Here is a 143365-nt window from a genome sequence, read left to right as displayed (position 1 = left end):
ATTATCAGGACAATTCAAACCAAAACCACAATGGGATACCACCTCACACCTGTCAGAATAGCTAAAATCAACTCAGGCAACAACAGATGTTGGCGAGGATGCGGAGAAAGAGGAACCCTTCTGCACTGCTGGTGGGAATGCCAACTGGTGCAGCCGCTCTGGAAAACAGTATGGAGGTTCCTCAAAAAACTAAAGATAGAACTACCCTACGAGCCAGCAATTGCACTGCTGGGCATTTATGCAAAGGATATAAAAATGCTGATTCAAAAGGGCACATGAACCCCAATGTTTATAGCAGCGCTATCAACCATAACCAAAGTACGGAAAGAGCCGAAATGTCCACTGATTGATGAATGGATAAAGAAGATGTGGTATATATATACAGTGGAATATTAAGGATCAAAAAGAATGAAATGTCGCCATTGGCAACAACACGGATGGAACTAGAATGTGTTCTGCTAAGCAAAATAAGTCAGGGAAAGACAAACACATGATTTCACTCCTATGTGGAATTTGAGAAACAAAACAGATTAATGTAAGGGAAGGGAAGGAAAAATAAGATAAAAAGAGAGGGAGACAAACCATAAGAGACTCTTAAGTACAGACAACCAACTGAGAGTTGCCGGAGGAGTGTTGGGTGATGGGCGTGAAAGAGGCCACTTTTGGGGATGAGGACTGGGTGTTATATGTAAGCGACGAACCACTGAATTCTATTCCTGAACTCATTGTTACACCGTATGTTAACTAACTTAGATTTAAATAAAAAAAAAAAATTAAAAACAAAACCCTACAAAGTACAGTTCCGACTCACTGGCAAGACTCAAAAACGAACTATGCACAAGGAAGGGAAAGAGCCGTCTGGAAAAGGTGTCTGTGGCAGCTAACGTACGAAGTGTGTGTGTGTGTGTGTGTGTGTGTGTGTGTGCGCGCGCGCACGCGCACACACAGACGTGGGTGTTGTTATGACCAAGGGAAGTCAGGCCACCAGGAGAATGTAAAGATGAAATGTTGATGACATTGAAACACTGGCTCAGTCAACTTTCCACCACGGAGGATAGTATGGCAAGGGAGAGAAAAAAAAAAGCAATTTTCCAGTGGAGAAACCTTGCAAACCCTCAACCAAGTGATCAAGGTTGTATCAGCAGTGATAAAGCATAGTGATAGTAGGTAACCTTGATACAAAGCGATGACAACGGTACTTCATGTCTGAGGTCTTCCTCCCTAAAACCCATAACCCGGATCTAATCATGAGGGAAAACATCAGAGGGATCCCAACGAAGGGACATTCTACGAACTTCCTGAACAGCAATCTTCACAACTGTCAAAGTCATCAAAAACATGAAAACCCGGAGAAACTGTTACAGCCAAGAGAAGTCTAGACCTGACTACTAAATGCAATGTGGTATCCGGGGGGAGATCCCGGGACAGCAAACGGACGTTAGGGGAAAGCAGGAAATGTGAATCCAGTATCGCCCTACTTAATAATAAAGTGCCCCCCGAAAATAAAGTACCAACATTGGCTTACTAATTGTGACCAAGGTACCTTACTACTGCAAGCTGCTAATGATAAGAGAAACCTGGGCGCAGTGTATCTGGAAACTCTCTGTATTATCTTCTCAATAATTCTGTAAGTCTAAAGTAAAAAGCTCATCTTTTTATTAAACACAAACAGGGGCACCTGGGTGGCTCAGTCCATTAACCACCTGACCTTGGCTCAGGTCATGATCTCACGGTTCGTGAGTTCGAGCCCCGCGTCGGGCTCTGCTGTCAGTAGGAAGCTCACTTCAGAGTCTCTGTCTCCCTCTCTTGGCCCCTCCCCCTGCTTTCTCTCTCTCTCAGAAATGCATAAACATTAAAAAAATTTGTTTAGTTAAAAAAACCAAACAAACAGGGCCACTCAAAGTTGACCAACATTTAGCTACTTCCTTGTAAAGCGATTTATCCCTTGCGATTGAGAGACCAAGATACCTCAAGGAAGGGATTGAGTCAGAGTTTCAACCAGAGGCACAGAGTGTAACGCACACTGTGGGGTCCTGGCTGGGAACAGGTATCCTCATCAAGCCAGCAATTCACCGTGCCGGGGACACCGACGCTAATATCTTCCAACTTTCACCTTGAGTTCTTGAGTTAAGGACGTCAGAGGTACATAAGGGTAACAGTGAGGTATCTTCTAAACTCTTGGAAGGAGGGCAGTAAGAAGAAAGTTCTCCACTTTGGAATTAACCCCTCAATTAGCATAAACTATGGAACTGTCTTATAATTTGATGGAAAAATCAGAGGGACAACTTAGGGCCACTGAACTAGGCTGTGGTTGGTAATGAACCGAGTGGAATCCTAGGCCTCTGCCTTCTGCCTTGTTTGGGGAAAACATATGCTTCTATTCACAGTAGCCAAGACAGGGAAATTTTCTTGACTCATTGCTCTAACTAGGACTTCTAGTGTTAAATAGCTGTAGTGAATATAGATATCCTTGTTCCTGATCTTGAGAGAAAAGCTTCCGGTTTTTCACCAATGATCACGATGTTAGTTGTGGATTTTTCATAAATGTCTTTAAAACAATTTTTTTAATGTTTATTTATTTTTGATGGAGAGAGAGAGACAGAGCATGCGCAGGGGAGGGGCAGAGAGAGAGGGAGACACAGAATCTGAAGCAGGTTCCAGGCTCTGAGCTGTCAGCCCAGAGCCCAACGTGGGGCTCGATATCACGAACCTCGAGATCATGACCTGAGCCAAAGTCAGATGCTTAACCGACTGAGCCACCCAGGCGCCCCATAAATGTCCTTTAATCGGGTTAAAGAAGTTCCTCTTCAGTCCTAGTTTGCTGAGTGTTTTTATCATGAAAGGGTGTCTTGCGTTTTGTCCCATGGTTTCCTTTTTTGCATCTTGAGATGATCATTGTGGATTTTTCCTCTTTGTTCTATGAACGTGGTTCATTGCATTGACTCATTTTCTTGGGTTGAACCGCCTTGCATTCCTAAGACAAATGCCTCTTGGCCATGGATGTAATCCTTTTGACGCGCTGTTGGATTTAGTTAGCCATTATTTTGTTGAGGATTTGGGGGTCTATATTCATAATTGATGTTAGCAGTTTTATTTCCTCGTGGTGTCTTTGTTTGGCTGTGGTTCCAGGGTGATGTTGGCCTCAGTGAATGACTTAGATAGTGTCCCCTCTGTTTTTTGGAAGAGTTTGCGTAGGATTGATATTAACTCTTCTTTAAATGTCTGGTAAAATTCACCAATAAAGTCATCTGATCCTGGATTTTCTTTGTTAGGAATCTTTCAAATTACTAATTCAGGAGCGCCTGGGTGGCTCAGTTGGTTAAGTGTCCGACTCTCGGTTTCGACTCAGGTCATAATCCCACAGTTCATGAGATCGAGCCCTGTGCTGATAACGCAGAGCCTGCTTGCGATTCTCTGTCTCCCCCTCTCTCTGCCCCTCCCCCACTCTCCCTTTCAGAATAAAGAAAAAAACATTAAAGAAGTACTAATTCAATTTCTTTACTTGCTATAGGTATGCTGCAATTTATTTATTTATTATTAGGTATAATTGAGATAACATTCTATTAGTCTCAGGTGTACAACATAATTATTCAATATTTGTATGTATTTCAAAATGGTCACCACAGTAAGTCCAGGAAACATGTCACTGTATGTAGTTATAGAAAACTTGTGGGGTGCCTGGGTGGCTCAGTCCGTTGAGCGTCCGGCTTTGGCTCAGGTCACGATCTCACAGTTTGTGAGTTCGAGCCCCGCGTCGGGCTCTGTGCTGACAGCTCAAGAGCCTGGAGCCTGTAACGGATTCTGTGTCTCCCTCTCTCTCTGCTCCTCCCCTGCTTGTGCTCTCTCTCTCTCTCTCAAAAATAAATAAACATTAAAACAAAAAAAGAGAAAAAAGAAAATTTGTTTCTTGTGATGAGAACTTTCAAGATCCAGTTTTCTCGCTGGTTTCCAATCTGCAGTACAGTATTATTAACAATAGTCACCATGCTCTACGTTACATCCTCTTGACTTACTTATTTTATAACCGAAAATTTGTACCTTTTGACCATCTTCACACATTTTCCGCCCCCTCCCCCAAGCCCCCTGCTCCAAGCAATTCTCTATCCGTGTGCTCGCGGCTTTCTGTTGTTTTGTTTTGTTTTGTCGTTGTTTTTTAGACTCCTCATGTAAGTGAGATCACACAATATTTATCTTTTTCTGTCTGACTTATTTCACTTAGTATAATGCCCTCAGGCTTCATTCATGTTGTTGCAAATGGCAAGGTTTCATTCGTAACGGTTGCATAATATTCCATTGTAAATATACAGTATATATACTATATACATAAAGAACATGTCGCGCGGGGTGCTCGGGTGGCTCTGTTGGGTAAGCGTCCGACTCTTGGTTTCAGCTCAGATCATGATCTTGTGTTTTCCTGAGTTGGAGCCCCGTGTTGGGCTCTGCTCTGGCAGCTTGGTGCCTGCTTGGGATCCTCTCTCTCTCTCCCTCTCTCTCTACCCCTCCCCCACTCACACTGTGTCTCTCTCTCTCAAAATAAGTAAAGAAACTTAGAAAAACTTAGAAACATTCATCCATTGACGGGCACTGATGTTGCTTTCGTATCTTAGCTGTTGTAAATCATGCCGCAAGGACCATGGGGGGACAGATATTTTTTTGGAAGATAATGATTTCATTTTCTTCAGATAAATACCCAGAAGTGGAATTGCTGGGTCCTATCTGCGTCTCTAGATCTACGGTGAGTGTCTTATAAGCAGCATATGGTTGGAACGGGAAGCAATGACTTACGGGCCCCAGGGTATTCTTCTGGGGTGTTAACCCTGTCGACTGAACTTTTCATTTCAGGTATTGTACTTTCCAGCTGCGGACTTTCTCTCTGGTTCTTTATAAAAATAATTTCTATCTCTGGGTTAAGATTCCCTACTTTTTCACACTTCAGACTCGAGATCTCCTTTAGATCTTTGTCCATGGCTCCTGTGGTTCTTGGGGCATATTTAACACAGTTCATTTGAAGACTTTGTCTCATAAGTCTAACGTCTGGGCTTCCGCAGGGATGGTTTCTGACAATTTCTGTCTTTCCTGTGGCTCAGCCATCCTGTTTCTTTGTATGCTTCATAATGTTTGGTGGAAAACTGGACAGTTTGAATATTGGAATGTGGTAACTCTGGAAATCAGATTTTTCTCCCTCTCTGGGAATTGATGCTGGTGCTTGGAAAGGCCGATAGTCATCTGTTTAGCGACTTTTCCGAACTGCTTTTGCTAAGACTCTATTCTTTGTTATGTGTGGTCACGGAAGTCTCTTTTCCATCATCTCCATAGTTAGCCTGTGATCTGAATGCCTGAATCCAATAAGAAAAGAAAGGAACAAAAGGTGTTCTGTGTCTTTCTATCTCTTTAAACTCTTTCCACAGAAGCTGCTTCGGCCCGAGTGGTTGAAACACGGCCAGATCCGTGTAGGTCTCTCAATGATTCACGAGACACATCGAAACACACAACCCTGATTTTTGGAGGACAAAGTTTTTCTTGCCCACCCCAGCACCATCACACCATGCCAGGAATGTGGGCCACCTTCTCTGAGGCTCCCGGCTGTGGGGCTGGGGTCAGGGACTAGTAGCTGTTCCACAAACAAAAATCAAATGTTCTTCGGGATCTATTTTACAACAGTAATGACAACAATGACTAAGCAGCTGGGGTGTCCTCTGGCCCCCGGGGCTGATCAGTGTGCCACATGAGGCGGTGGTGCTCAGAAACCCACCCGGAGGTTCTTCAAAAGCATCCGTCACCGACAGCAAGGAGATCATGCCACCGAGGAGGTAGGTTGTCACCAAAGAATCCAGCTTCCTGTGGTCGATTTTGTCTCTTTCCCAGTACAACCTCTGTTGTTGGTTAACTCCTTGCTGCAGTAGGAAGCTCACACTTCCGTTCTGCACAGATGGAAGCAAGGAAGGAAAAAGAATTATTTCTGGGGACGCCTGGGTGACGCAGTCTGTTAGGTGTCCAAATTTGGCTCAGGTCGGGATCTCACGGTCTGTGGGTTCGAGCCCCGCGTCGGGCTCTGTGCTGACAGCTCAGAGCCTGGAGCCTGCTTTGGATTCTCTACCTCCCTCTCTCTCTGCCCCTCCCCTGCTTATGCTCTCTCAAGAATAAATAATAAACATTTTTTAAAAAGGAATAAGCTATTAAACCAAGGCTTTGAAAAGTTTGCATATTTGCTCAGTGAATTTTATGAGATATTTATTCACTCAATTGTTCATCCATTCCAGAGGCACATCTTTTTTAATTTAATGAGAATTTCATTTTTTTTCTTTCTTTTTTTTAAATTTTATTTTGTTTAATGTTTATTATTTTTGAGAGACAGAGACAGAGTGTGAGTGGGGGAAGGGCAGAGAGAGAGGGAGACACGGAATCCAAAGCAGGCTTTAGGCTCTGAGCTGTCATCACAGAGCCTGACACGGGGCTCAAACTCACGAACCACGAGATCATGACCTGAGCTGAAATCAAGAATTGGATGCGTAACTGACTGAGCCACCCAGAGGCCCCCGAAACCCTTATCGAGCACCTGGGAAGTGGGAGTTTGGGTGCCAGGCACAAAGAATGCTTGGGGGAAAGAACTTGAGAAACACTAACTCTCCAGCCAGAAAAGTGGGTGGAGAATGAGAAAATGAGACCGTAGGGAGCAGGGTAAGGGCCACACAGGGGACTCTGCCTGGAGGTGATGGAGGGTGTTTTTTGCCAAAGGCAGTGGCTGGGGGTTCAGAGATGGGGTGGGGGGTGGTGATCAGAGAGCTGGCCCCTGGAAAGCAAGACATTTGATATCTGGATCAAAACAATGATCAGTCCTTAAGGGACCACGCAGAGGAGACGTCGTGGGGCTGCTGCTACAAGCCCACTTTGCCACACAGTGTGAGTCTGTACACAGTTCTTGCTGTGCTTGTCTCTGGAACTCTGATCCCAACACACACACACACACACACACACACACACACAAGAGCAGAGGCCATAATTCAAGCAACTGAGGAAACACTATTCAGATACAAAAGGCAAAGTGGTTTGGGGAGCAATGGGAAAGTTGCTTCAATTACCCAGATGTTTGTTTGCTCTGATCCGTCATATCCTGTAACCAGTTGAAATCACGATGAGGTTTGGACTAGACGTCATCTAAAGTGGTATTTCTGGGGATGCAGCCTGTTTGTATTTCTGTCACTCAGCCACCAGCCCTTGCCCCTCTTTCCCACTGCAGAAAAAACAAGCAGAAAAAGAAATATGTATTTTTTTTGTCCACAATCAGGAGCTTTGGGGAATAAACATTACCCTTGTTGTTTTCTCTGCCTTGCTCCAGTGGCCAGGCTTATTTTCTAGGAAGGAAAGATTATGCTGGCTTTGTTATTGTTTTTAATCATCATTATTATTTTTTTTTAATTTTTTTTCAACATTTATTTATTTTTGGGACAGGGAGAGACAGAGCATGAACGGGGGAGGGGCAGAGAGAGAGGGAGACACAGAATCGGAAACAGGCTCCAGGCTCCGAGCCATCAGCCCAGAGCCCGACGCGGGGCTCGAACGCACGGACCGCGAGATCGTGACCTGGCTGAAGTCGGACGCTTAACCGACTGCGCCACCCAGGCGCCCCAGTCATCATTATTATTTTAAACTAAAGCAAATATAGTAGAACAGGGTGGGGGAGAAACTAGCGGATTTCTCCCTCTTTGCCCCGCACCTTGGTTCTCATCCACAAACTCCACTGAACGAATGGGGAGGGCTGAGCCGCGGAGAGATGCTCCCAGAGACAGATATTGACAAGCATTTGCAGCTCGAACAATACGGGACCAGGACAGCCAGGAGAGCCTTGATCCTCAAAAGGGGACAAGCGGTCCCCTGAAACCGCTCCTCCCTCCCCAGCAAACAGGCACCCTGTAGAGCCCTCCTTTTTCCTCAGCTGCCATCTGAGGCTCAACCCTCAGCTTTATCCCGGAGGGCTTCTGCGGAGGAGATGGGCTTCAATCCCTGGAGCCGGAGCCATAGGAAATTGTCTGGCATTTAGGCTAAGTACAAACAAAAGAATCAAACCTGCAAAAGACCATGTCGGGTTAAAAAAACAAAAAACAAAAAACAAAAAAAACAGGAAAATAAAAGGGAGAGAGAGAGAGAGAGAGAGAGAGAGAGAGATTACATACCATCATAATTAAACTTAGAGGGGCGCCTGGGTGGCTTAGTCGGTTCAGCTTAGGTCATGATCTAACCTTCGTGGGTTCGAGCCCCACGTCGGGCTCTGTGCCGACAGCTCAGAGCCTGGAGCCCGAGTCCAGGATTCTGTGTCTCCCTCTCTCTCTGCCCCTCCCCTGCTCACGCTCTGCCTCCCTCTCTCTGAAAAATAAAATAAATATTTTTTTTTTTTTAATTTTTTTTTTCAACGTTTATTTATTTTTGGGACAGAGAGAGACAGAGCATGAATGGGGGAGGGGCAGAGAGAGAGGGAGACACAGAATCGGAAACAGGCTCCAGGCTCTGAGCCATCAGCCCAGAGCCCGACGCGGGGCTCGAACTCGCCAACCGCGAGATCGTGACCTGGCTGAAGCCGGACGCTTAACCGACTGCGCCACCCAGGCGCCCCTAAAATAAATATTTTTAAAAATTACACAAAAGAGAACAAACTTAGACAAAAGAATAGTGTTGTTCCTGGTTGTTATACGTACACTCATTTTAAGACTGTTTTCCCCCAAAGCGAAAAGTTTGAAAAGTTATCTTTGTAATTGGTTAGAATGCAAGGCTATCTTTGTAATCGGACACAAAATCAAACCTAAAAAGCCAGTCAAATTTAGCAGTGGGGGGGTGTATACCAACTTTAGTGACACTAATGTTAATAAGTTCTGATACCCCACTGCCATCGGACCAGCCGAGAGGAGCACTTTCGCTTTCGTTATATAAATCTCTTAAGTAGCTACTCCAAATAACTTAGGACGACATGTTTCAATGGGCTTTAACAAGGTTTCATGTTACAAGAACCGTACAGTTTGTTGGTACAAAAATGTATATGTTTCCCGATTATCGCCCTTGAATGTTAGACAGTTTGACACAAACTGATATTCAAAATGAATGCAGTTGCATGATGGGAAATCGACACAAATGACCAGGTAGAAGCTTCTTGCCCTTCACAAATATCTTAGGACATTCAGGGCTCACAGAAAAAAATGAACATAGTTGGGCCAAGTATTTAGCAATAAAGAAAAAAAAAGACGTGTAACGTCCGCAAAATGAGCTTTGATTTTTTTTTTTTTTTAAATCGTCCTCCTGTCTATAATCTGCAAAATGCCTTTCTGATTCAAGGCAGCAGCAGATGGCAGTAAACACACAGAAGATTCACTTTCTGTCCACTCGGTGCTAGAGCTTTGGCCAGAGAACTTCATAGCCAGGAACAAGTTATTGTTCACACTCGGTATTTCCCAGAATTTTTCTTCCCTAATGATCCCTAATAGTTACAGTAGGTCAAATATTTATGCCACGTTTAATATGACCGTATCTTTCAGCTTTAAGATTGCTGTTACTATTTAGAAGTTGCCATAAAGTGCCCAAAATAGACTTTTACCAATGGTTTTGTTAGTGGAGTCCCACTCACTGAGTAGCTATGAACCCCCCGGCAAGAAATGGCACATGAACCAGGAAAAAGGGATCAAGAAATCTTAGTAATTTTTATCTTTGCCTGCCAAAGCTTTTGTTGTTGTTGTTGTTGATCTGAAATTTACGGTCAAATTGGTTTCCATACAACACCCAGTGCTCATCCCAAGCCTGCCAAAGCTTAATTTTCCCGTTTTAAATATCTTAGAATGCTAAATGTTAAAGTGAATTGAAGGATTCAGGGACAGAAGAAAATGTGTGTTCAAGAGTGTAATTAACTTGGGGTGCCTGGGTGGCTCAGTGGGTTAAGTGTCCCACTTCGGCTCAGGTCATGATCTCACGGTTCAAGATCCCACGGTTCGTGGGTTCGAGCCCCGCGTCAGGCCCTGTACTGACAGCTCAGAGCCTGGAGCCTGTTTCTGATTCTGTGTCTCCCTCTCTCTCTGCCCCTCCCCTGTTCACGCTCTGTCTCAAGAATAAATGAACATTAAAAAAAAAAAAAAAGAGTGTAATTAACTTGAATGCTTAAGAGATGTCACTTTGTAAGGAATAATGTTTGCCAATTTCATACGCATTGAGCTTGGCCAGTAACTGGAAGTTTTTTAAGTAGCCAGAATGAGAATTAGTATAGTTCCCTGGGAACCGAGGCTCAGAGAAGGAAAGGGCGGAGACTTCGGGAGAGTGTAGGCAGAAGATACTGTCTCTCGTCATCATCCTTATAATCTCTCATGCAGTGATGATAACTGATTGCCAAAATAGGTTAGCTGGGGTTTCCTGGAAGCCTGAGCAGTCCAAAATTATTCTCCCTTTCCCCACACTTGAGAGGTTTTTTCATTCATTTGGATGGAAGGCCACTCTGGTCTCCAAGTAGGTATCTTATCAAAATGTAGGTAATCAACCTCTGTTTAACATGGTAGCCTGAACACATGCAGTTTTTCTGAATTCCTTCTCGAATCCCCCTGTTGCTGAGTGAAAGAATAGAAACAGGACAAAGAGAAGAGAAAGAAACCCCATTGCCTGGAATGGGGTTCGTTGCCTAGAGGTGGAAAAACCATCCTGAAAGCATGAGGACAGAGGCCCTCACTAAAGATGGCCTGACACAAGGAGAAAGAAATCCTGGCACATTGACGACACCTGGGGCCTTGCTCCAGCCCTGGAACTGCTCAGCAACGTGCTTCCTGTGACACGAGGACATGAGGACAGTAAGCGTGCATGGGCTCAAGCCACTGTCATTTGGGTTTCTCTCTCTCTGCCCCTCCCTCCCTCTCACACTCACACATGCACTCTCTCTCTCTTCTCTCTCAAAATAAATAAATTAGGGGTGCCTGGGTGGCGCAGTCGGCTAAGCGTCCGACTTCAGCCAGGTCACGATCTCGCGGTCCGTGAGTTCGAGCCCCGCGTCGGGCTCTGGGCTGATGGCTCGGAGCCTGGAGCCTGTTTCCGATTCTGTGTCTCCCTCTCTCTCTGCCCCTCCCCCGTTCACGCTCTGTCTCTCTCTGTCCCAAAAATAATAAATAAACGTTGGGAAAAAAAAATTTAAAAAAATAAATTAATTAAATAAAAATAAATAATAAATAAATAAATTAATTAATTAAAGAAAAAAATAAGTATATTTTCTAAAAATTATTCGGGAAGACAAGGAACAAATTAGCAATAGATGCAACACCATGAATAATGTCAAGAACAATAGTGAACATTTTTTTAAGTTTATTTGTTTTTGAGAGAGAGAGAGGGAGAGAGGGAGAACGCGTGAGCACTAGAGTTGGGGAGGGGCAGAGGGAGAGAGAGAGAGAACCTTAAGCAGACTCCAAGCTCAGCTCAGAACCTGACTGGGGGTTCGATCTTATGACCATGAGATCATGACCTGAGCCAAAGTCAAGAGCCGGACATTTAACTGACTGACCCATCCAGGTGCCCTTAATGACAGTATGTATGTATGTATTTTTTTTTTTTAATTTTTTTCAACGTTTATTTATTTTTGGGACAGAGAGAGACAGAGCATGAACGGGGGAGGGGCAGAGAGAGAGGGAGACACAGAATCGGAAACAGGCTCCAGGCTCTGAGCCGTCAGCCCAGAGCCTGATGCGGGGCTCGAACTCACGGACCGCGAGATCGTGACCTGGCTGAAGTCGGACGCTTAACCGACTGTGCCACCCAGGCGCCCCTGTATGTATGTATTTTTGAGAGAGTGTGAGTGAGTGAGGGGCAGAGAGAGAGAGAGAGAGTGAGAGAGAGGGAGTGTGGAGCCCAAAGCAGGGCTTGAGCTCACCTGGTTCGGTGCTTGAGCTCACAAACCCCAAGATCATGACCTGAGCCGAAGTTGGATGCTTAACCCAGGTGCCCCTCATGACAACATTTATATGAAATTCTAGAAAGGGGAAAACTGATCTATGGTAAGAGAAGTAGATCTGTGGTTGTCTTGGATGGGGTGAGGACAGGAAAGGGCCCTAAAGGAACTGTTTTGAGGTGATGAAAATATTCTACATCTTGATCGTGATTTTGTGTATGTACACATTTGTCAAAACTCATTGACCTGTACGTTTAAAATGGGTGCATCTTACTGTATACAGATTATTCCTCCCTAAGGATAAAAAATTAAAAAGAAGCATCTAAGTAAAGCAAATCAATTTATTTAAAGAAAATATTGTGTAAATAGCCATTAAAGCAGTGCTTGGATTTCACGAAACCCACAGGGGGGGTTTCACGTGGCTGTGACTCGAATGTCTCTAACTTCAGTGGGAGTTTAACCGGTGCTGAGCTCAGGGTCCTACAAATACAGCAGGAGTGCACGTTCCCTGGGCTGGAGGGGGTGGGGGTGGGGTGGGAGCTAGGGGGCAGCCCGGGGAAGGGGGTCCCAAAACAAGTGGAAAGGTAGATGATATCATTAGCCTACCTGAAGGCTGGGCTTTGGCCGACCTGGAAACACGGCAATTCTTTAGGAAAATGGGCCATTTGGTCACAGGGGTGAATACTTTTCAAGCGCTAACCTGTGCTTTTCTTTGGAATATACTGGAACCCCTTCCATGGCCCTTGCTGTCTTCAGATGACATTTATTTGTTTGTTTGTTTATTTATTTATTTATTATTTTTCAGATGACATTTAAATGCCCTTTTAAACGCACCTCTGGGTCCCGTCTTCCACAAGCCCATCTCTGCAGGCTGTCCGCAGCCCTGCCCATGACCCCTGCTCTCCCGCCACACCCGAGAACCGCCTGCCATTAGCCTCCTGCTGTCCAGTTCCCATCCACCCTGCGGGTCAGGGTCACGAGCTGCCTATTGGCCTGGAAGGAAAGCAAATAGTTATTTAGAGGGAATCTTTCTGTGGACAAAAACATCTGCAGCCACCTCTGTCTAAGCCGGTCTCCCATGTGCATTCCCCCTGTAAAAATCTCTGTGCTAGGACTGCCTGGCTGGCTCTGGCAATGGATCATGTGAGTCTTGATCTTGGGGTTGTGAGTTCGAGGCCCATGTTGAATGTAGAGATTACTTAAAAATAAAATCTGAAAAAACAAAAAAAATCTCTGTGCTCTTGATCTCCAGGTCCTGAGTTCGAGCCCCACTTGGGGCATAGGGTTTTCTTAATGTTTATTTATTTTTGAGAGAGAGAGAAAGAGAGAGAGAGAGAGAGAGAATGGGTAGGAGAGGGGCAGAGAGAGAGGGAGACACAGAACCTGACGCAGGCTCCAGGCTCTGAACTGTCAGCACAGAGCCCGACTCGGGGCTCCAACTCTCGAACGGTGAGATTATGACCTCAGCCAAAGTCACACATTCAACCGACTGAGTCACCCAGGCGCCCCAGAGTTTACTTAAAAAAAAAAAAAAGAAGTTAAAAAATCTCTGTGCATGGGATGTAAACAGCCACCCTTCTGAAATGCTGGAGGAGAATATAACTGTGGAAACAACAATAACAAAATGTCGCCTTTGGGCAGAGATCACCAAGGAATGTCGGGGGAAAAAGGCAAGGGTGATGTTATAGTGATAGAAGGCCAGGACGTTCCCTTCCTTGTAAAAAGTGACTTGTAGGACACATTTTTGGGAGGGCGATAAAAACATCCTAGAACCGGATTATGGCAATGGTTGGGCAGTTCTATAAGTTTACTAAGAATCACTGAATTGTATGGCACATAAATTGTGCCTCAATACTCTGTAAGCTGGTTATACGCTTTTACTTGTGCTCGGATACGATTTTAGCAACGAGTGAAACATTAGAAAGTAAAAAAACAAACAAAATCCAAAAAATCTGAATGGGAATCAGGTGCTTCATCATTTCAGTGGTCGTACAAACGTCTGGGGAGGTCGTGCTGGGTGTGGGGCCCTGCGTGGTGTGTGCCTGGAAGATGCTGGGATGATCAAGAAAGCTTATCTTCTAGGAGCTCAGCTGAACGCCTCACCCGTGGACTGTGGTGTGTGCGACTCTCCAGGGCCAGACTGGATCCAAGTGATGAAACTTCTTTTTGCTTACTGGCAGGTGAATAATCACTTAATCCCTGAGGGCCGTGTCAGTCAGAAAGGAGGAACCCCCCCCCCCACCCTGCTCCGAACGTGCGAGGCCAGACCTGGGGGTCCATGGAGGGGGTGCCACACGTCCGGCTGCTGGAAAGGAAGCGGCATTGGGGTTGGGGAACGTGGGCAGGCCATCTGGGGCCCTCACAGCATTGGCTGAACCAGGGAAACAGGAGCTTGAGTCACTCAGGTGACGGAGCTACAGGTCAACCCGTGGAGACAGCCCGTGTTCACTGGGTTTTCTATTTATTTAGTTTTATTATTTTTTAAATGGTTATTTATTTTTGAGAGAGAGAGAGCATGCAGGTGAGCAGGGAAGGAGCAGAGAGAGAGGGAGAGAGAAGAAAATCCCAAGCAGGCTCATGCTGTCAGCTAAAAGCCCAACTTGGGGTTCAAACCCATGAATCGTGAGATCATGACCTGAGCAGAAACCAAAAATCCGGCGCTCAGCCAACTGAGCCACCCAGGTGTCCCAATTAAGGGATGCGTCTTACAACCTCCTGGCCCCGACCAACCTATCCCTCTGTATTCCACACTCTATTTCACTCATTCTATTTCACTCAAAGGAAGTCTCCCACATAAAGTTCAGTGGGAAAACAGAGAGCAAAACAAAGACTGCACTTACAAGACAGACTAGCAGCAAATAAGAGTGTAGAGAATAAGCCAAGAAAACTGAAAATCCGAAGTTTGATATATCGGGACAGTGTCTGTTTCCTTTGCATCGCGTATATATAACCTCCAATACTCGTATTGTAGTATTGTTTGGGTGATCATCAGAAATCTCATCCCTTCGTTGCTTCCAGCTGGGCTAGTTGGAATAACGAAAACAGAGTAAACAAATCCCCGTGTGGTGTAAACAACCCCACATAAACGTCTGTATCTGATGTAAATGGAATTCTCCAGACCCAAAATGAACCTGTAAAGGGACGTTAAGCAACCAGAACGTCACGAACCCTCTGTAAAGCTGAGCTGCGGCTTCTTCCCACGGTTTTCCCACTTGAAAAAGGAAACAAGCAGGATGAAACATTTTCAGGTGTTTCTTCCAAGCCAATCAGCCCTCCTCTTGGGGAGGCTTGGGTTTTGAAGGTGGCACTTGGTATTCACAGGCTGGGATCCTGAAGGATGTGGGCCCCAGGACAGCAGCGGGGGTGGAGCAGAGGGCGGGGGCGGGGTACTCCTGACACCTGCCTGGGCTCCTGCACTGTGGGACAGGCGGTGTCAGGGTCTGCGCCTCCGGGGAAGGACTTTGTGTGAGGGTCTGCCGTGCTGAAAGCCCCCTTCCGGGGGCAGAGCAGCGGTTCTCGGTGTTTCCAGGGTTCTCCTTCAACAGGCTCCACCTGGAACTTGCAGCCGTTGTCGAGCAGGCCCCGGGCTGAGACAGGGCCAGGGCATGGGGAGGGCGGAGCCACCAACCACAGGGAACAGCCGGCCTTCATAACGACTCTCAGCGCATCCTTGTCCAGGGGAGAGGATCGATCCCGCGGCATCCTTTGGTGTCAGGTGAGGCAGCAAGGCCCCCCGCAGACTAAAAACAGGAACGCTCTGGGCGTTCTGGTTTGGACAGGCCGACCCCTCGGGAGCTTTTTTCCGTTTTCAAATCTTACTTCTTTCTCCTCTGTACTTACCTCTTTCTTTCTGCCTACACCTCTTGCCCCATTCCCAGGACCAGCGCTTCCGGCAGATCTCTACCTCCAGCAGGCCATGCTGGGGTGGGAAGGACCTGGGGTGGGGGGGGTGCTTGGGGATCTGGTGTTTTCCCCCACTCTGCCACCCCTGGCTGTGTGCAAGCCATTTTGTCTCTCTGCGGCTCTCTTCCCTCCTTTGTAAAACGAGAATGAGAATATCTTATGGGCCCAAATGGGCGGAAGTGTGAACGTGTAGGGGCCCTGAGGGGACCTCGGTGCCACCGTTTGCTATGTTCCCAGTCTAGACTCGCCGTGGCCAGGACGCTCACCTTTCTCCTTTGTGACTCAAAACCAGTTCAAAAATTGCCTTGTTCAAAGTCTGCCTGTCGGTGAGTGCTGCATTATTAAGGGGCACTTCTGGGAAGTTTTATTGCCTTTTGTTTTTTGCATCTATGTTGAACTGTGTTCAAAGACAATCCTTTATAGTTGGAGTCAAATAATGTCGAAAAGCATATAGTTTACAGCAAAACACCGTTCAGCTCTGCAATATAGAAAATATCACGCCTATGAAACAGAGCAGGTAATAATAATTATTACAGTAGTCAGCACTAATTAAGCACTGGCTGCTTGGGACTGTGCTAAGAGCAGTCCTTTACCCTCCAGACCGTTCTGTGAGATAGGACTATTGTTAGGCCTGTGTTTAAAACACTCGGATGCAACTGACCTGTAACCTTATGTTAGCATCAGGTATATGCCTAATGCAAATTCGATATTTCCACACATTGTGAAATGACCACAATAAGTCTGGTTAATATCTGTCAACACACACAGTTACATAGTCACAATTTTTTTTTTCTCATGAGAACGTTTAAGATTTACTCTCAGGTGCCTCTGGGTGGCTCAGTAGGTTAAGCAGCTGACTCTTGATTTCGGCTCAGGTCGTGATTTCACAGTTCATGAGGTCCCGCCCCGCAGAAATAGGTCGCTTAACCAACTGAGCCACCCAGGTGCCCCTGGAGGTTTGTAATTTGGACCACTTTTACTCGTTTGCCTAACTCCTACCCCTCCCAACCCTCTCCATCCCCCTACCCCCACCTCTGGCAACCACCGATCTGTTTTCTGTATCTGTGATTTCGGTTTTTGGTTTTTGTCTTTTGGTTTAGATTTCCACATATAAGTGAGATCATATAGGCATTTGTCTTTCTCTGTACATTTCATTTAGCATAATGCTAAGGTCCATCCATGTTGTTGCCAATGGCAAGCTTTTCCTTCTTTTTTATGGCTGAATAACACCCCATCACATATACCACAATTTCTTTGTCCGTTCGTCATCAAATGGACACTGAGTTTGTTTCCATGTCTTGACTATTGTCAATAACGCTGCAGTGAACATGGGGGTGCGAATATCTTTTCAAGTTAGTGTTTTCATTTCCTTCTGATAAATACCAAGTAGCGCAATTATTGGATCGTAGGGTAGTTCCGTTTTTTAAATCTTGAGGAATGTCCACACTGTTTTCCACAGTGGTTGTACCAGTTTGCATTCCCACACGCAGGGTCCGAGGGCTCCCTTTCTTCACAGCCTCACCAACACATGTTGTTTCTTGTCTTTTTTATAATAACCATTGTAGGGGTGCCTGGGTGGCTCAGTCAGCTGACCGGCTCAGGTCATGATCTCGAAGTTTGTGAGTTCGAGCCTCACGTCAGGCTCTGTGCCGACAGCTCAGAGCCTGGAGCCTGCTTTGGATTCTGTGTCTCCCTCTCTCTCTGCCCCTCCCCTGCTCACACTCTGTCTCTCTCTGCCTTTCTCTCAAAACTAAATACACATAAAAAAATTAAAAATAAAAAAACAAATATAATAACCATTGTAGCAGTTGTGAGGTGATGCCTCACTGTGATTTCGATTTACATTTTCCTGATGAAGAGTGATGCTGAGCACCTCTTCATGGACCTGGTGCCCATCTTTGTGTCTTCTTTGGAGAAATGTCTATTCAGATCTTCTGCCCATTTTTAATTGAATTGTTTGTTGGTTTGCTATTAAGTTGTTTGAGTTCCTGATGTATTTTGCATTTTAATCCCTATCAGGTAGATAACTTGCAGATATTTTCTCCTATCCCACAAGTTGCCTTTTCATTCTATTGAAAGTTTCTTTTGCTGTTCAGAAGCTTTTTAGTTTGATGTAGGCCCACTGTTTATTTTTAATTTAGTTAATTAACTTAACGATCTTAATTTTTTAAAAGTAATCTCTACACTCAATATGGGGCTTGAACTTACAACCCCGAGGTCAAGAGTTGCATGCTCTACAGACTGAGTCATCCAGGTGCCCCCCACTGTTTATTTTTGCTTTTTCTTTTTTTTTTTTTTAATGTTTATTTATTTTTGAGAGAGAGAGACAGAGTGTGAGGAGGGGAGGAGCAGAGAGAGAGGGAGACACAGAATCCAAAGCAGGTTCCAGGCTCTGAGCTGTCAGCACAGAGCCCGACATGGGGCTTGAACTCACAAGCTGTGAGATCATGACCTGAGCTGAAGCTGGACGCTTAACCGACTGAGCCACCCAGGTACCCGTATTTTTGCTTTTGTTGCCTTTATTGATTGATTGATTGATTGGTGTCAAATTAAAAAATCATCACCAAGGCTGATGGTGAGGAACTTACACCTGTTTTGTTACACTCATTTTATGTTTCATTTTTAAAAAGTTTATTTGAGAGAGAGAGAGAGAGAGAGAGCACAAGCAAGGGAGGGACAGAGGGAGAGGGAGACGGAGAATCCCAAGCAGACTGCATGCTCAGCGTGGAGCCTGATGCGGGGCTCGATCCCGCCACCCTGGGATCACGATCTGAGCCAAAATCACGCATCTGACTGAGCCGGCCAGGCGCCCCTATTCTTATACCCATTTTAATACTGAGAAAACTGAGCCTAACTTGTGCATGAGCACACGTAGCTGCTAGTAGTAGAAATGGAATCTGATGAGCTGTGTCTCTGTCAGCTCAGGCTGCAAAAACAAATGACCATAGACTGGGGGGCTTGGACAGCAAGCTTTTGTTTCTCAGAGTTCTGAAGGCTGGAAGTCTAAGAGCAGGGCGCCAGCAGGTTTGATTTCTGGTGAGGGCTCTTCTCTTCGTTTGCAGAAGTCTGTCTTCTCACCGTGGCCTCGCAGGGTGGAGAGAGAGAGATCATCTCCCCAGTCTCTTTTTAGAAAGGCACTTGTCCCATTCATGGGGGCTCCACCCAAAGACACCACCACCAAATAACATTGTATTGGGGATTATGGATTCAAAATACGGATTGAGGGGGACATAAACGTTCTGTCCCTAGCAAGGTGACAGTAGCCTTTTGGTTTTAGCCTAGCAACCTTCTCTAGGCACTCGGGACCTTTCTCTGTATGTGACATTGAGAGCAAGACACCTGCAATTAAGTCATTGGATCCTGACAGCACCTATGCTATAGAAAGTGGCATTCGTTTGTCATGAATATCCACCGGGTGTGCACTGAATACAGGAAGCTATAGGCATGCAACCTCACTTCTGCTGAGTGGTCTTGCTTATTTCCTCCCGGAGGAGGCAAGTGAAAATGACAAGCTATTTCAAGGAAAGCCAAGAGACTGTTGCCGCGTGCTCTGGCTATTTCCTTCCCCACGAAGTGACCTTGTGTGGCCTCAGAGAGCTCACTGTCCCCTGTTGTAGGCTGCCCTTTACCCTCCGCATGCCTGGCGGTTTCCTCCTCCCCCCCCCTTTTTTTTTAAAGGTAATTTATTTATTTTGAGTGGGAGGGGGGAGGAGGCAGAGAGAGAGGGAAAAGGAATCCTCAGCAGGCTCTGTGCTGCCAGTGAAGAGCCCGATGTGGGCCTCGAATCCACAAACCGTGAGATCACGACCTGAGCTGAAACCAAGAGTCAGATGCTTGACCGACTGAGGCCCCCCGGGCGCCCCCTAGCAGTTTACTCCTAACCAAACTCTTAGCCACGAGCACATCCCTCCGTGCCTGATGGCATCACATGACCATCAATTCCCGTCAGTAATTGTCAGTCAAAAATTACATGTGTTCGGGGCGCCTGGGTGGCTCAGTCGGTTAAGCCTGTGACTTCAGCTCAGGTCACAATCTCATGGTCTGTGAGTTCGAGCCCCGCGTCGGGCTCTGGGCTGATGGCTCAGAGCCTGGAGCCTGTTTCCGATTCTGTGTCTCCCTCTCTCTCTGCCCCTCCCCCGTTCATGCTCTGTCTCTCTCTGTCTCAAAAATAAATAAACGTTAAAAAAAATTAAAAAAAAAATTACATGTGTTCTTTTCTTGGAAATATATTCTTTTGCTATTAACATTCCTTACTACATGTACTGTTACACTTTTGACACAGCTATTTTCTTTAGCAATTTTCACAAACTGAATAGCCTACCCTATAAATTGCATTGTGCTTATAATTTTCTTTAAAATGCATTGAAGTCTCTGTCTTTTATTTTTCTTTTATTTTTAAGTAATTTGCACACCCAACATGGGGCTCGAACTCATAACCCCAAGACCAAGAGTCACATGCTCCTCGGACCGAGCCAGCCAGGTGCCCCTAAAATTTGGTAAAAGCTCTTCAAGTCATAAATAGTCTCTCTCTCTCCTTGGAAATTCCTCAGGCGGGATGTATATTTCAACACATCCGTCAGGATTTGGGGACGGGGCATCATGCTTCGCATCAGAAAAGTGGAGTTGAGTTCTGGTTGGGTCACTTCCCAGCTGTGCATCTTTGGGTGAACCGTCCAACCTCTCCAGTTTGAAGTCCCTGATCTGTCAACTGTGCTACGGGGACTTTACATCATACTTTAGTGTTCTCATAGACTTTGGACAGAAACATAGTGGCAGGTAAATCATTTATTTGGCTACTTGAGGACCAAGGGTTTTTCTCTTATGCGTTCCTTGCCACAGTGCTTGCTAAAAGTGGGTGCCAGTAACTATTGACAATCTCCTTATTAAAATGATGGTGTTCATGACTTCATGTAAAGGATGGAAAAGAGAGGAAAACTCAAGGGTTAGCTCATGGACTTGTAGGATCCATTTGGAATTCAGGTGCTTAGGAATTAAAGGAAGTCCCTGAGGGCAATTATTTAAATTGCTGAATAATGGTGAAATGAATACAAATCAAGGAACCATTTGAAAATAGCACTGTCGGGGCGCCTGGGTGGCGCAGTCGGTTAAGCATCCGACTTCAGCCAGGTCACGATCCCACGGTCCGTGAGTTTGAGCCCCGCGTCAGGCTCTGGGCTGATGGCTCAGAGCCTGGAGCCTGCTTCCGATTCTGTGTCTCCCTCTCTCTCTGCCCCTCCCCCGTTCATGCTCTGTCTCTCTCTGTCCCCAAAATAAATAAACGTTGAAAAAAAAAATAGCACTGTCCAACAAGAGTAGTCTGGGAACTCATCAAAATGGTCAAGTTCAGAGTGAATCCTCTGTCCTGCTGAGTTTCATCAATATTCTTAGCAGTTTGGAATCGCACAAGGTTGGCTGCAGCAGATTAAAGATTAGAAACTGAGCACCTTTTGGTGCTTCCATGACTTCTGAAGCCACCTAGATCCCGTCTATAGTTGAGAACGTGGATGCTTGGAGATGAAAACTGTTCATGCACTTAAAAGTATTCTTGGGGCGCCTGGGTGGCTCAGTCGGTTAAGCGCCCAACTCTTGGTTTCGGCTCAGATTGTGATCACAGGATTGTGAGATCGAGCCCTGTGTCTGTGCTGGGCTGGGTGTGGAGCGTGCTTAAGATTCATATTCTCTCTCGCTCTCCCTCTCTCTCTCTCATTCTTTAGAATAAGCAACGCTTGTGTACAAAGCGTTGCCAGGCTAATGAAATGGATACAATTGCATTCCCAGCACTAAAGAGGTTCTAATTTGCCTGGGGACATAAGACACATTTATAAATTATTATAGAACAACAAAGGATATGTCAAGTAGTAACATACAATAAAGGTATAAAAAGGGTCTCTTGTGGTTCCCAAGAGGAAGGAACAGACTTAAGGGAGAGAATTGTCCCAGGAAATGGAATCAGCAAGGACCTTGCCCTTGGTTATAACCAGAGGGAACACACCCAGACAGGTACCCTCACAGACAAAAAAGGAAAAAGAAAAAGTAGGCTTCTCACTAAAGGAATGCTGTGAAGTAACTAGTCCTCTGAGGTTTCTAACAGGATAGCTGCTGTAAAGCCGTCTCCCAAAAGCCAGACTGCAAATCTGGTGTGAGTTTGGCTAGCATTCCAGTTGGACACATAAGACGCGGGTTAGCCCAATGAGCAGAAAGTTTTACTCAAAGTCTGATAGGTTACTTAAAAAAAAAAAAAAAATTGTCAGGTTTTACATAAAGACCCAAATCTGAATTTGCTTTTGTGAGCTTGTTCCTTCCTAAATTTGCCCAAACACAGATGCTTTGATTTCTTTTCCCTTCCCTTCTCTTTTTTTATTTTTATTTTGTTTTAATGTTTATTTATCTTTGAGACAGAGAGAGACAGAGTGTGAGTAGGGGAGGGGCAGGGAGAAAGGGAGACACAGAATCTGAAGCAGGCTCCAGGCTCTGAGCCATCAGCACAGAGCCCCACGCGGGGCTCAAACTCACAAACTGCGAGATCGTGACCTGAGTCGAAGTTGGATGCTCGACCAACTGAGCCACCCAGGCACCCCTCTTTTCCCTTCCCTTCAGGAGAATGTGTGAAAGAACAGTAATCTGATATTTTGTATATTTTCTAAACCCATCAAATCGAAATATTATCTGAGTAGAGGTGAAGTTTAACCACAACGAATAAGAAACTATACTTTGTTATTGGGTTGATATTATTGTATGAGACACAACTAGAAATCAGAGCAAACAAGCCAGATAGCTTTGTAATGAAGAGCAAAGACCCAAATCCGACTGCCTGGCTTAGATTCCTGCCCTGGCATTGGCTCTTTGTGCGCCCTGCCCTCCAGCAAACCCTCTCTGCCTCACATTTCTGTCCATAAATCAGAGACGAGAGCACCTAACTCAGAGAGTAATCATCAGTGGACATGTCATACATTTGCTAGATACAAAATAAACTCGGCACAATTCGTTCATTGAGTCATCTGTGTATTAAATCTAAAGCATGCGTTATCCCATTCACAATAATCGCCTTGGAAGAATCATTCCAGGGATGTAGTCATTGGCGAAAAGAGATCGGAAACCAAGTGAAATTGTCTTCGGAAGCTGTGCCATAGTCTTTTTTAGTATTCCTTGTGGTGGCGAATCTTCCTCTTTGGAAGGTAGGGGTTTTTTTTTGTTTGTTTTTGTTTTTGTTTTTTTTAGAACTGTCAAACAAAGTCAAGAAGGGTGAATACAATGAGAAGACGCTGGGATTGGCAAAAATGAGGTTTGATTAAGCACTTCACTTTCTCGTGTGGATCAGCCTTTGAGACTTTGGAAACAGAAGCCTTCGAGATCTGCTTAAGCAATGGCCGCGCTTTTTGGTAAAGGGCATGTATGTATCAGTTATCTGTTGCTGCCCAGGATTAAGCCCAAATTTAACAATGTAAGACAAGCATTGGCCTTCTCACCATCTCTGGGTCAGGAATCTGGCCAGGCTCGGGGTCTGTCACTCTGAAATGGGCTGAAATGCAGACATTAGCTGGGACTGTGGTCATCTCTAGGCTCCACTGGAGAGAGCTGCTTTCAAGCTCATGGGGCCTCAAGCCTGACTGCTGTTGACTGCTGTTCTCTACCTTCTGGCCTCCTCCAAGGAAAGAGGAGAACGAGCAGGAAAGAGAGAGAGAGAGCGAGCACAAGAGCAAGCAAGAGAGTTCCAGCGGCCTCATAAAATCTACAGACTTTTTCCAGTCTAATCTTGGAGGTGACACCCATTATTTTTGCCTTATTCTTTTTCTTGGAAACGTGTCAATGCATTCAGGCCTCCCTCAAGGAGCTGGGAGTACACACGGGGATGGAGACTAAAAGGCAGGATCATTGAATAATTCCAGAAGTGACAAGGTTGGATGAAACCCTCATTTCCACAAGATCTCCCTCTAATTGATTTTTTTTAATTTTATTATTTTATAAGGATGCTACATTTTTTCCCTATGATATAGATATCTTTATGGGAAGATTACCTGACATTAACAACATGATCTGAAGCATTGGCATCATAGGCCTGAGTCATGGGTTGGAATTATATAAGCAAAAGCTTACTTCTAGCCATCTCCCACACTACAGACCTCACCCGACAGGTTTTGAGTCATCTGAAGCAGAGAATGAAATGCCCGTCATGTTTACAACATTGACCAAGCTTCTGGTATTCTAACATTTCTAGATAACCAGACTCCTCGAATTTGGAGACTTTGTATCTTAATTCTTTTTGATTCAGGATTTAACTTAAATATTAAGTTTAACAAGCCTGACTGTCAGGAAGCACCCATTTTCTTTTTTTTTTTTTAAATTTTTTTTTTTTCAACGTTTATTTATTTTTTTTTGGGACAGAGAGAGACAGAGCATGAACGGGGGAGGGGCAGAGAGAGAGGGAGACACAGAATCGGAAACAGGCTCCAGGCTCCGAGCCATCAACCCAGAGCCCGACGCGGGGCTCGAACTCACGGACCGCGAGATCGTGACCTGGCTGAAGTCGGACGCTTAACCGACTGCGCCACCCAGGCGCCCCAGGAAGCACCCATTTTCAACAAGCCTCCATCAGCCTGTGAATGCAACCTGCAGGTGCTTCCCAGATAAGTACGGTCCTCATTAACAAATGATGCCCTTTTTTGTCTGTCAAGATTTAGTGGACCTAGAACCTTTCCTTCGGATTTTTCAAGTTTTTTTTTTTTTTTTCTTAAAGCACGTTCACAATAGAGGGTGCAGATTCTCAGCAAAGCTGTCGAGTTTATTTCCTAATGAAGTCATCCAATGTGTTGCAACCTGTTGCTTAAATCTTAGTGTCAACTCTTAACAGATCACAGCAAAGAACCAACAAAATGACAGCTGCTGGCTGACAACTGAAAGGATGGATGAATGTTGAGCAGGAAGCCTTGATACGGAGTGGAAACCGACACCTCCTCTCCAACCTGGTTTTAAACTGGGTATTGATCCCTGACTGCGAAACCTACGCACTTTATATGTGAAATAAGCAAGCCTTCGCTAAAAGTGTACATTCTGAGCTTACAAATACCTACAAAATAATTAAATTTATGGCAACAAACTTTCTATACATATTAATTCTGAAAGGTTCTTTAAATGCCCTTCTTGAGTTATGTAAACAGTGTTAACAATTCAATGTATATCTTCCAGATTTTTTCTATCCATCTACAAACATGCCTGTATTTATATACACAGATACATGAGATGATACTATACATATATTCTTGAAAGGAAGGTTCTTCAACTGATTTTTTTCCATCTTCCCTCCTGATTTATAATGAGAGATACATTGCTGTTTAGCCACAAGTTAACAATCTTCCTTATAGGATTTCTAAAATCCAAATATGCTCTTGAATAGGTTTAAAGCTAATTAACACTATGTCATTCTTGTAGGTTGTTTTTGTTTTTGTTTTTCTGCAGGCACTTTTTGACGGTTAATGCATAAATGCTGCTGGCAAGCTATTTTTACTAAAAAAATTACAACTAGATGATTTTGAAAGTCTTTTCTTTTTCACATCATAAACTAAGGTTACTTTCATATGCACTTTGGTTAATTTATGTAAACATTGCCTATGGTGACCATTCTAGATGGGGCAAAAGGCAAAGCCAGTCAAGTATGGTTGTCGGGGGGAGACACTGTTAAACAACTTAACAATAACCCACAACCCTCGGACCAACTATGAAATAAGCTGCATCTCCGATTATTTATAGTTCCCATCCAGACTATTTTCTAAGTAAGGAGACTTTTCATGGCCTATGCCATAAGCATGAAAAATAAGGCGTGTACAACTTCCCTATTAGAACAGAAGGTAAACCAAACAAAATCGCTATTTTTAAAGTCGTATCTGTAAGAATTACGTTACCTACTAACCTTTTTTGCATTTCATTTTTACAAATGCATTGTGGGTAGTGCCTAGCTGAATATGAAAGTAAACCGGGAGGGTGGCTGGCAGCCACGAGGGTGAGGGTGGCGCCTGGGTCTGGGCGAGGACAGCTGGCCCCGGGCTGGGAGGGGTCGAGAGCTAAGCTGCAGAGGAAACCGAGCCACGCGCTCGCCTTGCGCCTGCAGGCGGGGCGCCCGGGGCTGTCCCGCTGTCCGGGTGGGTTTCGTGTCAGTGTCGCGAGCTTGTGGCCAGCCAGGGGAGGGAGGGGGCGCCGGCGCCGGCCTGCTGGTCGCTCTCCCGGGCCTGGCAGGTGCCACCTTTCAGCTTCGTGTTATCATTAGGAGCCCCTTCCCCCCAGATCCTGGACGTCTACACCCACGTCTCTAGTGGTTAGGGATTAAAGGTGAGATAGGGAATGAAACAGGTGGCTCCAGCAACACTCCCTTTCCCCCCCCTCCCCAAACCTCGTGTGCACTAAAAGCCCTGTCCTGGGAGTTCTTCAGCAGCTTGAATCACCCATAAATTACTTTTTCTAGACCCCCCCAGAGGCCCGGGGTATTCCTTTAAAAGCACCGATTAGGCAAATGCAAAACCATTGGTGGCCTTTCAAAGCTTTAAATATTCGTGGTGAAAGTTAACAAACTGAGAGGAGATTGCCCGCGAAGTATTTTGCACTTAAAAAACATTGCCAACGAACACTTGAAGTTCTTTTTCCTTAGGGAGAGGGCTTCGAGGGAGGATGTGGGGTTGAACCTTGGCTTTATATGTCAGATATGAATCACGCCCTGGAAACCAAAATGTGAAATAGATTTAATAAATGAGCCCTTCGGATATCGGCAGCATCTGAATTTTTTGGTAAGGATAGTTTCGATTTTTTTTTTTTAAATTAAAAAAAATTCCTGTTGGGGAAACTGACAGGTTTCCTGCACTTTGTCAAACTAAAGCTCTTAACATATTTCTTAGGGTTTTCCTACTAACTTACTGTTCTTTCTTCCTGTAAGGACAAAACCAGGAAATTATTCAGAAAAAGGCTGAGCTGACTCCCTAATTCCCTATTGTGATTAGTGAGAAAAACTTTGGAAATTGGGAATTTGGGGGCTGGGTTGAGAATTTTGGAAAAATGGAGAAAACCTCCAATTTAAGATAGTAAGATTTGAAAATTGTACTGCTAAAAATGTTCCTGCAAAAAACTTAGATTCTGAAGTCTGAAGTAGCTGTCTCGGTGATTAAAAATGTATATAATTTAAGAAAGGCAGTAGATTAAGAAAGGTATTAGGTTGTCAAATGCTGTATTTTAAAGGCGGATAATTACTCTAGTGGCATTCTTACAAATTTTAGGATTCTTTGTTTTGACAAAGGTAGGAATTTCTGTAGTAGTAATCTTTAGCTTATAGAACAACTTCACTTTTCTTTCTATATCTCTGGTATCTTTCTTTATCTTTAGAAGTTGGTGAAGCACATCAGCTTTTTCTCTCCTTTGTAATGCTTACAGTACTTGAAGGGAATCTGGATATGTCACCCCAAAATATGCCACTTCGACACGAAATTATTTTGAGTTGAGGGCAATTGAGAATCCACAGGGGGGTATCGACTTTCTGGCGTTTCCCTTATCTGACCGGAAGCAGCAAGTTCCGGGAAATAGGGTTGCCATAAATTTCCTCTTGGGGGAAAGTCTACTTACTCATAAATGCCCTCCCTGGGAGAGTTTTATGGCTCTCCAGAAGACAGAAAGACCCCGCCCCCCAAACTTGTACAGACAAACATTATCACAAACTTCCTCATCTCTGCATTTGTTCTCCTGAAAACCTATCTGTCTTTCCAAAAGAATCCTATGTGTTCTTCCCACAGAGCCTTCCCCTCCCACTTCCTCTCCCCTACTAAGTATATAAATTCCAAATTCTAACCCCCACCTTGGAGTTACTCATCACGGAGTGTTCCCTCGGCTCTGAGTGCTACACGCGCAAATCTACTCTGTTTTCTTCTCTTACTACTGTCTTTAGTCAGTGCAATTCAAGGAGCGGGACACTGCAAGTGAGAGGGTCCAGGAAAAGTTTTTTCCTCCTCTACTGACCTGAAGGAATTGACAGGAAATCTCGGAGCAAGTACTGATCAAAGAGGTTGATGGGGTGTGGGAGTGGGGGAGAGGAGTTTAGCCCTTGATCTTTATAGAAATGGTCTCAGTCCTAGATCTGCAATGTCCAAGGTAAGTCAGCTCTCTTTTAATGTTTTTTTGGTTTTGTTTTTTGAGATTTACTTCCTTGCCGAGCACTGTACTGAGAGCTTTACTAGTATTAGCTCATTTCACCCTCAAAACAACTCCCATCAGGTCAGTAAATCAGAGAAAGTACATAACGTTTCCTGTTCTTTCTCTTGCCGCGGTTTGTTGGAGTTTCAGTTTTTCTCGCTCTTTCTGGGCTATAGCGTTCTTTCCAGGCTACTTTGTAGCAAGTTGAGTCCTGAGCATCAACTTCTACTGGAATCCAAAGATCTAGAAGGAGCTTCGGTCTGTCAATAGGCTTTCAATGGTATAATATTTTGATAGTCTAGGATATTGGCTCTGTCTTGTCTTTTCTACCTTGATATCAGTGATTTGTGAGGAATCCTGTAGTTTGCATTCGAATGACTTCAGGATGCTTTAGTTCCACTTTTTGATTTGAGCCAAGGAAGCACTAGTAGGTTTTGAGTGTTGCCTGTGTGTTTGAGAAGCCTGAAGTCATTAAGATAAAACCTAACAGGGGGCTCCTGGGTGGCTCAGTTGGGTTAAGTGTCCGACTAGCGCTTTGTAGAGTAGGGCTCTGTGCCGGCAGCTCGGAGCCAGGAGCCTGCTTCGGATTCTCTGTGTGTGTGTGTCTTTCTCTTTCTCTGCCCTTTTCCCGCTCAGGCTCTCTTGCTTTCAAAAATAAATAAAAATATTTTTAAAAAGATGTTTAAAAAAAAAAAGGAGGGGCGCCTGGGTGGTGCAGTCGGTTAAGGGTCCGACTTCAGCCAGGTCACGATCTCACGGTCTGTGAGTTCGAGCCCCGCGTCGGGCTCTGGGCTGATGGCTCAGAGCCTGGAGCCTGTTTCCGGTTCTGTGTCTCCCTCTCTCTCTGCCCCTCGCCCGTTCATGCTCTGTCTCTCTCTGCCCCAAAAATAAATAAACGTTGAAAAAAAAAAAAAAGGATAAAACCTAACATCAAATTGGAAGCCAAGTAACTTGTGCAGGAGGCACATAGAGAAAATACTGGGTGGTTTGGCTAGACCATAATTATAACTAGGGCAGGGTGCAAAGACTAGATTTTCTGGTTTTCAAAAATTGGAATCGTAATGCATTTTTTTTTGATGTGCTGGTTTAATTTTCAGTAGCAAATGTGTATGTAGAGGGTCTTATTAAAATTGAAACTTATTTGAAAACAAAACAAAACATCTCCTGGGGCCACATACTGTAAAAAACAGAGCAGAGGGGGCGCCTGGGTGGCTCACTTGGTTGAGCATCTGACTCTTGATTTGTGCTCAGGTCATGATCTCACGGGGTTCATGGGATTGAGCCCCGAGTGGGGCTCTGTGCTGATGGCTCAGAGCCTGCTTGGGATTCTTTCTCTCCTCTCTCTCTGCGTCTCATGGTCTTTCTCTCTCTCTCTCTCTCTCAAAATAAATAAGTTAACATTAAAAAAAAAATGGAGTAGTTACCTTCTCTGAGCTACAGGGCGCTTAATCTAATGCCTCAATAAAGATTTGTTTGAATTCGTTCATTAGTGACTACTGAGTCTGATTCTCCAGAGTTTTAATTTTAATAACTGGCCAACATTGCATCAGTGTCCTCTTTTCCTGTCATGCATTTCTATTTTCCTGGATTTATGCTAATGATACCTCCTTTTCTCTTTAATAAATTTTTTCAATGTTTATTTATTTTGGAGAGAGAGAGGCAGAGTGTGAGCAGGGGAGGGGCAGAGAGAGAGGGAGACACAGAATCCGAAGCAGGCGCCAGGCACTGAGCCGTCAGCACAGAGCCTGACGAGGGGCTAGAACCCACAAACCATGAGATCATGACCTGAGCCAAAGTCAGATGCTCAACCGACTGAGCCACCCAGGCACCCCTCCTTTTGTCCTTAAAGCTATCTAGTCAAATACCATTGACTCTTGAACAATGCAGGGTTGAACTTTGCGGGTCCACTTATAGGTATGTATTTTTTTATCATACAGTACTGTAAATGTATTTTCTTTTCCTGATGTTTTGGATTTTCTCCCTGTAGCTTATTTTATTGTAAGAATACAACCTGCAATATATATAACATACAAAATAAGTGTAAATCAACTATTATCGGTCAGGCTTCTGGTCAACAGTAGGCTATTAGTAGTTAGGTTTTGGGGGAGTCGGAAGTACTGTGCGTATTTTGGACTGTGGCAGGTGGGGGAGATCGACGCCCCTAACTCCTGAGTTGTTCAAGGGTCAACTGTATAGCCAGCCGTATTCATACAGCTAGAGAAAGATGTATCTGCCAGGTGGGCCACACATAGGAATGAGACAACTCATTCCTAAAAAAACTCAGGTTTTTTTATTTTTTATTATTATTTTTTTTTAATAAGAGAGAGCATGAGCAAGGGAGGGGCAGAGAGAGAGGGATAGAGTCCTAAACAAGGTCTGCACTGTCAACACAGAGCCTGACACAGGGCTTGAACCCATGAACCCTGAGATCGTGACCTGAACTGAAGTTGGACGCTCAACCGACTGAGCCACCCAGGCGCCCCTCATTTAACTGTTAATCAATTTTATTTCACTGTGAGTGATGAAAAACCAGTCTCTCACCTCCCTTGCCTGGCTGTTCTCTCTTAATTAAGATTTCTAATTTCTGTGGGTTTTCTTAGCTTTAACACATCTCCAGGTAGCGTTAAAATAGTTAAATTCTATGCTGTAGGTTATTTTCTGAGAACAACCTGTGCTCTTTCAAGAACTAACGTGCTAAGTGACCCTGGGTAGCTCTTTCCACCAGCCTGGGCCCCAAGGCTAAATGAGAGAGGAATCCCATGGGCACATGTGTTTAGGCAATTCTGAGCTACATCAGGTGTAATTTTTACATTTTATTTTCCCTCTAATATTATCGGTTATTCGGTAGCATTTAGTGAACGCCTCCTAAGCCAGGCATCATGCGAGGCGGAGCCCCCCCCCCCCCAGGAGACCCCGCCCAGTGAAGTTCATGGGTGTCACAAAAACACGCCATGGTGGATTCCAAGGGAGGTATGAGGGGGAGTCAGGGGGCAGCGGAGGGGCAGCCGTCAGGAGCTTGGAGCCCTGACAATGGTAGGTTAGGGGAAAAAGTGGCAGAGAAAAACGCAAATAACATTTTATTTGCGGAGAGGGCACGGACTGCTGGAGAAATCGGAGAAAGGCCTGACTCCAGATCATTATGGACCTTTAAAAGCCTTTGGGGGGATTTGGGGCTGTGTCCTAGGGCAGAGACAAAAAGCTATCGAAAATTTTAACTGGGGGAGTGACGTTTGTGTGCATTGCAGAGACCCTTCTGGCTGCTTTGTGGGGAATAGACAGAACCGATGGGAGGCCTATAATATTTTAGAGGAGGGGTACCGGTGACGCTGGGTGATGGGTGTGAAAATGGGGCAAAAGCGGCCAGCTCTGAGAACAGCTCTGGGGAGGAATTGCAAGAAGTAAGGGAAAGAGCGTAGTTAGAAACAGCGCCCCCGTTTCTGGTGGGATTGGGGGGGATCCGGGCACCCGTTCCAGGAGGGCGCCGCAAGTGATACTGATACGGAGAAGGTTTCTGAGGTGTGGAGGCCGATGCACTTGGTTTGGGAGCCGATATCGCGAGACCATTTCTTCTTGGTAGAGCAGCCCTCTGGGCCAGGGTTCCACGGAACACGCTTTGGTAAACGCTGTACGAGTTGCTCTCAGAGGTCTGTTCCAGCTCAGATAGTATCTTTTCCCACGATGCTAACAATAACCAGAAAGCAAACCGCACCGCCTGATGTGTTACACTTTGAAATTCAAGTGTAAGGGACTTACCAGGTGCACAACTGAATTCTTATAGGGAGCAGGCCTGTGTCACTGTCTGATCATCAGGTCTGTAAATCAAACAGCGGGTGGCCCCAGGGAGGCTGGAGGGGCTCAGTAGATCCCTCCCCCAAACTCAGTGTGGCTTAGATGTCACCTCGGCCATCCCTGTACACAGAGTGCAGCAAGAGTCTGGGGCACTTGGCTTCTTTCCTTGAAGAGAGGCTTGGTAACCAGCACACGAACCGGAGGAGGGCCTTCATCTAGGGATGGCCTTGCCCGCCAGGCGGCCGCCGTACAATCTCAGGAAGAGAGGGAAGTGTCCTCATCCACCTGCCCAACAGCCTCCAGCGGCTCTTGATTCCCTGGGTTAACGATGGAACCACACGGGGTCAGTATTTCTAGGGTTAACGAGTGCTTGAACTTCAGTTTCTGCTTCCTGCCTCGGGAATGGACTGTAGATGCCGATGCCTCCGAGAGAGGCAGCTGGTGGCATTTCAGTGTCTGAATGAATGAATGAATGAATGAATGAGTGATTGACTTCTTGGACTGAAGCATGCCTCCCTACCTCTTTCCATGGTTGACTCTCCAATCTGCTGGCCCCAGTTGCAACGTCTCACTCTTAGAGAAGCTATTCCTGTCCCCGGAGCGGGTCAGGCTCTCTCCTTATATACATCGCACCACCTTCTGCCCCCTCCTAACACTGAGCACCGTTCCCATCAGTGCTGGGAGGCCCCAGGCCCGTGAGGAGGTTGAACAAGGTAGCCTAAGAGCGTGGCCGCTGACGTTGGACCTCTGGGTCCAAGTCTCTTGCTCCGTCTACTGCTTACTAGCTGTGTGACCTTGGGCAAGTTACCAAGCTTCTCTGTGCCTCAGATCCTTTACCCGCTGAACGAGGATCAGAGGATGCTCATCAGAGTCCTGCTGTGAAGAACAGAGGAGAATATCCATGTAGAGTACGGGGCGCGCTGCTCCAAGAACCCGCGCTGGACGAATGAACGCTGAGTGCGTCTGGCTGTTCCCGCTGAAGGTGGAGGTTCTGGGAGGTCTGAACGTCCGAGGAGAGAGGCGGAAAAGCCAGCATGGGGTGGGGGAGGGCAACAGGAGGGAGACTGGGACTTCTACACGTTTCATTTCAGGGTAGGGCCTGACTTGCTTTTACTGTATAAAAACATGCTTCTGAGCACTTGTCCGGGTTAGAATGAGTCCGGCCGGTGTTTGGATATAAATGTCGCAGAGCCTGTCCTTTCTGCCGGCTTCTGTCATGGCAACACAGGTGGGGGTCAACTCTGTTGGTGACATTTGGCTCCTGGTGGCTACTGAGTCTGATAACCTAGTGACAGTGTAGGACTGGAAATGGTGGGGCTGGCCTCCGACGTGCACGTGATTGCTGTGGACGTTCGTCCTTCGCAAGGGGAGCAATCATGGGTCCTAGCACTGGAAAAGTCTTCTTGAATTCCTTTTTTTTTTTTTTTTTTTTTAATTTTAAATGTTTATGGGGGCGCCTGGGTGGCTCAGTCGGTTGAGCCTCCAACTGCGGCTCACGTCACGATATCACGGTTCGTGAGTTCGAGCCCCATGTGGGGCTCTGTGCTGACAGTTCAGAGCCTGGAGCCTGCTTCGGATTCTGTGTCTCTGTCTCTCTCTGCCCGTCCCTCACTCGCTCGCTCGCTCTCTGTCTCTAATATAAATTTAAAAAAACATGAAAAAAATAAAATAAAATGCTTATGGATTTGGTCTCATTCTACACGAAAAATATTTTTACGGTTTGGGGCTGTGGAAGCAGCAGGAAATTTCCAAACAAGCCTTTCAGTTTCTGGCCTAGTTAATATGTGGTTTTGAAGACTGTGGGGACTTGTCAGTTCTCTAGATCACTTCCAGCCCCGTAATTCTATGATCTAATAGAGTTTATAACAATATGTATTCCAGAAGTGACTTACTTTGAAGGGACTGCAGATGGTTCTGTAAGTATATACTTTTAGAAGAACATAATGCAATTTGCTTTCTAGCCCAGAGCCCTAAAAATAATTAGGTAGGAGTTCAGATGGGTGTTAAAAGGCAGTTGTTTCTGGTGAATCCAAATGGATTTAAAAAATCAATTTCCTTTATCCGCAGAGGAGGGCTTGCATTGTAGATTTCTTACGGTTTGTTGAGTGGTAAAGCACAGTGACCACGCTCACATGAAAAAAGTAAGCGGGGAGAAATATCAGCGCAACGCTGCAAGTTCAGATGAAGCATAATGGAGCGAGAAGAAGGAATTTCAGAGTGCTGGAGCGAGCAGTGTAACCAAGGCCTCCAGTGTTTGCTTTTGGGGCTTCTTCTTTGGTCAGATGTGCGACTTCTACCTATGGCTTCCGTCTGATGACGTCTGTAGCCCCTCGTGCCTTGGAATCGCCCCGACCCATCTGGTTTCCTCTCATGAGATCTGAGGGAGACTCTGTCACTGGAGTTCAGGGCAGAGTTCAGCTTCCTCTGTGTGTGGAAGGGTGGAGACCGTTCGGAGGAGGCAGGCAGGGCAATTGAGGGCATGGGCACATGGTGGAGCGTCTTTGTGGAAGCACGAGGGAGCCTTTTGGGGGTCTTCTCTTCCATAACCTAAGTATAAAGAGGAAGTTATAATCTTGTTTTTTAGAGCCATTGTGATTGCTTCCCTTTTCTGTGGGGGGTGCTAGTGGAAATGGGGAGGGACATTATCCAAGTGATATTTTTAGGAACGAATATGACATGGCAATTTAGGGTGTACCAAGGGAAGAGCTAAGCCAGGGAGGCTATTTAGGAAGCTAATTCATGGGTCACGGGGCAAAATGGTGGTGGCAGCGGTGACTAAAAGGAGGAGGAGAAGATTTGAGGCAATTGGAAATGGGAGATCGGAGTCCGGATGAATTTAGATGTGGACAGAGAGACTGAGATGGAGTAAAGGTAATGTGGAGAGTTCCACTGGATGGTGGGAGAATACGACATTCGTTCATTCATTCATTCAACTGAAATGGATTGAGTTCCTACCACCTTCATGAAACTTACAGCCTAATGGAGGGGGACAGACAAAAAAGAAAAATAAATAACTAGAAGACATAGCGTGTTAGATGGTAGTGAGTGTTGTGGGGAAAATTAAGCAAATTGAAAACAACCTGATAATACAAAGCCAAGGTCAGAGCTAGGAACCATAGGTCAAGCTCAGCATTTCTCAAGAAGCCATGGCTGTACCGTTGTATTCTCATTTTGTGACTTACCTCGTTGAAGGATTGATCCTGCTGTAGGGCAATATATGGCCCTGTCACCTTTATTTAAAAATTTTTAAAAAAAAATTTTTTTAACGTTTTTTATTTATTTTTGAGACAGAGAGAGACAGAGCATGAACGGGGGAGGGGCAGAGAGAGAGGGAGACACAGAATCGGAAGCAGGCTGCAGGCTCTGAGCCATCAGCCCAGAGCCCGACGCGGGGCTCGAACTCACGGACCGCGAGATCATGACCTGAGCTGAAGTCGGCCGCTTAACCGACTGAGCCACCCAGGCGCCCCTATTTAAAAATTAAAAAAAAAAAAAAAAGATTTAATTTTTAAGTAATCTGTATATCCAGCATGGGGCTCAAACTTAGAACCCTGAGGTCAAGAGTTGCATGCTCTACCGACTGAGCCAGCCAGGCAACCCCCCCCCCCACCTTTATTTAAAAAATTTTTTTAATGTTTATTTATTTTTGAGAGAGAGAGAGAGACAGAGCACAAGCAGGGGAGGGGCAGAGAGAGAGGGAGACACAGAATCCGAAGCAGTCTCCAAGCTCTGAGCCATCAGTACAGAGCCTGACGTTTGGCTCGAACCCACGAACTATGAGATCATGACCTGAGCCAAAGTCGGATGCTCAACCGACTGAGCCACCCAGGCACCCCATCCCTACCTTTATTTTAAAGGGTGAATGAATGAGTAGCCAATTTAAATCTGCTCTCCGGCCAATGTTGAAATTCAGAAGAGATTCTAATATTTAAAGGTTCTTATGCCTTTTTTTGTGGCATCAAGAAAGTCCTTGAGAATACAGTGGAAATTATGAATCTCGTTTCCCATAAAACTGGACTTATTCTCGTTACGTGCGGTACCCAAGAATTCACACGTGGGGAGTCAGCCAGCCCGTGAGGAGGTGGCCCACCGAGAACCTGAAGGCGTGGCCACATTTTTCCTATGAGAACTCATTAGAACTTCAAATCTTTACCCCAGAAAATACTGGGCCCACTTCATCTCCTATAGCAGGACAAAGAAGCTTTGGGCCTGGAAGTTTTCAAGGGCACCGGGGGGCCAGGATGTCTGGTCAGGAGATGGCAGGCACCATTTAGGGGAGAGGCCATGAAGGCCCTACTGTGGCTCTGGGAAGGTCAAAGCCAACATGCATTCAGGAAGGGCGTGGGTGGGTCGGCTGCACAGAGAGTGAAGGAAAAAGGATACAAACAAGACTTGAGTAAGGGGTGCCTGGCTGGCTCAGCTGGTAGCACAGCCACCTCTCAATCTCAGGGTTGTGAGTTCAAGCCCCATGTTGGGCATGGAGCCTACTTAAAAAAGGAAAAGGACTCTGGGCTTGCAAGAGAGGCCCCGTGACCTAAGGCAAACAAGGGAACAATTTTGATGGCAGGTTCCATTTGTTGCTTATAGAATCTTTGTCAAGCCCATACTCAGTTTGGAACCTTCTAACCCTAATCACTGAACTCGTAGACATGACAAAAATGATAAACCGCATTCACGGGCATTCTGAACTCTCCTTTCACGGCCAACATGGACTTTAACTGCTGTTAGCTTCCGAGGTGTAGCTCGTCTTTTTCTGTACGACATCGGTCTTCATTTGTCATAAGACCTGTATGATTATATTGTACATAGTTGTGTAACAACAGGGCCCTAACGTTAAATGCAAATTGCTTTAAAAAGGTACTTATAGGGCATCTGGGTGGCTCAGTCATCCCACTTCAGCTCAGGTCATGATCTCGTGGTTTGTGAGTTCGAGCCCTGCATGGGGCTCTGTGTTGACAGCTGGGAGCCTGGGGCCTGCTTGTGATTCTGTGTCCCCCTCTCTCTGCCTCCCTGTGCTCCCTCTCTCTCTCAAAAATAAATAAACATGAAAAAAAATTTTAAAGGGTACTTACAGTTTCTATCGAATACCCAACCTAAATCATAAAAGCTCAAAATTCTCAGAGCACAACGTGACGAAATTCAGATTGAATATACAGGCTATGTCTAAGGGGGAAAGGACAACTCTACAGGCTTATGGAGGCTTAGGTTTAGAAAGAGAGTGACGTTTAGAATGGGGTGAGTTGAGGGGATCTTTTGGATCTTTCAGTTTTAATTTTTTTTAAGGAGGCTCTGCCCCCAATGGGCGGGCTCGAACTCTTGACCCGTTGACCCCGCGACCGAGAGTCACGTGCTCCACTGACTGAGCTAGCCAGGCGCGCCTCATTTAAGTCTTTTATTTTTTTATTTCATTTTTTAAGTGTTTATTTATTTTTGAGAGAGAGGGAGACAGACGATCCAAAGCGGACTCTGTGCTGATATATGCGCGGGACTCAAACTCACGAACCGAGAGATCATGACCTGAGCCGAAGTCAGATGCTCAACTGACCGAGCCACCCGGGCGCCCCTCATTTGAATCTTTTAAATGGAGAGTGTAATTTACAAATTACTTGTGAAATCTAAAACAATCAAAGAAAAATGGAGGCAAAAACCTCAAGCTGGTGCAAATCGACACCTAGACCTTCTAGAAAGCAGTAAAGGTCAACTCATCCTCAGAACACTGTAGATAGACTTTTTTGTGGTCTTCAGTAAAACTTGTGCTCATTTGGTTTGCCGGTGTGAGGAATAAAATCAGTGCTGCTTTCAGAATTTCTTCCTGAAGACGTAACCTGCCCTTCGGCAGTGCCCAGGACATGCTGTGCCAGGTGGCTGGACCCCCTCATGGGCCGGGATCTGTTCCACATCCACGCAAGGAATTGGCACTCTCGATGCGTTCTGCTCTCAGAATGTGACCGAACTTGTCCCGGGTGTGAACCACCAAATGACGGTTAATCATTGCCCTACCCTTTCTGAGTTGGTTTTAGAAAAGAATTGAACGGAAACAAATTATAACCAGAGTTTTCTAGTTATTTTACACAAAAGGCTCCCCACAGTCCTGTGGCACCTGCCTCACAGCCTGTTTTATTTTTTTATTATTTAAAACTTGCTTTAATCGTTATTTATTTTTGAGAGAGAGAGTGTGTGAGCGGGGAGGGGCAGAGAGAGAGGAAGACAGAATCCGAAGCAGGCTCCAGGCTCTGAGTTGTCAGCACAGAGCTTGATGTGGGGCTCGAACTCATGAACCATGAGATCGTGACCTGAGCCGAAGTTGGAGCTTAACTGACTGAGCCACCGAGGCGCCCCCCAGCCTGTTTTATACAGTGACAAAAACTCTCGGGAAGATGAGGGGTCTTGTCCAATGTCTACGCGTGCCTGGGTCAGTCTCCTATGGCTGTTTTAACAAAGTGCCACCAGTTGGGGCACTGAGAACAACAGAACTAGATTGTCAGACAGTTCTGGAGGCTGGAAGTCCAAAATCAAGGTGTCACCGGGGTCAACCTCTCTTTGAGACTCTGGGTAGAATCCTTCCTTGCCTCTTCCCGCTTCTGGTGTGGCTGGAAACCCTTGGTGTCCTTGGCTTGTAGATACATCTCTCCAACCCCTGCCTCCTCCAGTCTCTGCGTCTGCAGTCATGTGACATTCCCTTGTGTGTTCCATGGTGGTCTTCCTGCTTCTTGTAAGGACACCAGCCATATTGGATTAAGGGCCCACTCTACTCCAGTATGACCCCATCATCACTAATTACATCTGCAAAAATCCTATTTCCAAATAAGTTCCCATTCTGGGGTGCTGGGGGCTAGGACTTCAAGATATCTTTTTCCACCCCATAATAACATAACAAAGCTAGAACTAGGGCTCCGTTCTCTCCTTCCCACCAAACCAACCTTATAATGACTCACTTCCCATCGCTCCTCCCTTTAAAAAATCATTACCTGTAGACCTGGGTAACTGACAGTATCGGGTGCACCAGGAAAGTTCTGGAGGAAGGATGTAGCACCTGCTGGGAGAACTAATCCTGGACAGAGCAGAATTTACCGGGGGGTGACATCCTGGCAGGAAATTGTGGTACGAACTCCTGGCTACTGTTAAAACACTTCCGACTCTTCATCGTGAGATTTCGCCAGCCGAGAATGTTGTAGTAGCCGTGGCTGACGTCATTTGAAATTCTGTAGGCTTGACATCTCATCAGCTGAGCGAGTGTGTGTGTGTGTGGGCGTGGGCGTGTTTGTGTGTGTGTGTGTGTGTGTGTGTGTGTGTGTGTGTGTATGTGAGGTCGGGGTTTTGATGTGACGATGATGTCCGTAGAGAGTCTCAGGATTTCTACAGAACATCTCCTGCTAAGGGAAGCCTGATCTAAAGCCTGTAGATTTGAATATTATGGCAAATTATACGGAGGAGTTTAAGTGATTTTCTTCTTTTAGCAACTAGTGGAAGTCAGGATTATTATTCTTTTTTTAATGTTTATTTATTTTTAAGAGAAAGAGACAGAGTGTGAGTGGGGGAGGGGCAGAGAGGGAGGGAGACACAGAATCCGAAGCGGGCTCCAGGCTCCGAGCTGTCAGCACAGAGCCCGACATGGGGCTCGAACCCACAAACTGTGAGATCATGGCCTGAGCTGAAGTCGGGCGCTTAACGGACTGAGCCACCCAGGCACCCCCAGGTGACCTTTTAAATAAAGCTTTGGGATAAGAGTGGAGAGAGCATAAAAGCTACCATGGGAAAAATTAAGAAAGATTCGTTTATGTATTACAGAGTTAGTAATTAATTTCAAAATTTGTGTAAAAGATGTGTCATCCTTTTTAAAATTTTATTTTATTTTTAAATTTATTGTTATATTTTAATGTTTATTTATTTTTGAAAGAGAGAGAGAGGGGCGCCAGGGTGGTTCAGTCAGTTCAGCATCTGACTTAGGCTCAAGTCATGATCTCACAGTCTGTGAGTTCAAGCCCTGCATCGGGCTCTGTGCTGACAGCTCGGAGGCTGGAGCCCGCTTCGGATTCTGTGTCTCCCTTTCTCTCTGCCCTTCCCCCATTCTCTCTCTCTCTCTCTCTCTCTCTCTCAAATAAATAAAACATTTAAAAAATTTAAAAAGAGACAGAGAGAGACAGAGTGCAAGCAGGGGAAGGGGCAGAGGAGAGGGAGACACAGAATCCAAAGCAGGCTTCAGGTTCTGAGCTGGCAGCACAGAGCCCGACGTGGGGCTCGAACTCATGAACTATGAGATCGTGACCTGAGCCAAAATCAGTAGCTTAACCAACTGAGCCACCCAGGCGCCCCAAAAGGTGTATCGTCTTAAATCCAACACTTGTGGTAGTTGTAAACATGTCTGTACACGTAAGGGTGTATTTACTATTAGCCTGTGCATTGAAGGCATCTCTGATCACGGGATAGTGACAACCCTCCGTGAAAACTTGGGTCGCCTTGGAGCTGCCTCTCCGGTGAGAACGGTGGAGGTGTGCGTTGGGTCAGATTCACCAGGTCAGAAAGGAGAGAGCGGTGTTTTTAGAGACCAGACCATTCACCCCGAGGCTTGGATATTAGAGTCCGTAGTCTTAGGAAAGGAATCAACTATCCACTTAACCTCTTTACCGAATACATTGGTAAGACCAAAGTAAACTGTAGAAGTAAATTAAAGCAAGGCCTATAAAAAAATTCCTTTGGAGGGGCGCCTGGGTGGCGCAGTCGGTTAAGCGGCCGACTTCAGCCGGGTCACGATCTCGCGGTCCGTGAGTTCGAGCCCCGCGTCAGGCTCTGGGCTGATGGCTCAGAGCCTGGAGCCTGTTTCCGATTCTGTGTCTCCCTCTCTCTCTGCCCCTCCCACGTTCATGCTCTGTCTCTCTCTGTCCCCAAAATAAATAAACGTTGAAAAAAAAATTAAAAAAAAAAAATCCTTTGGAGGCACAGCCAAATAAGTAGGGAGGTTTGCGTGTGAGGTAGAACTTCACCAAATCCTAAAGCCCCAGGAACTACAGTGAGACTGGATGTGAAACAGACACCCAATTCCTGGCAGGGTTTCTGGATAGATTTCCTCTCACACGGATGGTTGTGTTGGCATTTTCCAAGTCAGACTTAGGAAGTGGGTAAGCCCTTTATGGACAAAGAGGAATTTGAAAAATATGGCCAATATTAATATTATTCATATGTTAATTCAACAATGAAAATTTATTGAGTGTTTGCTCAATGCATGCATTTTCAGTGCGTGCGATTTTTTTAGACGCCTGCTTTTTAAATTATACTTCTCTTGCATTCCAAGACAGTGCTCTCTTTGTTTTGTTTTGTTTTGTTTCGGGAAAGCCTGTCTGATTTTATAAGGGTAGGATTCATTTAGCAGGAATTCAATTTAAGAAAACTTTAAAAAATTATAGTCAGTGTGAGGTAAGAGACGTCTACATCCACTGAGAAAGTGATATTAATAGGTACTTAATCAGCAAAAATGCTTACTTGATATCCAGTACGTGAGCTTAAATCACCAAAGAATAAAATGTTTCACAGTATGCTCTTTTTCTTTTTAAAGTTTATTTATTTATTTTGAGAGAGAGAGAAAAAGAGAGAGAGAGAGAGAGAGAGAGAGAGAGAATCTCAAGCAGGCTCTGTGCCATCAGCAAAGAGCCCAACGTGGGGCCCTAATCCCCCAAACCGTGAGATCATGACCTGAGCTGAAATCAAGAGTTGGATGCCCCAGGTGCCCCCAGTATATTCTTTCTTAAAGGGAGAAACCATGTCCTAAGAGACCTCTGCAAAGGCAGAGATCACACCCTTACTACCTTCGGCTTACCCACAGCCCCCAGCTCAGAACTTGGAATATATAAAATACGCTCAAAGCATGTTCTTGGAAGGAATGTTTGATTTGGGTATCCAAACCTGAAAGTGCCATTTCTTTACCTACGACTGTCAGTTGTTGTCTTTTTTTTTTTTTTTTAAATGACATTTTCCCTGCTCTCGGTGATAATTAATGCTCAGTTCAGACTGCAGGGTCTGGATGAAGAAATCTGAACAATAGCTAGGCAAGACAAAGCCTGTTAAATCTTCTGCAGGCTTCTCCCTGTACTAATGTGGTTTAGAATTATATGTTAGGAGCATTGTATACCAGAAGAATATTGATTGCATTTCAGATAATGCAATTTACAGTTAATAAGATGGTTAGGCTGGTCCAGGGAAATATTTGTTTTGTTCAATAACGTTAGACAGAAAACATACATTTTAATAAATACTGCATGAGAACAATCCTTTTGGGTGAACTTTAAGGAAATAAACATACTTACCATATGGCTACACGTCGGCAAATTTTCACATTTCTGAAATCTGGAGAGGTATATTCTCAGTAATTCTTTGCTTTACAAATATATGATTTTTCAATTGTTCTCGTTTTAGCATCAGAACCTTTGCCTGGCATTTCTTTTTTATGCAACCTTGAATATCTAAGGACAATTGTTACAGACCGGAATACATAGTATGATTCCATTTGTTTAAATATATATATTTAATATGTATATAAATATACATGCACACATACACACATACACACATCTATAGGTACACACAGCTCTGGAAGATGATCTAACCTCGGTGCTCACGATGAGGAGCCGGGCAGAGCGAGATGAGACTTCTTTTTACCTTTCGAGTTACAGATTTCGATGATACTCACATTTTACAACAAGTGTGTATTTCTTTTGTAATCAGAAAAAGACATATTAATATACAGAGCTGAAGTGGGTGACATCGACAATAAAAACAGTATTGCCAAGAGCTTGAAAGTAATCTGGTTGCTATAATCCATCAAGATTGCTTCCTTCCTGCGTGCGCTGTCTGAAAGGGCAAAAGGTTTGCCACTGTTTGAAAATCCATTGTCAGAAGGGAGAGAAGGAGGACATTTGGATGTCTGTCTGTCTGGCCAGACTAGGAAAGGGGGGGGGGGCACGAGATGAGAAGCTGGTAAACCTTAAGGGGAGCTGTGTCACATGGGGGGGGGTGGCGAGGAGGGTTTGTGTCTTTGCCACATGGTTTTCAAAAATTTAATATTAAAAGGCTCTGTTTTGGGGCGCCTGGGTGGCGCAGTCGGTTAAGCGTCTGACTTCAGCCAGGTCGCGATCTCGAGGTCCGTGAGTTCGAGCCCCGCGTCGGGCTCTGGGCTGATGGCTCGGAGCCTGGAGCCTGTTTCCGATTCTGTGTCTCCCTCTCTCTCTGCCCCTCCCCCGTTCATGCTCTGTCTCTCTCTGTCCCAAAAATAAATAAACGTTGAAAAAAAATTAAAAAAATAAATAAATAAATAAAAGGCTCTGTTTAGGGCCACCCCCTCCCCCCCAGTTATCGGTCAGGATAGGACAGGATCCTGGTGGGATAGTTCTTGTCTCCCCCCGCCAGTGGCCTTCTCCCAAGGGTGTCTGTTATATTCTTCCCCCAAACAGGGCTTCTCCAACCAATGAGGGGGAAACAGCGGTTTTGTTTTGCTTTTTTTTGTTTCCCCCATGCCTTTGCAGACTGATACTTGAATAAAATCATTAAAAATGAATTGCTGGGGAGATGAAATTAAAAAAAAAAACAAGGAAGACATACAAAATTCAACGTCCGATGTTTTTAGTATCGGATTGAAAAGATAGAAAATCCCTTGGGCAAATTGCTTTTAAAAAGGGGCTCTCAACTGGCAGGGGGGTGGGCATGATTCTGCGCCCAGGGCACAGGGGGCAATGTCTGGAGACGTTTTTTGGCTGTTGCAGCTGGGGAGGGGGTGTTACTGGTGTCCAGTGGGCTGAGGCCAGGGATACTGCTAAATGTCCCACAATGCACAGCACGGGCCCCGCCCCCCCACCCCATGAAGGAATAATCCGCCTCAAAATATCAGCAGTGTCAAGGTTGAAAAGCCTGGCCTTAGAAGTTTTGAGGTGGTTAGTTTTTGTATTTTTCTCTGGGCAGCTTGGTAACAGTTTGGACCCAGCTCCGCAGACTATGCTTTGGGAAGTCTGCCCTTCCTGATGTACTTGCTTTGAACGCTGACCCAGGAAGGTTGCTGGACACTTCCCAGCCAGAATTCTCTAATGCTTGAAATTTGTGAGACTTCTGCGTAAACAGGAGACTAGAATGAGCACAGGAACATGAAGTGTAGCCATGTGATCAAATGAAACAAGAACAAATTATTCTCGTAGACAGCCAGGAGGGGCTAGCTGAAGGAGCCTGGGAAGGCTAGTTACTATCTCTGGGCCACCATTTTCGCATCCGTGAAATGGGAACCCTGCCCTCTTCTTGAGGCGATTGCGAGGCAGAGGTGTGAATCAGAGGACCTGAAAACGCCTGATCCACAGGGGGACCCTACACACAGCCTTAGGTTACTTCTCTCTGCAACTCCTCTGTCGAAGGACTCCACCTGACCCAGGCCATCGCCAACCTCAGAGCATTGTCCGTTCTTAATCTTTCCCTTTTTTGTGGTGGGGCGGCGCGCAACATTCCTGACACCTCTTTAGACAAGACCGGGGCTCACCAGAAGCTTTCGGCCTCCAAACCAGAGAAGGAGAGCAGGGCGGGAGCAAAGCCTACCTTTCCCTGGAAGACGGAAGGGACTAGTGCTGCAGAAAGTACCAGGCAGATGGGAGGAGCCCCCCCTTGGTTCGGCGGATATTTACGAGATGCCTTTGAAAGAAAGCAGTGGGAAAGGAAACTCGAGGGAAAGAGAAAAGTCTCTACGAAACCTGCTGCCTGGTCCCCAGCTGTGCCTTTTGTCCGACCCAGAGCTGTGTGAAGAGCAGAGCCAGGCTCCCGTTGGCTCACTGGCAAAAAGGACCGGGGAGGAAAAGACAATTAGGGGAGAAGCTTCTCGTACAACTCGTGAGGCAGCCGCGGGGCAACCAGCTCAGGCTTTGGCAGGACCTGCTGGCGAGGTGTCACCCAGCAGATTCCAGCTCCACCTTCACAAGTGACGTCCAGCTGGCTCTCGCCCTCCTGTGGGAAGGGAGCAGCAGGCCCAGTGCCTGGGACCTGGCACCGCTGACCGTGCTGCAGGGAACCAGGACACGGACCCTCACTGTCCCCGATCTGGGAACGGGGAGGGGACGACGCGGGGCTGTGACAGTTGAACTGCCATCTCCCGTGGGTGGACGGGGGACTGTAGCTGGGATAGGAGGTCCTGTCTGGGGGGGGGGGGGCTCTCCCTTTTGCGCAGAAGGACCCCTGGCAAGGGTATGGCCCAACGGAGGTGCACTCAGATCTCTGCTTCCAGAACTCTTTTTCGAGAGAAAACGTCCCTCTCCTTCATCACTGCCACGTCCGAGTCAGGCTCCGGACTCCGCGGAAGCTGGTGGGAAGGAGGACCTGTGGTCGGAAGGCGGTTCTCTGCTCCTGTCTGAGTCTGCGGCAGGTGCTTCGGGGAGACAGCTGCCACGGAGGCTGCCGTCGTCGGGCGGCGGGTAAGGAGGGTCTCACCCAGCAGTCCAGAGGCTAGAAGTTACCCCGCCGGCCGAGACAGGGATGGATGGGGAAGGTATGAATGAACGACAAATTTGTTAACAGTTACCCATAGCTGCCTGGGAGGAAAAATCTGTTCTGTTTCAAATCCCCATTATTTCGGCTCCCTCTTCACGTCTGCATCACCCACAGCATCTTTGTTGCTGTCGGTGGAGGGACTGGAGAAACACGGCTCATTGATCACCTTCTGTACCCGAGGCACGGGCAGACCCTGGGTACACGAAGACAGTTAAGACATAATTTATCTCCCCACAGATGCTCACAGCCTAGACAGGGACATGAACTATAAACTAATAATGACTATGCATGGGTCAAGTGCGATAAAAGTGCATTTCACAAGGATTTGGGAACAGAGGGGAAGGAGCCCATGAGCGTCCAGGAACAAAGAAATGGTCCCTGCGTGCTCCTGACACGTTTGGAGCCCACGATTGATATCGTGCTCTGACGAGGTAGCAAACACTTTCTCATTTTATGACTCTTTAATTCTGATTCATATTCTCGGATTTTGCTACGGTGGCAAATCATACGGTCTGAAACTGTATCTTAAGCTCACTTACCCAGATTTTCTCCTGGTACATTATTGAAGCATCTTTTTACCCAGCACCTGCTTGGTGTCGCTATTAACTTACATGCTGTATCACGTGCCTTTCGTTTCCAAAAGCAGTTCGTTCATACAAATGTTCCTAAAGGTTATTAAGTGTTGTACCCTGGTACTGGGCATAACTGGAGGCTGAATCTAATACACATCTGAAACCCACAATTCCAACACATACCCATACAACATTTGAGATCTCTTCCTATTTGCAAAGAAAGTGATGTATCAGTATATGCTATATACACATACACGTATATATTATATATGTGTATGTGTATATATATCACTTATATGTGATGTATACTTTTATTTTGCATGTTAGTCTCAAATAATTATTTTTTTTCTATTAAATCAGGCAGTGAGTGCCTTTCCAAGCCTGAGTGAGTTCTTGGTAGGTGAGCCCTGTGCTTTATCTATGCCACGATGAGATCTTCGAGGGGCTTTTAAAAACATGGAGACATTATTAGGACTAGCAAAAACAGCAACCTCAAAGTCATGCAAACTGAAAGTACAAAAAAAATCATTTTTAGCTTTTGATGGTTTGATGAAACTTTCTATTCACTGGCTTCATAATTCATAAGCATCAAAGTCAAGGAAATTGTGGTGACATAATTTGGCAGTTACAACTTCTGAGTCTCAGAAATGCGTCAGCTGAGTCGAATGTAATATTTCTTTTTCATTGAAAGTGGGTAAAATATAGATTCATGGTTTTAGAATCAGAATCCACTTAATGACTGGAAAAAGCCTTTGAGAAAATTTGTCCCAAGCCCCTCATGTAACAGATGAATACTATCAGAATACAGCTGGCTTATGACTGGAAGTTCCTTTCACCTCACACGGGTTGACTTCCTGGGCTGTGAAATGAGACATTGGGCTGTGTGAACACTTGAGCCCCTACTGCTGCCATCATATTGTAGGATTCTAATGTATGGTTGTTGAAGAATGCAGTTAATGCCCAGAGAGGCTGGTTGATTTGCCTGAGATCACATAGCTCGTCAGGGACAGATACAACTCTTCTGACTCTTAGCCTTTGGTTATTTATATAGCACAGGCTTAGAATAAAGACCTTGACTCTTGTAAAAGTAGACATTAATGGGGAATACATCATAAGAAAGAGCAAAACCCAATTTAAATCTATACTAAAAGCAAGTCAAACAATCTTCCACTCACATTTCAATTATCTGCATATCTACTTTTTAATCATAGGCTGACTTCCTTTAGATAATCAGCTTATGTCCCTTGTGTACAAGGGTTGTAGGTTAAATTGTGTTCCCCCCCCCAAAAAAAAAACATGTTGTAGTTCTTTTTTTTTTTTTAATTTTTAATGTTTATTTATTTTTGAGAGACAGAGACAGAGCACGAGTGGGGGAGGGGCAGAGAGAAAGAGAGAGAGAGGGAGAGAATCTGAAGCAGGCTCCAGGCTCCGAGCTGTCAGCACAGAGCCCGACTCGGGGCTCGAACTCACAGACCGTGAGATCATGACCTGAGCCGAAGTTGGATACTTAACCGCCTGAACCACCCAGGTGCCTCAATATGTTGCAGTTCTAACCCTCATTTGACCTTATCTGAAAATAAGATCTTTGTCATCAAGTTAAGATGAGGTTATTAAGGTGGGTCCAAATCCAGTCTAACCGGTGTCCTCACCAGAGGAGGGAAATTGGACGGAGACAACAGTGAAGAAGGCCATGTGACATTGGAGGCAGAGATCGGAATCTTGTTGCCATTAAGCCAAGGAATACCTGGAACTACCAGAAGCTGGAAGAGGCAAGGAAGGACCCTCCCCTAGAGGTTTCAGGGGGAGCACGGCCCTGCTTACACCTTGATTTCAGACTTCTAGCATCGAGAACTGTGAGAGAATGAATTTCTATTGTTTTTAGCCACGCGGTATATAGTACTGTGGGAGGGCAGCCGTAGGAAATGAACGTACCTCTCAAAGTTCTGTAGGCTTCCTGGGCTAAGTTGGGCCCTTCTCTCTCAGGAATCTCAGATGGTGGCTGGGACTGGAGTCATCTGCAGACCCAACGGGGTTGGATGTCCAAGATGGTATGTCTCCCGTGGCCACAGTTGATGCTGTGTTTGTCTGGGGGCTTAGGCGGCGCTGTGGGCCGGAGCACCTGCGTGTGGCCTCTCCATGCAGCGCGGATTTCTCGCAGCAGGGCAGAAAGTTCTCTTCCATTCCAAAGAGGCGGGATGTGAAAACTTTAGGGCCAGTGAGGCTTTGGTCAGAAACTGCAATGACATCTCTTTTGCTGCGTCCTATTAGTCACACACATCAAGGGGATGGTACTCAACTCAAAGCCAAACTTTACTGACGGCAAGACAGTTCTTTGAGATGGTCTGAGCCACTGTCTCCGAGCTGTCCGCACAGAGCCCGACTTGGGGCTCGAACTCATGAAGCATGACCTCATGACCTGAGCTGAAGTCAAGCATCCGATGCTTAACCCAGGTGCCCCTCCTTGCTTTTGAATCACTTATTGCAACTGTTATACTATGTTCAGCGAGTCCCTAGCTGATGAGGAGAGAATCCCCCTACAGGCCTCACAATTCTTTATTCAGTGTGCCTTTGTTAAATACCTCCGGGGGTTCTGCACTGTGTTGGCCTCTGAGACAAGGAAATAAATAGGAATTTTAGTAGTTAAAAAAAAAAAAAATGCCTGCCATCTAGGGAGACGGAACCAGGAAACCTCTTTTTCTCTTTCGTTCTCTTTTCTGAGCAATGGAAGGTGTAGCAGCTCCAGGCCCCAGAGCTGTCCTGGCCACGTCTGTCTCTAAACACTCTTTCTCTTCCCGCAGCATAGCTGGCCTGAGATGCTGTCTGGGCCGGAGGGGATCCCCCGGAGGTCTGGGGCAAACACATTCTAGTTATGCGAGCTCCTTGTGACCTGAGAGGTGTCAGGTGGGGCTAACGCCTGGAAGGATCGTCCTCTGGGCAGTAGATCCCTGCTATCCATTTGGGGGAGGAGTCCCAGGAACGGAAATCAGAGTGGGTGGAAGAAAGGGCCGCACCCCGTATGTAACATACCCTGCGGAAGGCTGCTCTGGGTTCTTCACAGAAGGGGTTGTCCTCTCGTGGTGGGGATGGTGGCTTTCATACTGCCCGTGCTTTGAAAGACCCTTGGTGGCATCAGGGACCTCCAAAGGGAAGAGTGAGGTGGGGGTTGGGGGGGACCAGAGACCCCTCATCCTTTCTAAAAGAAAATTTCTGGTGTCTGGGTGGCTCAGTCGGTTAAGCATCTGACTTTGGCTCAGATCATGATCTCGCGGACCATGAGTTCGAGCCCCACGTTGGCCTCTGCGCTGACGGTTCACTGCCTGGAGCCTGCTTCAGATTCTGTGTCTCCCTCTCTCTCTGCCCCTTCGCTGCTCATGCTCTGTCTCTGTCTCTCTCCAAAATAAACATTAAACCTTTTTTAGAAAATAATAAAAGAAAATTTCCATGGACTTTATTTTTAGAGCAGTTTTAGGGTCACAGCAAAATTGAGAGGAAGGTACAGAGATTCCCCACATCCCTCTGCCCCCCACACACGCGTAACCTCCCTGCGGTCAACACCTCCTCCAGAGTGGGACGTTTCTTACAAGTGATGAACTCACACTGACGCATCATCACCACTCAGAGTCCATAGCGGACTTTAGGGTTCGCTCTTGGTGTTGTACATCCTATGGGTTTGGACAAATGTTCAATGACACGTATCTGCCATTATAGTATCGTACAGAGCCATTGCTATACCCTAAAAATTCTCTGTGCTTCACCTGTTCATCCCTCCCTCTAACCCCCTGCAGCCACTGATTTTCTTACGGTCTCCATAGTTTTGCCTTTCCCTTTATCCTTTTCTAACCAGAACAGATCGGTTGTTGGTTTTTTTTAAGTGTATTTAGGGGCACTGGGTGGCTCAGTCGGTCAAGTGTCGGACTCTTGGTTCCAGCTCAGGTCACGATCTCACGGTTCATGGGTTCAAGCTCCCCATCAGGTTCTGGGCTGATGGTGCTGAGCCTGCTTGGGATTCTCTCTCTCTCTGCCCCTCCCCAACTTGTGCTGTCTCTGCCTCTCTCAAAATAAAATAAACTTAAAAAAAAAGTGTATTTATTTTTTGAAGTAATCTCTACATCCAACATGACGCTCAAACTCATGACTCCCGAGATCAAGGGTCGCACGCTCTTCCGGGTGAACCAACCAGGCGCCCCATGAGAGCAGATCTGTTTTATATGCTGGGCTTTTGTTTCAGATTTCATTTGAAGACTAGGTTATGCTGCTTAAACCAGGGGGGAAAAACGGTTTATGTTAATGGGCAGTGTCTTGACCTCCTCCTTATTAGCTGTGTAACCTCAACAAGTCACTTCACCTCTCTGAGACTTGATTTCTCATGAGGTGGGGCTAATGAAGGCTGCCTCACATAAATCCTACTATGTATGTGCAGTGCCTGGCACACAGTAGGGCCTCAACCAGGGTGAATTTGCCTCTTTCTGCCGCTCGTGCTCACTTCCCACATTTAGTGCCCAAGGTCTGCCTATTTCGTCTCTAGAATTCTATAATTTCTCCCTTCTCTCATCTGTATTACAGCTCCTTTCTCGTCTAGCCTTGACCTGATGCAGCGTGTTTGAAAACAGGCCACACACTGCTGCTGAATGCTCACCTTTAACGCAAAGAAACAGGGAGACATTATTTAGCGATCCGGAGATGAACATGGGCAGAGTGTACGCAGGAGTAGGCAGGCAGTTCTCTGGGGTCCTTCCCCCTCGCCCCCCACGGTCCCTTGACAAACCACCAGGACACCTGATGGTCCCTCCGAGTCTGAGGAGTTATCCTGGTGGTGGCATTTAGAGCCCCGTCTCCAAGCTCCTTTCGTGCCAGCCTATCTCTACCCTTGCTAGCGCTAACCTCACAAGAAGCGATGGGACAGAAACAACCACATCCACAGTCTTGGGGCGCCTGGGTGGCTCAGTCGGTCAAGTGTCCGACTTCGGCTCAGGTCATGATCTCACTGCTCATGAGTTCGAGCCCCGTGTTGGGCTCTGTGCTGACAAGTTCTGTCTCCATCTCCCTGCCCCTCCCCTGTTTACATTCTGTCTGTCTGTCTGTCTCTCTCTCTCTCTCAAATATAAAATAAAACGTTAAAAAAAAAAAAAGAAACTGGGAATGAAATAAATTTTTGAGGAGAAATCTCAACTCCCACAATTGGTTACAATGTCACCAAGTAGAACAGGGATCACAGGGAAACAAACACGCAGACTTGGGGACCTCTGCTCAGCACGTGGCACTTGTGGGACCCACGAGTACGGGTATCAATGTTGCCTCTAAGCTTCAGGGAGTCCCACGCGGGAAGGTGGCTTTGATCTACCCCAGCTGATTTTTTCTGTATTTTAAGGGTCTCAGCTTCCTCTAATTTTTTATTTCTTGGGCAGGGATAATTCACTCTCACTCATGTCCTATTTATAAGACAATTCTTGTATGACTTGGCATCTAATGTGATGTTGGGGGAAATGCCAACTATTTGCCTCTGAACTATTAGCTTATCATGTGACTGAATTGACTGGTTACTAGTGTTTTGATGTGTGAAGACATATTACAAACATTGTGAAAGATTCACCTTATGTACAAGCGATAAGATCATAGATTCCTTCGAAAGGAGAATTAGATGTTGTATAATCCGATGCCCTCAAGCTATCAAGTAACTCAACATGCATTAATTGAGCACCCTCTGTGTGTATATGAACACATAGAGAGAGAATGAATGTGAAATGTTAACATTCAGGGAATCTCAGTGAAGGATGTATAAAAATTCTTTGCAGGACACCTGGGTGGCTCAGTCGGGTGAGCGACCGACTCTTGGGTTTCGGCTCAGGTCATGATCTCGTGGTTTCATAGGTTCGAGCCCCACATTGGGCTCCATGCTGGTGGTGAGGAGCCTGCTTGGGATTCTCCGTCTCCCTCCTGTCTCTGCTCCTCCCCTACGCGCGCTGTCTCTGTCTTTCTCAAAATAAACTTAAAAAAAAATTATTTGCGCTATTTTTTCAATTTCTTTCTGGCTAAAATTTTTTTCAAATTAAAAATAAAAAGAAGTTTAATACATGCTGCCTTACACCTTAAGGACTGAGAAGGGGTGTGGTTACGAGCTGTGCCAGTGGTGGGTAGGAAGCAAAAAACCTCAACAGGGTTTCCAAGAAATTGGTGATCGCACAGCCAGTTTCTATGTAATCACCTCAGCTTCTCAAATGTTTTGAGAAACAGCCTTTTTGGTTTTTTCTAGATGCAAAGAGATGTAGTTGAATAAATCAGAACAGAAAATGAAAAGATTCTCTAGTTGCTGCTGTAGTGATTGTGAAATAGGTATAAATCTCAGCCCAGGAGGAATTAATGTGACTAACGTAGATGTAAAATCAAAATTAATAGGACCATAATCCCTTGGGGGATCTGTATTTGTTCTGAACGATCTTATCAAATGTTTTGGGGACACAGGACACGATATTATTGTTAAGCTACGCGGTGGGCTCGGCTGTGAGTCGGATGGAAGAAAGATACTGGTGGTCATGTGCTCGCCTGGCTTGGAGAAACCCGATGAAAGGTTGAGATACCAACTATAGAGCCTGGACTGTGGAACCGGGAACCTGACTCCAGGAGCCTCTTACAGATATGTTTACCCGGACTGAAACACAGATGTGGCCAGAGCATCTGGTCCTGATTTGTATCAGGGAACTGGAGGCTTATGGATGATCCCCTGCCTCAAAGGAAACAGAGAACACCCCTAAATGAGTTAAGGTCTTACCCCCCACCTTCTATTCTGAATGATAGTCTTGCTGGTTAAGGTCTTAATAAAGTCTAGCGAGATCTGCTCCCAAGGGGCAAGCCTCATCAGGAAGAGAGTCAAGGGAGGGCTGTTTATTCAGTATTAAATGAGTGCCTTCTATATATTTGGCACAATGCAGAACAATAGAATAATGAATGCACAATAGGATGAATAGCATCCACCCCATCTGGTGGCTTAGGAACCGGCCAGTTAACCAAGGCGTTTTCAAAGAACTTACCCCATCTGTGAAAGGGGGAAACCTCTCTCCCTCATGTATGAAACACAATGATTAAATGAACTGATGTATGCAAAGTGAGCAGTAAACTCGTGGCAGGTTTCGGGCTCGCTCTACTTGCTGGTTCCCCCTCTCTCTTTTCTTTGATGCAAGAGCCTGAGCTGCCCTGGGTTGCTCCAAATCTTGTCCGCTCTGGTCTTTCACCGGGACAGTTCCATGGCCCCCGAGCCAGACCTTCTATTCTTGTCTTAACCCAAATGCTGAACTTGCCCTAATGGTGCCCCCCCCCCCCCGCCCCGGCCCCACACCAAGACTGCTCACTACAGAGCAAACATGTATGTGGTGAAGAAAGTCAAGTGGTTTTCAAATGTGAATACATTCGGGCTGCAACAGTGATTTCAATTTGTAGATTTCACCACGGCTATGCTATCAGGCAGTGTTCAGGTTTATTAATTTTATATGCATTGGAGTCTTTGAAATTGTTGGTTCATATTATGGAAATAAATTTTCATGAAATGGACCACCAGCCCTGTTATCTAGGACAACTTTAATACTGGAGTAAAATAGCTTTTGCATTACTGGAATGGCAGGTTTCTGCGATAAATTTGTAGAGAGAAAGGGGAGAGAAAGGAAAAGAAGAAGAAGAAAAGAAAGTAGATGTGAAATGGCTGTACTTCTGGTCAGGTTAAGGGAGAAATTTCCCCCTGGAACCCAGACCTGTCCCCACCCTACGAAGCCCCGTAAAGGCTGCGGTTATTTATGCTTGGGAGAAAAGTTGGGACGGCAAACCAAGTCATTCCTGAACATAAATAAGCCACGGGGGCTGACGCTGAGCTAGAAGGAAACCATAAGGGGCCGAAGTAAGTTTGCGATTGTAGGCAGCCTCCAGCAAGCATCTGCTTCAGATAAATGGGCTCAGACTGGGAGTAAACAGGATCTCACAGTCACTGGGCTGGAACCAGAGCCCAGAGCCTCCCTGGATGGAACCAAGGCCCTGCCGGCTGAGCTGTGGCCCAGGGGGAGGGGTGGATGTGTCCCTTCCACGGTTCTCCCTGAGATCACATCGACGGCTCCGCCTGAGAATAGGGTTGCTCAGACTGCTCTTTCCTCCTTTGAGTTCATTCCTCCGTCTGCCCTGGGCCACAGCTTTACGGGAGGTATTTCAAGATGGCGCACAGAACGATACAGGTTTTTACAAGATCAAAACTAGTGCAAAGTACAGGATCCCACGGAGACCAAGAGAAGGAGTCACGGAGAACGTCCGTTGGTAGAGAGGAAATGTGGTAAGTTGAACCAGAAGCTTAGGATTTTTTTGTTTTTTAAAAAAAGCCTGAAGTTGCCCATGATGTTGCTTTACTGGACCGACGAAGAAGGCAAGAAGATCGAAAAGCAAATTCTCTTAATCTAGGCAGAGAAAAGAATTTCCTTTACGTTCCCCCCCCCCCATTTTCTGTTCTATTTCTTTTATATACTTGTTTTTCTCTGCCTAAGAATAAACTTTGAATCATCATTCTGTCTCACATTATTTCGAGGTGTGACTGCAGAGTAAGGATACTAATTCTCCCAGCCGTGAATACAAATCACCGTTCTTATTTTATAATCAAAGCATATGCAGTCATCTGTTTCTGTAGAGTAGCAGATGTGATTTAGGACACACATCACTGGCAATCTCTGATTTTACTTGTTGGAACATGGAGTGAAGACTTAACTACCAATTCCAGCGCTTTGCATTTTCAAAAGAGGTTCCACTTCTAAAAGTCATCACGTATTATTTAATAACTTAACATTACGCCCTCCCCTTTGATGGCCCAAATGAGATTATTACCAGATTGTCTCAGATTACAGATTCTCAGCCGAGGGAGCCAGGTTCACGAAGTTTCCGTGTAAAATGCTCTATAATCAGATGCTTGATAATGACTTTGCTTTGAAGAAGGAACTCAGTTTTTAACTTTTGGTCTCCGTATTTTCAACATAACGAACCATGAAAATCTGATTTTTCTTGCTCTGCCATTTTAGATGTTCAGTTTCCTCGATGGCGAGCTCAGTTAAGGAGAGATACTTAACTAGGTTCAGAATCAATTTCCCGGTCTCCCTTTCATCGAGTCGTATTGTGGGCATGTGTTCCCTTTCTTGCCAATGAAATGCAAGAGGGAATCTTCAGGGAAGCTTCTTGAGCGTTTTTGCTTTTTTGCTACATGAGAAAGCAGTGGCTGACTCAGTAGTAGCTTCCCCCTTCTTTCTGCCTTGAAATTGCATGTGATACTTGGAACCACAGCAGCCATTTTGCAACCATGAGGTGACATGCCTGGGGATGATGGCCAATGTGCAAAGTGGAAAGACAGAAAGACTGAAGTTGTTGGTTTTTTTTTTTTAATGTTTTTATTTATTTTTCAGAGAGAGCAAGACAGAGCGCGAGCAGGGGAGAAACAGAGAGAGGGAGACGCAGATTCTGAAGCAGGCTGCAGGCCCTGAGCTGTCAGCACAGAGCCCAAAGTGGGGCTTAAACCCATGAACTTTGTGAGATCATGACCTGAGCTGAAGCTGGATGCTTAACTGACGGAGCCACCCAGGCGCCCCTAATTCTGTCTTTTCAAAATGTACCAGCAGTATCTAGATGGTGTTTTCATTGGATAACACTACCCTAGGATTATGCTAAAAACATACATGTAGGAAATGTTTGGGAAGAATCCGGAGTGGAAAGCATGAATCCTCTGGACCAAATAGTGTTCTTTCTGATATAAAGGATAGTGGATTTTACCTTGTTTTTGGTTAACAATACTTAAATCAATAAACAAGTAATTATAGGAAAAGAGACATAATTAATTTTAAGTTTACATGCTTTTCTGGTCCAAACATTACTATTTTTATAAACCCGTGCTATCCTATCCCGTTGCCTACATACTGAAATAAAAAACTAATCTGCTAATTAAAGATTAGATTTTCGTTTCATGTTTTATTTATACTCTAGTAACTCACTCGGAAAATTGGAGGAAGGAGAAAGCATATTCTCCTCTAGTAAATTTGGTCACATTTTTTCTAGGCTATTTATGTAAACTTATGTATTACTTCATATGTATCTGTATCTGTTTTTATTTACGGATTCTAATTTTGAATTTTTATTTTTTTAAAGATTAAAAACAATTTTTTTAAATGTTGATTTATTCTTTAAAAAAAATTTTTTTTTTCAACGTTTATTTATTTTTGGGACAGAGAGAGACAGAGCATGAACGGGCGAGGGGCAGAGAGAGAGGGAGACACAGAATCGGAAAGAGGCTCCAGGCTCTGAGCCATCAGCCCAGAGCCCGACGCGGGGCTTGAACTCCCGGACCGCGAGATCGTGACCTGGCTAAAGTCGGACGCTTAACCGACTGCGCCACCCAGGCGCCCCAAATGTTGATTTATTCTTGAGGGAGAGAGAGAGAGAGACAGAGTGTGAGTGGGGGAGGGGCAGAGAGAGAGGGAGACACAGAATCCGAAGGGGGCTCCAGGCTCCGAGCTGTCAGCACAGAGCCTGACGCAGGGCTCGAACTCACGAGCAGTGAGATCACGACCTGAGCCGAAGTTGGTCGCTTAACCGACTGAGCCGCCCAGGCGGCCCTAAAGATTTTGTTAATGTTTATCTTGAGAAAGAGCACACACAAGCGGGGCCAGAGAGAGAGGCGGGGGTGGGGGGGGGGGGCAGGGGGACCAGAGGATCTGAAGCGGGCTCTGTGCTGACAGCAGAGAGCCCAACGTGGGGCTTGAACTCACGGACTGTAAGATCATGACCCGAGCCAAAGTCAGATGCTTAACCGACTGAGCCACCCAGGCGTCCCTATTTGTGGATTTTTTTAAAAAGCTTTCCTTACGGTACACCAAAAGCGAACGGACTGGAATTTCTCAGTTAGCTTTGGCTGTGTAACAGATGCCTCGCAAAGCTCAGTGGTTTTAACAGCAGTGATGTGACCACTGCTGTGTCTGCAGGTTGGTTGGTCCAGCCTGTGCTTGACTGGACTTGGCTCTGAGTTACAGGCTGGATCCAGGTCTGCTTCACATTTCCTGGACCAGCAGGCTGGCTGGGACACGTTTTTCCCATGGCAGGGACAGAAGTGCCAGCTGCTAGAGGGCGAGCCCAAATATACACTTCAAGCCTTTGCTTGTATCACATCCACAAACATGCCATTGGCCAAACTGAGTCATAGGGCCTCCAGGGTGTAGGAAAGGGACCTGAGTGCTGGTAGGAGGGACTATGCAGTCCGGGGCAGAGCTCACGGGAGGAGGGGGCAGAGAAGAACGGGAAGACAACGCCGCCCTGTAAGGGAAGGAGTTGGTAACAAAGGAACAGCCTCTGACGTTCTGACACAGTTCTTAGAACCCGACAGGACTAAGAGTTAAAGGAATTTTCTTCGGGGAGAGAGATGCCCAGCACTTCTAGTGTGGGAGATACAATTCCTCCTCCTGAACACAATTAGGCTATGCTTACAGGAACGATCTCAATAATGCTTTTCCAAAAGATCATCTACCATTGGTATTCTCTAGAACTAGCCGTGTTTCTGTGAAAGGAGATCAGTTATTTTATCATTATTATTGTCATGGTTTGTCTGTACTCTGGGGTGATATAGAGATTGTATTCACAAGATCCATCCGTGTTAATGACCAGTATTTCTTTAAAAAAATTTTTTTGGGGGGCGCCTGGGTGGCTCGGTCGGTTAAGCGTCCGACTTCGGCTCAGGTCATGATCTCACGGTCCGTGAGTTCGAGCCCCGCGTCGGGCTCTGTGCTGACAGCTCAGAGCCTGGAGCCTGTTTCAGATTCTGTGTCTCCCTCTCTCTCTGCCCCTCCCCTGCTCATGCTCTGTCTCTCTCTGTCTCAAAAATAAACGTTAAAAAAAAAAAAAATTTTTTTTAACGTTTATTTATTTTTGAGAGACAGAGATAGAGCACGAGCAGGGAGGGGCAGAGAGAGACAGAGAGACAGAGAGAGAGAACAGGAGACACAGAATCTGAAGCAGGCTCCAGGCTCTGCGCTGTCAGCGCAGAGCCCTACATGGGGCTTGAACCCACAGACAGTGAGATCATGACCTGAGCTGAAGTCAGACGCCCAACCGACTGAGCCACCCAGACGCCCCATGACCAGTATTTCTAACAATAATGGCTAAAACAATAGCCATATTCTTCCCATGCGTTCTTTTGTTCAAATCTTCACCATAACCCTATGAAGTGGTAATTATTTATTATTTCCATTTCACAGATAAGGAGATTGAGCCCCGGGGTGGTAAATAACCCGCCAAAGGTCCCAGGTCACAGAGCCAGAACATGAACTCGGTTAGGCTCAGTGAGCGCTTACGTGCTTAACAAGACATGCTGTTCCTTCTTCTCATGCCGGTGCTGTTCTAGCCCCGTCCGGCACGTGAGGCCGCTGCAGCCACATTGAGATCATGAAATACAATGCTGTGAAATAAAATAAATCATGCACCTGCCTTGCATTTTTGTGTGTCGTAATACAGAAAATCGCCCACCTGAATTGCTTCTGAGCACCGGATCCTGAGGATGTGGGTTGATTGCTAGCAAAAGAATGCATTTTACAAAACAAGTGTGAATTTTTGTTTTTTTTTATTTTATTTTATTTTATTATTTTTTTTAATTTTTTTTAACGTTTATTTATTTTTGAGACAGAGAGAGACAGAGCATGAGCAGGGGAGGGGCAGAGAGAGAGGGAGACACAGAATCGGAAGCAGGCTCCAGGCTCTGAGCCATCGCGGGGCTCGAACTCACGGACCATGAGATCATGACCAGAGCCGAAGTCGGACGCTTAACCGACTGAGCCACCCAGGCGCCCCCACAAGTGTGAATTTTTGAACACTCAGAGCCTTCTCACTGACCGGGGCCATGGTTTTCACTGGCCTCATTGGCTTCTCAATCCAACGTGGCCTGGGCCAGCCATGCTCACGGTGGACAAGCAGCCTGAAGCCTTGATCCCTGTCACTTTCTGCCATTCCTGCGTGGCAGGGCCCAGCCGCAGGGTCCCTTGCTCCCCCGTGGACCACTGAGGGGCGTCCGGGTGACTCTTCATGTGTCGTTGGTGCTTAAAAGCTTTTCATCTTTGTTCTCCTTGATTCTCCATCATGTTCTGTGTACTCTTCTGAAGCCTGGTGTTAGCTCCGCATGTGGAGCAAATTCACATCCTCAAGGAGCCTCCTTCTGGATCTGAATTTCGCTCTTCCATTTTCAAACTCATCCTTTGTTCATCGGTCCGAAAAAAATGAATGTCTGGACTTTCAAATGTTTTCTTTAAAAAATTCATTCATTCATTCATTCATTCATTCATTTTTATTTCATTTTAGAGGGGTGGTGGAGAGGGGCAGGGGCAGAATCTTAAGCAGGCTTCATACTGCGTGTAGAGCCTGATGGGGGGCTCAATCCCACGACCCTGGGATCATGACCTGAGGTGAAATCAAGAGTCCAACACTTGACTGAGCCACCCAGGCGTCCCTTAAACATTTTTGGCAGTCACTTGAGTGATTGTCCTTTTCATTTCTTTTAAGCTATACAAATTAATTGCTTTAAAAAGGGCATTCTTGGGGCACCTGGGTGGCTCAGTTGGGCGTCTGACTTCAGCTCAGGTCATGATCTCGCGGTCCGTGAGTTCGAGCCCCGCGTCGGGCTCTGGGCTGACAGCTCAGAGCATGGAGCCTGTTTCAGGTTCTGTGTCTCCCTCTCTCTCTGACCTTCCCCCATTCATGCTCTGTCTCTCTCTGTCCCAAAAATGAATAAATGTTAAAAACAAAATAAAAAAAAAGGGTATTCTTAGGGGTGCCTGGAGGGCTCAGTAGGTCAAGTGTCTGACTCTTGATTTCAGCTCAGGTCATGCTCTCACGGTTCGTGAGATCAAGCACCGCATCCGGGCTTTGTGCTGACAGTGTGGAGCCTGCTTGGGATTCTCTCCCTCCCTCTCTCTGCCCTCCCCCTGTTCACGCTTTCTCTCTCTCTGTCTGTCTCTCTCAAAATAAATAAAATAAACTTAAAAAAAATACTTCTGCTATGAACTGGAAAGAGTAAAGCACATCTCTTAAACCCAAGAATGTTTTCACATGACCCACAAGTCAACAGTTATTCCTTCAACTGTGTATTTTCGTGTAACGAGAATGGCATAATTTGGGGGGGTCCTTTAGGGGGATGGCTAATGGAAATGGGAGGGCGATCAAGTCCTCTAGGGGGGTGAGGTTCAAATTATTTTCATAACTGGGACAGCAGAAGCGCTGACCCATCAGAATAGATACTGGTCACCAACAGCCCATGTGGCTGTACCGATGTCATCTCACTAGCAGACAGGGCAGTTCTGGCAAGAGCTCCACCCCCCCCACCCCCCCCCAGCTGGTTCCAAATTCCCCTCAGGCGCTTTCGTAAATGGAACCGACTGTCGGGAGGAAAAGATTGGTCACCGTTTAGGAGATTCCATTTCTGAAGGCAATTTCAAAAGAAGGTTTTCAATGTTTATTTATTTTTGGGACAGAGAGAGACAGAGCATGAACGGGGGAGGGGCAGAGAGAGAGGGAGACACAGAATCGGAAGCAGGTTCCAGGCTCTGAGCCATCAGCCCAGAGCCCGACGCGGGGCTCGAACTCCCGGACCGCGAGATCGTGACCTGGCTGAAGTCGGACGCCTAACCGACTGCGCCACCCAGGCGCCCCCAAAAGAAGGTTTTCAAAGAGAGTATGAGCAATGACTGAAAGAACTTATTCCTTCTTGAGGCCGACTGCTGGATGCGAGAGTAGAAATTCTGCCATGTTTATTCGGGGACCAGTATTGTTATTTTGTCATACTTCCTGGTGACTGATCTACTTCGTAGCGGCTTCCTAGACGTGACTATCATTTTGATGAAATGTCAGGTCAGGTGACAAGATATCTGACTTATTTGGAGAAACCTAAGCCTAGAGAGGAAAGGAGATTATGGTCAGATTAGGACGGGACGTGTACGATGATCACGTTACAAAGAGGAAAGAGTCAAGCTTGGAAAGAGAAACCAGCTATCCCAGTCTGGCAAGCAGGGGTAATGGGACAACCCGTGCTGTCTGCGTCCAGCATGTGGCCTGAAAGATGGATGGTGTCTGGGGTGAAGCTAGAGCCCCGGAGCAGGACTGTGAAGAGCCCAGCCCTGGCTCAAGGCTTCTTTGGCCTCCAGAAGACATTCTTTTCACAGTGCATTTGCAAATAAGTTCTCTGAAAACAGAGCCAAGTAAAGAAGACGTGGGAAATGTGGGGTTGGCTCTGGAGTTTGTGACTATGCTAGAGTATTCCACCAAGGTGACTGTACCTTTTTCATATCAACTTATTTTAACTTTACCTAAAAAGGAAATGTAAAAATGCTATTTGTTCTAAAATGCCCACTCACCGGGGACCAGCTGAATAATTACAGCATGTCTGCAATATAGACTATTAATCAAGGGAAGCCTGGGTGCCTCAGTCTGTTAAACATCCGACTTTGGCTCAGGTCATGATCTCACAGTTAGTGGGTTCAAGCCCTGCCTCGGGCTCTGTGCTGGTGGGGCAGAGCCTGCTTGGGGTTCTCTTGCTCCCTCTCTCTCTGCCCCTTCCCACTTGTGCTCTCTCTCTCTCTCTCTCTCAAAATAAATAGGGGCACCTGGGTGGCTCAGTCGGTTAAGCATCTGACTTGGGCTCAGATCATGATCTCACAGCTTGGGAGTTCAAGCCCTGCGTCGGGCTCTGTGCTGACAGCTCAGAGCCTGAAGCCTACTTTGGATTTTGGGTCTCCCTCTCTCTCTGCCCCTCTCCCACTCACACTCTGTCTCTCAAAAATGAATAAATGTTAAAAAACAAATAAAAAACAAACTTAAAAAAAGAATATTAATCAGGCGTTAAAAGCTATGTTTTCAGAGGTGCCTGAATGGCTCAGTGGGTTGAGCGTCCGACTCTCGATTTAGGCTCAGGTCATGATCCAAGGGTGGTAGGACTGAGCCCGCATTGGTCTCCATGCTGAACTTGCAATCTGCTTGGAATTCTTTCTCTCTCTCCCTCTGCCCCTCTCCCCCGCACCCCTATCAAATAAACAAACAAACAAAAGCCATGTTTTCAGCAAAGCAATGCTACATATTGTTCTGCACACACCTATGTTATGTAAAATGTCTAAAACCTGCACGGAAATGACAAACACCGAATTCAAATCAATGTGTTACTGATGGGGAGAGAGAAGGGACAATGGGGTTGAAGAGTGTGCAAACGGAGTTTATTAATTCATAATTTACAACTGGGACAGCTCAAGCATTTCTCCAGCTGGATGGTGGGTCCATGGGTGTTCACCATATGAGTTTCCATGGTTTTGTATGCTCGAATTATTTAAAAAGTCATGTTTTCGGGGCTCCTGGATGGCTCAGTTGTTTGGGCGTGGGACTCTTGATTTCGGCTCCGATCGTGATCTCGAGGTTTGTGAGATCGAGCCCCGCGTTGGGCTCTGTGTGAGCTGACAGCACGCAGCCTGCTGAGGATTCTCTCTTCCTGGCTGTTTGCCACTTCCACACTCATGCACTTGCTCTCTCTCTCTCTCTCTCTCTTTCAAAATTAACCAATAAAACATTTTTAGAAAACCATGTTTTCAAACTCTAATCACATGCTACTGTCATGATAAATATGAAATGAAAAATCAATCAGGGTATAAAATATATACGCAATATGATCTCAATTTTGTCTTAAAAATATATATACATATACATGTTTATCTGTATACATATACACATACATGAATAGAAGGAAGTACGAGAGGCTATCTCTGGTGAGTTTTTATCTTCTTGATCCCATGTTTACGTTATCTGAATGTTTTATGATCACATGTCTTTCATCATCTAAGAGGTGGTATTTTTAAAGACTAAACGAATATGTTCTCTGACGGTGATGAAGCGCGTTGGACAGTTTTGCCTTTTATTTTTTATTTTTTTTAAATTTTTTATTTTTTCAACGTTTATTTATTTTTGGGACAGAGAGAGACAGAGCATGAACGGGGGAGGGGCAGAGAGAGAGGGAGACACAGAATCGGAAACAGGCTCCAGGCTCTGAGCCATCAGCCCAGAGCCCGACGCGGGGCTCGAACTCACGGACCGCGAGATCGTGACCTGGCTGAAGTCGGACGCTTAACCGACTGCGCCACCCAGGCGCCCCCAGTTTTGCCTTTTGAAATTGTGTAAGTCATACGTGAATTCGTTCTTACTATAAAGAGTCAGGTCAGCCACAGTGACCCTGAGCTGAGTGTGAGGCTCCCACCCCTCCGTCCCCCTCTGTGCTCCTGTCCCAGGGGGTGACAGTTTTGTGCACATCCTTCCAGCCCCTTTCTGTGCATTTTTCTTTGTATCTATGTGTGTATGTGCATAGATGTGGTCATACCATACACACTGTTCTAGAATTTACCTTTTTTCATTTTATACTGCGTCCTGGGAGATTTGTAAATATCAGTGTATGTAGGTTTACTTCCTATTTTTAATTCAAAACTTTAAAAAAGAAATTTGATCTAAATTCACTTAATCTCATTCATTTTAATAGCAACATAGTATTTGTAACATATATAAATATATATACATAAAAGCTATATTACCCTTCATTTAACTCTACGCTTAATGATGGATATTAAGCTATTTGCTGATTTTTTCTATTATAAACAGTGTTTTGGTGACTATCCTTATCTTTAGGTGCATGAACAAGAATTTTTGTAGGAAAGATTCCTAAATGGAGGAATGGGCCCTCTGGGGGCCCATTATGCAATAATGATAAATATTCCCACACTGCCTTCCTGAAAGATTTGTCACTTAGCACTCCTGACAGGTATGAGTCCTGCGTCCTTGGTCCTCACGTTTCGCTAACATCATATTTTGAAAAACACAAGTTTATCAAGAACGTTTGACCAAGCTTTGCGTCGGGCTCTGTGCTGACGGCTCAGAGCCTAGAGCTGCTTCAGATTCTATGTCTCCCTCTCTCTCTGCCCCTCCCCTGCTCATGCTCTGTCTCTCTCAAAAATTAAAAAAACATTTAAAAAATTTTTTAAAAAAGAAAAAAAGTTTTAAAATTAAATTGCAGCAAGTGGTTGGCTTAGTCCGCAGAGCATGTGACTCTTGATCTTGGGTTTGTAAGTTCAAGCTTCACGTTGGGCGTAGGGACTACTTTAAAAAAAAATAGGGGCACCTGGGTGGCTCAGTTGAGCTTCTGACTCTTGATTTCTGGTCAGTTCATGATCTCAGGTTCGTGGGATCGAACCCCATGTCTGGCTCTATGCTGAGGATAGACTTTGCTTGGGATTCTCTGTCTCTCTCCCCTTTGTTCGCATGTGCTCTCTCTCTCTCTCTCAAATAAAAATAAATTAAAAAAAATTAAAAATCTTAAAAAAATCAAACCAAAAAGTTGCTTTTCAAGACTGAAAGCAAATGCACCAAAATGGTGAAATGGTTCTCTTTGGAAGACAGGCTATGGGCAAGTTTCATTTCTTTATAATCTGAAGGGGAAAAAAAAGTTAAAACAAGAACGTTAACGTTCAAACACAAATGTTACAGAAAACAAGACAGAGAGAGAGAGAGACGTCATAGGTCCTGTCTGGTTAGCCACGGGATAGAATAGAATTGGTTTGTTTATACTGTGAAGCAGTATTGGGACACTTGGTACACAAAAACAGTGATCTGGAATAGACATTGGTTCTTTAAGATATTGCTATTAAAGGGCATACGATTATTATGCTCTGAAAGTAGTGATGACTTAACAACCTAGCGAAAAATTTAGTAATCTCATTTTGTGCCAGAATCCAGCCTGCTTTAAAAGAACCTTGGCTTACAAAATAATATGAGGTCTGAGAAATAATAAAATTATGGACGGAATGAGTGTCTTTTTACTGAGAAGTTCCTGCCAGTGTGCACTGACTGTTAGATACTATTTTCTTTTGCATTTATAACCTAAAAAGTATGGAGCAATTGATCATTCTCTTACGATTATCCTAGGATGATCTTGGTATGAAAGTATTCCAAAAGTGACTTATGAGGTCCATTTCCAGTAATGTTCTAAGCTTAGGGATTTTTTTGCAAACATTTCACAGGTGACATGGGTGTGACAGCAGCACACGATGAAGTGAATCAGCTCTATCATTGATATATTGTCCTTAGTTTAAAATGGCTGCTTTTTTTAAACATATGGTTGATATATTGTCCTTAGTTTAAAATGGCTGCTTTTTTTAAACATATGGTTCCCGGCTGACGTTTTATCGCTGCTACGGGTTTTCCTCCCAAAAGATTATACACCACATTGATAAATTTCATCAGCGGGAAAATATTTTCTCCTCAAGTGAGGAATGAATTTCTGCAGTTGGAAACGCTCCTTATATTAAAAGTGTTGAATTGGAACATACTCTTCTTGTAATGGTAGGAACGTCTTCAGTCAACAGTCAGAACATGGCAATTGTTTGCGGTTGCAAAGTGACATGTCAATGGAGTGTCGTGGAACTTGTACGAAGCCAGAGTTGCAAAAGGAATTGCCTTACTTGTCCATCCAGCCTGGTGTCCTGTGCCACAGAAGGGGCAGGACGCCAGCCCTGAGTGTGTCCAGTAGCCCTCTGCCCACGGGTCCGAAGGGCAGGAGGACACTGGGTGATCCAGAGAAATCTTCCGGCTGGGACTTACTATGACATACAGCAGTTCGAGGAGGGCACCACTCTGGAATAGGAAAAGCAAGAAATCAGGTTGAGGATCTTGTTTCCGGAAAGATTTATTATCCAGAGAGAGAGAGAGAGAGCTCACCCCAGACTTAGAAATTCCCGTCAGAAACCTCATAGAGCCTGGTCCTGAGTTCAGGGTCCTGGGCACACACATTGCTGCTTCTGAGATCGTAGGCAACGAGGACTCTAGAGGACAGAGAATTAATCTTCTAGCCGCCCCTGCTCGCCCCTCCACCCCCACCATTCCCACTGGTCATAGGAAGGGGCTGCTGAATGGGTCCAGTTCACTCTGCTCTTGGGGGTGTCTACCTCACCTCATTGCTGACCTGGCCAACTTCGAACTTTGGCATCGCTAACTCCACTCGTCTGCTGCAAACCCCACATCTCTTTCATTCTTCCTTTCCTCCCATCCCATCCTTCCTTTCTTCTTTGATGTTTTGTTTTAAATGTTTATTTATTTTTGAGAGAGAGAGAGAGAGAGAGAGAGCGAGAGGGGGAGGAGCAGAGAGAGAGAGGGAGACATAGAATCCGAAGCAGGCTCCAGGCTCCAGGCTCCGAGCCGTCAGCACAGAGCCCGACACGGGGCTCGAACCCACGAACGGTGAGATCATGACCTGAGCCCAAGTCGGACGCTTAACCGGCTGAGCCACCCAGGCACCCCTCTTCTTGCTTTCTTGAGGAATCCTTCTCTGTGTCGTCTCCCTCTCTCTTCCCCCATCTGTATTTCTGATCTGGTACAAGCAGGGTGTGGACCAAAGCAAGCGTTAAGTAAATGCCCTTTGAATACATACATGAATGATCATGTATGGCTCAGACTTTTAAACATTTATGCAAACATTGTAAAGAAACTTTTATGTGTGTCTAATTATACTGCATTTTAGGGTAATGAGTTCCTTAAGCTTGCTACTTACCGAATGAAGTCATTCTCAGTTGTGTTCAATATACATTGTAGAGAACGAAAGCCGTGCTTTTTAATTGAAACATCTTGGGAGTCATTGGAAAAACCTAGGTTCCCTTTATCCAGATGGCATGTGTTTTCAGAGAACTTGAACTCTTGATTCGTTTCTCCTCCTTTGTGTCTTCAGAAGACCATTGCCTGTCTTTATTGGGCAGAATTGCTTTTCTTTTCCTCCCTGGCCTCCACCTCCCTCTCTCCCTCTCTTAATCCTTCCAGGTACAGTGATCGAAAATGCTTGTTGTGTTTCCTTTTGTGGACACCTTGGAGTGTTTTGGTTTTGCTTTTAGGGGCTTTTTTTTTTTTTTAGATTTTGTTTTTGTTATGAACAGCCCTAAACAAAATTCCATAGCGATAGTGCCTGAGTATTTCAGGTAGCCAAGTTATAATAAAATATGCCACCAAATTAGGAGAAACCATATAGAAGACATTCTCTATTTCTTTAGCTACCGGGGTCAGACTTGTGAAAAGGAGGCATATATACAGGGGATTTTGGAAAAACAAGTATTCATATAGCTCATTCACTCATTCTTTTATTCACCGACTCACTAATTCATGAAGTCCTTTATTTAATTGATTTTTATCAAGCACATCCCATACACAAGACACATTAAGTACAGAGAAGTATACAGAGATGAATGTAACAGGCCCTCTGCCATTAATAAGTATAACATTATCTGGAATTGAACTTGAACTAGTATGTAACTGGTAGTGAAATATTTGAACCACCTGAAACGAGGATAAAGCGTTTTGGTGGCAAAAGCTATGTTCTTGAATTATGCAAAGGTGTCTCTGAACAGATTCTTGTCTCAGAAATTGTGTTTGGTTTTGCTTTTTCAGTTTGATGGTAAAAGACAAGCAGCGATTGTTGCCTTTTAGGCCGTAGGACTTCGTTTATAAACAACTGTCTTTCCAAGTGCCTTTTCTGAGGCTTCGGCTGATGGCCGAGAGGTCTTCTTTTCTTGTCTCGATTCTTTTTTCTTTTCTTTTAAAGTTTTGTTTATTTTGAGAGAGAGAGATAGAGAGAGAGAGGGAGTGAGGGGCAGAGAGAGAGAGGGAGAGAAAGAGTCCCAAGCAGGCTCCACGCTGTCAGCAAAGAGCTTGACTCGGGCTCAACCTCATGAACCGTGAGATCATGACCTGAGCTCAAGTCAAGAGTCAGCCGCTTAAGCGACTGAGCCATCTGGGCACCCCTCTTGACTGATTTCTTTCACTCAATATTCTGTTGATCAGATTTATTCATACTGTTGCATGTAGCTGTAGACTGTTCATTCGCAATGTTGTAGGACATCCCATTATGTAAATTTACCACAATTTATTCGTTCTACTGTTGATGGGCATTTGGATGGTTTCCAGTCTGTGGCTTTTAGGAATAGCACTCTTAGGAATATTCGGGTACATGTCTTCTGGTAAATATGTACACATACTTACTTATGTCCACATGTACATACCTGTTAGATCTATACTGAGCAGAATGACTAGCCTATAGAGTATTCAGTATCTGTTCAAGTTCATTTCTTCTCAACCTTCCACAATGGTTGTATCAACTTACGCCCCTTGTTGGAGGAGGTAATTAAGAGGTCGCGGCTGTGGTTGACTTGAGAGCTGGACCTGGGCAGCTGGAGGCTCCTCAACCCCTCCCCTGCTCTTGAATTGATGCCCCACCCGTTGTTCCCACAGCGGGAGCTATTCTGAGGACACCCCCTTGAGAGAGTAGGGTGTTGTGACAGCACAGGTACTGAACCCCAGTAAGGCCTCTATATAAACTTCTTAATGTTTATTTATTTTTGAGAGAGAGAGAGAGAGAGAGAGCACAAGCAGGGGAGGGGCAGAGAGAGAGAGGGAGACACAGAATCCGAAGCAGGCTCCAGGCTCCGAGCCGTCAACACAGAGCCGACGTGGGGCTCAAACTCACAGACCGCGAGATCATGACCTGAGCCGAAGTCGGATGCTTAACCAACTAAGCCATCCAGGTGGCCCTAATTTTTTGAGTTTATTTTGAAAGAGACAGAGACAGCACGAGCAGGGGAGGGGCAGAGAGAGAATCACAAGCAGGCTCCATGCTGTCCGTGCAGAGTAGGACGTGGGGCTTGAACTCAGGAAACCGTGAAATCGTGACCTGAGCTGAAGCCAAGAGTCGGACGCTTAACCAACTGAGCCCCCCAGGTGCCCCTATAAACTTTTAAGATTCTGGCAAGTGGATGTGGAGAACTAAGGCAGCTCAAGACAAGCCTTGTATGTAAGTTCCCTTGCTTATTAAAACCTCCAGTCACCCATCTGGACTGGTCTGCCTCTTTCTTTGGTCTCTCTCTGCCCTCTGAGTACAGAGGCCAGTTTGCAAACCAGCTCTCCTATCGGCAGTCTATTAAGCATTTTGGGTGCCCCACATCTTTGCCAATGCTTGATATCTTCTGTATTTTGTTTGTTTGCTTTAGTCATTCTAGTAGGTACATAGGGCTATGTATTATTTTATGGTTTTATTTGCATTTCTCTGATAACTGGTGATATTTCCCACCTTTTTATACGTGTATGGGACATTTGTGTATCTACTCTTTTGGGGTGCCCATTCCAGGTGTTGTGTTGTTTCTTTCCTGGCCATTTCCTAATACTTTGGCTTTTTAAAAAATTTAGGTTCTGTGGGAGCTCTTTATATAATAGGATGACAAATCTGTTGTCAGATAGGAGTATAGTGGATTTCTTCTAATCTTTGGCCTGCTTTTTCGGCGTTTAATGGTGTCTTTTAAATAACAGAAGTTCCTAATTAAAAAAAATTTTTTTTAATGTACACTTGAGAGAGAGAGAGAGAGAGAGAGAGAGAGAGAGAGAGAATGAGTAGGGGAGGAACAGAGAGAGAGGAAGACATAAAATCCGAAGCAGGCCCCAGGCCCTGAGCTGTTAGCACAGAGTTGGACGCAGGGCTCCGACCTATGCACCGCGAGATCATGACCTGATACGAAGTCAGATGCTTAACCAACTGAGCCAGGTGCCCCAGAAGTTCCTCATTTTAATTTCGCTCAATTGACCATTGCCCCCCTTATGGTGAATACTTTTTGTGTCTTGCTTAAGCACTTTTTGCCTCCTCCAAGATCATAAAGATGTTTCTCTATGTTTTCTTACACATTTAGATCCGTAACCCATCTGGTGTGAGGGAGAAGGCCAAGATTTTTCCCCATGAGGATATCTAGCACCGATTATCACGAAGACCGTCCTTTCCCAACACACTGCTGGCTCACCTCTGCTATAAATCAAGTAGCCAAAAAGGCATGAGCCCGCTGCCAGGCTCTGTTCTGTCTCCCATTGGCGCCACTACTCGTCCATTTCTGTGCCACTCTCACTGTTGTAATTACTGTAACTTTAAAAAGCTTGGTTTGATATCCGGTTATGCTGACTCCCATGTTCGTCTTTAAGATTATCTCGGCTCCTCTCGGCCTTTTGTATTTCACATATATTTTGGAATCAACTTGCCAATTTAAAAAAACATATTTTTTTTTCCAACGTTTATTTATTTTTGGGACAGAGAGAGACAGAGCATGAACGGGGGAGGGGCAGAGAGAGAGGGAGACACAGAATCGGAAACAGGCTCCAGGCTCGGAGCCATCAGCCCAGAGCCCGACGCGGGGCTCGAACTCCCGGACCGCGAGATCGTGACCTGGCTGAAGTCGGACGCTTAACCGACTGCGCCACCCAGGCGCCCCTAAAAAAATTTTTTTAATGTTTTATTTATTTTTAAGACAGAGAGAGACAGAGCATGAGTGGGGATGGGGCAGAGAGAGAGGGAGACACAGAATCTGAAGCAGGCTCCGGACTCCGAGCTGTCAGCACATAGCCCGACGCGGGGCTCCAACTCACAAACTGTGAGGTCATGACCTGGGCCAAAGTTAGACACCCAACCGACCGAGCCACCCGGGCGCCCCTCAACTTGTCAATGTACACGTGCACATATGCACCCATAAACACTGCAGGGATTTTGATGGGCGTTGTGTTGAACCCATGCACCTTCTAGATCATAAAAATGACACTGCCTCTACTTAAGTCTTTTTTCAGTTTTTCTCAATATTGGCTTATAATATTCAGCATATAGGTCTTGTATATTCATTTCTCATCAGGTTTATTACGAGGTATTTGATGGTTTTCCAAAGGGAAGTGATTTCACTTTAAAAGTTTATTTCCGGGGCACCTGGGTGGCTCAGTCTGTTGAGTGTCCGACTCTTGATTTCAGCTCAGGTCATGATTTGTGAGTTTGAGCCCCACATCAGGCTCTCCACTGTCAGCACAGAGCCTGCTTTGGATCCTCTGTCTTCCTCTCTCTGCCCTTTCCCTGCTCATGCTCTGTGTCTCTCTCTCAAAAATAAATAAACATTAAAAAAAAAATAAAGGAGTGCCTGGGTGGCTCAGTCGGTTAAGTGTCCGACTTCAGCTCAGGTCATGATCTCACGGTTCGTGAGTTCGAGTCCGAGTTGGGCTCTGTGCTGACAGCTCGGAGCCTAGAGCCTACTTTAGAGTCTGTCTCTGTCTCCCTGTCTCTTAAATATAAAAAATAAAACATAAAAACAAAACAAAAAAAAATTAGTTTTCTCTGTTTATTGCTGGCATATAGAAATTGATTTTTGTAAACTAGCCTTGAATCCAGTGACCTTGCTAAATGTACTCATTAACCCTGTTGTAATCATGAAATCGGTTATAATCCATTCATTTAACTTGATCAAATTTCTCTTTCAAAAGTCTTAAAATGAAATGGTAACATCTTGATCAATTCAGCTGAGTTTGTGTTCAGGAAAGCGAATAGTACAATATGGCTAGAATTTAGCGTAGTGGAAATACGAGACGAAACCGATATGACAGCTTGTTTCATCCAAGGAAGAAACGAGAGAGCCGTGGAGAGAGAGAGAGAGAGAGATGGAGAGAGAAAAAAGAGGTGGGGGTAGGTCCTAATTTCAGACGTGACGTTCTATCGCTCGCGTGGCTGTATTTTCTCGGTTAGAGGTGGGTCCCACCTGCATTCAAGGGGAATGGATGGCACAGGGCGTGAGTAGCAGAGGTGGTGATGACTGGGGCGCCTGCATGGCTTAGCTGGTTGAGGGACCCACTCTGGATTTCAGCTCAGGTCCTGGTCCCAAGGGTTGTGAGCTTGAGCCCCGGGTAGAGCTCTGTGCTGATGGTGAGGAGTCTGCTTGGGATGCTCTCACTCTCCCCCTCTCCTTGCCCCTTCCCAACGCGCACACATGGGCACGGGCTCTCTCTCAAAATAAACTTAAAAAAAATACATGATGACCAAATTAGGTATATACTTTTTTGTTAAAAAAATTTTTTTAGTGTTTTTATAAGTTTTCTTCATCTAGGTATCTATCCGTCTATTTATTTCATTTTTTTACATCCCAGTTAGGTAGCATTATAGTGCACTGATGATTTCAGGAGTGGAATCCAGGGATGCACCCCCTCTGTATAGCCCCCAGTGCCCATCCCCACAAGTGTCTTCCTTAATGCCCCTGACCCCTTTAGCCCATCCCCCCTCCCCCAGCCCCTCCGGCAACCCTCAGTTTGTTCTCTGCATTGAAGAGTCTCTTGTGGTTTGTCCCCCTCCTTGTTTTTCTATTATGTTTGCTTCCCTTCCCTTATGTTCATCTGTTTTGTATCTTAAATTCCACATATGAGTGAAGTCATATGACATTTGTCTTTCTCTGACTAATTTTGCTTAGCATAATACCCTCTGGTTCCATCCACGTAGTTGCAGTACATTTTTTTTTTTCTCTTTACGCCACATCTTCCTTGTCCCAACCAGGGCTGCCTTCCAGCCCGCAGCGTAAGGCCACTCTTGTGTCTCAGGAGAGGCATCTCTCCTCAGACCTTAAACAGACACTCCTAGTTGGCGAGCTCACGTCTCTTACCCCAATTTATATCCCATGGCTCTCTGTTCTCAGAGAGAACGGTTCTCAGAACTTTTACAGTTTTTATTTTTGCTCTGTACGCCTAAAACCAAAAAAATTTTTAATTTATTTTATTTTTATAAAAATTATTTTTGAGAGATAGAGAACGAGCAGGGGAGGGGCAGAGAGAGAGAGAGAGAGAGAGAAGATCCAAAGCAGACTTTGCCCTGACAGTGCAGAGCCCAATGTGGGGCTCAAACTCATGAACCTGAGCTGAAGTTGGATGCTTAACCGACTGAGCCACCCAGGCACCCCAAAGCCATCAGTTTTCAAAATCTCTGCGAGGACTCGTACATTGTTTTAACACCAAGCAGAATGAATTGATATAAGTGCAAGGTCACAACATAACTTTTTCACCCTAACAAGCTGTAAGCCCATTCTCAATGACCGATTCTCAATCACGAGTGGGTGTCTGTTGTAATCACATGTAAACTTCTACCTCATCTCCCCACATAGCTGCCTGGTGTCCACATACTCTCCCGTTCATGCTCTTGGCAAAGGCCAAGTTTTCCAAACTCCAGGACCCACCCCTTATCACCTGTTCAAGGTCTGGAGCCCACCCCCTTCCAACACAGTCTCGTTAATCTGTTGTCAATTAATCTGCAGGCCCCGATAACTAGGGCCTAAATTGTTGCTGGAAAAGTTTTCCTCCTCACAAAAACTTACCACCTACTTCGAAAGAGGACTTCATACTTCCATTTGATCTCAGACTTTCTAATTCAGTTCTTCTTTCCAGTTTCTCTCTCTTTTTAAATGTTTATTTTTGAGGGGCGCCTGGATGAGTCAGTCGGTTGGGCGTCCGACTTCGGCTCAGGTCATGATCTCGCAGTCTGTGAGTTCGAGCTCCGCGTCGGGCTCTGTGCTGACCGCTCAGAGCCTGGAGCCTGTTTCAGATTCTGTGTCTCCCTCTCTCTCTGACCCTCCCCCGTTCATGCTCTGTCTCTCTCTGTCTCAAAAATAAATAAATGTAAAAAAAAAATGTTTATTTTTGAGAGTGAGAGAGAGTGTGAGAGAGAATGAGCAGGGGAGGGGCTGTGAGACAGAGGCAGGATCCGAGAGCTGAAGTCGGAAGCTTAACCAACTGAGCCACCCAGGCGCCCCGCCAGTTTATCTCTTAACTCAGGCAAGACCCTGAGGGCGAAGCATCCCCTGAGGGGAAGCAAACTATCCTTTGTAGCCCCTGGGCCAGCAAGACCCCGCCTGTGATTGACCCCAGGAGAATGATCCGACTTGACCTTTGCTGCCTGTACTCAACGACCCTTGCTCCACCTTTTCCTTATATAAACCCAGAAGTAGTTTCAGCACTTTGGAGCCAGTCTTTGAGACGTAAGTCTTCCCTGTGTTGGCTTCACTGAAATACACTCCTTTCTTGTTTCACCACTGCTCGTCTGTCTTTGGATTTTGTCAGCAGCGAGCGGCCAAACCCAGTCGGTTTGGGACCCCTGGGGCCAGGTGCTTGTGCACCCCTGCACCCGGCTACCACGTGACATCGCTACTTGGTTTTAAAATAGGCCTCTCAAACTCACTGTGTCCCAAGCCAAACTCTGATCTCCAAACCTCCATCCCCATCAACCCCTCCTGGTCCTACAGCCCCTGAAGCGTCCAACTCAGTTATGACTCACTTGCTCATCCACAGGCTTGCTTTCAACCTCTTTTTTTGCATCCTATATCCAATCTGTCAGCAAGTCCTATTGCCTATTCTTTCAAAATACATCCAGAATCTGATGTTTTCCTACCAGTTCCACTTTACCACTCGGGCTCCCGGCCACGGTCACTTCTTGCCTGGATTGGTAGGAGAGGCTCAGAGCTGCTCCTCTGGTCTGGTCCCTGCCCCACGTCTGGCTACTCTCAACACAGCAACTAGAATGCTCTTGTTTTAAGTGCTGCCATCGACTTTCTGCTCAAAATCCTCTCCCTTAAGTAGAAAGTAAAGTCCTGGGGCGCCTGGGTGGCTCAGTCGGTTGAGCGTCCGACTTCAGCTCAGGTCACGATCTCGCAGTCCGTGGGTTCCAGCCCCTTGTCGGGCTCTGTGCTGACAGCTCGGAGCCTGGAGCCTGCTTCGGATTCTGTCTCTCTCTGCCCTTCTCCCTGCTCCCACTCTCTCTCTCTCAAAAATAAATACATGGTAAAAAAATTAAAAAAAAAAAAAAAAAAAAAAAAAAAGAAAGTCAAGTCCTAACTAAGGTCCTCAGAGGTCCTAAAAGGTCTGCCCGTGCCCCCTCACCTCTTCTGCCTCGGTCTCCGGTCCCCTCTCCCTTCCAGTTCCCAAAACACACGAGGCAGGCTCCCCCTTGGGGCCAGGCACTCACCCTTCCCTCTCTGTCAAGTATTTCTTCCAATGTCCTTTTCTGGGAGAGGTCTTCCCTACCAAGCTATTTTAAAATTACTGCATTTGCACTCCATTTCCTCCTTTCGTGCCAGGTTTTTTGCCATATCATTGCCATTACCTCACATGCCACATCGTTTGTTTTTTGTTTGTTTCTCTTCACCAAAATGTCAGCTTCACCTTGGCAGGGATTTTTGCCTTTGCTCACGTTGAATTCCTAGCACCCAGGACAGTGTCTTTCAACTAGTAAGCTCCTCCATAAACACTTGTTGAATGCAGAGTGAATAAATGAAATGTGTAGGAAGTAAATCCCATTCATGGGGTAGAAAGGAATGCTCTGTGATGCTAATAGCCTTAACTTTGCACTTGACCTTCTCCTGTTCCCCCAGGAAAACCCTGGGGATAAATTGTGCGCCTGCAGTGATAGGCCCTTGGGAGTATAATGCAGAGGTAACAACCCGACTTCGGAGCTGAACTGCCCAGTTTTGGTTTGGCTCCCATAACTCTGTCTTCAACAGAGGACAGAATCACCTGTCAGGGGTAGTACAGCTGTAATCTGAACGTCTTTACAGCAACGAAAAAGCTTCAGGACTCTCACCCTTCACATTCACCTCGTGTTCAGCCTGGCTTTCTGTTTCTTTAAGCCCCCACAGTAGCTACCATTCACCGCCCCCCCCCCCCCCCCCCCACGCACACACACATTTTCTTGCTCTCCCTGCTTGGAAATCTTCAGAAAATTCTTCTCAGTATTGACCACAAAATACCTCCCCCTCCCAACTTTCCTGTATATGTCCATATACAAAATAGAATTGCAGCATACTGTATGCCCTCCATATATAATGAAATTCTCTTGCAAGGTTTTAAAATTATCCCTTTCTCCTGCCATCACCGTGACCTAAAATGTCTCGCTTACCCGAATGTCAGCACTGAACGAAGACAATATTGTCACCCATTGGCATCCCTACTTCCTGGTCCAAGTCAGCCTCCATATTGTATTGAACTTAAATATGTACCATATTATAAATATTATAATACAGCCCCACTTATTCTCTAAGCTACTCTCTTATTCTCCAGTTGGGGCCCTCCCCTTTGTTATATTCTGCGAGTGGATGTTCATTCCCATTTCCAGTGCCCTCCCTGCCTCAATCTAGATCGTATGCTTTCTTCAGTCAAACTAAAATTTCCTTTTCTGAGTTTTGGTGGGGGAGGGGTGGGAGCGTTTTGATCTAACATCATTCCTTGATTTTAAATGCCTTAGCAATTCATATGCCGTTTCACACCATGCTGGATGTATTTAGATATGGCTTTGATTTGCATTCTGATAATCTGTTAATGTAATTTTCTTGATTTTTTCTTTCAATAACGTCCAGATTGTTTTAATGTTTAATAATATAAAGTACAGGTAAAACTAATGTGATAAGCAACTTAGGGATGAGTAGTTAACTTTTGAGGTTTGAATTGCTGTTTAATGAAGCAATTGTAAATTGCTAGTCTAGATGAAGCTTTTTGCCTTGGAATATGAATGTGTTGGTGACTGTTGGGTATGATAGATGGGATTTTTACACTATTTTATGGTTACATCTCAGGTGCATTAACTCTTGCACTCTTCTTGTAATGTGTTCATAATTTTGCTTTTATTTGGGCACACCATTGTTTTCTCAGTGGCTCCCCTGCACATGTAATTCCAACACTGAATTGGTTCGGAATACATGTGAGGAATGGGATGGTGATTTAGGAAAAGGGGAAAATTACGGGTTAAATCATCAAACGAAGAATTATGGAAACTGAAAACCCTTAGTCAATTAAAAATGCAACAAACACGATTTCTTTAGGCTTTTAACTCAGCAGTTCATAGTGGACCCTGTCTGAACGCACAATATGGGATCCCAGTTTACATGGGTGATTATTTTCCCGTGTAACTAAAAATAAATTCGGACTGATCTTAACTTCACTGACAGATCAAACCAAAGGGGAGCTTGTGTCCTCAACCGAATCCTCCTAATTCCTCTGGGTCGAGGCGGGTTTAGTCCCAGACCATCTTGTAATAATTGAAAAGTGTTGCAATTATCCTAACGTTTTCCAGGGGCATTAGCAGGAGGCAAGTGTAACACACTCATCCTTGATAAATGATTCTTCACGTTGACACGTGCACTGGAAGGCTCCGAACCAGGCGTCTTGAATGCGGAATGGGAAGTAGCTGTAACGTCGCTCTTGCCCCGGTCTCTCGGGCGATGGGCACTGCGGGCTCCAGCAGCCAGAGTCCCTCGGGCCGGGGGACCCAGCGGACAGAAGTAGCGGGCAGGTCGCTCGGGCGGGCGGCTCGCGGCTCCCCGCCGGCCGCGCGCCCGCCCGCCGGCCCCCGCTCCGCGCGCGGGGAAAAGAGCGCGGCAGTTGAAACCGTTACCACCCCCGAGTTTTTGAACTGGTTCAAACTTGGCTTTCGGCCCCGCCCCGCCTCTCCGGCCCGGGAACTCCGAGGCGGCGGTTCCCGCCAAGCGCCGCCAGCGCGCCGTCCCGCCCTCCGGCCGGTTCCCGCCACCCCACCCTCGCCGCCCCACCCCCGCCCAGGCTCCGAGCTCCAGGCTCCGGAGGCCCCCCCGTCCCCGCCCGCCTGCCCGCCGCCTTCCAGAGAGGCGCGGTGCGTTCAACGAAAGAACAAAGGAACGGCGCGGCGCTTCCACTCGGCGGCCGCGTCCCTCAGCGCCCGCCCGCGCCCGCGCGCACGCGCCGCCCGCCCGGCCCGGCCGAGTCCCGCGGGCGCCTCTGCGTGGGGCTGGCTCGGCGCCTCCGAGCCCGGCGGGCCCTGTGATTGGACGGGAGCCCGCCTCGCGTCCCGCCAATCGGGGCGGCGCTTGGTTGGACTGGGGGGGCCAAATAAAAGCGATGGCGATTGGGCTGCCGGGTTTGGCGCTCGGTCCGGGAGCGTCCGACACCCACTGGGACGCAGAAGGCGGTGGGGCCCCGGCAGCGGCGGCGGCGGCGGCGGCGGCGGCGCGCGAGAGCGGCGCGCGGGAGCGGCGCGGGCTGGGGCGCGGGGCGCAGGTAACGCGCCGCTGTCGGGCCGGCCGGCCGGCGGGGCGCTGGAGCCCGGCGAGGGGCGGCGGCGGCGGCGGCGGCGGCGGCGCCGGGACATCCCCGCCGCCGCGTTGCCCGTCCGGGTGTCGCCCAGAGCGGGCTCTCCCGGGCGCCGCTTTTGGAGGCGGGGTGAGAGGAGACCCCTCGGCAGGGGGCCGCGGGGGTCGGGGCTGGCCCGCGCGCCCCCGCGAGCGGGCAGCGTCGGACCCCGGACACCCGAGGCGGGAGCAGGGGCGGGTGCCCGAGGGGGGCGTGCGGAGGGGTCCACTCGCGTGCCCGCCCCTCCCGAGGCGCCGGGGCTGGGCTGGGGGCGCTCGGGTGCCCGGGGCGGGCTGGCCGCCGGAGCCCAAGTCTCCTTTGTGTGGAGCGTCGCGGCGGGAGCGCCCGGGTGGGACGGGACACACACAAGTTGGTGGGACCTCGCCGCCGAGTGCGCACTCAGACAAAGGACGGACTGTGTCTCGGGGGAGCTCGGCGCGAGGAAGGGGCAGTGACACCGGGCCTGACAGCAGGCGGGAGAGGGGCGTGGGGAGCCCGGGCCGCGGGCGCGGGTGGGCGGGCTCGGCCCCACGCCCCCTCCCCGCGCGCGCGCAGGCTCGGCGGGGCCGCGGCGGCCGGGACGGCGTGCGGAGACGGGACTCGGAGGAGCCGCGCATCTGACGTTTCCCCCGGAGCCGCCTGAAGCCTCTCCGGACCGGGCAGTCCCGGGCCGCCTTCGCCGCCTTGTCTGGCTTTCGGTTAAGTTTTCGGGAAGGGTCGGGCTGTTCGCCTCCTTTTTGGTTTGGCTCGTTTGGAGGGCTTTCCGTCGAGTTCCCGCGTCCTCGCGTACCCCCTTCCAACCACCAGAAAGTCCGTGCCACGGGGTCACTTTTTGAAAACGGGAGAAATTGAGAAGCACGGTATTTTGGAAAACTTGGTGAACTCCCGCCCAGGGAGTTCCCACTTTCTAAAGAATCAAAATCTTAAAAAAAAAAAAAAAAAAAATTTACAAGCTGTTTTGGGCAACTTGTGTGATGCGTCCGAGAATGGCGACAGGTGCTAACGAAATCAACTGTCATTTAGGAAGCGATTACTCCCCAAATCCCTAGGGGTTGAATGAGGATGAAAGGTAGAAATAGTTGACGAAAATAAAATGCTTATGACAAATGCGCGTTTAGATGATACGCCTTGCAATTTCTTATTAATTGGTTTTATTTTCCGTGAACAATAGCTTTGGCGAGTTAGAAAAGACTGGTTGCAGAAATGTTTGTTGCCTAAGAAATTGGATGTGTGCTGTCCACAGTTAAGCCAAACTTCCTTTGTTTATCACTCAGGGTCTTTGAAACTTAAATTCATTTGGAAATAAAAATTTGTCTTTGGAATTTAAAAATATTTTACTACAAGGTTTACTTTTCTTGGTTTCAAAGATGATCGCTTTAATTTTATGGCGTTTTAATATTACCTAAAACAACATTTAAAAAAACCTTTGGAAAACTCATGCTGGTACAGTTGGATATGCTTTTATGGGTTTTGGAGTTTATTTTCCATTACTCTTCATTTATGAGCATTAGCAATTAGATCATATTTAGGAATAAAATGAACAGGTGTTCAAACATGGCTTGTTTATTGATAAGCATTTTCATTTAATTGCAAGTAAAATTAAGTTATATTTTGATTTTCTTTTCATAGTCTCTAAGTTGGGGATAGATAATAGCATTCTAGTCCTGGATATAAGGAATCCTGTCTTTTTGGAGGTGCATTAGGTTATGTAATGTTTAAAATCTTGGAAACACTTAGAAAAATTGCATCTTCGGTTCTGATTTTTTGGAAAGTGAATAGATTCAAAGAAAAGGAATTCAGAAACATAGGCACTCTTCTGATTTGTGTTCTGAGAAAGATCTAATGTGCACCCACTATTTTTTTATGGTTTCATAAAAATGGAAGACAAAGAAATGCAGTGTAAAAGTCTTTATTATCTGTATTTTGCCGTGTTAGACACCACTGAACAGACTTTCCAGGGTTGAGATTATTAAATAATGTTTGCATTTAGTTGCTGATAATTGTATATTAAAAAATCCTGATAGTTTTTGTCTGTCATTACATGCGTTACGCAGGTTTTGGCAGAAATTTGGGTCTTTTGGGATAAATTCTAGTTTTTCCCTTGTGTATTCTGTAATTGATAATTATTATCCTCAAACTTGCCCCAAGGTTTTTTTTAAAAAGCCTTTTTGGGGAGCTGGCTTAAAATTTTTGTTTTAATTTATTTCTGGTTGAATTGTGAATGTATACAAATCAGTTTTAAGTAGCACTGATTTAAAAAAACAACACTTGTTGATTTAGGTTCCCCCCAAAAAGTTCTAATATTTTCATACCAGCTTTGCCTTGCATGCGTATATATAAGTAATTGTCTTTGTATCAGCCATTTAAAAATTTTAAGCGGATTTCTCCAGGTCACAGATTTTTCTAGGATATCTTCTATCCCTTGAACTGGTATACTCAAGGAGTGTGAATTAATTTCTGTATTGGTCTAAATAAATAGTGATTAAGACAGTTGATCTGCTTTTTAAAAACTGACAAAAGTTTCTCCAGTGGTTTAATGTATTCTGGGGCCAATTAGAAATGATTTATGGATTTGCCTTGAAGTCTTTATGTCCGTACAAACGATGAAGACATTTTCTATGAGTTGTGAAGGATTCTGGACACAGGTGAGATCTTTAGTAGAGCCTCCGTGGAGAGGAACAGCTCATTAAATTCAGGGAAAGGTTCACAATGAGAGGATACTTTTACCTTCTAGAGGCCTTCCCTGAATTCCCAGGCACCCTTGTGTTCCACAGGGCTTTGTTCATACTTTATTATTAAAGCATGGATCAGATTGTATTGTAATCACTTGTTTATGCATCCGGCTCCCTCACTGCACTCTAAGCGCTTTGAGGCAGAGGCTTGTTTTTCTTTGTATACCTAGTAGTTGCTAGAGAATAGCAAACTATCATTTTCATTTCAAAATATGAAAATAATTTGACAAAGGAACTTTTTGCAAAGCACATAGGGTATGTTAATCCTTCCGTTGTGAACTTTGGGAGGTGTTTTTGTCCCTCTTTGAGAAGCAGTGATTATAAAGAAAAATAATTGTCAAGGTGGATAAGTTCCAAGGTTTCTCCTAGTTACAATACTCGAAGACATTGAAAATTGTATATCCTTTAGGTATTCCATTGGTATTCAGATTTGGTATTTCAGGCAGCTAGAGAGAAACTTGATGAATGTCTGGGTACATTGCATATACTATCTGCTTAATTTGATTTGATGTCAGTATTGATGGTCCTTGTACAGAAATAAAAGGAGGGGAAAGTGTTGGAGACAGTAGTAAATCTTTTAATTGAAAGGTGTCTAGTTAAATTGATGAGTTCTTTATTGAAATACTTCGAGGTGGGTTTTGGAGCTAAAGCTGAAGGAAGTAGTGCCAGTGTAATCACAGATTATTTACTGGTGTAGCCTCTTCATTCTTTTAAAATGATAGGATAAATATAGATTAGCAAATCCAATAACCTCTCAAAAGGCATAGCTGATAAGTTTCTAAGATGGTCCCGTATCTTGCCACTATACTACTTAGTACAAAGATATGACAAAAACAAAGATGAAAAAAGACATTAAAACACCTGCTGTTTCTTTATTCATTGGCTGGTTTTGTTTCCTATTGTGGTAACATTTACGTGAGATGCTTTATTTTTAATTATTGTTAAAACCACCCCGCATCCATCAACCTGAATGGATAAACAAATGGAGGTATACGCATACAATGGAGTAGTACTCAGCCGTTAAAAGAGTGACATCCTGCCTGACACATGATACAGTAGCGTTGATGAACCTTGAAAACATGAGGGTAATAAGCCAGACACAAAAGGAGAAAAATTGTGTGATTCCGGCCATGGGAGATACTGAGAATTGGCAAACTCACAGAGAGAAAGGAGAATAGATGTTTCCAGGGGCCGAGAGCAGAGGGGAGCTGGGGAATTAGTGTTTAATGGGTACACAGAGTTCCTGTTTGGGATGATGCAAAAATTCTGGACGTGGATGGTGGTGATAGTTAAGCAGCATTTTGAATGTGCTTGATGCCGCTGAATTATACACTTAAAAATCGTTAAAACGTTAAATTTTGTGTATTTTTACAATGGGAAAAAACTAAACAATGGTGATAGCATTGCACTCTGCAAACCTTTACCAGTTAAGGAAACTTTGGTCTAAAGGGCTTAAGAATGTGTCCAGGATCATCCAGCTAGGGATTTGTAGTCAGGATCCCAGTTTAAATTGTTGGACTCCATATCGTCTACTCCATATTATCTGCTGATCTCCTGGATGATTAAAGACTTGTTGGTCCCAAGAAGAGAGTTTATTTGACTCCATCAGAAAGGTATATTTAAAAGTAGGTAATTTGTAGTTGTCTGGGAGGTACAGTCTGATGCCCTAGACAAACTAAAAGATGTCTTTGCAGATTTCTTTCTCAGCCAGAGCTTTAATGGCGTTTGCTCTAGGGAGGAGTACAGTTGAGTTTTAAGTGTGGTCTGTGGAGTCACTTTGTTTGGGCACAAGTTGTTAAATGGTTGATTTTTAGTTATTGTGCCAGTATTGATTTTGAGAATTAATATACTTTCTCATGAATGGAACTAAACACTTAGGAAGTTGAAATATGCGCTAAGGACCTATAAGTAAAGAATATGGTGCTACATATGTTTTACGTTAGAAATGTCTATTGATTCAGTAATAGGTGTTCAGTTTAAAATACTGAAACAATTTAGACTACAAAGTGAAAGCTTTCTCGATCCTTCCAATTCTAGTCCCTACCCGTAACAGTTTCCCCAACTTTTCAATGTATTCATATGAATATGCATTTATACATAAATTTTACAAGAATGGGATCAAGTTCTTTTGTCTGAGAACAGTTTTTTTAGGTCAATAGAGACCTGTTCTTATTAAAAAATAACGAATATTTCTTTAGTGCTCACTGTGTCCTTGGCACTGTGCTCAGTGCTTCTGTTTACTTTATATATTTTATGTAGATACCGCAATAATGAGAAGTGCAGCGGGCGGGTGACAGGTAGCGGTAGCCTAAGGGTTTGGATTTGCACACTTTGTTTTCAGAGTTATGATCTCTCGCGTCCAGCCTGGGTTTTGTCTGTTATTTATTTTTTTTGGTAGGGCCAATGAACTGCCAATGATGTTAGTATTTCTTAGAGTCGTAAAACAACAACAAGACTCCCAAAAAAGAATTCGCAAGGAGACTGCACGTAGCCTGCTAAGCCTAAAATACTTCCGACGTGGCCCTTGATAGAAAAAGTGTGCCGTTTCCAACACTGAGCTATTAGGCCGTTTTGTTAAGTAGAATACATCGTATTCCAGTTTATGAATGTGTCATCACACAGTAAACCAGTTGTGATGGACACTGTGTTCTCTCCTCAAGAAGAGAACATCTTTCTCTATCTTTGATCATTTGTGAGACCACTTTCTACAAGGAGAATTGCTGTTTCAAGATTACGCACAGTTCAAGTTTTAGTAGACCTTGTCAAGTTGCTTTCTAGAAAGGTACCAGTTTTTTAGTTTGAAAAACCAGCTTCATTGAAGTATAACTTACGTACAGTAAGATGAACACATTTGAAGACTACGGGCTGCAGAGTTTTGACAAATGTATACATGTGTGTCACCACCACCTCTGTCAAGGGGTGACGCTGGTGTCTTCAGAGTTCTTTTATGGTCTTTATACAGTCATTTCCCTCTTTTGCTGCTGATCCCATTTTTCTCGTTCAAGAGTGTCCTAAAAACGGAGTGACGCAGTGTATTCTCTTCTGTGACTGGCTTTTTTAATCCTGCATGTTTTTCAGATTTATCTATGTTGTTGCCTGTTGCAGCGGTTTCTTCTTCATTTGAGTAGTAGTCCATTGTGTGACTGTACTGTTTTTTTAATTCATTTACGTGTTGGTGGACACATGGGCTGTTTCCAGTTTTTTTGGCTATTAATTCAGCTGTTATGACCATTTGTCATATTTGCGGGCGTATCTTTTAAATTCTCTTGGGTAAATACCTCATAGTTGGATTGCTGGGTCATACGGTAAATACTGGTTTAACTTTGGAAGAAACTGCCAGACTCTTTTCCCACGTGTTTGTGCCATTTTACGCAAAGGGTTCTGGTTCCAGTTCCAGCTCCGTGGGTCTGAGTGCACTTGGCCCCTAAAAAGTGTTAAGTGTCTCATTGTGGTTTTAATTCAGATTTCCCAGGTGATCAGTGATGTTGAGTATCTTTTCATCTGCCTCATTGGCCATTCGTGTACGTTTTTTTGGTCAAGACTTTTACCCATTTAAACTGCGGTTTTTTGTCTAAATGAGTTGTTGAGAGGTCTTTGTATATTCTTGGTACACATTCTGTGTCATGTGTATATTGCAAACGTTTACTAAATTTTTTGCTTTGGTTTTTGTGTGTTACTGACAATGTATAGGTCAAGTTAAGAATTGTTAATGCTGGAGGCATAATTGTTTAAATTCAGTTAAATTATGTGAAAATGAATTTATTCTTATTCCACAAGTCATTTAGTTCTTACTGTAACAAACTGTTATGTGTTTGCAGAGACCTGAAAATGAAAAGGATATTATTTATGTGAATGATATTAGGTGTGTGGCATGGGGGATTTTAATTTTTTAGTTTTTTAATTTGGAATTTTTATTAAGTTTTTGGGGAACTTTTAAATTGAGCTGTTTTCGAAAGTAATAATATTTAGTAGTTCTTTAAATTTTCAACTTTGGGTAATTCAGACCTTTTCAGTTATTAGAATTAAAGGATAAAGAGAATATTAAGAGTCAATCAAAAGTAATCCTCATCTTAGAACCTGGTGTGCAAAAGTGTAAGACTGCAAGCTTGGTCTACCTATTTTGACAGTTAAGTAAATTTTTTGTTATATACACAGATGGTTTTTAAGAGCAAATATACTTGAGTTCTGCATCTGCTTGTTTTATCTCTGCAGAGTATCCGTTCTTTCTTTTGCTCAACAGCTGGATTACCCTCACAATTTTCAGTTTTTCTTCATCATACAAGTAATCCATTACTCCTCCCCCTCCTTATTTAGTAAAGGGCATGGGGGACGCAAGCCTCTGGGCTTCAGTCGGGCGTCCTAGACCTCTGCCAGTTACCATGCCCTTGCCCAACTCAGTCTTTCCCTGGGTGTCAGTTCCTGTAAGACACTCCTGAAGCTAGGCAGTCTGCAGAGCAGCCTGAACTCTTGTATCTTAACTGGTCTCCTCTCTGATAGCTTTCTTATCCCCTTCCTCTGTTGCACTCGATTGGTCTTTTTACTAGTCTCCAGGAAGTGTCCTGTGGAAAGTCTGTGCTCTGTCTTCTTTCTGGAATGCCTTCCCTGCCATTTTAGCATCTCAAGATACTGTTTAGTTTGTTTGGCTCAAAACACCCTTAAACTTTCCCAACCAAACCAGATAGTTTATCTCCTGCGTAGAAAGCAACGCCACAGAACATCTCTTGTGTTTCCCTCTCTCCTTCATTTTAAACATTATTTTACTCATCTACGTGGTGCAGGTAGAAAAGGGTTTTGTACATAGTGGATAGAAATAAAGTTTTTGTGAAATGGATTTACGATCGCAGCCATGAAAACTTGGTAGATCGCTTCTTTAGAAGTAACTAAGTAATTTAAATAGCACCCCTGCCCCTAAAGCAGAGCCTTCTAGATTCTATCAAGTGAGTTTCACATGGCTATATTATGTATCACTCAGTGAACTTTGTTACTTATTGTCAGGTATTATTATAAGATTTTAATTTATATCTTTAATATACCATTGATTAAGGGCAAAAAGGTTGAGAAACTGAAGCAAGTGAGGAGTGTCAGATAGTAATTCTGCAAATTTATCTCAGGATGATTTTTATCCCTCAGTTGCATTCATGTGAGCTAAATTCATACATCAAGATGTCTAGTGAGTTTTAAAAATGTGTCAAAAAGACAAAACATCATGGCTATTTTATCTATAGTGCCTTTGTTTTTGGTACTAAAGACTGAGAAGTGCTTTGTAAGTAAACCCCCAAATTTAAGAAAATAAGATGATTTTCTTTAATATTTATTTATTAAAAAAAATTTTTTTTTAACGTTTATTTATCTTTGAGACAGAGAGAGACAGAGCATGAACGGGAGAGGGTCAGAGAGAGAGGGAGACACAGAATCTGAAACAGGCTCCAGGCTCTGAGCGGTCAGCACAGAGCCCGACGCAGGGCTCGAACTCACGGACTGCGAGATCATGACCTGAGCCGAAGTCAGACACCCAACCGACTGAGCCACCCAGGCACCCCAAGATGATTTTCTTTAAACAGTTAAAGAGTTTCAGTCATTAAAGCAGCTTTTGTACGTTTTTGATGCCATAACTTAATAGTGAAATGTCCACCGTATTTTATTTGTAGATACACGAATGCCTGCCATGTGCCTACAAATAATAGAACGAACAACTGTTCAGTGAGAATCTACCTTGTGCCTCATAAACATGGGGTCTCTAAACCAAACATTTTCCTTTTAAATTTTGTTGAAAATCGTGCATTTTTAATTATTTTAAAATAAGCACTATATATTTGCTAAATGAAATGTCTGTCCTTTGAATATTTTAAAGATTTTAGTGTGATAAACTTTAGAATTTTTTTTACCACTGTACTGATCTGTCCTCTTACTAGGTGGAAAGAAGCTGCAGTGAGTATCCTTATTTATAAACTTTTGATGTAAATTGTTTCCATATTCAAATTATTTAATAGTACAAGCAAAAATAGCAAAACTGTTTAAAACAGTCCCAGTGGGTACTATGGGATGTGTTCCTATGCAAAATGTTGACGAGTCAGAAAAGGTTGGGAAATGTCCTCCTTCTACAGAAATCAAGAAGACTTATAAATGGCAGAAACGTTGCTTGAACAGGCTGGGAAGGAAATGAGGAGTTGCTGTCCCGCTTTGGCCCGTAAGCAATTTGGCCTTTGGAGAATATCTGCCTGTAACACAGAGCTCAAGTTCTGTGAAGAAGGTATTTTTAAAGGGCAGCTTCCATCGGCAGCTAGATTTTGTGCAAAGAACTTCGGCTTTAGTCTAGGCTCTGCCATTAAACCAGTTGTGTCTCCTTAGCAAAGAGCTTTTGTGGACTTGATCTTCATTGCAAAAAGGAGACGGACAAGTAACTGAACAAGTTGTGATTATTGAGGACTTCCATGTGCCTTCAAAGAGGAAGTCGGTTTCGGAGGTAAAGAAGTGGGACCTTGGTGTGAGGGTAAGTAACTTGTATAGGCTCACGCAGCTAGGAGGACCAAAGTCCCTTAGCTTTTGCTGCCTCTGGGTCCTTTGTAGGACTCAAGGTGGTTGGTTTCTTTTTACCAATTTAGAGCCGTTTCTCTGGGGGGTTTGAGAAGCATTGGGCCGGAGGTCACATCCCTGTCGCAGGTGATTGTGCTTCCTCTTGGCTGGCATTTAACTGAGTTGTTACATGATAGGCATTTCTCTCATTCTTTTTATTAATTCATTCATAAAATCTCTAATGGTGATTATAAGCCCGTTTTTTCCTCTTTTTTGTCTCTGCATTATAGGAATAAGAGCACCTAAAAGCTTTTTTAGGACTGTTATGTATCTGACTAAACTAACTTTGTAAACAATCAGATTGGTATATTGTGATTTGTAATCAGTTTATCCTGTATCTAGCACTGAGCACCTAAAACCCTTGGAATTTCGTAAGTGATGAAGGTGTCTTGATACTCACAACAAACCCCTTTGAACCTTACCTGAGTTTGTGCAAATGAAGTGACTTGGGAAAGCACCTATGGATGGGGCCAGTTCCTGGGGGAACTAATATTGGGATTAGAAGGGTTGGAACTTGCAGACCCTCCCTGTCCCCTGCCTCTGGGGAGGGAGTGGGGCTGGAGATACGGAGTTCAGTCATGCTAACCTAAGGAAGCCTCTGGAGAAACCCAGAAGGGCTGGGTTGGTGCCCACAAGGAGCTGCTGGGAGATTGCTGCCGCCCCCCCCCCCCCCCCCACACACACACACAATGGAAGCCCGCCCCCTTTCCACGTGCCTCACCCCGTGCATCTCTTCTATCTGGCTCTTCCTGAGTTACATCCTTTTATAACAAACTGGTAACCTAGTAAAGAAACTGTTAGCCTGCGTTCGGTGAGCTGCCCTAGCAAATGAATTGAAACCAAGAAGGGGATCACGGGAGCCTACAGTCTGTAGCTAGTTGGTAGGAGCTCAGGTGACAATCTGGACTTGCGGTCGGCATCTGAAGTAGGGTGGGACAAATCTCTCCAGGTAGCTCGCGGCAGCATTGAGTTAAATTGTAGGACGGCCAGTTGGTGTCGCCACACGTTTGGTGACCAGAAGTATCCAAAGTGCAGTGCCATTCGGAGAGTATTGTGTGTAATGAAAATCGTTTCTGTCCACACAGAACTGCATTGGCAAGTTCAAAGTTACTACTTTCCAGTTTTTCTTACAGAATTTACTCTTGTATTTAAAGAAATGAAATAGTTTTCTTCACCATTTGTCTGGTGTCATTTGTTAGCTGCTAACAGCATGCAACCAAATACCGGCTGTACCATACACATTTTCTGGAAAGGAAATTTCTTCCTACTGTTGGTTGCCTCAGTCTTCACCCGTTAGGACTATTCAGATAAAGGGTGAGACGTTCGCCTCCTTACCCTGTGTAAAGAGACCTTCTGTGCTAGTGAAAATACCAGTATTTAACTCTGGACTCCCAAAGTGCTGTGTTTCCTGGCCCCAGAGTCAGAGGCCTAGATGGTGGGTGCTCGTCCTAGCCTTCTCTTTCTCCTCTGCCACATGGAAGTGCTGGGATGGAAGTCTTTTTTCCTGCTTAAAAACCTTTGTGTCACTGTGGAAATTCCAGGGTGGTAACTCCACGGGTTATATGATGGGTTTCCCTGCAGTTGATGAATTCCTTATAGCATTTCCATAGATATTTGGAGGCTGAAAAAGAGATTTTTTTCCCCCCAGGGCATTAAATATTAGTGATAAGTGATGTTATACTCATAAATTAGATAGATAACATATATGTTTGGTGAAACAGATACTGAAAAATATCATTCGTTGTAAATGATGCTGTAAGGTTACCTAGTAGAGCCTCAGCAGTATAGTTCTATTCGTGAGAAACCTTAAGTGTAGGAAAGCCATGGAAATGTTTGTAGCTCCTAACTACCCCTACCTACCTCCTTGACTTCCATCTTGTCCCGAAACTACTATCATTCTTAGCAGGAAAATGAACGTTAGGGCCGAGATGAGCCAGAGGAGTGTCTGAAGGGTCTCACTCAGTGAAGACTTCTGTGGGTGTCCATAGATGAAAGCGACGGCACTCGCAGACATTTTATCCCCGTGTGTACGTGCAGGTGCCGAAACTGCCAGATAATGGTCACTTGGCTTGCAGGATGCCTGGAAATTCTGAGAGGTTCTGCACACGGTTTGGGCTTAGTAGTTTGAACTCCCCAGTCCTTTTTTTTTTTTTTTTTTTTTTTTTTTTCAATTCAGAATTATTAAGATGATGTTTTTAAGTAATCTCTACACCCAAGATGGGGCTGAAACTCACAACCCCGAGATCAAGAAAGAGTTGCACGCTCCACTAACTGAGCCAGCTGGGTGCCCCAAAGAAAACTTTAATTTCTGAGTGTCACTTTAATCTGTTTTATAAAGTTGAAGCAGCTTCTTTACAATATTTATGATAGTTCAGTTCTCTAATTGGTTTAAATTTATGGAACTTTTTTTTGTTAAGTAATCTCTACATTCAGCATGGGGCTCGAACTCATGACCCAGAGATCAAGAGTTGAATGCTCCGCTGACTGAGCCAGCCAGGCACCCCCTCCAGTTGGTTTAAATTTAGATGGCCGTTTCTTTTCTAAGACTTGTCTTTGTAAACTGATAGCCTTTTCATTTTTTTTTTTTTAAATTTTTTTTTTTTCAACGCTTATTTATTTTTGGGACAGAGAGAGACAGAGCATGAACGGGCGAGGGGCAGAGAGAGAGGGAGACACAGAATCGGAAACAGGCTCCAGGCTCTGAGCCATCAGCCCAGAGCCCGACGCGGGGCTCGAACTCCCGGATCGCGAGATCGTGACCTGGCTGAAGTCGGATGCTTAACCAACTGCGCCACCCAGGCGCCCCCGAGAGTGATCTTATTTTTGTGGAAAATGCATTAGTTTAGGGTCTACTCACATTCGCTGTAACAATCAAGTCAGTGTTTTCTATTCAGCCAAGATGCCACGTTACCGTAATTTTTCTGAGCCTTTTGACAGTACTGCGCGTTTTTAGTATTACTTAAACCAGGGCTACAAATGAGATACGTGTTTTTGCCCTTATTTCTCTCTCTCCGTAGCCACTGGCTCATCTGTTTCCTCAACACTTGAACACAAATGCTGTTCATGATACTTGCTTATCTGTAGTTGCATGTCCGAGTGGTCCGCTAAAGTTTAGGCACCAAGATGCCTGTTGCAACACGGTGTTTAGATTTTCAGAATGCTCCATAAATTCTGGTTGATAATAGCTCTCATTTCTGGCTTTCCCAGGTCCTTCAAACAGAAGTTGTGGAAGTTTCTTCTGCTAGTGTTTTGCGTGTCGTTTGGGTGGAATGCTTGTGTCCAGCAGTAGTGAGCTTGCATATTTTTGTCATTTTTCTCCTTTTTAAATACAAGTAGAGGCATCCTAGGAATTGAAAAGGTCCCTGGAACAAGATTTTTATTTTATCTTTCTTTTATGGGAGCAGGGTGAAGTGTGAGTATGTGGGGCATTGGTTGGTAGGGTGAGGTGGTTTTAGGTAGCTGGAGGGTCAGAAGAGTGACCGTGACCATTGATGATGCTTTCTTACAGTGGTGAAGGGTAGGACAGACAGATGGGTGAAAATAAGCAATTTCTTTATAATGCATCTTGCTAGACATAGGCCTCTCAAGTTTGAAAATAAGCAATTTCTTTAAAATGCATTTTGTTAGACCTTAGTCTCTTAATTTGGCACAGACGAATGCCAAATCTTACCGTTTAGGTTCCATAGTTTGGCAGGGCAAAGTATCCCTCATTAAATATTCGTCACGTGGATTTTTGTTTTTAGTTGCAAGAATGGTGATTTCTAGGCCTTCGTTCTTGTAAGTGTGTCTTTTAGAAGTATGTAATTGGAATATATTGTCCATTCTAGGTGCTTTGCGAGGCAAATGGAAAGGAAGGGATTGTTAGGGTTCTGATTCATACGGTGTCTGGATGTACTTACGGTGGCTGTTCTCAAAGCACGGTCTGTGGACCTCAGAGGGTCTGTGAAGTCATCTTTGTAAAATACTAAAACGTCATTTGCCTCTTTCTTTTCCTTCCGTCCTTTCTTCCTTCCTTCCTTGTGTTGACATACGCACCTGTGGTGGAGAAGCAATAGTGGGTAAAAACCACGGGCACCTTAGAGCTAAACAAAACAAAACAAAACACCAAAAAAACAGTTATAGAGAATGTCAAGTCGCTGATTTTATTAACTCTGATCCTGAGTGTGCATGTTTTAAATATACTGCTGCACAGGATGGGAACGTGTAAAGTGCTGTGGACCAAAGTATGCCGGGTCTGGCCTCCAGGACGAGGACGGCGCTGACGTGATCGAGTTGCAGGCTGCATTGGCCGCTTTTTTCATGGAGAACATTTTTACTTAAAAGAGGGGTTGACAGACAGACTAAGATTATTCAGACAGGTATTTGGCAAACATTTTTCAGGGAGGGGAGCCCGTCCTTCAAGGAGAACAACAACTGTGTTTGTTGCCGATGATAATGTTCGACCTTTCAAGCAAAAATTAGAATTTTTGGAAAATGTGTATCTGTCACTGAGCTTGACAGCTTCCCAGTAAATACTTAATAAAAAGACTTTTTTGATGAGCTCAGTGGCTTTACCAAATACGATTTTTGGAAATAGGTCAATTCCTGGAAAATCTGCATGACCCTGTGGACCAATATTTCTCAGATGGGGGATGATGTTAAGGAACTACCACTGCTTATGGAAGAATAGTGTGGTCTTGAGGACAAGTACTTAGGAGGTTGAAACTCAACTAGCTACTTTTTTCATAGGACAATTTAAGTGTAATGAGATCCACAATGACCTCAAGGCTGTTCAGACACCTCCATTTTCTAGCTAAATACCTGTTTGGAAATGGATTTTCTTCATATTCTTCAAAACAGCATTGTAACAGATTGGATGCAGAAGCAGATAAGATCCAGCTGTCTTCTTTTAAGACAGATATTTTAAAAATTGGCAAAAATGTAGAACCATACACTTGCTGACTTTTTTTTTTTAACAGAAAATAGTTTAATTAAAAGGTGTTATTTCAATTAACATGTAATAACCTTGCTATTATTTTTAAATGAGTTGATTTTTTTAAAGTTATTTATTTTGAGAGAGGGCGTGAATGAGGGAGGGGTGGAGAGAGGGGGAGAGAAAGAATCCCAAGCAGCCCCTGCACTGTCAGCATGGAGCCCGACGTGGGCTTGAAACCATGGACTGTGAGATCATGACCTGAGCTGAAGTCAGATGCTCAGCCTGCTGAGCCACCCATGTGCCCCAAATGAGTTGGTGGCTTAAAAATTTCTCAGGTTGTAATTTCTTTCTCTCTTTCTTTAATGTTTTTATTTATTTTTGAGAGAGAGCAAGACAGAGTGTGAACAGGGGAGGGACAGAGAGAGAGGGAGACGCAGAATCCGAAGCAGGCTCTAGGCTCTGGGCTGTCAGCACAGAGCCTGACAGGGGACTCGAACTCACAAACCGTGAGATCATCACCTGAGCTGAAATCAGGTGCTTAACCAGTGAGCCACCCAGGCGCCCCTCAGGTTGTAATTTCTAAGATGCTGGATACCTGCAGTTAGAGGGAGCCCAGATGAACTAAAGGGGTCCTGAGACCAGATGCTTGAGAAGAAAGGTGTGTATGTTTCCTGTGAACCTTCCTGTGAAGGGTCCATCATTCTCTCTGCTGGGGACAGCCCTGTGAGTAATTAACGTCTCAATCTGCATCATAAGTGCCAAATTCTTTGTCATCTAGATGGCTCACTTAAGGCCTTAACCTCTTTTGATCTGTCCTTTTTCCTTCTCCTGTAAGTACATCTGATTTTTAATTTTAGAATGTCTCTTGGTATCTTTTTTCTGCATTTACATTGCCGTTAACCCAGTCAGAGCACATAGTGCTCTATTCCTGAATTACTTCAGTGCCCCGGATTTTCCTAATATGTTCTTGGAACTCGAGTGTTAAATGCAATCTGAGAGTTGACTTGACTTTAATTTTGTTTATATATTCCCTGGAGATGTTACAGATAAAAACTTCTTACGGTAAAACCAAAGCAGAGTTAGAAATTAAATACGGTCAGATGAGCACGTATTTAATGATACTGTTTGGTTAAAACTGAATAGCCAACATTAGAGCTTGTAACAGAATGCTGTAGCCTCAGGACCAGTTTTACAAATCTGTTTCTTTAATTTGGCTTGATATAACGCTAACACAGATAATGGATATTTGCATAAATATATTTTATAAAATGGTGTGTTAACTTTTTATTTGTTCGGGATAATCAGACCTAGTAGTTAACCTGAACAGTGGCACTGGCAATCCTTGAATGCCATCTTTAATGTCAGTGGAAAAGCCCATCAGGCTGTGTTGATCACTGGAGAATTGTAGAGTACTGAAATCTACATCGGATAGATACTTAATCCAATTATTTGGGAATCTCTACCGGGAAATTTACCTTAAGTGTTTCAGCCCAGGTTCCTTTTTTTGTCAGCTGACCACCCCTGTCTTTGGTTTGGGCGCTTTCATAGCACTTAACACTATCTTACATACTAAACATTTCACTTTGTTTTTGATCATTTCCATCCAAGTAGATTTTAAGTTCATGGGGTTGCAGATTTTTGTCTGTTTTGTTTACTGCTAATTCTTCAGTTTCTGTAATAGTACCTGGTATGTGTTAGATGTTCACTAAGTGTGTGTTGAATGAGTGAATGTATATTAACACTTCTCTCTGTTCAAATTCTAAACTCAAATGCTCTTTTCTGTGTAATGTGCTTAATGCTGTCTTCGCAGCTGGGGCAAAGATCTGTTGTTCTGGCTGTCTTAAGCACACCTAAACTGGACTTGAATTGTATAGAAGCTTTTTGGTTCGTCTGATCAGTGCATGTGTATCAGAGCACAATTACTTTCCTTGGTTCAGATTCTGTAGTTCTATTAGTGCAGCCTAAATGTGCATTATCTTTTTAAGTAGACATCATCTTAAAGCTTTTATGGAGTTTTTTTTTTTTCTTCCTTTTAAATTGTTCAAATACAAGGTTATCTCAGTTTTAAAATAGTACAATTATATGTGGGAATCTTCCCCTCAATTTTGTTTGAAGTTAAGGTTCATAAAAGTACCGGTTGCCCTTAATTACTGCCTGTGCTTTTTAACTTTGTTTTCAAATTAGTTCTAATCATTTTTTTTTGTTGTTTTTCCTATTTAACATTTTACATCGCATTTTAATACTTTTTAATGTATTTTTGTTCTGTTTATCATTTTATTTATTTTTTTTTGAGAGAGGCTGTGCACTTGCACAGGGGAGGGGCAGAGAGAATCCCAAGCAGGCTCCACACCATGCCCAGCGCAGACCCCTCCCTCGTGGGGCTCAATCTCATGATTGTGAAATCATGACTTGAGCTACCCTGATGTCCCTGTTTAGCATTTTAAAAAGTGGATGTCATTTTGTTTGTGTGTTTAAGGTTTTGTTATTAAGTAATCTCTATACCCCACCCTACGTGGGGCTCAAATTTATAATTCTGAGATCGACAGTCACATGTTCCACCAGCTGAGCCTACAGGCTACCCAAAAGTTGATGTCATTAAAAAATTTTTTAAAAAATGTTTTTATTTATTTTTGAGACGGAGGGAGACAGAGCATGAGCAGGGGAGGGGCAGAGAGAGAGGGAGACACAGAATCCAAAGCAGGCTCCAGGCTCTGAGCTGTCAGCACAGCACAGAGCCTGACGCGGGACTTGAACTCATGGACTGTGAGATCATGACCTGAGCTGAAGTCGGATGCTTAACTGACTGAGCCACCCAGGCGTCCAAGTCGATGTCATTTTAAAAGTGAATGTCTTTATATTTGGTTGTTGTAGAACTTAATTCTCTCTTTCTTTGTGTGTGTGTGTGTGTGTGTGTGTGTGTGTGTGTGTGTGTGTGTGTTTTAAAAACTTTATTTTGGAATAACTAGATTTCGGTAACCCTGGTACATTTGTCAAGATGTAGAAAGCAACATCAGTATGATACCGTTAATGAAACTAGAGACTTTATTTGGATTTTACCAGTTTTTCCACTGATGTTTGTTTTTTTTCTGTCCCAGGATCCAGGCCAGAGACCATACCACACTGAATGATCTTAGGCCCGCACATCTGTGACGGTTCCTCAGACTCTCCTTGCTTTCAAGTCCTCTTGATAGTTTTGAGGAATACTGGTCAAGTATTTTGCAGAAATGTCCTTTGGTTTGGGTTTGTCTGATTTTTGTTTTTTCTCCTGCTCTAGACTGAGGCTATGGGCTGTGAGGTTTGGGGGAAGGATACCACAGAAGTGACATCCCTTCTCATCACATCGCGTTACATTGTGCATGACGACCGCGTGGTTCATCCCTGATCTTTTAACCATAATCACTTGAGGGTGGTGCCTTCTGGGCTTCTGTGCTGTGACCTTACTGTTTCCTGAGCCATACTCTCCTGTGGCAGCCAGTTACTGAGTCCAGCCCGTGCTCACGGAGAAGGGACCTGAGCTCTCCCTCTCCTGTTACAGAATTATTATTATTTGGATTCCTTGTAAGGGAGATTTGTCCCCCCCCCCCCCCCATTAATTTATTAACCACTTATTTCTGTCATGGACTCATGGATACTTGTTTTGTTAATTCGGTTACTCTAATCCCATTGTGATTTAGTTTGCTACTCAAGTTCCAGCTTTGGCTGAGCAGGACCGTAACCCAGCCTGGGTCCTTGCGGACCTAACATTCCGGGGGTGGGGTGGGGGGGTGGGGGTGGGGGTGGCCTGAGACGGAGTCTTGACTGGTTTGGCTCCGGGTTCCTCGCTCACCGTCTTCCCTTCCTTTCATAGGACACACAGTCTTTATTTCCCCTCAGGCAGGAGATCTGCTTCTCGGGCAATTAATTTTTGTCTTACCAAGAGTAACATCGACATGTCGCTCTAAATTCTCTTTGTATCTGTCTCCTTCTTACCTGCAAATCTTAATTACTGTTAACTTATATTTGAGTTTATTAAAACAGTGGATTTTTAACTTAGAAAAATAAATGAAATTGGGCCGCCTGGCCGGCTCTTGATCTTGGGGTCGTGAGTTCAAGCCTCAACGTTGGCTGAGAGTTTAACTTGGAAAAAAATAAAATAAATGAAATTGTTAAATGAGACAGCCGCCCTCAAAGCATTTTAAACATAAAAGCACTATTGAAGACTGGCAGTTTTTCAAAATGGGCAATTTTATGGCATTCTTACTCAAGTAAAAAGACATTCTAGTTAGGGAAGGACATCAAGAATATTGTCGTCGTCATATTTAAATTTTGTTAGGTTTGGATTTGACATTATTGAGTCTGGTAGTCCGTAAAGAGTCGAGTTAGTGCTATTAATTTAGTTAGGGAGGATAAGTAGTACATGTAGTTTATTATTTAGTTTTCTTAAGACAAGTAGAAACAGAACCGGGCAAGACTAACTACATGGCTAGTGCCTTGATTCAGCAAATCGCTTAGGAATGAAGAACCTTTATTTAAAAATTTTTTTTCAACGTTTTTTTTATTTATTTTTGGGACAGAGAGAGACAGAGCATGAACGGGGGAGGGGCAGAGAGAGAGGGAGACACAGAATCGGAAACAGGCTCCAGGCTCTGAGCCGTCAGCCCAGAGCCCGACGCGGGGCTCGAACTCACGGACCGCGAGATCGTGACCTGGCTGAAGTCGGACGCTTAACCGACTGCACCACCCAGGCGCCCCATGGAATGAAGAACCTTTAAAGAGAGCCATCGGGGGAACGGAAAATGCCTAGGGAACTTCTTTTTTTTAATTCCTTGTCCTTGACTGAGTAAGGAGGGAGGGGCGGGGATACCATCTTCAGTAAAGGGCCCTCGCAGGTTGGACCCGGGGGACAGGAACGCTGGTTCTTTGGGCTGTGTGTCCTGTCCCCAGAGAGGTGGAGACATGTGTCCTGGCATGTCGCAGGGGCTGTACAGACCTGAGGATGGAGGAGGCTCCTTACCAGGTGGGCAGCAGAGCCCCACTGTTGTAACTGGGCCCTCTGGTGATGCCCTCACCGTGACCGCGAGGAGATGCTCACCAGAACACATCTGTTAATTCGGGCAGGGTTGTGTGAGTACCTTCCACACGAGAATGTGTCTCAGGCCCCTCTGTCTCACGTGGCAGGAAAACCCGAGCCGAACTGGTTTACGACCCCCCAAAAAAGGAGGGCATTTCTTGGCTCGTGTAACTGAGGTTCTGGAGTTGGTTCGGCAAAGCTCGCCTGGTTCAGGGCTCAGTGAGGTGATGAGAGCCCAGGTCGCGGCTTTGCGTGTCTCTTCCTTTGCCGTTACTGACTCCATTTTTTGCAGGCTCTTTTCAAGCGTGCGGGTTTGCTTCCAGGGTTGTTTGGTAGCGTCCATCCAGGTTCGAGTCTCAGTGGAGGAGTGAGCATTCTTGTCCCCGCTTGGGAGGGAACCTCCTGAGATTTTCCCTGTGACCAGACCAGTCTGGTCACGTGTCCGGACCGTGTGCCGGGAGCGGTGGGCTTCTGGGAAGGTCCGGAGCAAGTGAGCTGATGCCGGGTGGCAGAACAGCGCCACGTCTGCTCTAGGGGGACAGCTGGATGCCGGGGCTTGTGTTCCGAATATCGGGGTTTGGTTGATTCATACAATAGCCTCGAGACTATGTAATTTTCCTTGATTTTATTTAACCTATATGTAGGTAGGCAATTCTGTAAGGTTTTGCTGCATTGTATTACGGTTTCGACGGTCTCCTGCCATGATCGGGTCTGTCTTTTGAATTAAAGAATACCTGTTGTTTTGGTTTTACTGCGTATAGGTAGAATCCTGTTTTAGTGACGACAGCTGTACTCTCTGTTTTGAATGAGAGAAGCTATTCATATTCTGGATAAAAGTCATATAGTACCATTTCACCTATGGGACTAAACAGATCTGTGAGAAATTCATAAATTGTATGTATTCGCAAATCCTCATCCATTTAGTGCCATGTCATTTTATTTTTTAAAGTTTCAAGTTTATTTATTTTGGGAGAGAAAGAGGGCCCTCAAGCAGGGGAAGGGCAGAGAGAGGGAGAGAGAGAGAGAGAGAGAGAGAGAGAGAGAGAGAATGTCAAGCAGGCTCCGTGCTGTGAGTGCATCGTCTGACTCGCTCAAAACCACGAACTGAGAGGTCGTGACCTGAGCCCAAGTCAAGTTGGACGCTCAACGGTCATAGCCCCCCAGGCACCCTGCCGTGTCATTTTCATATAGGTTTCTTTCTGCTGATGTATGAATATTTGGAACCGTAGCTTAATATTTGCTGGGCTGTGGTGTGGTGGAAAACAGTTGGAAAACCTGATCCGAGGCTGCCACTCGCTGGGAAGGGTGAGGGCCGCCTGACATCTGGAGGCTGGCTCACTACTCCGTTTTTCTGCGTGTGTTTGGTGCTGGCGGCCAGCTGTGAGGTACTGATGTTACCCTTAGTTTGGTAAAGATCTGTAAGGCCACGTCAACTTCCTTAGTAAAAAGAATTCCAGAAGCTCCGGGTCGTATGCTCCGGACCTGTTGATGGGTGGGACATCTGGACCATAGGGTCCTAATTGTCTCTGAGACTCATCTCCTTGGGGGTTTCTCCGGAGTGGGGCACAGTTCCCGTGCCCCTGCGTGGAAAGTCCTGCCCTTTTCCTACCTGGGCACAGCTGGACTCTGAGCAGTTCACGGTCAGCATGTGTTAATAGACCTGTTGTTTGCGTTTGTTTTAAAATAGTACTTGCCAGGCACACAGCCAGGCTCTGCGATTTTACAAATGAATAAAAATGGTTCTTGCTACTGAAGAACTTACAGTGGGGATGTGTTGGATTGAAAAACATGAAAATAGGATTTTAATATGTTGTAAATGCTGTGATAGTGGGAGAGGGTTTATTTTATATAAAACGTTCTTATAAATGGTGCCTTAAATTGTATTACTTTTTAGTGGACCAGCCTGTTTATCCCTGTGCTTTCAAACAGTCCAAACATTTTTAGATTTATTTCTTAGATTGTTATTCAGAGGTCGTGATCCTTGTATTTGGATAATCTCCTGTAAGTGAATTACCATAATTTTACCTATTCTCTATTGGGCGTATGTACCAGACCATCCTGTAGCTTAAAGCCTTCACTGATGTACTTCTTTATTTGGAAGAGCTGTGTGAAATTTATAAACGTGGAAATTTATCCATACATGCTGTCTTACAGAGAGGTTGGTTCCATAACCGATTTTGAAATGTTCTCTTGTTGATCTTGCAACTTGTACATTTATACCTTTGGTCAGAGAGGCTGTTTTATTGTGACATACTTTATCAGAGATAAAGTTACTAATGGAAGGGATTCCAGACTATTCAACAAGGAGGATTCTCACCTGAAAACAGGAAATGGTGATTGATGGAATGATGCCCCTTCACCAGCACATAAAATGTGTACCTTAAAAAAATGAACTGTGGTAGTCCCTGTCTTCACATCAGAAGTGCCATGTTCTGCTGGAACTTTCCTCAGGTGCAGGGGTGCTACCTCCAAGGACCAAGAGTTTGTCAAGGCAGCAGATGGGGTAGTTGTGATGAGTTTATGAGCTAATGAAGCAAGATAATCCCTTTTTATCTGATGGCTTTCCCTTCTAGTTCCTAGGCCTTTGAAGTGCTGGAAGTCTGAAAAGGATTTGCACGGAGTTACCTGAGCTCATCTGTTAACTGGCAGATAGGAAAGCAAACGATTGCCACCAAGTTATTTCTTAAATAAAGCCCCAGTTTCTTCCTGCCTTTGGTGTCTTTCTGCTCTGCCTCAGCATCTTCTGTCTTCCACACTGTGTGCTTTGCCTCAAAGATGGGGTCGCCCTCCTGAGTTCAGTCTTCTCGGGGTTTAGGGCTGTTATCTTTGCTCTATGTCAGCAGCCCAAAGGTGAGGTCACACTATTCTTTTCACGTTATCTCTGTGGCCTCCTCCAGCTGACTTCTCTCAAGTTCTGAAGCCTGTTATTCTCCTCATTGCCTCAGTGCCTGTAATATGGGGTCCTCAGCTAGTTTGGTGACCATTTTTGCTCATGGGGCCTGCCCGCTGGCCTTCCCGCCTTCAGAGTCCCGTATCTAGCTGTCCTCTGCTCATACCTTAGGGTCCCTTCCGATTTCTCTTGGCCTTTTGAAATCCAGCCCAACTTTGAAGGTTGAGTTGTCACCTTTGTTGCCCCTTACCCCCCCCCCCCCCTCCTGCTTTTTCATGTAAGTCTCAGTGTGTTTTCTTCTTTTCAGCCTTGTTGGGTGGGACCTAAGTTCCCTAAGGGCAAGTTCTGTGTCTTTGTGTAGTCACAGGCAAGTTCTGTGTCTTTGTGTAGTCACGGTCTGGCCTGTCTAGTCTATCACGCGCTTGTCTTGCCCCTCTTTCAGCCTGAGAAATCCACACATCTGCTTTCTTTGTCATCGGTGGGTGACTCTTCTGGCAGAAGGTTACCCGCTGACCTTTGGGCTCCCTGCCTTCCTGCAGATCTTGTCTCCTTAGGCGCTTTCTCTTTGCCCGAGGGCTTTCTCCGACGGGGAAGTGAAGCCCTGCTCAGTTGTCAGTTGCTCAATCCGGGGCATCATCCCCTCCTATACTTCAGTCTTCCCCGAGTTTTCAGTAGTTCTTGTTCCTTTTCTCTCCTCACCAGTGTGGTCTCAGAAGCCGCCCTCACCTCTGGTGCCCAGACCGTGTTGCAGCCCCCCAACCTCCTCTCTGCTGGTCTGCTGCTCTTTGCAAAATGTCAGTCTCCCTCTCCCCTTTTATTTATTCTGGCTTTCCTTTGCTCTTAGATAAACTAAAGCAAACGCCCTTCGTGTGACGGCTTTGCACCTTGCACCATCTGACAGAGAACTGTCCTAATCTTTTGAAGATACAAGTATGATTTTCTATTTATTTATATTTAATTTTTCACAAGTTTGATTTTAATACTTTGAGAAGCAGATGTTCTGGTTTAGACTTAAAATGGGGACTCTGTGTTACGACTTCGGCATCTGGGGAATGATGGGCTGTCCCCACATGCAAACATAATTGCTTCCTAGAGCCCACAACTACAGATAAGGTGGAAGAATTTACTCGGCATTTGCTGCATTTTTTGTTTGCTGGCCGGGACATCCCTCGTGTGAGTAGAGGTGGCACAGGGGGCAAAAGTACAGACTTTTCTCCCTGTGCTGAAGGTGAGAAGCCTGGTTAATTAAAAGTGTGCGGGGAGAATGCTTGAGTTTGCACCAGACGATGTACTGTGTACTTCCTACTGTGAGTGCTGTGTGTATATTTTGCTGTTTCAGATTTCCCTTTTTCAGTTACATTCTTCATTTATGCCTGTAGCTGCTAATTTAATGATCAAAAACTTAAAAGTATGTGTCTGTTTTTTTGCTCCAGAAGTCTCATAGACTAAAACCCAGCTTGTTCGAGTATTTCTGTAATAGAGTTATTTCCGTAATGGGGTCGATCACGTTTCTGTAAGACGGTTGTCCTTTGGGAGTAGAGAACCTTTGTAACTCAAAACGTCTCTTAAAAGTTGTATTAAGTAAACGTTTAAACTTTGAATGAAATGTTTTACATTTAACCCTACAGAACGAATGCGCACCCCCCCCCCTTCTTGGAAGTATCAACAGTGTCATGTATTATTTACTTTGTTTGTTAGTTTGCTGGGGATTGAAACGCAAGTGATCATGTTCAGGCTGGTTAGATTAGTGATTTTAATATGAAACCATTGCTTTTAGAATAATCATGGGCCAGACTGGGAAGAAATCTGAGAAGGGACCGGTTTGTTGGCGCAAGCGTGTAAAATCAGAGTACATGCGGCTGCGGCAGCTCAAGAGGTTCAGGCGGGCTGACGAAGTTAAGGTACAGCTTTATCTTTTGTGCAGTGCACCTACGGTTAAGGGTCGTTCCCCCTCCCCGCCCCCCAAAGAGAAGTTTCAATTTGCAAAGGGTCCATTTTCAGCCAAGGTCATGTTTATAGTAAAGATAAACGAAGGCTTGGAAGCCAAGGGCCTTGATCTGTCTTAATTAGCATAAAGATTGTACCAGGCACCGTAATGATAATGGAAAGATTGTAATCTAATGGCTGTTCAATCTGCTTAGAAATCACTGTCTTTTTAGTGTATCTTTTGTATTGCATGTGTAGACTCTGGACCCCCATACAAAGGAATGTGTTTCATGGTTTTGTGTTTCTAAAGTCATTGTGATTTCGTTTTTATATCATGTTGACAAAATAATAGGTGTGGTGTGTTTGTGTTACTCGAATGTGGGGAAACTACAGTTTAGTGTAAAATCTATATGTGGTTGCAGGAATGCTCCTGATATTTTTGAGAAATCACTAGATTTTAACCTGCTTTGGAGATACTACCAATTTTCTAACAATGAACAATTTCTCTTCTCCTCTCCTCCATTTTTTTAAAGAGTATGTTTAGTTCCAATCGTCAGAAAATTTTGGAAAGAACGGAAATCTTAAACCAAGAATGGAAACAGCGAAGGATACAGCCTGTCCACATCCTGACTTCTGTGAGCTCATTGCGCGGGACCAGGGAGGTTGGTTAACTCACGCACTGGAGTGATTATCAGTGCATTCTGGTTTTTGCTGTTGGAATGTTGGCTGGTTATTGATAGGAAGTCACTCGCTTCTGGAAGTCCATCTGTTCACTGCTATTTCTTTTTAATGTGCAACTAACTGTTGGTGGCTGCCTTAGGTAACACTACGAGCTACTCCTGTAAGAGAGCTGTAGCGTTTAGAATATATTTTCACTGTTACCAGGTAGATTTGTAGATTTTTATAGGATTGTGGATTTTAAAAAGTTTTTAAACTAAATACTCTTTAACGTCCTCATCAGATCACTATTTAGAGCAAGGCTTTCTGACTCGTAGTTATCTTTCTTTCTGCCCCTTAGTGTGAATTAGCCATGCTACAAGAAATGTTTCCTTTTCATGCATATTCACGCGCTAAGAAAGTTATTTGTTATTGGAACATTTTGTTCAAATTCTAAGGCTCTCTAAGAATTTTAAATTCAGTGTTGAGAGATCAGAAGTCCTTTTATATAGCATTTTCTAAATGAAGAAAGTAGATCTTAATCCTATTTTCAAAAGAAGGTAATAAACGTATGGCAGATTTTATAATTCAATGACACATGAGACACAGTGGCAGCAAAATGAGAAGAAAATGGCAGAAGCTTAAAAACTATAGAACCCAGTCAGTAGGGTTTTATGCAAAGCATTTTGGTTTAAGTATCTGTTTTATATAGGAGAGGATGGCATAGGAGGTGGAATGCTATTTGCAAGGGCATCAAAACAGAAGGAAGAAAGCGCTTTGGAGTTTATTAAGTTACACCGTGCAGTGGGTAATTGTTTATCTGACTGTCTAGACATGGAAAAAGCATCTAGACAGTGGGCTCTGTTCAGTGAGGTTATGATATTTATGAAATACTGTAATAAGCAAGAATTTGCTACCGCGTGAGACCTGTTGAGATTGTGACACGCTGGCTTCAGAGCAACTTGTCGGTGCTGTCACAGTAGCCCAGTCCTAGTGACTGGGTCATGGTGTGGTGGTCTCGGTGGTGACACATGACTTGGAATGATTCTTAGTCATTTATTCATTTTGCCAGGTGACCCCTCTTTAAAGCCTGGGCTCGCAGTTGTGTAGATAAATATCATATCCTGCTAACACCTTCCGCACCATCTGGGATAGGTCAGGGCCCGTGTGTTAGGGGTAAATGACTTCTATTCATATATTAAGGGTGAAAGGAATTCGTTTCTATGCTAATCAGAATGTTCTCAAAAGGAATAAGGATGGGGCTTCTAAGTAATTATGTGAAAGTTTTGTCTGGTGACCTTTTGGAAACTTTGAGGTAAAGGAAAAAGAAACCTTGTTCCTTCTCCCCAGAGGAATAGATCTTAGAAATCTGGAGGAGGAAGTAGACACATGGAGTACATGCTTTTTGCCACCCATTGCAAATCTCAAAATGCTACCAAAAGTCCAGCTTTTATTTATAAGTAAAAGTTGATGGCAGTAATGATTTCTGACCCAGTGCTGGGTACTCTGCACATGTGAACCTCATTTAATGTTTGTGATGGTCATCTTATGCTCCCCACCACCCCCCCCTCCCACCCCATGAGGATACTGAGCCTTGGAAGACTTCAGTCAGTTTGCTTGCTCTAATGATCTGATGTGGGCCTAGAAGAGTACACTTTGCTCAGACACGTTAAAAAAGGAGTCAAGTTCGCTGTTTATGTCCAAGTTGAATTGTTCATGATGTAACCTTAAGTACAGATTATTCAAATGAATACTTACTGATTGAATTTTGCTTTTAATTTTGTCAAATGGAGATAAATTATTGAGTGTAAAGATATCTAACTTTTTAATGTGAGTTTATATGAGAAATTGTAGAAGAAGTTAGCATTTTAATAGAACAAAATTCTTTTCTAAACTTAGTGCCCCATGCAGGTTGAGGAAAAACCATTTTCACAAAATAGGATGATGGGAAAGGAGGAAAATCACCCCCAGCCTCAGGAACTCTGTTTTTGTTGCCTGGAACTCTGACCCGGTCAAATCTGTTAGTTTTCGAGCTACTCTTGAGAGCTGATTCTGCTTCAAATGATTCATCTTTTACTTCCCCCTTTAAAACCATCATCGCTGACATTTGGAAGCTGAACGTTTATACAGTTTGTGATAAGCTTTTTGGCGTTCTCACAATAAAAATAATAAAATTTTCGGACTGAAAAGGACTTTAATGATCTCTGTCTGATCTCCTTACTTTTTTAGATGAGAGTATATCTGTGTTTATCTTTCTTCGGTTTGAGCATTCCCAGCTGTACGTCAATTTCTTTTATGTGCTTTAAAAGTTGGGAGTCCGAAGTAGGTCAGAAGCAGGAGGGGAAATAAGAGGTAGTGTGTTTTGCAAAGACTTTCCTAGTAGTAGGCTTGGCAGAAGTTCAGACTGCAGTGTTGCTCCAAACACCTGACGTCTGTGGCCTTCAACATTGGGAAGTGCTGTTATAACATTGTTTTAATTAGCTGCTTATTTTTATAAGCTGATCCTTTGCAAGTGCTGCGTCTTCAGTTGAAATCTTTTGTGGCCTGAACACCATTCAATGACAATTTTCAGTTTTTCACTCAAGTCTTAGACTTCAGTCCCTTCTGTGTTTGTGAAGTAGATGTGTTCAGTTTTAAAACGACAGGTTTTTGTCTGGGTTAATTTAGCGGAGACCGTCTGACACAGGCTGCTGTGACCTGATGGGGTGACCGCCCTCGACGCCGACTTCAGATCAAGGGGCTCTGCAGTTGCACTTAGAGGCCACATCTTGCATGTGCCGTTTTCTTAGCGTGTGTCCCGAAGGCGCTTGCGGCCGCTCACTTTCCGGCGTCGAGGTTATAGAGCCTGTGCGGAAGTGCCCGTCGAACGTTGGCACAGGAGGCGCCCCTAGTTTTCTTTCTAAAAGTAGTTCTGACTTCTTGAAGACAGTGGCTGTATGTTTGACATTGATCTCCTTTGCCCTTCAGTTAATCTTTTGAAGGAGCTTTCGTTTGAAAAATGTCACTAAGAGAAATACACACCAAGGGTTGTGCACCTTACCGATGTAATATGTGGCTGTGTATACAATCAGGTGCTTGTATAGGTGACTTTCACTAGTTTGTCTTCTCAGTCAAAAAACTTGATCTCCTGTAAGCCTTCATGTCAGTAGTCCTGATCTTTGTCGTGTCTGTTTTCCAGTTTTCATGAAGAAACTGGTTTAGGAGCTACTCTTGTAGTTCTTATTAATGCATTTCTTTTGAACATTTGTCCATTTCTTGCTAAAAACCGGAAGGCGCTTTACTTCATCGATTGTTCATGTTGAGATTTTTATCATCTGTGTGTATTATGACTGAAAGAGGCTTGTGCAAATGACGGGTCTTCTGGGCAAGTGGTAGGATTGGTTTAGTAATTTAAAAATAGCCCGCCAATATGCATTTCCAGATTCTCAGGAGAATTTAATGTTCTTGTAAGAATTTTGTGTCATGTTTACTGATGAAAATGGCGAGAATTTTGTATGTCAGTTTAAATGTGGAGCTACTTCAGGATGTCTGACACAAGCAGCATCATTAGAAAGACATCATAGTCCTCATTTATGAAGAGTTAAAAATTTTTAACTTTTTTTTTTTTTTATTTCTGAGAGCGCCAGCGGGGGCAGGGCAGACAGAGGGGGATGGAGGATGTGAAGCTGTCTCTGCGCTGACAGCAGCGAGCAGATGGCGGGGCTTGAACTCACGAACTGCGAGCTCATGACCTGATCCAAAGTCAGCCGCTCAACCCAGCTAGCCAGGTGCCAGGTGCCCCAAGAGTTAAACAATTTTAACAATTTAACAATTTTGATTTTCCTAGTAATATTTGAAATGATGATGAGTTCATCACGTAACATTTAATGTTTACAGATTATTTTTTGGAGGGGGAAGAGGCTTCTATCAAAATAACAGTGTACGTTCTTTTATATGTTTGCAGTTTGGACTTGCTGTTTTTATTGAAGGAGACAAAAACGTGGTCTCTTTAGACATAAACACGTGATTGCATTATTTATTGACTCATAATGCACTTTCCTCCGTTAATTGTAAATAGAAATTTAGTTACTATTTACAAAGATATGCTAGTGTACCTAGTACATAATTTAGCCCTCTTCAGTACACCGTCAACTTTAAATACAGTAACGTGCTTTCTTTCCTTTGTAAATGTTGAGATTGTGGAACCAGGAGGTCTGGGTTCTCAGCCATTTGAGCAAATATGGTAGCGAGCTGGGTCATTTTTCTCATGTCTTAGAAATAAATGGGTGGCTGTCAGTCTGAACGTAGCCATCCTTTCTTGTTGCCTCAAGGCACTGCTGCTCTTTGCCTCTCTTGAGTGCTGGTTGGTGTTATTTGGAGAGTTCAGTCCTGTCTTCCTTAACTCTGCCAGTCCTTCCCACCATATTAACTTCTCACATCATTTCAGCCTTTGCTTCCTTTCTGGATTTCTTTTCTTTTTCTTTTTTTTTCTTCCAATATATGAAGTTTATTGTCACATTGGTTTCCATACTTTCTGGATTTCTTTAGGCTGAAATAGATGGAGCATTTTCTAAAATGACCATAAAGGAGGCTTTCCTTTTATTATTATTTTTTTTTTGAAAGGAAACTAATGGGTTTTATAATGCTTTTCCAAAAGGACATTAAAAAAAAAAAGGTCACTTGAGATGTCGGAGTTTATATTATCAATATCCTGTAATTAAATATATATCATACACTTGATGTATGAGTTTATTTTTTAAACTTAAGATTCTCTCTCTTATTTGAAAAGTGAGTTTTTCAAAAATGTCAAATGTTTATTTTGTGCAACGAATAAACCAGAAGTTGCTTTTAGTTTGCTGGTTTTCAGCTAGAACATTGTGTAAATAGTTGGTATTTTACGTACATTGTCACCTGTTTAGTTGACTACAAAGATCAAGACCAAAAATCGATTATCTACAAAGACCAGTTCTTTTCCCAAAATGCAAGACCAAATTTTGACAGCCATTTAAAAAACCAGTTGAGCCAGAAGAAGTGCTTGTCTAGCTTGCATTGTTAAAAATTGTTTATTGCTCTGAAGAAATAAGAGAAATAAGATTTTATTAGACCTTGAACTTCTGGGATAACATGGATTGACTGAAATTTACTGCTTAGGATTCTGCTTTATCTTCTTTTAATAGATTTTATAAAAGAATACCACTTGAGTACCATTTGGGGGGGTTGGGCAGAGTTCTCAGCTACCTTATATCGATTGAGGCAGCTTTATACCAGGTCACATGAATATCTGTTGGGTTAATGAAACTTCTTATTGTTCTCTTCAACTAAAAGGCCATTGCAAAATGACTCTTGAAAATTCAGATAACACGGAAATAATATAAAACAGACGGCAAAAGTTTCTGTAGCACAACTCCTGTGATTTTTGATTTTTTTCTGATCTCTTTCTCTATATATGATAACATGTTAATAATGATAATATTTATTATTATCATTATACAAATAATTATGTAAATTTTGTATAAATAATTGTCATATATAAATAATACATTATTTATTTTAAGAGGTTTCTGGCCAGGGATGCCTGGCTGGCCCAGTCAGTCTGAACCAGGATTCTTAATGTCAGGGTCCTGAGTTCAAGCTCCATGTTGGGTGTGGAGCTTACTTAAAAAATAAAAGGTTACGAGCCAGATAAAATGTGCCTGCCAATTTGGGCCATCACTGAAACAAAAAAACTATGTTTTAAAGTATAGTTGACATATGTTACATTAGTTTCAGGTGTATAACCTAGTGATTTATCTTCTCTATACCTCATGCTGTGGTCACTACAAGTGTAGTCCCCATCTGTCACCATATACTATTTTCATTATCATTGACGATATTCCCTATGTTGTGCCTTCTATTCCTGTGACTTTTTCCGTAATTGGAAGCCTGTATCTCTCCCCCCATCACCCATTTTGCCCATATCTTCCCACCCCCCACATTTGGGCTGTCACTTTAAATCCTCTGTCCAGGTCCTCATTCTCTAAGAATGCAGTGTTCAGTGTTTGATGACTGGATATAACATCATTTATTGCCCTATTCTTTTTTTTTTTTTTTTTTTTGAAGGTTTATTTAGTTTTGAAAGAGAGTGAGAGTGGGAGCAGGAGCAGGGAGGGGCAGAGAGAGAAAGAGATCCCAAGCAGGCTTCAGGTTTGGCACGGAGCCTGACTTGAGGCTCAACTCACTGACCACACAGGCTCCCTGCCCTATTCTTAATTGATAAACATTTATTTTTTAGTTTTTATTTTTGCAATTAGTATTTTAGCGAATACCCTTCATTGTACATCTTTGTATCATTGAGTAATTTTGTAGAAGTTCCTAGAAATAGAATTACTCAGTCAAGAGGATATGCATATTAAGTTAAAAATTTTTTTTAAATTTTAGAATGCAAGGCGGGGAGAAGGGCAGAGGTAGGGGGAGAGAGAGAATCTCAAGCAGGCTCCATTTTCAGTGCGGAGCCCCAAGCTAGGCTCGATCCCACAACCCTGGGGTCGTGGCCTGAGCCGATATCAAGAGTTGGACACTCAACCGACTGAGCCACCTAGGCACCCTGCGTATTTAAATTTTTATAGATATTACTACATTGTTTCCCCAAAAGATTTTCCATCTTCACCTTACCAGCTGTTTATGGTAGTGTCTCTTCCTCTCTGTTCCCCACGCATAATACCAGTCTTTTGGATCTTTGTCAGTGTGATAGGTAAGACGTTATTACAGTTGGCTTGCTTTCTTTACTTATTCAGTGAGGCTGAGTTTCTATTGTCTGTTTATATTTCTTCTCTGAAGTGACTGCTAGGGTGTTGGATCTATTAAAATTAGGTTGGACTGTTTCTTAGGATTTTTAAGGACCTTTTGTATATTGTTAAATATTCAGTTGTTTATCATGTTTTGCAGATTCCCACTCCCTTCTTCCCATTTTGATGTTATTCCTGGTGTATTTTGGTTCATGAAAGTTTTATTTTATTTTTATTAAAAAACGTTTAAAATGTTTATTTTTGAGAGGGAGAGCGAGAGAGAGAAAGTGTGAGCAGGGGAGGGGCAGAGAGAGGGGGGACAGAGGATCCGAAGCAGGCTCTGCACTGACAGCAGAGAGCCTGATGTGGGGCTTGAACTCCTCAACCATGAGATCATGACCTGAGCTGAAATCAAAGTTGGATGCTTAAAACGACTGAGCCACCCAGGCACCCCAAAGCTTTAGTTATTTTTAATTTTTCTCAGATGTGGGCAGTTGTCACTTTCAATTTTTATTTTTAAAAAATTTTTAAAGTTTATTTTGAGAGAGAGCGCACACGCACGTGTGTTGAGAGCTTGCGCGTGAGGTGGGGAGGGGCAGAGAGCCAGAGAATCCCAAGTAGGCTCCACCCTTCAGCAATGAACCCGACCTGAGCCAAAATCAAGAGTTGTACGCTTCACTGACTGAGCCACCCAGGCGCTCCCTTTTTAAATTTTAGACAGGGAAAGCCTGAGAGGGGGAGAGGGCAGAGGGAGAGAGAGAGAATCCCAAGGAGGCTCCGTGCTCAGTGCAGAGCCTGACTCAGGGCTCAGTCCCACCACCCCGGATCATGACTTGAGCTGAAATCAAGGGTCGGATGCTCAACCAACTGAGCCACCCAGGCACCCCAAGACTGTCCAACATTTTAAAAGATGACTGGGCCTATTTAGAATTTCAGAATAGTAGGGTGTACCTTATAGGGAGAGAAGAAGAAATTCTTTATTCATACTATTAGGCAAATACCGGTTTATAGAAGTTTTAAACGTTTACGCAGTCAAATTAGAATTTCTTTCGATTTCTGTGTTTCTAAAGGCTTAGAAAGTAAAGATTATAAATTATCTCTCTAGTTTTCATGTTTATATTTTATTTATTTAAAAAAAAATTTTTTTTAAAGTTTATTTATTTTGAGAGAGAGAGAGTGGGAAGGGGTGGAGAGAGAGAGGGAGAGAGACCATTGCAGGCGGGCTCTATACTGTCAGTACAGAGCTGGATGCTGGGCTCGAACTCACAAACTGTGAGATCATGACCTGAGCTGAAGTCAGAGGCTTAACTGACTGAGGCACCCAGTGTCCCTAAAGATTTTGTTTTATTTTATTTTATATTTTTAAAAATTTATTTATTGTCGAGAGAGAGAGAGAGAGTGTGGGTGCATGTGTGTGTGTCAGCGGGGGTGGGGGGTGGGGGGTGGGCAGAGAGGGAGAGAGAGAGTCCCAAGCAGGCTGTGTGATGTCAGTGTAGAGCCTGACGCTGGGCTTGATCTTGCATGAGATCACGACCTGAGCTGAAATCAAGAGTTGGACGCTCAACCACCTGAGCCACCCAGGTGCCCCTAAAGATTTTAGTTTTAAGCAATCTCTGTATCCACCATGGGGCTAGAACTCACAACCCCAAGATCAAGAGTCACATGCTCCACCGACTGAGCCAGCCACATGCCGCTCACTTGTATATTTTGATACTTAACCTGTTAGGAATTTCCTTTGGTATGAAAAATGAGTGGAGGATTTGGTTTTTAATATTTTTCTCTTTTAGCTTTTCTAGTTGTTTCAACACTACTTAACTGAGTAGTCAGTGGACAGTAAAGGAGCAGTCACAAATCTTTCCTGCAAAGATCAACCGAATTGGCCTACCCGAGTGGTGGTCCCCAGAGCAGATCTCCACCTGAGCCAGGACTTAGTGCCTCTCCTCAGAGACCACGGCCTAGTGCGGGTCTGGTGTCTCCAGCGTAACTCGGGCCTCTGGTGCCCTGACTTGTTCAGCCTCACGTCCGCTCCTGGAAGCAAGGCTTCAGAATGATCGTGGTGCCACGGCTTATGGAAACCGGGGACTTAAATAAACCTCTGTCTTCCATTTCTTAGTTTTTGCTTGTTTTTATTTTTTCAGTGACAAATGATATTTCTTGCTCATAGGACTGTTCTTGAGTTAGGTATTTGAGTTTGCATGGCTCTAGTTACCTGCTTCTGTGCCTTTTGTGTGTTTTGTAGTTTTACCAAAACTTATGTATTGACTTGTTCAATTTCTGATTTCCAGTTACATTAGCAAAACTGGAGTTTGTAGCAAAACTGCAGATTATGAGGAATGATTTACGGTAGCCCCCTTCTGGCCCCAGACTGCATTGGGTTTTCCCTGTGCATTGGGTTTTAATAGGATTAACGAGGTGGTATTTTTATGGTTGCTTTCATTCAGAATCAGGCTTTTGAAATTAGGATGCGGGGGAGAGTTTTAAGAGTTGAAATTTCCTGAAGTTGCATTCCAAATGTTCTGTGTTCTGTGTTAAATGCGTGTGTGTGTGTGTGTGTGTGTGTGTGTGTGTGTGGTGTGTTTTCTAAGAAGCATAGGAACTGGCCCTCAAAGGATCTTTCTGTGATGCTCGAGTGAACTCCCACAGGACCCCTGTGCTGCAGGTAGAGAGGTCCTTTCCCCAGTCGGGTCGGCCGGCTCTATCACATACTGAACAGCGGAAGCACCGTACGACCTGGGATGAGCCACTCTTTGATTTCTTAGCTCCAACACCCTCGATTTGCTCCTTATACTAAATACGTCTGTGTCGGGCTCTGGTCAGGAATTTTTCTTCCCGGTTTTTCTTTCTGACCCTGTCCTGCTGGAGCCTCTCGTCTCTTGGACCCCCCTTCTCCTGATCCGCTCCCGAGACCTGGTTAGGGACTCCCTTCTCTCTCACTTCTCTTGACCCAAACTTGGTATTTGTCTCATTCCAGTTTTTGTCTTCAGGACTTCCTTTGCATGAAAACAGTCTGAAGTTAAATTGTGTACGCTATCATTTTCACCAGAAGGGCTGGCTAATTTAAAATTTGGGTGTGTTATCTTTTCTCTGCTGTGATTTTGAAGAATAGTAGAGGCAGTGTCAGAAATCCTCCTCGGCTTTTCTCTAGTTTGGGTGGCAGTTGACCCTTTCTTTCCTACGCCTTAGGTGTGAGATGGTTCCTTATTGTTTTTACTTGGAAAGACGATATCGACAGTTCATTGTGTCTCTGGCATGAATTAAATGGACCAACCAGTATCCAAGAATATTTTTAACTTGGCTAACTGACTGTATTTTTTTCCCCCTACTATCCGGAAGTTGGACTTCACCCTTCTGATGTTAAAGATTGTTCAGAGACCAAATGGCCATGGCAGTTTTCCTTTGGGATGTCCCACTGTGAAATGGGGAGTCATACCGACCTCATAGGGTAGTGGTGAATTTTAAAGAAGTTAACTTTGGTAAAGTCTCTAGCACAGTGCTTGGCACATAGTAGGGTGTGTTAATTTCTTTCCCTTCCCTGCAGGCCATTCACCTGCTCTTCCCTCTACGATTTTCCATAACACAGTTTTTACTTGGAACCAGCCTTCTGCCAAGAGTCTCAGTTTGGTTGTGTCCTCCTACAACTACTATTTTTGGCTTGACTTCCCTCTCCAGCTCCCAGTGGTCCAGCCACACAGTCGCCTATTGTACCAGCTGGTTGATGTAAGTCTATCCATCCTCAGAGGAACCCAGTTACTTACCAGTAAGCTGTGTTTCTCTGAAAATGTAGCATCCTTGATAAACCAATAGTTTTTTTTTTTTCCTTCTTTACTTACCATTGATGATGAGTCATCTATAGTAACTTCCTTGTGTGATCCTCAAGTAGGAACTAGAATCGGAGAACTTTATTTGTTGATGTGTAGGTCTCCTAGTGAGTTCCTGAGTCCAGGACCCTTGACTGTGATCAGGTAGAATGCTTTGGAGACCCATGAGGTCAAAATCCTTTTCAGTATTCTGAGTGATATGAGACTTAATTACATAAACTGTCAAGGATGATACATTTTCAAAGAAAAAAAAGTTACTGGTAAGTAACTGGAATTTTTTGAGTAATTTTTCTGTTAAGTCAATAAATAAGAATTCCCAAACTTGTTTTACCAACAAATGCTTTTGCATTTGAATATTACTTCATAAATGAAAGGAATATGGTTATTAGTTAAGGTTAATAGTTAAGGAATGGGATCGGTTTCTAGACATAACTACATAGATCATGAGGTGTGGGTATAGGTCTTCAGTTTTCTAAGGAGGTGCTCGCTTAGCTTTAGAGGGAAATTGGAGCGAATCTCCATTAGGCAAAATTAGCAAATGCAGTCTGTTCATTCAGAAACATTTTTTGAGTGCCTACTCTTTTTTGAGACACTGTGCTGAGTATCATTGCGAGACAGAGAGGTAAAAACCACACTGTCTCAGCTGCTTTTGCTCTCAGAGAGCTGATTTCTGGCCCCTTGGTGACTGCAGGGCGCAGGATTAAGGTGACGGGGTCATGGTGTGACAGCGTCGTGGGGTTGGAGGTGGTACTAAGTGCCACAGCCTTTGCCATCTTTTGTGCTTCTCGAAGTTCTTTCTGTTCAGGGGGAAACGTCAGCAGACCTCATTCAGTAGATTCAGAGTATTTTCTGCATCCTTAGAGCAAACAGATGAGGCAGAGCCAGCGTCCCTCCTGTCTAGTAGTAGAATCGAATATTAAGTCGTCTGACCTTAAGTATGACCTTGGGTTCAGACGCTGAGTAACGCAGGTGGATACATGAGAGTTGGAGAGGCAGCACGCTCTCCCTCACCCCCTGAGCTTTAAAGGAGGCTAATCTTGAGAGTTAAAGTCACAGTGTTAATTTACTTCCCCCAGGTGTAAAACAAAACCTCAAAACTCTAATTTTTTTTGGTAAGAAATTACAGTTACTGTGCACTTCAGATCACTGGACAGTGTATCGTACTTGATTCAGTAATTATAACCACTCCTTGCCCCAAAGCTTACCCAGTTAGGTAGGAGGAAGAGAGGCGCCTTGGTAGTACCAGGAATAAGAGAAGGGCCTGGGGGAAGAGGCGCCCCTCCCGTGCGGCGCCCAGTGCACAGTTGTGCTTGTTCGTTGACCCCGGGAGCCGCTCCACGGCGGGAGCCTCGCACAGCCAGGAAGCTCTTGGGTGGCGGAGGCAGATTTCGGCTTCCTTCCCGGCTTGGTAACTTACTACCTTTCTGACTAGGCAAGTTACTGAACTTCTCTGAACCTCAGTCTCCTCGTTTGTGAGGTGGCGATGCTAAAGGCTGACACGAGGAGCGGTTAAGATATATATAAAGCACTTAGCACAGTGCCTGCAACATAGTACGTGCTCAATAAATGTTAACTGCTAATATTATTGGATTATTGGACGGATGGATGAAGAATTGTATCAGAGGCCAAAGTGCGGAACAGGAGAAGATTGTGGCTCTGGAGTTTTAGTGAACTGTTCCCTACCTTCTCATTTACTTGAGCAGTGAGCTTTCTAGTGTTACAATCTTTGTCTTTGCCGTTTGGAAAGCAAATTAATGGATTAATCACTGTCACAGTTCTGTCTAACTACTCTGATCTCTAAACCGGCTTCCACCAGGAAGGAACTATTGTGCTGCAGTGACTGTGACCGACCATGGCACCATTATCCCCCTGGCCTGACGAGATGCTGAGGGCCAGGTTGTGGCCTGTGCGCCAGAGATTTCACTGTGATTTCACCAAATCTAGCCCTGCTATTTTTAACACCTCTCAAATAGAAATGAAACATTTAATAATTATGTGTGTATACATAGGATTTTCCGTTTTGCTTACTACTTCTTTTTACTCGATTTTCACTGATTGTAGATCACAAATAGATGTCCAAGGGTATTTTTGAGAAGGTTCTTGGAAACCTGACAATTGGGTAATGGTGCTCCTTAAGAAAAGGTGGATTCCTAGACAGGATAGAAGGTGCTGTGGTTAGTTGGGCACAGATTTTTACCGTATTTCATAGAATCAAAGATGCAAAATTTTGAACATTTTAACATCTGAAACTGGAATGCATCTTAGAATTGCTGTGATAAGAAAGCATTATGTTACAGTTGAACTGGCAACATTATTTTCTTAGTGATACAGAAAGTAATGGAATGCCTTGAAATTGATGTCATCGTAGGTTGGATGAAATACGGTATTTCAAGAGAGTATATGCACTTACACGTTACAGAGATACGGTATATGGTATCGTGGCAGTATGTGTAGTGGGGAAGAGAGCAGAGGCTCCAGAGTCAGACTCTCTTTCTGGGTTTAAATTCCAACCCTATCTAGTTAACGTATGGCTTACCTTATTTTTACCTGACTTTTCTCACCTGTAAAATGGGGGCTAAGAATTAGTCCCCATCTTACAGTGTTGTATTGAGGACAGAATATGATAAGACATGTGATGTGTTTAAAATAGTGCCTCGCACGTAGAAAGTGCCTGATAATATTAGCTGTTATTATTAATGTCGAGATTATGCTTTTGCAGGATTGATAGCACTCTGTTTTGCTGTGATCGAAATTCAGATCTGTTCTTACCCTTCGTATTTGTTTTCCATCCGGTAGTATCAGCAAATGATGCTTGGGGTTTTTTGTTTTTGTTTTTGTTTTCGTTTTTAAGGGAAGATAAAAATAAGAAAGGTGAACCTAACAGTTTCCATATTCTTATTAAGTGAGATTTTTAAGAGGCATATTTGGTGTTATATGTTATTATTCCATGTGGTTGAGATGGAAAAGAAACTAAGCATCAAGCTAGGAAATTTATAGTGAAAGCAAGGAGCAGCTGACCTGAGGTTAACAAGTACAGTTTTTGATTCTGATTGATGTTGGTAAGTATGGGAAGGGTTGGAGGCTTTTGGAAATTTGCAAAATCTGAAGCATTTTTGTCACCCTAAGTAAAAGAGTAAAAAGGAGAGAATCCTTCATGGTTTTAGGAACTTTGTTGTCTTAGGTAAAGGAATTTCCTTTTCAAAATGATTTAAGTGGGCAGTGTCTCTTTAGAATATGGCTGCGGTTTAAGGCTGTCCTTTTATTCTTATGAGTCAATTTTATTTTCTCTGTTCTAGTGTTCAGTGACCAGTGACTTGGATTTTCCCACGCAAATCATCCCATTAAAGACCCTGAATGCAGTCGCTTCAGTACCCATAATGTATTCTTGGTCTCCCCTACAGCAGAATTTTATGGTATGTAAATCATGTGTCATCTGCTTATTTGATAATCATTTATTTTCTATAAAACAATTTTCTTGTCGAGGTGAATCAAGAATGATAATAAGTAAAAAAAAAAAAAGTTATCGAAATGAGAACACTTTGTGTTTTTTAATGGATAGATATATTTTAAGCCTTCACGGTGTTGTGGTTTTTCTAGTCTTTTCTAGTTAAAATATTCTCCAAAGGAAAAGTGTTAAGGAGAAATCCTATCTGGGATTAAAAACGGTTAAAAGATGGACGCTTATAGTTCTTATCCTTGGGAAGGTCGGGCAGTATTCTGTAATTTCAGTATGATTTTGAGGTTTTGTTAATTGAGAACTTTATATTGAGAACAGTTTTAGGCAGCGTGTTATTAAATGATACTGAACAGTATGAAATATTCTCAGGGCTTATAAAACACAAACTTAAGCATATTTCCACAGATAACACTGGCCCAGTAGCTTTTGTAAAGAAATGCTGGTGTTTAATTCTTCATAGACGTAGGATGAAAGAGGATGGAACAAAAGAAATTTGAGTCTGAATTCTTCACTTAGACTGTTAAATAAACAATAGTTTCATTATTTACTTGATATGTAAAATAGTAAGGAAAAGTACTGATACAAGTCCTTGGTGAACCTACTTTAGGAATTGCTTACTAGGTTTTTAAATTTTGTTTTTAAATTTTCTTTTTTTTAACATTTATTTTTGAGAGAGCGTGAGCGGGGGGTGGGGGGGGTAGAGAGAGAGGGAGACACAGAATTCAAAGCAGGTTCCACACTCTGAGCTGTTAGCACAGAGACAGATGCGGGGCTTGAACCTGTCGACCGCGAGATCGTGACTTGAGCCGAAGTCGGACACTTAACCGACTGAGCCACCCAGGCGTCCCTAATTTTTTTGTTTTTAAAGTAGGCTCCATAGCCAAGGTGGAGCTTGAACTCACAACCCAGAGATCAAGAGTCCCATGCTGTACCAACCGAGCCAGCCAGGCACCCTTAGATTTTTTTTTTTTTTTTTTTTTAAATAGATGTTTCTAACGTCTTTAGTAACTTAAAGATTTTATAGTGGAAGATTAAAGACGAAGTTCAGATACTTTTCTATAATTGCTGAAACTTGTGTGTTTAAGGCCCTCTGCAAAAACATTTAGTTTAAGAATCCTATTGCAAGAGCTGAAGGGAGATTTCAGATACTCATAGACTGAAGTTCTGAAAGCAGATAGTATTTAAAGTCAAAATTATTTAGGGTTACCCATGGGTTTGCTGGCTACTGACCGAGGCAAATTAGGCAGACCCTGTGGTTAGGATACGTTTGAGGGAGCAAAGGTTACGTGGAATACAGTTGGGAAGACAAAATAGAGTTTGTCACTTAATTGTGGCTTTTATCCAAAAAAACCCCTAATACTCCTAGTGCAAATGGGATTAGTGAAAAGTGGACTCTTGAGTTGTCTGTAAGTTTGGATCTGGATAGACCAGTACATTAAAATTTAAATCTTAATTTTTTTTATCCCCCTGTGTGCTTTCTCTCAATTTCCCTTTTTCCTAGCTGTCTAAGATCCTGTTGTCTTTCTAAATTTGTTACCTGGGGATTATCTGAGATTTTCCCCTTCTGGTTTTTCCTGCCTGCTGCTACGTGACAGTCCCAAGTGCCTGGTGGCCTTTTCCTGGTGTGTTCTTCCCCCTCTGTCTTGGTCCCAGCCCGAGGCACCACTCCCTGGCTGCCACCTCTTCCTGGCCCCTCAGCCAGTTCTTTCTGTTGATTGGAGCTATCATTCTAAAATTCTGTTTTTAACCAATACCCGCCGCCCGCCCCCCCCCCCCCCCCCCCCCGCTGCCCTTTGAAAGGCTTCTTAAGACAGCTCCGTCCTACTTTGTTTAAATATGGAACTTCAGAACCCTATGGCCTTTATAATTACTGTCTTTTTTATTCTTTATTGAAAATTCTCTTCCTCCCACACATCTGCTTTCAGTCCCTGGTGTCCTTGAGTTCTCCCTTCTGCTTGAACTTTTTCTCGGATCAGTTCTTCCTTGCTAAGTTAGTGCCTTTTTCCCCCCTGTTGTCTTTCAGACCTTTATAGAAACTCCTCTGTCGTCTTGATTAGCATTATACAGAGATTGTTTATCTCTGTATCAAAATATTTTATGTCATTGTAGAATGTTCTTATTTTACATATAAGAGTAAATCCTTTTGGCATAACCTTTATGATAATCTATTTTATATCCCCAGATTTTTATTATATTGAAGGTCTCCGAATAACTAGATCATTAAGTGAAGTTTGGAAATCCTTACCTTTTTTACTTTGTATGGCTATTTATAACTGGTTTTAATAAGCCTTATTTTATCGATTCTAAGACTCTGGGTTTGCCTTAAAATTGATGGGTCACAGCGTAATGTGCGACATTTTTTCCTTTCTTGAGGTGCATAAAATAATGGTAAGTTTTAATGATTGATGACCTGTTAGATTGGGGAAATAGAGTATTTTCTCTTAAAATTTTTCCGCTGTGAACAGTTTGTTTTCTCATATAATGCTTCTTGGTGGGAGGGGTCTTTTATTTTTTTTTTGTAGCTTTGAGTTTGTTGTTAGTTTAGATCTGGAGAACTGAGTAAAGACATCTACTTTAGAAATTGTATTTTACATTACATTGATTTTTAATTTTATTTTTAAAGTTTATTTATTTGGAGAGAGAGAGCATGAGCACAAGCCGGGGAGGGGCAGAGAGAGAGAATCCTAAGCAGGCTCTGCACCATTAGCGCAGAGCCCGATGTGGGGCTTGAACCCGCGAACCGTGAGATCAGGAGCTGAGATCAAGAGTAGGACACTTAACCTACTGAGCCACCCAGTTGCCCCTACGTTGATTTAAAAAATATTTTGATACTTAGGATAAGCCTGCTTTTAAAATATATTTTTTATTTTTAGGTGGAGGATGAAACGGTTTTACATAACATTCCTTATATGGGGGATGAAGTTTTAGACCAGGATGGGACTTTCATTGAAGAGCTAATAAAAAACTATGATGGAAAAGTACACGGGGATAGAGGTGAGCCATGTGTTTAATCTCTTGGAAAAAGGGGCCAAAGCATTGAGAGAGATTCTGAATTTGTAAGCATAGGTGTGAACATGGTTGTTTTTTTTTAATGTTAAAAGTAAGTTTATTGCTGGATTGGCCTGGGCTTACCAGCCTAAAAATTGTAATGTTTTCCCTACTTTTAAATTGAAGAATCATTTTTGCTAACTTAAAAATGATGCATAGTTGCTTATCTCATAAATTATAATGTCAGTAACATGTAAATTAGATAGAATGGTTTGAGTGTATGTAGATTTTAAGATTCCTTCACAGTAAAATTAAGACCGGGGCTCTGCTTACGTGACACATGGGCTCCAGAAGGCCCTGTGCTCAGAAAGATGTCCCCCTTAGCTCCCGCAGTTCCTGCATTTCTGTCCCCGCGTTCACGGCTTCTGCGTTTGGTGTCCAGGGGACCCTGTCAGTGTCTGGCAGGAGGGTAGCGTGTGTAACGTCGTCACGGTCCCTTCTCTTCTGGGGAAAGTGAGGGCTGTCAGCTGCGGTGTTGGGAGGAGGCCGAGGCCACAGTTCGCTTCTAGGGCATCAGGTTATAGTGGCAGGCACTGAAGACTTCTGGCGGGGGTTGGGGGGTGAGTAAAGAGAAGATGACAGGTGTTGAAGATGAATTCTTCCTGACTTTGCCTCAGGCCAGCCTTGAAGGTGATCTCCCTCCTCATTTGAACAGCAGTGTTCCAGTGCTAACAGGCTCTGGCTGTTTCTTCCACGTTAGAAACGGCGTCAACTTGGCATTACCACCTTCCTCTGTATATTTCTGATACTTGACTTGATGAATTTCAGAATGCGGGTTTATAAATGATGAAATTTTTGTGGAGTTGGTGAATGCTCTTGGTCAGTACAATGATGATGATGATGATGATGATGGCGATGACCCTGATGAAAGAGAAGAAAAACAGAAAGATCTGGAGGAGAACAGAGATGGTAAGTTTCTTCATTAGGTTTGTGTGCAGTCCTGACAGCATCTTAGTGTCCTTTGTAACGTTTCATCCTGTACTTGAGTGTCTTTACGTCCTTTGCCTAACAAAAGAATGTACCGTTTGGGGGGATTTTGCAGGGTAGTTATCAGAATCGTCATTCCGATATATTGATCGTTGCACACAAGTAGCGTGCCAGTCACTTTACGTGCACCAGCGGTGGCTGTTGGCATCAGATCTATTATAGTCGAAGAGATGGGCTTAGTGCACTTAAGTAGCTTATTTAGTACGCTGTTGGAGGAAGAAACAGAACCCAAGAACCCTGTGCTGGTCACCCCTCTGAATGGCTCGAGAGCCCTGCTTTTGAGCCCTATGCTAGTTACGGCTTCTCAGAGCGGCCCGATCCAGAGTCCATAGTCGGCGGAGACTTGGCAGAGCTCATCGGTAAACAGCACAGAAGAGCGTGGGGGAGAAACTGCGATTTCAAAGAAGCGAAATGTTTTTGTGACGGGCCGCGGTCATGTAGTTCATCTCCTTGAGTTTACAAAGAAGAATCAGACCCCAGTGGGTGGGTGACCAGGCAAGAAGGTCACAGACCCAGTCAGTAGCCGAGCTGGGATTAGCCCCTGGGGCTTCTCCCTCCTGGTGCACCTGAAACTTCCCATATCTGATTTTAAGTGTTTTGTTCGTCCGGCCTACCGGCACTCCATGCAGACCTGTGACACATGTCAGAAGTAAGTGAAACACAGAGTTGATAATTTTCGTAGAAAATTAGCTTTGTTAGATGCAGTTGTGTGGAGGAAATGCAAGATCGAAAGACTTGCTTTTCTTTCATCTTTTTTCCCTTCCTTATTTCCTGATACAGACAAAGAAAGCCGCCCGCCTCGGAAATTTCCTTCCGATAAAATTTTTGAAGCCATTTCTTCAATGTTTCCAGATAAGGGCACAGCAGAAGAACTAAAGGAAAAGTAAGATTTGCTCTTTTGAGGCAGTCTTGCCTTGTATGGTGCGTAGCTCAGCGTTTTGGTTTATCAGAAGTAGAACTCACGGAGCCGACGGCCCCCCGCGCTTCCTGTGTTCATGGTGCTGCGGGGTTCTCGACACCACGTACGTGAGGTGCTTCCCTGCACGGCGCTTACCGTGGTGCCAGTAAACACACGCGTGATTTCCGGTAGCACTTGGAGAGGAGAACTTCTCTGGACACTTATAGAAATGTCAGTGTAGTTGATGTTTATTTTAATTAACGTGGTAACATTTTTCATGATCTGAATCCCATCCCTGAACTTGATTCTTTTTTATGTATTATTTTGAGAGAGAGAGAGAGAGAGAGAGAGCGCACAAGTTGGGGAGGGGGGTGAGAAGGAGAGACAGAATCCCAAGTATGGAGCCCAACGGAGGGACTCGAACCCACAAACTGAGATCGTGACCTGAGCCAAGATCAGAAGTCGGACGCTTAACTGACTGCGCCTTGATTCTTGATATACCGGACAGAATGTTTAATTGGCTCTTCATCTAAATAAGGATGGTTTTAGTTTTAGGTCAGACCTTTTCCTTGTGTGTGGCCGAGGCACGATGAACATCACAGATGCTATAGGGGACCTTTCAGAAACTTTATTTTCAGAGAAGGAGTTGTGGCCGTGCCCTCACCTCCCTTTTCCCTGGTCGCCGTCAGGTATAAAGAACTGACAGAGCAGCAGCTCCCGGGCGCACTTCCTCCTGAGTGCACCCCGAACATCGACGGGCCGAACGCCAAGTCCGTGCAGAGGGAGCAGAGCCTGCACTCTTTCCACACGCTCTTCTGCAGGCGGTGCTTCAAGTACGACTGCTTCCTGCACCGTAAGTGCGGCTGCCGTGCGCCCTCGTTGGGGTCTGTTGTGGGTCCCGTCGTCCAGCGCCGGGAAGCGGTGTCCTTGATCGCAGCTAGAATTGATCATTTCGCCTGGCGGTTAAGATGGAGAACTATGCTAGGATCAGAGGACCGTTGTTTCGCCATTTGTTGCTTGACGGTTGCCGTGGAGTCTTTGACTTGGGCCACCCGGCTCCCACTAACGTGGAATACGGGTCAGTGGTGTTCCCATAAAGGCTCACCTAGCACTTGTTTGTAGCGAAGCTGTGACCGTGAACCACCTCAGAGCCTAGAGCAGCACTGCCGTATGGTTGAACGCATTTTGTTGAATAAGAAATGGGCTAAAAAGATGTTTGTAGGTATTTTTGTCTGTTTAGTGTTCTTTTTTTTTTTTTTTTGGTTCTCTGAGTAAGTTTCTTTTAAAAATATCTGCAGTTGACAGGCGCCTGGGTGGCTCAGTCGGTTAAGCATGCAACTTGGACTCAGTTCACCATCCCATGGTTCGTGAATTTGAGCCCCTGCATCGGGCTTTCTGTTGTCAGCGCGAAGCCTGCTTTGGATCCTCTGTTGCCCTCTCTCTCTGCCCCATACCCACTTGTTCCCTCTTTCTCTCTCTCTTTACAATGATTTTTTAATTAAAAAAATATGTATTATTTAATGTTTTATTTTTTGAGAGAGTGAGCATAAGTGGGGGAGGGGCACAGAGCGAGAGAGAGAGAGAGAGAGAGAGAGAGAGAGAGCGATCTGAAGCAGGCTTTGTGCTGACAGGCCGACAATAGCAAGTCCGATTTGGGCTTGAACTCACGAACCTTGAGATCATGACCTGAGGTGAAGTCAGTCGCCCAACCGACTGAGCTACCCAGGTGCCCCTCATTTTTTTATTTTTTAAAGATTTTAATATTATTTAGAGTGAGAGAGAGGATATGAGCTGGGGGGAGAGGGAGAATCTGAAGCAGGCTCCACGCTCAGAGTGGAGCCCAGTGTGGGGCTCGATCCCACCACTCTGGGATCATGACCTAAGCTGAAATCAAGAGTCAGATGCTCGGCCGACTCAGCCACCTAGACGCCCCAAAGATTGTATTTTTTAAGTAATCTCTACCCCCTGTGCGGGGCTTGAACTCCTGACCCTGAGATCAAGAGTCGCAAGCTCCACCGACTGAACCAGGCATCCCTACACCCAGTTGGTTTATAAAGTTGTGCCCAGTTCTTAAGAATATTATGAGTTGCATCCAAGTGTCACCATAGCGAATGGTCGCGTGGAAGCTCTACGTGGAAGTCAGTGAAATGGTCCGTCCAGTTTGTAGACGTAGCATTCTCGTACCTTCCTTGTGCAAATGAATCAGGAAGTGGATGCTGCTTCTGAACATGATCACATGAGTTATTTTATTGTGATCTTCAGATTTGAGTAATAGTGATGAACCTTGAACCTGATCAGTCCCTCCTCCGTCAGGCGGGGGACGTTGACTAGTGAGCTTCGCTCCGGTGGGAGGCGGGGCTGCCCACCCGTGGCACGTGGAGCGGCGGGGTCCACAGCTGCTGCGCCCCTTGCTTCCTCTTTCACTAGGGCCGGTCTCTATGGGATTCCGCCTCGACGGATCGTGTAGGGATTCACTGCTTTCCATCAACTTCAGCAGAATCTCACAGACTGTAAATGTTTCCTAGGCAAAATGAACCAGTAAATACATTGTTAGATACACGTTAGCTATAGCATTTTGTGCCTTAAGTTTTTTTCTCTCTGATAGAATAACATAGCGCTTCATAAGCTGTTGTGAAGATTAATTTTATTATGTGTAAAATACTTAAAACAGTACTTGGCTTGTTTTTATTGTTATTTTTTAAACAGGTCGTCATTTACATGACCTACACTTCAGAAATGTATTAAAAGGTGTCCAGTGAATTCTCCCTGCCACCTCTGCCCCTGTGCGTAGCATTTGTACCTCACTCCTTAAACCACTAACATCCGTTCTTCTGTATCTTTCTGTAGTATCTTCCGGCAAAATGCAAAGATGTTCTTTTCCCGACTGTCCTTCTCACAAGGTGCCATACTAGTGAGGCTTCTCCCTGTTTTGACTTCATGGTGTAGATGCTCTTCCTGTCTGGAGAGCTGCGTAGCCTTCTGTCATAGGAGGCAGCGGAACCCTGCATTTGGATCGTGTTGCGCCTTTCGTTCCCACGGCGCTGCGGTGAATGACCTTGGCTGTACCTGCACAGCATTTGCCATAAGTGCAAGTTAAGCTGGTCCACCGTGTATTGACTTCACTCTTTTGCATTTAACTCTTTGATCCTTTGGAAACGAGTGATTCTGATAGAGTTTTGGATCCACTTCTCCCCACCTCCAAGGCTGCCTAGTCGTTTCCCATGCCACTTACTGGAAAGTTCCCTCTTCACTGCTGTGCCGCCCTCCTTGCCTGTTACCACGTGTGCTTGGGTCTTTTTCTTTGTGTTCTCTTCCAGGAGGCTTTATTCAGAGATCTCTTGCCTATTCTTTCTTGGTTTTTTTAATGTAAATTTTAGAATCAGTTTGTTTAATTAAAAAAAAAAAGTCTAGGTAGTATGTTTATTGGAATTCCATTAAATGTATAAATTACTTACGGGGAAATTGACTTTTTTTTTTTTTTATTTTTTTTTTCAACGTTTTTTATTTATTTTTGGGACAGAGAGAGACAGAGCATGAACGGGGGAGGGGCAGAGAGAGAGGGAGACACAGAATCGGAAACAGGCTCCAGGCTCTGAGCCATCAGCCCAGAGCCCGATGCGGGGCTCGAACTCACGGACCGCGAGACCGTGACCTGGCTGAAGTCGGACGCTTAACCGACTGCGCCACCCAGGCGCCCCGAAATTGACATTTTAAAATGAGGATTAAGTGTAACCATATGCTCAAGTTTCCTTTTGTGTCCTTTAGTAACCTTGAACTTTCTTCATGTAGTTCTTGTACATTCTTTTGTAAGATGAGTTCTAGGTATTAATGGATTGTTGCTGGGCTTTTTCTCTTTAAATGTTACATGTTTAATACCTTGATACCTTACTGAATTGTCCTTTTTATAATAATTTCTCAGTGGATTCTTTGTTGAGTTTTCTAGCTCTGTAGGTAGACTGTCGGCAATTACTGAGATTCTCTGTCTTTATGACTTTAATTTCTTTCCTTGTTTAATTACATTGGCTGATATCTTCAGTACGGTGTTAAATACCAGTGGTACTAGCAGATAAGTTTTCTTTTTTTTTTTTTTTTTTTTTTTTTTTTTTTTTTAATGTTTATTTCTGAGACAGAGACAGAGCATGAGGTGGGGAGGGGCAGAGAGAGAGGGAGACAGAATCCGAAGCAGGCTCCAGGCTCCGAGCTGTCAGCACAGAGCCCGACGCGGGGCTCGAACTCACGGACTGTGAGATCGTGACCTGAGCCGAAGTCGGACGCTCAACCGACTGAGCCACCCAGGCGCCCCTAGCAGATACGTTTTCTATCACTTCTGGATCAGTTTTGAAAAGTTACCTATTTCACCCAAGTTTTGAACTTTATTTGGATAAAGTTGACCTGAGTACTCCAGTGATTTTTTTTCCTGCTTATTAAATGTTTCGTTCTCCCATTTTTCTTGATGAACTTAAGTGGTTTCTGTATTTTGTTTTAAAAATCTGTTTCCTATATTTTTCCCTCAGAATCAGCTACTGTATTAGTTTTACTGTGTTTCTCTTTATGAGTCAGATTTTTGCATTGTTTTCATTCTTCCCTCTTTTTTGGATATATGTGGTTAACATACAATGAATCGTCTCTAGAGCACTGTTTCAGCCTCTTTTAGGTTCTGTTGTTTATTCTTCTTCAGGAATTTTAAGGAACGTTTCAGGTTTTCTTTTTAACTCGTTGTCTAAGGGGGAATTTTTAAACTTCTGGGGGAGAAGGGCCTTTGTGAACGTTCTCTGTTTAATTATTTGTGTGGTAGCCTCACTGATACCTGGTCTCACCTGTTACTTAGATGTCAGGGGTGTCTACCATGGCTGTCTGTAAGGAAGAAGTTTCGACGGTTAGGGGGATTTGCAGTTCATACGACCAGAAGCTGAGTATCTGTCTGACCATGGTCTTTTTTCTTAGACTTACATGTTCAAAGGAACCTTGAAGGATAAATGGTTTTGGTTTGGGAACAAATTCCACTTTGTATTCCAAATAACTTTTGGACCATGATCCATTTTGTAAATTGGAAACGGGTTGTTCTGCAAACTTGGGAGTCCTGTAATTCCTTTCTTGCTTGCTTTTTTTTCAAAGTTTATTTATTTTTGCGAGAGAGTGCATGCGAGTGGGGCAAGGGCAGAGAGCGAGGGAGAGAGAGAAGGCTCAGTCCCACAAACCATGAGATTGTGACCTGAGCCGAAATCAAGAGTTGACTGAGCCACCCAGGCGCCCCGATGTAAATTCTTTATAAAAGTTTCAGCCTAAAATTGGCTGCCTAGTCTGTCTTTGACGCTTGTTAGAGGAACCAGGGTCAGCTCCTGAATTGATTGTGGTGGGTCTAAAGAGGTAACACATTTCTGATAGGGAAGGAAGGCGGGCTGAGAAATTAAGGTTGGGAAATTTTATGTGCTTACATAGGATCGAAAGTAGAACCCTGGAATAAATGTTTTGTTGGGTTTTCTATTATCTGAGTGGTCTACAGAGGAATCCATTTTAAGCATAAAACCCGTTTGTCATTTTTGATACTATGTAAGTCTATTTTTGGAATGCGTATTAATGCTAATTGTAGAGCTTTTAACATTTTTAATGGTTAGAATTTCAGAAACAGTGTTCCAAAGTTTGTAGCTGATGGTTGACCTTTTTTTTTTTTTTTTTTTTTTTTTTAGTTTTCAGATGTGTAATGATTAAAATTGAGACATGTGGAGTTCATATTTCCCATGTAATTAACAGAGTGACTTAACCTCCCTACATCTTGATTTTCCTCACCTATAAATGGGGGTGAGGATCCTAACGCCTGCAGGATTTTGTGGGGGATTCAGTGAGGTCATGCCTGGAGCCTCTTCCTGTGTGCTTTGAACACAGAAACTTTTATTGTTGTCTCCCGTCACTGCCTGCTGTTACTACTGTCCTATGCTCTGAGCATTGACACAGTCGTTTTGTAAGATACTTAATAGTCTGAGATCTCTGATGTACAGAGAATTTATAGGATTACAACTATTAAGTATGTATATTCAGTAAGAATTCTTTTTTTAATTTGTTTTTTAATTTTTTTTTTCAACGTTTATTTATTTTTGGGACAGAGAGAGACAGAGCATGAACAGGGGAGGGGCAGAGAGAGAGGGAGACACAGAATCGGAAACAGGCTCCAGGCTCCGAGCCATCAGCCCAGAGCCCAACGCGGGGCTCGAACTCACGGACCGCGAGATCGTGACCTGGCTGAAGTCGGCCGCTTAACCGACTGCGCCACCCAGGCGCCCCTATTCAGTAAGAATTCTTAATGCCAAGTTCTAATCGGAGCAGACAAGATCAGTACTTTGGGCAGAAGTTAATGTATAAACTTGACACTTTGTACTTCCCTGTGATCATTTATTTTGTCATAATTATCACATGACAATGAGCTAAAGTATTTGAGAAGTGTTGTATGTTAGCGGGAGGGGAGGTGGCTCTTCCTGCACGTGGTGAAGCATGCTGGGTGCGGGTCTCAGCACCCCTGCCGCCAGCTAACCAGCTACTCAGATTATCTCTTTAGTCCTGTTTCCTAATCTGTAAAATCACCACTGGAAGTAGGTGACTGCGAAGGTTCGCTCCAGCTCTGTAATCCTTGGATTCCCCAGTTCTGTATTTGAGGCATCAATATTTGGTGAAACGTTAGAAGATTCTGAGGGGCTACTTAGTATTTGCAGCCGTTTTTTAGAATCGCCAGTTTACTCAAATACAGGTATTGGAACTGGATATGTAACCGTCTTCTTACCTTTGCTCGAAAACCGTAAGGTAAGGTTTTTCATCAAGATTTTATAGGTTGCTTTTGAAAAAAACAAAACCAAAAAGCCCTCCACGTTCTTTGCTCACTCCTTTCTGTCAAGTTTTAGAAAAAGTGCCCTGCTTGAATTTTCTTTTAACAGTTTTCTTGATCAGGTTATTTTATGTAAAAATTCCCCTCAGAATCTTTATGAAAAGATTCCCCTCAGATTATATTTAGCTTGAAATATATTTCAATAACTTAGTTGGAATATTAATACTTTAAGACACCTATGTGAAAATATTAAGTACTCTGAAAATCTAAAATAGTCCAGACATTTCTGGAAGAGGGAATTCTTTGTATCCTTAGTTTTCTTAAACAATTGAAGTTTGAAATTCTGCTGAGGGAAGGCTAACAATGAGAATAGTTCTCTTTTTTGAGCTAAATGCAATGTGAAATTAACAGTGGTACTTCAAGCAATTTTTAAAGTGCCTTTTATCATCAATGTGTTAATTTTTCTTTTAGAGCTGAAACTTGACTCCTGAGTGTCCGTTTCTTTTTTCCGGGCCTCTGCGGCATCTCTGCGGCCACTGTCTTCACTTGCGCACGTGTCTTATGTTTCTCACTGATTCGGGTGAAATCGAGAACTTCGGTCCTTAAGCAGAGGAGACATCCAGATTAAAAATGAATTTTACCAAAAATATATCACTCAGTATGTGCTGCTGATGTGGCCTTGACCTTCCGTAGGCTCCGACTTTGTATTTTAGGGGTCCTCAACTGTTCAAAAATGTAATCCAGTGCTAAATTAGTCATGGTATTGGTCTCTTCATTCCAGGGAAATCACACTCACTTGAAACAGAATTTGAGCCTTGAATTTCTACTTCAAGACCAACATCACTTTGTGTCTTTGTTTTCTTGATTTCCTCATCAGTCAGTTCATCTATCCCATTTAAGTTCTATGGATAGAAGTATGGCATTTTACAGATGTTTTTTAAATGGTTCGTTTCATGAATATGTCACTTGTTTTTGTCCAAATTAGATAGTTTTCGTCTTGTGTAATTCTGAACAGGGCATTTGTAGCATTTGCCTTGGTAGCTGGAACAGGTTTTCTCGAAGGTTTCTCCCAACTTCTCACTGCTGTGCATTCACGCTTCATTAGTTTGTCACTCTGCTATACTTTGAATCTTTTTGTTGTCAGGTTATTTGGGGATTTTAAGTTTCAAACACTTTTGTTTCTAGAACCTGTTTTGTGTGGCCACGTATTGCCTATAGAAGGGTGCTGACCGCAAGCCGTCTCTAGGTTCTTGAATTGTGTCTGATCCAAAGCAATGGAGTTTCAGTAGGCTGAGGGTGTCCTCTTTATTTCTTATTACTTAAAAAAAAATTTTTTTTGAGTTTATTTTGAGAGGGGTGAAGGGCAGAGAGAGTCTGAAGCAGGCTCCCCACTGTCAGCGCAGAGTCCGAAGCGGGGCTCCATCCCGCACACTGAGATCATGACCTGAGCCGGAACCGAGAGTTGCTTAACTGAGCCACCCAGGTGCCCTGTCCTCTTTATTTATATTTTTTAAATTTTTTTGTAAAAAAATTTTTTTAACATTTATTTTTGAGAGAGAGAGCGCGCACACGTGTGGGTGGAGGAGGGCAGAGAGAGAGGGAGACCCAGAATCTGAAGCGGGCTCCAGGTTCTGAGCTGTAGCACAGAGCCTGATGTGGGGCTCGAACCCACAAACCATGAGATCATGACCTGAAATGAAGTCAGATGCTTAACTGACTGAGCCACCCAGGCGTGCCACCCCCCCCCCCCCCAGCTGTCATCCTCTTTATTTTTAAAAACTAGTTTTAAACAAGTGCTGTCCCATTCTTGTCCCATTTGACAAGCTGGTTGCTGACCTTTATTTAGAAATCAAGAAATTGTAGATGCCAGAAATCTTGGGTAAAAATAGGAAACCTGATTTCATCGTAGAAGGGATATATCCGTTGTTTCTAATTAAAGACTCAAATGTTCGTGATCTGAGTTGAGAGTTTTATGTGCATCAATTACACTTGCAAGGAGAAAAGGAGGAAATCCCTAATCATTCCAGAATTTACTGTTTCCTCCCTGGTTAGGGGCTGGTGGGGAGTGGTGGTTGTTTCAGGGGAGAGTTGAGGAGAGCACAATGAGATGATTCAGTTTAGGAAGAGCTCGAAGGAAAGTTCTGTAACGTAAAGCATACGTTGGCAAGGTTGTAATGTACCAATTGTTTCCACTGAAACTGGAAACGACGAGTAAATATAGTTATATTTGGGTATTTTATGTTTATTTTGCAGCTTTTCACGCAACACCCAACACTTATAAGCGGAAGAACACAGAAACGGCTCTAGACAACAAGCCGTGTGGACCACAGTGTTACCAGCACTTGGTAAGCCTGAGGGCTGCACGCTCGGAAGGCACTCGCGGAGTGTCCCCGGTGAACGGTGGTGAGGTCTGCGGAGCCAGCGCCGACATGACACTCTTGCTCCTGTACCTCGGCCGTGTGGGGGGCAGGGACTCTCTCCCTTGCCCAAGTTGCTTTCCTCGAGGTTACACACTGCACGGTCTAGTCCTTCCTCACTCGCTTCATTGGTTTCTCTGCGTTAATCTCTTCAGCAACCTTGCGAGGTTGTGAGGAGCAGGACTCTTCCGCCGGCCACAGGGTTTGTGAGCGTGAGAAGCACAGGTAGCCCCTTCAGCCCCAGAAGCTCGGTAATTGTACGGGGTAGTTCCGGAGCCTTCCTCAGAGTTACAGACCCATGGTGGTTGGAGTGAGGTGATCGGGCCCACAGATTTTTTTTTTTTTTTTTAATGATGAAGAAAAGATTAGGGTTTAGGAAGAGGTAGAAAAGTGTTTTATGGGCACTATCTTATTTTTACCATTTCCCCTCTTTGAACCAAGCCACTCCTACCTAGGAACTAAATGGGTATATATTGCCTGTTGGATTTTGGACAGAAGATTCATTGAATGGCACCTGCAGAAGGTATCCTATTTTTAAGCATTTTGGTTTCTGTAGAATGAAGTGTAAAACTCTTCGCTGCTCTCAAACTTCTCCCTTCTCCTGCCACTGTAAACACGGCGTTCTTGAGCACAGTTTTATAATGCTCTGTGCCAGGCCGAATTTTACTGGGCTCCTCTAAGATGTTTCTGTGGTCTGTATAATCCGTGATCTTACCGTTGGCACATATTCTCCGAGACCGGGTTACTGGACTTCTTGATGTGGAAGTGTGCTGCTTTCACGATTTTGGGGGGGTGGGCATCCCTCCCAGGAAAAAGGGGGATGTTCTTTTTAATAGTAAGGCAGGATGGGACAAAGCCCAGCATGCTTATGTGATTCGTGTTCTTCTGGTATTCTTTAAATATCACCAGAGACGCTTCTTAAACCCTGAAATAGGAAAGTCAGGCTCCGCATGCACGGAGTGTGATACTTCTCACGAATGTTCGTGTTTAAAGAGACTCACCTATTTTTTATATTTTATTATAATCAGTTAATATGGTTCACAAGTTCACACAGAATTGTCGTGCCTGGTTTCGTACCCCTGTAGCACAAAGAGCACCTAGATCGATCTTTCGGAAATTTTCAAACTGTCAAAAGCAGATAGAAAACCAGGATGTGCAAATGATTATTGGTAAAAGTGGGTACCGTGAGAATTTACTGACGACCTGCTTGGTGCAGTTCTTTTTCTCTCATGCAACAAAACGAGTTGGAGAACTTGACCTTGATGTCTACGTCCTTGACTTTATAGGAGGGAGCAAAGGAGTTTGCCGCTGCCCTCACCGCCGAGCGGATAAAGACGCCGCCCAAGCGGCCCGGAGGCCGCAGGAGAGGACGGCTCCCCAACAACAGCAGGCCCAGCACCCCCACCATTAACGTGCTGGAATCGAAAGACACAGACAGCGACCGGGAAGCGGGGACGGAGACGGGCGGGGAGAACAACGATAAAGAGGAGGAGGAGAAAAAAGACGAGACTTCCAGTTCCTCGGGTGAGACGCGGGTGACCGCTAGGAGACGGATCGAGTGCTTCTCTTAGTGGGCTAGTCGTCAGCACACTGACAACTCTCAGACCGGGGGACTCGTTCAGGGTGTGGAGCTGGCTTCTTGCCGCCCCTGCCCGCACCCCGGCTCCGGCCTGCGGAGACCGCTGCCCGCGTGCTGGGGAGGTGGAGGGTCCGGTGTGTGGTCACGTTCCGTGTCGCGTTCCTTTCTCATTCGGTGTAGTGGTGTTGACGTTCCGTGCGAGGTTTCTGTGCTTTCGGCCCTGTGACTTACCCGAGTGACAACAGGTTTCATTTTATTTATTATTACCTTTTTGAGTAAGCTCTATGCCCAGGGTGGGGCGTGTGAACCCATAACCCCGAGATCAAGAGTCTCCTGCTCTATTGGCCGAGCCAGCCAGGCGCCCCCAGCTTGCATTTAGAATGTTGTGTTAAAGGGGACCCAGCCTTGTGTTCTGTGGGAGGCTTAGTGACTGTTTCCAGCCTTCTCAAGATGATTCACTTCCTGCTTTTGTCCTAAGCACAACCCTGAGTTTTCTTTCTCTCTTCCTCCCTCCCTCCTTCCCTTCCTTGTTTATTTGGAGAGAGAGAGAGAACGAAGAGAGGCTCAGAGAGGGAGGGAGAGGGAGGGAGGGAGGGAGAGAATCCCAAGCAAGCTCCACGCTGTCAGTGCCGAGCCCGACGTGGGGATCGATCCCACGAACTGTGAGGTCATGACCTGAGCCCAGATCAGGAGTCAGACGCTGAACCCACTGGGCCACCCAGGTGCCCCCGGTTGTCATTTCGTGACCAGTGGGTAATTTCGGTTTTCTAGAAGCGAATTCTCGATGTCAAACGCCAATAAAGATGAAGCCAAATATCGAGCCTCCCGAAAACGTGGAGTGGAGTGGTGCCGAGGCCTCGATGTTCAGGGTCCTCATTGGCACGTATTATGACAATTTCTGTGCCATTGCCAGGCTCATCGGGACCAAAACTTGTAGGCAGGTAAGTATATCTGGTAAAACACTGTTCAAGAACTTCAGAGGGAAAACAGGCAGTCCCTGTCCAAACAGAAGAACGTTCTTGGTTATTCTTAAGCTCCTGTTCGTCTCCCAAAAAGCATGTTGATCTTTTTTCCACTGAGCGGGAACTGACGGAAAATGATTCTTCCGACTTTAGAGCTCTCAGGGCTGGTCTAAAGGGCCAGGAAGACTAGGTGGTGAGCCTTGCGACTCTCGGTCAGAGTGTGGGTTGGGTCAGTGTCTTTTTGACTTTCCGCTCTGTCCCAACGCACGCCTGGCAGCTGCCGGGGGTGGGGAAGGGGGGAGGGTAACACTGGTTTGACTGAACACGGTCCTCGTGGCCCCGTGGCTGTGCCTCTTGCCAGGTGTATGAGTTCCGTGTCAAAGAATCCAGCATCATAGCTCCGGTGCCGGCCGAGGATGTGGACACCCCTCCAAGGAAGAAGAAGAGGAAACACCGGTAAGTCAGTGTGTGGCCGATCCGACAGGTCCCCGAGCCACTTCCAAGGGCAGCGGTCTGCCTTTGCTCGGTGACAGAATGTGGAGTCTTGTCGGCCTAGGTAGTCGCTGGTATTTTTCTCTTAAGAACACAGTACCCTGCAATCGATGTGGTGTGTTAAGGAGAACCTAATAGAAGCTTCTGTAGTAATGGCTCCATCAGCGCTTGAGCATTTACTCTAACATGTGTTCTTGGGTGTGAGTGTTGAGAGCTGAGGGGGGCGCCGGCCTGGTTTTTATTCTAGGAGCCTGAATTCTCTACGTGTGTGGTGTCACTTTCTGTTCTTAAAAAATTCTTTTTAATGTTTATTTTTGAGAGAGTGCACATCAGGGGAGGGGCAGAGAGAGAGGGAGACACAGAACCTGAAGCCGCCTCCAGGCTCCGAGCTGTCAGCACGGAGCCTGACGCAGGGCTCCATCCCACGAACCGTGAGATCATGACCTGAGCTTGGACGCTTAACCGTCTGAGCCACCCAGGTGTCCCATGTCATTTTATACTCTTGACACCTTGCATTAAGCCTCTGTGAAGGTCACCTTTCACAAAGGCTTGCCTGGAAGGGAATGTTTTCAGGAAGACTTGATTTATTTGTTGAAGTTTATTTATTTTGACAGAGACAGAGCAAGCAGGGGAGGGGCAGAGTGAGAGAGAGAGAGAGAATCCTTAGAGCCTGATGTGGGGCTCGAACCCATAAACTGTGAGCGAGCTCATGACCTGAGCCAAAACCAAGAGTGAGATGCTCAACAGACTGAGCTGCCGAGGTGCCCCAAGGCAGACTTGATTTGTTCGTGCAGAGCCAGAAACCGTGGAAATCTCGGTCTAATTTCCATCTCCTTTCCCGCTTTCTTGAGAGAAACATGGTTGGGTGTGAAGTAAAGGACTGCCACACTTTGAAAGTTGTGTATGTGCTCGTGTTGTCTTTCTTTAAGAAAGGTAGGGCCCACTGGATTTAGAACTTGAAGAACTTAGCAGTTCTTCCCACAGGAATTTGGGCTGGGTGTCAGGTCAGTTTCTTGCTTGAATTCCGATCACACGGCTCAATGGAATTATTAAAGATGCCTAAGGTTAGAGAAGCTGTACTACTTCTGGTTCATCCGCATCCGAATAAGCCCAACCCCGGGTCCTGCCTGGGGGAGGTGGGAAGGGCCATGGCCGGGTGGAGGGGGGGCCGGGTCTCTTTTTTTTGTGGTTACAGCTGACCCTTGAACAACACGAGTCCAAACTGCCTGGGTTCATATACATGTGTGTTGCAGGGGGTGGTAGGGTTAAGTACAGGCCTGGAAATAGTATTTTATGATTTCTCAACGCACTCTTCTGCAGCTTTATCGTAAGAACACAGTATATGGCACATGTATCGTACAAAATACGTATTAGCCGATTAGTATCGTAAGGCTTATAAGTTTCGGGGGAGTCAAAAGGTAGATGCAGATTTTTGATGGTGCGGGGGGTTCGCACCCCTCACCGCGTGTTGTTCAAGGGTCAGCTGTACTGGGATTCAAAGCACAGCTACGTTCGTGGCCCACCCTGACCCGCTGAAGCGGCTTCTGTTGGATCTGTGCGGTGGCTACTCCCTGGCTTCACAAAGACGACCTTGATTTTCTGTGTTTTACAGGTTGTGGGCTGCACACTGCAGAAAGATACAGCTGAAAAAGGGTTAGCGTCTTTCCGTTCAACTTACAATTAACTTAAAAAGGTCTACTCATCTGTTTCCGAACAGTAACTGGATTAGTGTTGGGGAATATTCTGGTAGAATTGACTTCTGTACGTTAAACCCATTTAAATGGAGGATGTCTGTTGATGAAGTTCCGGTCAGTCCTGTGGTGCAGTGAGAGCTGGTCGGATGGAGGGAGTCAGTCAGTCAGTGACGGGAGGACTCTGGGATTGGGGGTGGAGGGCAGTGCTCTGGACTTCCCCAGCACTTGGGGGATGGGAAGTGACATCTGCCATCGCTCTGTAAACAGAAACGTGTCACGTTGTAAATACAGGGAGGAAAACTGCCGCCCTTGAGTGTAACGCAGAAGAGATGCTCGTTCTTTATGTGTGATCGATCCCGCCACACTTCCGGGTGACCTGTGTGCCGTTGTTCTCTCTGTGCAGATGGCTCCTCTAACCACGTTTACAACTACCAGCCCTGTGACCATCCGCGTCAGCCTTGTGACAGTTCGTGCCCTTGTGTGATAGCACAAAATTTTTGTGAAAAGTTTTGTCAGTGTAGTTCAGAGTGTAAGTATTTGTTTTGCTTTGATGAATTGCATGAGAGTTTAGTCATGTTGAATTGCCGACCAAATCAAAGCAAGGACACGGCAGCTCTTGCTTGGGGTTTCCTTTTTAGGGCCTCCACTTATCCTATGAGGATTTATGGGCCCCCGTAACGGGCTCCGTGCTAGCGGCCAGCCGGTCTCCTGGCCGGTGCGTGTCTGTGGGCAGGTTAGGCAAAAGTGGGTTTGATACGGGAGCTGTTCTTTGATCGTTTACATGAAATTGCAGTAAGGCTGCATGGAATAGTAAGGTTACAGGGCGTCTAGAGTTGGCTACCCAGATACTCTGGCTACCAGAAACCGTCCGCGGGATTTAGAACTCAGCATAAAGGAACGTGTGCATAAGCGTCCTGACTGCACGCGTATCGTGAAACTGCACAGGCAGTGCGGATTCCAGGGAAATACCTAGAATCTGGACTCTTAAAATGGTCACGAACCATGGCTGCTACTGTTATTTTTTCGTTTTTAAATGTTTATTTTTGAGAGAGAGAGTGTGCGTGCATAAGCGGGGGGAGGAGCAGAGAGAGAACGAGGGAGACAGAATCCAAAGCAGGTTCTGTGCCGTCAGCGGAGAGCCCGAAGCGGGTCTCGAACTCATGAGCCGCGAGACCGTGACCTGAGCCGAAGTCGGACGCGCAGCCGACCGAGCCCCTCAGGCACCCCTCCGTGGCTCATCTTTAGCCCACGTTTTTCCTTCACACTTAGGGCATCAGAGAGCTTTGAAGTACACATGCCGTGCGGCGAGTAAAAGCGGAAAAGCAGGGTCCCGGGGTGGTGGTTCTCAGTAGTGACCGCTGTAACTTGTGTCCTGGTGCTTCCTCTTCTGTCCGGGGGGGGGGGGGTCCACAGGAGTTAGGCAGGGCTCCACGCGGTGGTGACAGGACCGTCTCTCTCGAAGGTCAGAACCGCTTTCCTGGCTGCCGCTGCAAAGCCCAGTGCAACACCAAGCAGTGCCCGTGCTACCTGGCCGTGCGCGAGTGCGACCCCGACCTCTGCCTCACCTGTGGTGCGGCCGACCACTGGGACAGCAAAAACGTGTCCTGCAAGAACTGTAGCATCCAGCGGGGCTCCAAGAAGGTAGGGCTCGTCCCCCCTGGGTGCTGGGGGTTGCCCGGCTCTTAAGGGCCGACGGTGAAGCGATTATCACACGGTTCGGCCGACCGAGAAGGGTTGGGTTTTCTTTGGGGGAATGTGCCCGGAGGCAGGCTGCTCCGTTCTGTCCGGGATGCCTCACAGTGCTGTCTCCTGAACCAGTCAGTTCTGCCAAGCAGCTGTGAAAGGCATCAGATTTAGAAGAGGGATTTTGCTAGTTGTTCCTAGAACTGGATGGTCTCCACGTAAATAAATGGTGTTCCTTCCTATCAGAACCTAGAGACTTGTTTTTCTCAGATAATATCCAAGGTTCTTTTTTGTGCGGAGTGCAAAAGAAAGTGGACTTTGCACACTGGAAATAGTTCCAGTTTCTTTAATAATCTTGAAAACAACACAGCGGGAATTTCACGCAGGTGCCTTTAACCGTAGCAACCAGGAGGTTTATTGCCGAACGAAAGAAATTGACAACGCGTACTTGGGAAATTCCGTATCTTCTGTTTTTTAGAAATGGTTATTATTTGTGAAAGAGCGGGCGCAAGCGGGGGAGGGGCGGGGTGGGAGGACACGCACAGCTCCGGTCACCGAGCTGTCGTGAGCGGTCGTGCGCCGTAACTGAGGCCGCACCGCTGGGCGTAGGGCCCTCCCGCCAGACGCTGCGTTCGGGGCCGTGGCAGCTGTTTTATTTTTTTGGCTGTGACGGTTTCAGGGGTTGGGCCGTCGTATTCTAGGCAGTTCGTGTCATCGTCACAGGGCCGCCGGCACCGCTGCTCAGCCCTAAGAATCTCATTGCCCCCACTGCGTGACAGCCTCCTTCCTGCTCACGTGGACGTGGCTTCTTTTAGCTCCTCAAACAGAAAAGAACATACTTTTTACCAACCGGGTTTCGTTCGCGTAAGGGCATTACCAGAGATGGCTTTATTTACCCAAAAAAGCCCACCGTTTTTGTGGCTTCTCAGAGCTGCCGGCAGCACCGGGGAGCCGGCCCCTCGGTGGAGCCCTCCCGACGTCGTCTGCCTCAGTGGCCGTGTGAGGACGGGTCTGAGTCCTCGGGGCGTTAAGTCGCCCTCGGGCTTCGCCCTCCTTTGCTGACCGGTCGGTGCCGTGCGCTTTCTTCCCTAGCACCTGCTGCTGGCGCCGTCCGACGTGGCGGGCTGGGGGATTTTCATCAAAGATCCCGTACAGAAAAATGAATTCATCTCGGAGTACTGTGGAGAGGTAAGGCGGGGCTCACTCGGTCTCGGGGGGACAGCACGTACAGACCGCGGGGACTTGCGTCGTGTGTAGTAACTTGCCTTTGCCTGGGATGGGGTGTCACGGGGTAGGTGTGTGGGGTTCAGTTAGCCACGAAGTCATAAAAAAATGCCTTTTCAGCTTGGACTTAACTCCTGCCGGTGGGCTTGGCCTGCCTGGTCATAGGCTGCTTCGGTCCTCGTCACATTTCACCTCTGGGGACGAGGGGGAGAACCAGAGCTTCGTTTCGTGCTGGAGAGTCCGCCCTACTCGGTCCAGAGGCTGATTGATAAGGACCTAGAAACAACAGTGTCATTGATTATATACTTACAGAAGACCCGTTGGGCTGGCATCGTTCTGGAAACACCCGCCTGGCCCCCCGTTTGTATTTTTGGTCGATCAATCACTGTCTCCAGGCACGATTCCTTTAGATGTGGGAATGGTGTTTCTGGGTCAACACTGTTCTGAAACATCAGCACGTAGACTGAACGCAGGAGAGGAACCAGCCGTAGGACCGTCTGTTGGGTTGCGTCAGGAAGGTGGGAAAATGTCTGTAGTCCCCTTCGAGCTTGGGTCACCTAATCCACAACCGTCTTGCTTTTTAGATTATTTCTCAAGATGAAGCAGACAGAAGAGGGAAAGTCTACGACAAATACATGTGCAGCTTTCTGTTCAACTTGAACAATGGTAGGTCTGAGGGGGTGGCATCTGCGAGCCAGGGGTCCTTTTGGGGCTGCAGGGAGCGTCTCCGCCTCACTTCCAAGCGTCGGGCGCTTCTCACCGCCCGGAAACAGGCTGTTGGCGAGGCCACCAGGCTGAACCGGATGGTTCAGAGCCGCTGGCCGCTAGGGCTGCGCCGGCTCCAGCTGGGAGACGTGCTGCGGGTTTGCCCCGGGGCCTCGGCGGTGGGGTGGGGGGAGTCTGCCGGGTCTCATCGGGGCCTCTGACCTGGGAAGGGTGGGGAGCCCTGAAGGTGGACGCATCCCCAGAACTTCCCTGCTTGTTCTCAGAAGGTCTGTGAGAATGAGGAAGCTGCTTTCCAGACGCTGTTTTGGGGCAGCGAACGTGAGGCCGTGGGGGGTGGGGCGCCCCTCGCCCCCGATACCTTCAGAGTAACTTTCCACCGAAGCAAGTAGGTCTTTCTGCGAACATGTTCCGCAGGCTGTCGAATAAAAAAAGTAAAAGGTGAAATGGCATATCAAGAATGCACATTTTTCGTAAAAGCCAGCCCTGAACAACCCTGACCCGTGGCTTCTCCAGAACCGTAGTAACTTCGTGTTTACCGATCTCGGACTGAAATTGTTCACTGCATTAGGTTCTCTTTCTCTCTTCAGATTTTGTGGTGGATGCAACCCGCAAGGGTAACAAGATTCGTTTTGCAAATCATTCAGTAAATCCAAACTGCTATGCAAAAGGTAGGTGCTAGAGGGACCAGGATTGCCAACAGAACCCCCTTTCAGACAGTGAACTTGAACAGCCCTGGGACAGAGGTGGATTATGTGCCCAAGTCAGACCCTCCCTGGGGCCCGTCCTCATCCAGCTCACTGACCCCAGTGTGTGTATCTCTTTCCAGTTATGATGGTTAACGGCGATCACAGGATAGGGATTTTTGCTAAGAGAGCCATCCAGACTGGTGAAGAGCTGTTTTTTGATTACAGGTTGGTAACAGCGTATTTCTAGTGTGACCTGAGGGCTTTTTCTTCCTGGACTCTGTGGGGAAAGCCTGGCTTTTAGCTCTTTGTTGGATCTTCCGGTCTTAGAGGGATTGATTTCTGGTCATTATTTGTCAGGGTTGTGGGGGGGAAGTTACACAAGTAAGGCTTACTTTCGAAATACAGGCATACCTCGGCGTTATCGCGGGTTCGGTTCCAGGCCCCTGCACTAAAGCGAATCCCAATCCTCTTGCCGGGGGGTGCTTGCCAGACAGTGACGGCATCTAGAACAGTGGCTCAACCTTGTGGCTTTCAGTGGCCTTGTGACCTGTGTTTCTTAAATACTAGACTCGAAGGCCGAGGTGGCCGCCTGAGGCACGGGCTGCAGGATGGCGGGGGTGGCGGCAGGCACGAGCACGCCCCTCATCCCGTCCGTCTCCGTCAGAGCTCTGGGATGTGACCGGGTGCACCGCCAGGGAGCTGCCCCCTCTTGAAAGGGATCTCTGGCTGAGCAGAACTCAGCAGCCAGCGTCCCCTGCTCAGTGACCGTGCTGGAGACCGACGGGCTGCGTCGTGCGTTCACAGAGCGCAGGCGGAGCAGACCTCCCGCCGTTCGCGGGGGCCTCGGGTTTTCGGAACGGTCACCGAGCCCCGGCTGCCGGTCCAGGTCACTGCCGCGTCAGCCCCCGACGAGGGAGTCAGCCCCGGGCACGGACTTCTCCTCTCTGGCTCTGAAGGCCCGGCTGGCGTCTTCCGGGAGAAGGCTGTTGTGTCTCCACCGAAGGGGTGGGTGTCGTGCGGCCCCCGTCATTCGTTCCGGCCGCTTCGCCCTGCACTTGTGTGCTGTGGAGACGGCGCCTTTCCCGGAACCTCCTGACCCACCTCTGCCAGCTTCAGGCTTCTCCTCTGCAGCTGCCTCACCTCTCTCCGCCTTCACGGAGTCGGAGAGAGTCGGGGCCTGGCTCCGGATTAGGCTCTGGCCTCAGGGGACGCGTGGCTGGTGCGACCTTCCGTCCAGACCCCTGCAACCCTCTCCATACCAGCAGGGAGGACGCGTTGCCTTCTTAGCACCTGTGTGTTCCCGGAGGAGCACTTTTCTTTTCCTTCCCGAGCTTTTCCTTCTGCCTTCACAACGTGGCTCACTGATGCCCGAGACCTAGCTTCCGGCCCATCTTGGTTTTCAAAATGCCTTCCTCGCCGAGCTCAGTCGCGTCTAGTTGTTTTATTCAAAGTGAGAGACGCATGACCCTCCCTTTCACTCGCACACTGAGGGGCCCCCAGTGGATGGCTCACTGGCCTCATTTCCATATTGGTGCATCTCGGGGGCTCCCCTCCCCTCCCCCCGCCGGCAGAGGGAGAGGGGTGGGGGCCGGGCAGGGGAGCGGCCAGGCCAGACCACCTGTAACGTGTAGCCGTTAGACCCCCCCCCCCCTTCTCACATGGGTGCAGTTCGAGATGCCCCGTGACAGTGCCAGCAGTCACTTCCAGGTCACCAGTCACCTGAACGGGCCTGATGTTCATAGTGCACGAATGGCCAAATGTGCCAGACACGGACAGATGGCACCGGCCTGTTGGCCGTAAGGCTGCCACAAACCTTCAGTCCCCGCCAAAAACAAGTAATGTTTGCGAAGCGCAATAAAACGAGGTATGCCTGTATGACGAAGCGTGGAGAAAGCCCACTTTCACCCTCGCCATTCGCGCAGCCTCATGCACTCGCTTTTGGCAGAGGTTCCGTTTCCCTCCAGCGCAGTTAGAGCGATGTCATTGCCTGCGACGGCCGAAGCACCCGCCGTGGTGGCCAGCGTCCTACCTGGTCACCTCCGGGTCCTTTCTGTGGGAAGTCCCGCGGGCCGTCAGGGAGCGGAGGACACGCGGCCCCCGGTGGTGGGGACACGGCCTCAGGCTCTGCGGGGTAAATTGCCGAGAACGTATTTAGATGCGAGCAGATGCCTGTTGAGCAAACTACATCCTGTAGCCAAATACGCGCCCCCCCAGGGGAGCCCAGCTCTTGGGTGCGGCGGTGGCAAAAACTGGGCCGTGTGTCGCCACTTACTACGGTGGCCTTCGGCACCACATCCGACAGGTCCCCAGTGGACCCCTGCCCCGGGGAGGTCACGGCAGCCACGGCGCTCCGTTTTGGGCGTCCCGTCCCCTGGGTCCAGGTTCTTCACGCGGGGTCGGGGCTCCTGTTCTGGTGCGGGGCTGGCCGTGGTGACGCGGACCCACCTTCCCGGGCCCGCTGGGATGGCAGGGGGTGGGGGCCGTTCCAACAGGCTTGTCCAGTTCTCAGAGTAGAAGCGAGTTTCTGCCCACGCTGCGGGAGGCGGGCGAGGTGGGGGCCGGTCTCCCCCGTGCTGGCTCGCGGGTCACGGCCTTTTCATGCTCTTTCAGATACAGCCAGGCCGACGCCCTCAAGTACGTGGGCATCGAGAGAGAAATGGAAATCCCTTGACATCGGCTACCTCCTCCCCCCCCTCCTCCTTTCTGGAACAGCTGCCTTAGCTTCAGGAACCTCGAGTACTGTGGGCAATTTAGAAGAATAAAATGCAGTTTGAAATTCTGAATTTGCAAAGTACTGTAAGAATAATTTATAGTAATGAGTTTAAAAATCAACTTTTTATTGCCTTCTCACCAGCTGCAAAGTGTTTTGTACCAGTGAATTTTTGCAATAATGCAGTATGGTACATTTTTCAACTTTGAATAAAAGAATACTTGAACTTCTCCCTGGTGTCGTCATTGATCGTACCGAGTTGTCCGCGGAGGGGACAGCACACTCACCCTGAAATCCTGGGGTGTCTTTCTGTGGGTCCCGATTTAAAGGCTATTTATTACCTGTATTAACTTGCCCAGTTATTATTTCATATAACATGACAAGATAGCTGGCGGCCTGGCGCACGGGAGCCTTGAAGCCTCGATCTCTGTGTAGACAATCACGGAGCTGGACAAGGTGGCCGTTCGGAAATCCCACAGCGGGGGGGAGATTGCCTTCCTGCCTACGAAAGGTGATGGGTAACAACCAGACCGGTGTCCGGTCTTAAAGAAAGGCTGGTAAACCCCTCCAAGTGTCCCGGAAGTGGGGCTCTTGCCTTGGACTCGTCATGACAGCTGTGATCGGTCTGCGCGGGCCAGTTGCCTTTTCCGGAATTTGAGGACGTTTTTGTGATGCTATTTCGTGTGAAGCTTAATCAAATCTTCCCTTTCCAACCACGCAAACCTCGACGGGACTGGTCTCTGCCGCATGTGGGTGCGTCAGCCCTGGCGCCGGTCCTCACTCGAGCGCTAACTGGCCATTTCGCTTTGGGGCCAGAAAACCTGGCCTGACGTGCCAATG

General features: G+C 45.1%; 1 protein-coding gene across 12 annotated transcripts; it reads left to right on the top strand.

Annotated features, from left to right (window-relative positions):
- The first annotated feature begins 77722 nt into the window (after positions 1–77722).
- On the top strand, positions 77723–142755 carry EZH2 (enhancer of zeste 2 polycomb repressive complex 2 subunit). 12 transcript variants are annotated; one of them, XM_047843877.1, is made up of 21 exons: positions 96683–100934; positions 101098–101905; positions 102464–102592; positions 113000–113047; positions 116445–116561; positions 119479–119599; positions 120422–120562; positions 121421–121523; positions 122228–122391; positions 130606–130697; positions 132056–132293; positions 133120–133289; positions 133672–133766; positions 135415–135455; positions 135900–136025; positions 136959–137137; positions 138272–138367; positions 138988–139069; positions 139717–139797; positions 139956–140040; positions 142426–142755. In XM_047843877.1, exons 2-21 carry the CDS (start codon positions 101789–101791, stop codon positions 142484–142486), a joined length of 2286 nt encoding a protein of 761 aa, XP_047699833.1. In that variant the 5' UTR covers positions 96683–100934; positions 101098–101788; the 3' UTR covers positions 142487–142755. The 12 variants fall into 12 exon arrangements, with proteins under 12 accessions (XP_047699785.1, XP_047699776.1, XP_047699792.1 ...); XM_047843829.1 differs by lacking the exons at positions 96683–100934; positions 113000–113047 and adding an exon at positions 77723–77772 and having other exon boundaries at positions 101782–101905; XM_047843820.1 differs by lacking the exons at positions 96683–100934; positions 113000–113047 and adding an exon at positions 77827–77934 and having other exon boundaries at positions 101782–101905.
- Positions 142756–143365: the final 610 nt, after the last annotated feature.

This window comes from Prionailurus viverrinus, chromosome A2, assembly GCF_022837055.1.
Source record: "Prionailurus viverrinus isolate Anna chromosome A2, UM_Priviv_1.0, whole genome shotgun sequence".
Taxonomy (NCBI): Eukaryota; Metazoa; Chordata; class Mammalia; order Carnivora; family Felidae; genus Prionailurus; species Prionailurus viverrinus.
The sequence above is the reverse complement of the archived record's forward strand: the minus strand, read 5'-3'. Positions and strand labels throughout refer to the sequence as shown.

What these genes read in the sequence shown, in the direction of transcription:
- EZH2 (XM_047843877.1), top strand. Translation starts at nt 101,789, where the DNA reads ATGGGCCAGACTGGGAAGAAATCTGAGAAGGGACCGGTTTGTTGGCGC. An exon ending in CGAGACTTCCAGTTCCTCGG is followed by an intron (nt 132,294 to 133,119) that starts GTGAGACGCGGG and finishes TCGGTTTTCTAG; the next exon opens with AAGCGAATTCTCGATGTCAA. An exon ending in TTGTCAGTGTAGTTCAGAGT is followed by an intron (nt 136,026 to 136,958) that starts GTAAGTATTTGT and finishes TCTCTCTCGAAG; the next exon opens with GTCAGAACCGCTTTCCTGGC.